Source organism: Embiotoca jacksoni, unplaced genomic scaffold (genome assembly GCF_022577435.1).
Source record: "Embiotoca jacksoni isolate LCO1_2020_lvr unplaced genomic scaffold, fEmbJac1.0.p SCAF_23, whole genome shotgun sequence".
Classification (NCBI taxonomy): domain Eukaryota; kingdom Metazoa; phylum Chordata; class Actinopteri; family Embiotocidae; genus Embiotoca; species Embiotoca jacksoni.
The window spans coordinates 8,435,337-8,579,515 of record NW_027185374.1 but is presented as its reverse complement, the minus strand read 5'-3'; the positions used below and the strand labels follow the sequence as shown (position 1 = coordinate 8,579,515).

Below are 144,179 nucleotides of genomic sequence, written 5' to 3'. Positions count from 1 at the left end.
TGTCGAGCAAATGATGTGCTCGGGTTGGGGCGGCACATTCACATGCATGGAATAAATTTTACCCAACGTATCAAACATGTTTTTGTTGCATCCTCTCCCCCTCTCTGAATTTGCATCTCGGTATATACATAGCATGCTCCACTAACCCACACTGTCTTGTATCTCAGTCTCCATACAACTGCATCGATGACTCTTTTATTTGACGGCCTTTGCAGTCCCCCAATGCAGCTTCTGCATAGGTAAATTAAGCGTATTTATTTCAGTGCATCAGTTTGAGGAGATTTTCTCCGCACTTATAGACTCAGCAGTGGATATGCCAGACAAGCTTAGTTCAGAAGATTATTTTTCTCTTTGTGTGTCAGACTCGTCAGCAGAGGCACAGGCAGATACAGGTATTCAGATGGGAGCCAACGTGGACCGGGCCATTGTGCTTCCCTGCACACAGGAACAGAGCGTTCTGGCATGGCAGGTATAAAGGGGGACAAAAACCCAGGGTTGCAGGCACAAATTACATTCATCAAGTTTATCAATAGCAAAGCGAGATTTAAGCCAACAAGCTCGCCCTACCAACACACCTCCTCCCATCCTCCATAAGTCTGGCTTTCAATGCACAAGTTAATTCGGCATACACCGAGAGAAATGATCTGCTCACAATTATGCCTCCTTGGATGGATATGTTATGAAACCAACACCGCTACTGCTACCACTCTGGCAACAATTCCTAAACACGAGTAAAGATCTCATTTCGGTGCATAAATACTGCAGCAATGTATTGATACCGTAGCCACTCTGTTTTTTATATATATATATATATATATATATATATATATATATATATATATGATATATAGAGAGAGGGAGAGAGAGATTATAGCCAGTTTAAAAGATGATACCCTTCAAGAGTTTGTAATTGTACTTCACTGGGACAACGAAAGTAAGAGGAGATATATTCTGAAAAATCATAAGCCATTATGCTCCAGAAAGGGTTTGTGGGGCGGGGTGTAGCCACATAAAGCACTGCGGAGAACCTCCAGCAAATTACCCCGCAGGCCTGTGAGGAGGGGGAAATATCACTAATTGCCCTCCATTCTGTCAGGTCAATTGACTCTAATTGGAAAAATAATAAAAAGCATACTACCCCGGGAGCAGCAAGCTCTGAAAACGACAGGATCCTTTTTTTTTTCTCTTTTTTTTTTTGGAAAGAAAGCAAAGGCGGGAGAAAAAGCTCAAATTCCTCAGTGCAAATATGCCATCTGAAATCTATCTTTGCCGATGCCACTCCTCTCTCAAAGACAATTACAGCGTGCCTTCTTTCTGCCACTTGGCTGTAATTACAGGAAAAGGGGGCATGGGTTACATACCGAGTCAGTATAATAAAATTACGTGTGATTAGGCATTAATGTGCATAATCGGGCTCTTTTTACACCTTAATGTGTGATCTTTAATAGTAATTGAGAGAAAGAGTGTCTGCAGTTTTGTGTGAAGGAGAAGTGGGGGGTGCGGGGTGTTGGGGGTCCTCTGGTCAGCTGCTATTGAATTGTCTCCCCGGAGAGCTCTATAATTTGGAGTCAAATGAGTGTTGTGGGGAGGCCGGGTCAGCTACAACAGTTCGAATATACAGTAGGAGAACAAGGAGGTATTGAATATGAGCCATGCCCCAGGTGTTGGCAGACAAGAGGGAATAGAGCTAATCTACTATCTACATTACTAAATTATTGGAGATGAATGTCTCTGCTAATATAATCTCCCACCCCGGGGGGATGATCCTAAGATTAAGGGTCTGACTCAGTATTCATTGCAGTATTCAGCCCTTTGAGTCACTCAAAAGTTGTAATTTTGCTAAAGCCCAGTGCTTACCACAAACCATAAGAAAGTTCCCCAACTCACCCATCCTCACATGGCAAAAATATAAGCAGAGCCACAATATAAAATCTGTTTTTTTCTTTTCATGCTAAAGTGAATAATTGATAAGTTTGATCATTACGTATCATTTTCTCTCAGAACTCAAGGAATTTTCCACGATGCCTTTGCCAGCTTTTCTGTATTTGTCCAAAAGTATTACCAGAAATAATATTGTAGATAAATGACTTACATCACTGAGGAGTTCAATGTGCGCTGTGTTTGATTTTGATGGTATCACAAGTCATATTTCTGCTTCCTCTCTGCTGTTCTGAACTGAAATTAAATCTCATTTAAGTACGTGAGCTGTTGATGATGGACAAAAAAAATTTAAGATCCACTGAAACTGCTCAGAGAAACAATGTTTTCAAATTCATACGGCTTCACTGCATATTGCAGGTCCTTGTGATTAATTCACCGGCATGTAAGGCTCCTGGATGACAAAGACATTCTCCGGTGAGACCCACTGGCACATCCCCCGCCAGCGACGTCTTGCCCCTGGAGACAAACTTGGGATAAAACAATGACAGGAGCCCAGCAGCATACAAACCGGTGCCAAACAGCACACCCACCTGCTTATGATCAATGAAACCTCACTGTATACTATCTCGGCATACCATGCCAGCCACTGATGAAAGGCCTCATCGTTAGTGACCGTCTTTGATCGGCTCATCGCCTGTTTTGAAATGTAAATTGACGGGAAAAGGAAAGGGCTCCGTGAAGGAGTGGCGTGCTGAGGAGAAAAGGGGACCCCACCCTCTGGGGAGATTAACGCCACCCCAGTCAGACATGTGTCAAGTGGGGCTTGATGAATCCTGGGAAAATAAAAAAAAAAGGTATGGAAAAAAGGGAAGTCAGAGGAAAGAAAGCCCTTTCTCTTTTCGTTCTTGTCTCCTTCTGCACATCCCTGCCTCTCAGATCATCATCTCCCGCCCTTATTCTGTCAACGCCCTGCTTGATGGTTACTGTCAGAGGTGCGCATCTCTTTTGTAGTGTGATGTTTTGCTGCTGCCACAGCGGAGATGCTTCCTTCCTCTGCATATGCACAAGTAGGCAGGGGTAGGGTGGGAGAGGGTGAGAATGGGTATGTGATGGGGCGAGGGGGTAGGCAAGACACGGATGCCTGTAGTATCTGCTGATCATGACACACCTTTGGGAATCAGAAACCAAAGGACAGAGGGAACGCTGCTTGAGAAATAGTGGGAGCATGATATCGGAGTAAAAGGATTTGGGTGGTGGTGGGGGTGTTTGCAAGGGCAAAGCACATGTCTGTGACATTGTGGATGATAACACGGGGATGACAGCAAACCAATGAGTTGAGAAACCTTAAAGGAAATGGGGCCAGATGCAAAAAGGTTTGGCATTTTGAAGGTGTAATCCTAATCCATATGTGGTCAATAGAGTTAGGGGAAGACAAGACGAGTCACGGATGGATAGGCTCGGTCATTCGCGCTTGTGAAAAGAAATGTCTCTCTTGCCACAGAAGGGTGGAGGTGTCACCTTCCTGGTCCAATCCTGTGTCTGTCTGCCTGTGCCTGAAAAGACCATTGCATCATTTGAAGTGACGATGAAATAGAATAGCTAAATAATGTCCCAGCAGGAGGCGGCTTGCAGAGATGATACAATGCACAGGGCCTGCAAACTAATGGCCAGCTGTCTTATAATGAGCCTTGGCGATCCAGGCCCGCTGATTACCCCCCTTTCCCCGTCCCCATCGTGGGACATTATGGGGGGGGGTTAAGAGTGCAGAGGTGGAAGATGAGGGTGGGACTGTCCCTCGCTCTCGCAGCTCACACCCCCCAAGCCCTCCATCACCACTACTGAGCACCAAAACCCTCTCAGTTAACGAACTGTGAGCCGTCTAATTAGAGCTCAAAAATTCATGAGGGTCCTCATTAATATTGAATATCTGTTGTGGGCCACGACTTCAAAATAAGCACTTGCATATGCAGATGGAAGGTGAGCAAGAAGGAGGATGGGAAGGAGTGAGTGAGCGCATTGTGAAGGGAAGGGAAGGAGCGCATTGTGCACCACCAAAGTAAAGGTAGTGAGGTAAAGGTGGAGGGAAGGAGATAGGGAGGATCTGAGGGGGTAGGGAGTGGGAAGTACATGAAAAGCAGGGTGACGAACTGGGAAACAGACGCCGAGATGAGATGGAGGGAGAGCGGAGAAGAGGAACGGGGAGGAGAAGGAAAAGGATGAGAAAAAGTGAAGGACCCCAGAGAGCTGTACCTGTGGAGAACAGTTGTAATGTTGGAGGACTCTCCTGGGAGAATATGCATGGTCTTTAATGAGGAGGGTGGAGCGCAATGGTGAAGAATAACAAGGAAAAAGACAGAAAAAAAACATTCTGCTCTTAATCCCTCGCTGAGAGGAAAAACTCTTTCAAGCAGGTACGCAGAGGTATCACTTTTCAAGTCCCTCACTCCTTCTGTTTTACCCTGGAAAAGGGTACACAGATAAAAGATACAGTCATTTGAAGATTGTCTGCTACCAACAACCATCATTTGCCTTTGAGATAATTCTGGGTATTCCACTTCAGATTTAGAGGCATAAGGCAGAGGAGGGGGGTGGGGATACACTACATTAACTATATGTCAGCCACTCTGGAAGACATCAAAAAAGTCATTTCATAGTGAAGAGGGAAAAAAAGCTGATACAAATAAACAAAATTTCCTCACATTGCTGCTGGTAGATGGTTGAGTTTTGTCTTTTCTAACGCTGCAGCAACATTTCTATGACGAACTCTGTTGAGGGGTGTTCATGCATGCCCTTAGGCCTCAGTAGGGGCATTGGGTTTTGGGACAATAGGTCCCATTTATACTTGTCATTTGAAGCCTCTCATGCCCATTTCAAGTCCAAATGCAATTTAAGACACTTTTGTTTACACTTAGCCACATACATGTGTCTCCATTAGCAACATCCCAGATCTGATTACAATCCATCTTTTTCATTCAGTCCCGCTCAGTCCAAAAGGTGGTGACGTACTTGAAGCACTTGGTAACTATGGCGAAATCAGAATAATACGTGACAATAAGCTACTAATTCATGACAAGGTTATTTAAGAGGAGTAAAGATTACATTATGCATCCCAGAGGAACAGATGACTTACCTCTTTTCAACGTCTGGCTGCAAAGCATTTCAGCCTCGTTCAAACAATTTTACCCAAGGAGATGCTTGTTGAAGGGAGGTATCATAGGCAACGATTGTGTCAAATCTAACCATAACATTTTCGTCTGTGGAGGATGGGACTTAGGCCAAATTAAAGCCTTTCAGGGTGCATTCATGTTGTCTAGTCTTCACTTTCGCATTAGCATTGACTTTGTTGTTTTTTTGTTTCTTAGAAATAAAAGAGTTGCCACATTTTTTTTCACTGAAGTCTAAGCAACAAAGGAAGTAAATGTATGTTCCACATTGTCAAACTATTCCTTTCAGGGCAACAAGGTGTGTGAGGTCGGCCCGGTATCCAAAACATGTAATTTAGTCCATTGGAAGGTACCGTGTCAGTGTCACGTTTTTCCCCGGCGTGAAAAGGACACGCATGAATGACCGGGTGAATGAAGAAGGTCATGTGACGAGGAACAAACTGATAAAATCCAAGGAGAAAGGTGGTCAGAGTTGGTTGGATGGAACAAACACATGACTTTCATTTGGATTACCTGTGTTTGAGTCTGTGAGAAAGGATTTCTTTTAACTAACATAATTTCATTACCTGACGTATTAAACTTAATACGTAAAATTATTCATTTTGACCAAAGCTATGATCTTTTCTTTAATTTAACCACATGGTTTTGGTGCAGACACCTAAGGCACCTTACTTTTCACCTCGATGAAGTAAAAATGTGACACTGACCCGGTATCACCTGCTGGACTGCCGGGTGTATTCCAAACTTTGGTGTGATATCAGGTTGGTGAGGCAGCTTTGTGGGCTAAGCTTTAAACTGTGTGTACCTGTGTACCTCTAAGCATGCATGCAAACATAAATGTGCACGCACACAAACACATGTGCAGGCAGGCCTGGCTGTGTAAGCTCAGGCGGCTGTTTGCCCATGTGTGCTCAGCCCATTGCTTGTGTCCATGTGCGAATGTGTTTGTGTTTGTGAGCGAGGTGACTGTGGTTGGGGCCAAACCTGAGTGCCTCTTCTTAATGTGTCTGGGAGGTCCAGGGGAGTCGATGGCTTTGGAGGGCGTGGATGTGTCTGCGCTGAGAGATTTATAGGCTTCAGCCAGGATCACTCTCTTTTTCTGGTGCCAAGTTAAGCAGCAGCATAATTAAAACCTCGGAGGAATCCTTTTGAAGTCAACAATGGGCTCTTAGGCGAACCTTAATGCACACACATACTGTACACAAACACACACACTGAAGTCATGCACACACTTGCGCTCCGTCTTTGCTCTCCCACTTACAGAAACACACACATGCGACCACACACATATACTGTATGTCCGTGTGTCTTCACACACTCTGGAAAGATGCAGGGTAGATTAGATTAGAGCTCTATTTGTTGTCGAGGAGGAAATTCATTTCCACAGCCAGCCAGATGCAGGTACATTCATACAAGACAGTTATTACTCTGGCACATGATTTGACACAGACCAACACACCATCAGAGAGGGAATGCACTCATAACAAGAAGACATAGCTGCACAAAAAAAAAAAATCACTTCAGGTTGTTGACAGCAGATGGCTTAAAATTATGCATTAATGGTAAATGTGAGATAGTATGAGCATATAGAAAGAAACCACAATTACCTAAATGTTCTCCCTCAGTGTTTGCTAATGTTGGCTTTCTGCACACACACACACACACACACACACATGCACACACACATTCACACAAGCATACTGTATAGGACAATTACTCACATTAAACACCAACAGATGCCATCTTGATTAAATTTGACCGCACAAACACAAATGGAGACAAGCGGGCCTGCGTCAAGGGTTCCCAGAACATATGCCGTGCAGGTCGTCAAGAGCCCGGGAAAGACGGAAGGATCTGAAACCGCCTGCTGTTGTTGCCTTGCTGACAACAGACCGCGGAAAACACCCTCCGAGCTCAACAGCGGCGCAGGATCACGACCCACCATCCGTGCCCTGCTCCGAGACTTGGCCCGAAACACAGAAGGATGTAAACACAGGCGGAGTAACTTCAGTGGATGTTAGTGATTTGCGGTGCATGTAGGTCCTGACCTTGTTAAGTGAACAATACTACGGCTGTGGAGACATGATGGAGGAGTAAATTGGACAATCCAGGTTTTTTTTTTTTTCCTATAATGAGCTATTTCTTGTGTATGTTTTTTTCTTCCACAGCTTTTGGCTACACATCAAAGTGAGAAATGGTATAGCTTGTGTATTCCAAGGTTGCAAAGTCAAGTTAGATTCGTGCCCTGGACCCATACCAGCGTAGATCAAAAGTATTGGGCCTTGTAATGTGATCACAGTGGGAGTTCACAATTTGAGTTTACGCGCCCCATAGCGGGGGCGGAGGGTGGGGGATGAAAATAAATGTGTGATCCTTATCTTCCATTGCCCATAACCCAGGCAGGCATGGTGGTGGTATGCATCGATAAACTCATAAACAAACTGTAATTACTAGCCCATTAGAGTCAGACCCTCACAAACACAGGCTCATAATCCGTTCACAGGAGGGATAGTGGCTCGAAAAAAAAAAAAAAAGTAGAGCAAAATACTTAGTGATTTGTGACTGGGGGACAAACAGGCCATTTTGATATAAGAAGCTTACACACTCTCAAAAGAGATGTCGCAATATTGACGCTCGTGCTCATCACTGTACACACCAGCCCGTGTTTGAATTGGAGTGCAGCTTAATTTATAGGGGGAGGTGATCAGAAAACAGAAGGCAAATTGGTGTTTCATTCGAGGTAAATAAACATGTATTCCTCAGCCGGGAGTAATCAGGAAAATAATCACTTCAGCCTTGAGCAAGTTTAAAGATGATAGCCTTGTTGTTTGAACTGGACCCTGCGGAGTGCAGTTTGTTTTCTCTTTACGTCTAGACAAAGAGTCTCTTGACAGTCCTGGCCATGCTCAAAATGAGACAAACCCAAGTCCGGAGGGATTGAAGGCAGGAACCCCAAGTTCATTCATTATACGAGGCCAGTCTCTCACTGGCTCTAGATGTCACTGCAGCCCTAACTGAGCCTATCGCATTTGAAATGATACCGTAGCTTTTCTCTGACATTTTGGACATTAATATTGCAGGGATTCCTTGTATCCCCTCTCCATACCCTTATGTGTTCTTATGGACTCCTTCAAAGGCGCCGGTCAGGTCCTCTAACCTGGGATATATGTGGTTCTCTGTCTCTCTCCTGCCTCCTAGATGGACAGGAGGGATACACTATGATCCATTGAGACTCCATTGTGTATCTGTTTGTATATCTTTATGCATGTGTGTGCGTACAGCTCCTATACCTAAATCCGCCTCGCTCCTAACCTTCAGTGGACGCGGTGTGACTGAGTGATCAAGCAGATCAAGCCCTCATCTACCTCAGCTCCTCTCTGCAGTGACATTTCGCCAAACCACAGGCAATCCGGGCCGCCCCAATCCTACTCAGCCCATGTTTATTCATAAGACAGGTGGGCCAACTGAGCCTGGAGACAGCTTGAGTCTACAGAAGGAGGGAACTTTATCCAAGGAATACGGGTAAACTAGCTAATAGTAAGGGCAGACATGAGGAGAAAATCAGCATGCATGGCAAAACAGGGAAAAGATAAATATAAATAAACAACTCTCAGTTGGTTTGTTTTAATACATTACAAAACTGCAGATCTGCAACTATGACATTTTTGCTTTTGTCTTTAAAGTGCACTTTTTCTATTTTAGTGCTCCTCAAAGGAACTAATCATTGATTATTCATTATGGTTTTGTATAATGTTTTTTTTTTTAATTCAGTCATTCCTACAGCAAATATGAATGTGCAAGAAACCTCTTACTTCTTCTGTTTTTTATTCTAATAATTAGCCAACTAATACATTCACTTTTCTGATTAACACTCAAGCAAACACTTTATCTTGTTTCTATCTGTTAAATATTATTTTTCATCTTTTTTCTACCATTTAATTTTGTGTAATATTGTGTCAAATCAAAAGAGCAGTCAGAAGATGTCACCTCTGTGTTTGGGGAAAAGTGATAGGGAGTTGTTAGGATTTTGTGACAGTGTTTCAGACTCAACTACAATTAGTTGTAGAACAAATTCTACTGTTCTTATTAAAAATGCAAATATTTAACACATGCATTTTCACATTAGGAAGGTTTTTTTGTCAATCTGATAATTAAAAGAAACCTTGATTTCACACCGAAAGGCACTTTAAGAAGAAATTGCGCACATCCGCTAAGTTGCAGAGTGTGATTCAACTGTATAAAAAAAGAGTGATTGTACTCTCTTACACCAGCAGGAATATAATGTCTTTAGGTCAAATGTGGTAAATAATAAGTCATGATGCTCGAGTAAGTAGAGAGGTAGTTATTAATTATAGTCCGATGTGTTCGAGCTGAAGGTATTAGCCCTTTCTGCACCAACCGCTAACCGCTAACTGGTGTTTGACCGGCACTGAGCTCACTAATATGTCTGCAGGGACTCGGGAGGTTCTAATTAATCCTGAGCTGACGGCCAAGCCAGGACTTCCCCTGGGAGGCATCAGAGAAAGCGTGGAGTATCAGCACACTTATCCACAGATTAGACTCAACGCCCTCACTGGGATGCTGGAACGGGATGCCAGGCTAAAAGGGATGCAATTGTTCTCGCCTCACCTGGTTAAGTAAAAAGACGGTGCTTTGTTAATGTTCTTTGGTAAAACTCTTGTTCCAGCAAAAACTGAAAATGATCCGTTTTTATATTTTACAACTAATCTGTCAGTCAAATGAAAGTGACACGAGAGCGAGTCGTTAATAGAAAAACGAATATTCATGTCCTGTCTGACTCCCTCAAAGTTTCCTCTGCTGAAAAGGTTGTCTGACAGAGAATGAATCTCATGCATGTTTGTCAATATAATTTGTTCTCCCCTTCACCCTGGAGGAACACGCCAGTCCCTTAAGGTTTCCGACTCAAATGCCAACATCTGTCTGGCAACGGAGCCAGAATGAGACAGACTAGGACACCTTCATTAGAGGTATTCTCCGGCTGACAGAAGCCACAAGGTGGAATTTCGGAGATGAAATAATGGGCGAGCTGAAAGAAGCTTGAGCATGCAAATCCCTCACTGCGCCCACCCCCCTGTTAAACAATCCATCTTGATTAATATTTAAGGTAATGAAAACCTATTAATTGGGGAAAAAGTTGAAACTTTTCTACTTTTCTTGAGGAAGCCACAGCCTTTTGTTTTTGCCCTTTGTGATACTTATACGTGTTGTCATTTTTGGGCATCTTGGAAAAACTGAGACAAAACATGTTGTAATAATGGGCCACAAAGCACCACCAGCCTCTCTTTTCTGTCTGGAGCTCGTTTTAGTCAGAGCAAAGCGAGGACAAATACGCTGAAAGTCCAAAAGCGTTGAGATCCACAAACAATTTGGTGTGGTGCTCACACTCATCCCCATTCACAAAGCTTCTTTTATGTTCGTTTTACTTGGCACCTTCGCTCCTCCCCAGGCCCACTCGACTGATAGCAGAGTGGGTGAGAGTAGCACATGACAGTACCACACTCTCGCTACCTCACCGCTTTCATTATATTGTCATTTTGAATTATCAGCAGCAATGGACTGGCAGGAATGACTGACACATTCCTGCGAGCGGAGCAGCTCCGGCCTGGCTCTCCCGCGTGTTCTGGCAAGCCCTGCTTTACGCCGTGCCAGATGGGAGAGGGCCGGCCAAGTGTCTGGCCAAGGGGCTGCACTAATACTGCATAAACAGGGGGGGAATCCCCTGCCCCCATACTGGCAGGAAACAATACATCTGTGTTGAAGTGGAAGGTGATATACCTGGGAAGACATGTGCTCATCCTATGATTATATGTAATTGAGTAGAAAAGTCACGTAAAAAGGCTGCAATGCAGATATGGTAGGGTGAGTACATTTTAATAACAGCACTGTATCCATTACCAAATGTCAATTTCAAGTCAAGTGATATAATTGAATAAAACAGATGCTCTTGCCAGAAATACGAGGCTCTATAACTAATGTGTCAGTGAAAATCTATCTGAAACAAGCGAGGGTGACAGAAAAGATATCACTATAAAATGCGGTTTTAGCAGCAAATTAGATCGTGGAGCAACGGATTTCACCATAATTTGCATTTTGCATGTAAGCACTGTCGAGCCAAAAATACTTGGCGCAACACCACAGCGGCGGTCTCAGAGGGCTTAACAGCACCAGCAGACGAGAGCAAAAACGGGAGAGAAAGACAATGAAAATTAAGAGGGGGGGGGGGGGCAAAGAAAAATGGAAATAAAGAAAGGACATGCTAATAAAAAAAATAAAAAAAAGGAGTCCCAGAGCAGCAGGGCGATGGCCAAGAAGAGTCTTGTGGGACGTTACATTTCACAAGACGCTGGGATCCACATCAACCAGTTAGCAGCGGTTTTACAGCTATGACTCTGTGGTGAAAACCACTTTGTTGCCTCGGATGTAAATTACGTGTTCATACAGAATCATGGGCTCTGACACAGAAAGGATCCAAAACACTGATCCTCTGTGTTTCTTACTCACCAAACAGCCTTATGAATTTAGAAAGACTAAAGAAGGTAGACGGACGTCTCATAACTAGAAAAGTCTAGGCATTGTTAAGAGTTTGTGTTGCCTGGTAGGGTGTAGTTGCACAATGAACATGAAAAAAAAAATGAAGCCACTCTTCATGTGCTACAGTTTTTACTAAAAACATAAGGTTACTCGCTGACTGTGCAGCTCTGTTTTCTCAGGACTGCAGCTCTTTAGAAGACAAAGACACTTCATCTGATCCTCCTGCGGTTCACATAAAAATAGTTGTCAGTGAAGTTCTGAACACGTTACGTTTCAGCTGATTTGTCAAACAGACAAGAGGGCAATTTGTTGACGACTGAGACCACGAGGTCAGGACACAACGGCATGAATGTGTTTGAATGATGTTTTTAAAAACTGTCTTCTAATTTGTTAATTGTTGAAGGAAAACAGAAATAAATGAATAAAGGAGACACTGGATGAACTACATCTGCATCAACTACTTCTGGAAAAAGATGATCTTACTCTGCCTGTTAGATGTCATGACATCTAAGATTGTGCTAGTCTAAATAATAAGTCTCCAACAGTTTAAAAAAAGACAAACAAGCCCTCGACAAGACAAGGTTGGCAAATGGTCTCCCATCACTTTGCTGCGAACATGATATCATCCTTTACTACTTTGCATCAGGGAAATGAAAGAGAAGGATTTGTGACACCTCACTGGGCCTGCGGTTGAGAAGTGGGGCTTTGAGACCAGGGCTCACTGGTTTGATTCCTCAGAAGTGAAAGGAAAAAATATCCTGAAGTGCCCATGAGCAAGGCACCTAACCCTCAACTGTTCCTTTGGCACTTCAGCTGGTCACTGCTCCGTTTGTGTGTGTTCTCTTCTCATAGATGCTATAACTGCAGATGTCAAATTCCTGTCTGGGCTACAAACCTGGTAAATACAATTAGTTTTCTTTTCCTCCTATTTTTGTCAAATCTTAGCTGACCCAAACACCCACAGATACACACACACACACACACACACACACACACACACACACACACACACACACACACACACACACACACACACACGAACTCTATGTAATGTAAGTCCCCCTTCTTTCCCCCTGGAAAAACACAAAAACACAGCTTAGTCTCTTATAAATCAAACTGGGTGTCTCATAGCTCTCGTAAATAAGTGAGTAAAGTTAATTCACTACCTTTCACATAACAAATGCCAGAAAGTGCATCACATGATTTTAAATTGTACAAAAATATTATTAATAAAACAATAAAATACAACTATAAATCATATGGACAAGAGACCCTGAAAGTAAAAAAAAAGTTACCAACACTGCGAGACAAAGGACAGTTTGCATGACTCTTCATCTCCTTTTTAAAAGTGTCAGCAGAGATCGCAGATTGTACATCTAAAGGAAGTGTCTGGGTCTCTGGCCAAAAACCACAGAGATCGGCCCCAAATGAAAAAAAGAAGAAACACGCACAGCATCACAACTTTCCCTGCTCGGGTGTCCCTGCACACAAGTTAAAATCTTTCCTGGTTAAAATCTCGTTGTCGGTTTTTATGTGCCACATGTCAGCCCATCCTCAACTCTCTTTGATTCTTGGAAACACGCACAACCGTGTCAAACCTTTTGGAATCAGTCTGAGGCAGATAGGACTGTATTATAAGGCATTTGTTTCTATTCCGGTTCACCTATACTGACTGAGCTGCTGACTTCTTAAACTGAAGGAACGACTTCTTCACTGAAATACTGCTGAAAAAGTTAAGCTGCCTTTTGATTTTTGACGTGAAACAATTTCCTCCGTACGTAACAGACCTCTGAGGGTTGAAAATAAATTTGAACACTCTTTTTTTCTCTCTCTCTCTCTCTCTGCACAATTTCAGTATTAAAGAGAATGAGTGTTTAAGGCCACAGCTGAACTGACTGAGGACCAGTCGCTTAAACTAACTCTGCCCATAAACATCCTGACGCCAGTTAATTGTTGGTTTGAAGATCAGCACCACCACCACCACCACCCCCCCCACCCCCTTCCTCCTCAACTTTGCTTTCTCTCACACTCTCTCCGTCTTTCACCCCATTCTTAAACAATGAATGTAATTTTTTATAGAAAAAGTTAAGATAGAGTGGGTGAGACACAGGGAGAGAGAGAGAGAGAGAGAGAGAGAGAGAGAGAGAAGAAACGGGAGAGAGTTGGAGAGAGATTACGAGCAGTGGTGGTGTGAGAAGGGGCGTATGGCACCCATTATCTTGTTTATTAAAAGCAAGTTTCGTTCCTTCCCTCCCTCATCCCCATGCAGCTGACCGCAGATATTTCCAAGGGCCTCGCTATGCTGCTCTGTGCCTACTTCACAGGCTGCTGGAGGGGTCACAGAAGTTGAAACCAGAGGGTGTCAATCGCCTGTTTGGCTTTGTGATCCACTGGAGGCATCTCAAAGGCAGAGAAAAGTGTGCACGTGTATCGCTGGTATGTGCTTGTTTATGCACATGCATAGCAGCACATAATTTATGAGAGCACGTGCATTTAGTGATGAAGTCCCAATAAAAGAAACTATGAGGAGGGGAAAGTCAGATTTGTCAGTTGTGCACATTCAGTGTTAACAGGGAACACTGCAGAGCCTGCAGCTCAGTATGGAAACCAGTCATTCTTTTCCAAGCTGCACTGTCGAGACTGTTGCGCAATGCAATGAAACAATTATTTATTTGGGTAGTTAGGTATGCTAACGGTTACCGATGAAAGGTTCAGGTGTTGTCATAGTAAATTCTAACTGATCATTAACGAAGCCCCGCCTGGTCTTAATAATAATAATAATAATAATAATCCACAGTGCTATTACCCTACTTGTCAAACTTCATACAAACACAGCGTCAGAATTATTGCTCTAAATTTGTCATAATATTTTAACAAACAACTGCTTCTTCCTTTCAGACAAAAGCAGGCTACGCATTGCTTCGCAGCGCCCATCTATTTTGGCAGCAGATTTTTATCAATCGTAGGTAGTTAGCAAACATTAGATTCATGTTGTTTGCCTTTGACCATTCGTTGAAAACATAGGTTTATATTTTCGTCAAACTAGCGCAGGTCTAAGTTCTGTGAAATGGCAACACATGTAGGTGTGACCAACTGTTTTGGACTTTAGTGAACACAGACGCATCTATGGTGTAGCATGCTGATGTGTTACATTAAGTGTGCATGATTTACTTTCCAATCATTATTTTAATGGCCTAACCTTTCGCGCATAAATGACACAGTGTCACACTCCGTGGTCTTGCGCGGCTGCGTAGATTACTACACCAGATGAGTTGGTAGGAAACCTTTTGAATTGATACCCCTTTGTGTAACTTGATTGCAATTTACTTGTAGTTAACCAGAATTGCTTTTTATATTATATGGCTGAGATTGGCTACTGTGCCATGGCGCGCACCAATTACCTGATTCACATTTATTCAATGCGCAAGTCAGCTTAATTTTTTTTCCATGATTAACTGAATCAGAAAGTTGCATTAAAAAAATATTGTTTTAATTTTTGATGTTAGTGGGATGAAATGCGTAGGACATCCATTCGTTTTAAAGATGCCTGGCCTGGACATGAAAATGTATGCTCAAAACCTTCAGATGTTCAGTATCACTCGACAGCTTGTTCACATCGATTGAGCTTAAAAATCTATAAGCTTAACGAACTAGGCAAAGTAGGCAAATGTCCTCACGTCAAATTGTGGTTTTAAGATGTCAATGATCCCAGGTGTGTTTGTATTTCTAGAAGTCCAAATACCGCACAGAAAATCAGGGGTTCAGACCAAATTGGACAAAGAGTGTGAGCGATAGTGAAATGAATAGGGACCCAGCCATGTGAATTGTCAGCCATCGTCCCCGGGGTCCTGTTATTAATCCAACCATTTATGAACGCAACCAAAACAGATTAGACTGTCCTCAATCAGTGCTGTGATCGAGAAGAAAAATATTAGTTTCACTGTAGTTAATGAAGTTATTTTCTCATGTAATAAATAAATGAATGAATTCAACATATTGCTGACGTGACTTCAGAGCACTGATTAATATACTTTGTAACATCAGCTGTATCAAATAAAATCTACCATAAAAACCCATATTAGTTTTATGTATTTTGTGTGTGCGACTGGTTCGTTTGTTTATGGATAATGACATAATACTAAACCGAAGGATACAATGTTAAAGTATAAAGACACTTTTTTTTTTAACATAGCCCCAAGATGTCAGAAACAATTGATATCAAAAACATTTTACACAAAACTAAACCATAAAATCATAAAATCCAAATTTAAATAAAGGATAACAACAACAAGCTTCAAATGATTAAACAAAGATGCAAATTAAATAAAAAATCATGCCTGAAAAATGTCTCATCTTTGAAACTCAACTTGTTCCACAGGTTTCACAGTTGCTGTAAATCCATGTCCAACATGACTCATTCATTTGGAGGTGAATTCACATGTTATCCAAATGTTATCTCATTTAATGGGTCGTACCCCACACACTGTCCGTGGTTCTTCTTTATGAGTTTTCCAGACTGTATCAAGATGCCCACGTGTTACCCAGCAGACACTCAACTGTACTACTGTATATGAAGTGAGGCAATTTTTACTGCTGGTAAAACTGGCTGTAAAACATCTGAAACATTTCTGTATCTCCTCCATCTTTCTGTTAAAGCAAATGGGAATCAGACTTGAAGTATTAGCGGTGAAAATCGACACTGAAACTGAATTCATGTGTTTTTCATTGGCAGCCATCAGTTCACAATATGAATTGTGCACATGAATGAGTTGATCCCACAGCTACAAATAAGGCAAGAGGCACTGATGACGCCACTTGAATATTCAGTGTGGATGAAGTGTTGACACTGGGTAGACGGTTCTCAGGGTGCTTTTCTTGTGTTGTGGGTAGTTCTGCTGGAGAACTGCTAACACAATACAGATTTACAAAGTATTTATGAGTTGATTTAAAAACTATACATATATTTTTTGCCAGTCACACATCCATTGCAGTTGTAGCAACCTTCTGTCATAAACATCACAAATTAACATTCTGGTATGTGTGGTTTACAGTTTAGGGAGAGACTTGGTCATGTTTGCATACACAGACTGAGGAGTCATCAGGAGACCATGAGAATAAGTCATATTTCAGCTTGTGTGGCACATTTCGATCCCGAACCTTAATATGAGGAGACCCCAGACCCTCTTTCATAACTAAAAAAACAAACTGAACATTGTTTTCAAGCCTTGATTCTTCATGACTTTTGTTAATTTAATGGGATTTTTTTCATAAACACGATTATAAAAAAAATGATATTTAGCACAAGTTTATTACAGAATAAAACCTAAAATACTTTAGCTGTAAAATACGGATTCACAAAGTGGGTTTATGTTGTACATATTGTTTATAATGGTCTTGTAATGGTGAGAGGTGTGGACTCAAAAGTATGACTCTAGAGACATAAGTTGACAGTTTTATTGTATGAGGTTTAAAAGAATAAAGGCAACAACACCAGCGGGAGATCCAGACGCTCAGTGTGAAAACATAGTCAAGGTGTCAAAACCACGTAAGCAATAACAAGCGACAGTACAAGAGGGTCAGGCAAAAGCTGAGTCCAAGAAATCAAAAGGTCACCAGTGTCGTAAACTTAGTCCGGAAACAAGGAACACCAGAACGAAGGAATGAAGTACTACGACGAACTGGCATAAAAGGTAAGGAACACAGATTATATAGATATGAGGGAGGGGGGGTAATTGAACACAGGTGAATACAGTCAGGGCGGTGAGGACAATCACAAAGGTGGGAAGACACGAGGGCAGGAAGTGAGGACACCTGAACTAAGAGACTAAGTAAGACACAAAATAAGTCAGGAAATGGACAAAAATGAGAAAAAGACCTAACAACAGGAGCCAATCATGACAACTCTCTGTGATTGTTGTTTTAAATGGGACTACCTCTTCAAATTCACAGTAAAGTTTATTCATATTTGTATTATTGGAGTTTTAAAACTGTTTATTTATTAAAAATAATAAAAAGAAGAGAACTAAAGGAATATGTTTAATGGAAATATTGTTGCTTTTCCTATTAGCAGCACAGTCTCTGGGACCTCAAACAATAAGATAAAGTAAAGCCAAAGTCACCAAAAGACAAGGGCTAAATTGTCTCTATACTGTTCCACATGCATATATACACAAACACACTGTGTGGGCCCAGGTCATTGTGCAGTATCATTATCTAACACATCTACAGCAGGAAAACAACCGTTATTCAATTTGCACCGAGCAAATCTCTAAGGCTGTTCAATTCATCAGGGCCAATTACTGATACAAAGTGCTGGAGGTTATCTGCTCTCGCCACATACTGCACTCATTCAGACATACACCATCAGCTCTGTTATGAATCAAGGTGCTGCCTGCGTGGCTGCACAATGGCCTTTTTGGTGCAGCGAGGAACTGGGTGGTCCGACTGTTTTCACACTGCCCAGCTCAGTCAGGGACCCCTGTGGACCAGCGGTGTTTGTCAAGGACATTTTCAGATCACGTTCTGAGGTGAAAGACTGATAACAGATCAGCGCCATGGAAAGCAAAGCGATAATAACTGCGGCCCCCGGCAGCCACGACAGGGCGCAGCTCCTCCGGGTCGGGTCTGTTGGATTGTGTTTGCATGTCCTGCTTGGTGATCCCTTCTAATTGGCCGTCATTACACCCCGCATTACCCTATCAGGGCACGGCTACAGGGGGAAACAGACCATGGTGGTGGATGGCACGCTTTGGTAAGTCTGAATTACACAACTCCGGGGCCATGACAAATATTGGTGCAGTCGATAACTGCTAATGTAAGCAATGGAACAGATGCCCACGGTGGGAATAACAACAAATATAGTCCGGTTAACCTTCTCGCAAGGCTGCCTTTGACCAGTCAGAGAGGCACAGGCTCGGTCAAGCGCACATGATGGCTCTCATTCAGCTGTGATTGTGTTTCACTCTGTTGTGTTAAGTGTTTATTAGTTTTAGCTGTTTGTTTGTTTTTGTTCCGTGCATATTTCCGTGTGTGTGTGAGATGTCTCTTGTTCTGTGTGGTCAATTGGAGTGTGATTTAATTGCGGCCAGTGTTTATGAAACCCACCACCACAACATTAAAAGTGGAAAAGCAATCCTTTATGGTAATAATCGGTCCTCGGCCGAACAGACAAAAGTAGGTTTATAAAACAAAATGCATGAGCGAGGAATCACTTGGGACCGGCCAGAAAGTAAGATAAAGACAAAACAACAAAGATTACTTCCATACTTTTTTGTGACTCATGAGTTTAATTGTTTGTTTTTGTTTCGAGAGTCTGCTTATGTTAATTACGCGCTCCTCTGTTGGAGAAAAATAAGAGTCAAAAATATTTTTCTGCACAAACACAAACACTTTGACAGAATGCAAACAAGACGTCCCTCTGCCCCCCCCCTCACCCCCCAAACACACACACACACACACACACACACACACACACACACACACACACACACACACACACACACACACATCCACACCTCTCAGCCCCGCTGCCGCTCACACACTGAAGGAAATTAAACATCTGTCTTTTCTCTTCCTCACTCCAGCAAAACTTGGCATCTTTGAGTAATTTTTCTTTTTTTGACTTTTTTTTTTCCTGGTCAGGTCTGGGGTTCCCTCGCTACAGCCGAATTCAATTTACTTGCACTTTTTTTTTTTTTTTTTTTTTTTTTGTGGGAGCCCGGTTCGTCTCACACATCAGACCAGAAGATAGCGGCGCTCGGGACTCGAGACCCGGTCCAAAACCGCTACAGGACAAGCCGTGGTGGGTTCAGGCCCGACAGATGAGACCGTAGCCTTGACCCATGTGCTGAGCTGCCGGGTTTGCTTGATTGAAGTGCACCACACTTGAGAACATCAGCGCCTTGCATCCATTGAAATAATAAGCTGACCCAGAGAGCTGCTTGCCTTTGAGCTGTAGCCAAACCATCTGAATCCACTCTGCCCAAATGAGGGCTTATTTTTCAAAGCGTCTCTCTCATGTGCGCCGGCCGACCCTGCACCCGGGTTCTATGTGTGCTATACGCGAGTTGAGCGAGTAAAAGGCCGCATTGGAAACGGAGCAGATCACGTCTGTGGCTAAACAGTTTGTTTGGTGAGTCACATGTTCCTGGAGAGTTGTGTTTTCACAGTTTGGCTAAGTCCGAGTATTTCTTTCCAGTTGCCCCCCCGCCCTAAAGTTTTGTTTGGTGTTTTTTCTTAACCTTTAAGTCATGAAGACACAACATTTCTCTGGTGTCTCTTCTATAATGTCACACAGGAGGTCCAGCTGAAACAGGATGAGACATAATGACTATTAAAAAGTACTTAAAAAGTTCAGATGTCAGTTCTAGTTTGATGACATTTATTTTGTAAGTACCAAAAGCATTATTCTCATAGATCTGAACCAGATTCTCCATCTGCAGCTACAAAATACAGTTAATACAAGTTCAACGTGCAACAAATACAAACTGAAATGTACAATGAGTTCAGGAAAATCCACAATGTGAAATTTAAAACTTTGTGAAAATGATTAGGTATGCATTGAGAAGGACTGGAACCATGTTGGATCAGCAAAAGTAAGACACTGATTTCATCCATTGTAACTTTGACGCAAAAATGCTTTATTGTTGTTGTTTTTTAAAATTTGAGTCCCAAATTTTGTACTTAAAAATAATCAACTGAAATTTTATACTTAATAATTTAAGTCATTTTGTTAAGTCAGATGTCAAATTTATTTGATTCCAGCTTCCCAAATGTGAAAAATTGCTGTTTTCCTGTAAGTGATAGCTGAATCTTTGGTTTTGGATTGTTGCATATGAGACATGTCAGCTGGAGTTTTAGAGAAATTGTGACATTATCTGACATTTTACCAACCAAACGGACTAAATCGAGAAAATAAACGGTGGGTTAGTTGACAGTAAAAATTATTGTTTGTTGCTGCCCTGCTTTTTTCGAGTGATTTGGGAGGATTCCCAGAAAATACTTTTTGGACTGATATGTGTTTTTACACTTATGATTTATAATAATTACTATATAAGAATCAGAGAGCTCCCTTTACTATGCAGAAACACAACAATTTCCATGACCACTGTAGGAGAGTTTGAGAACATTAAATAAAAGAGTCCTTGGTCAGAAAAGGCCACACAGAGTTAACCTTACCTTTCTCATCCTGTTTAAATCTATCACGCAGTGATTGGACAGTTTCACGGTTTCCATTTTCAATAATTTCACATGGCCCCGACGGATATGTGTCAGGCTCAGGCTTCACTAATACCGCTCACTAACCAGTGTGTTTCCCAGCATTCCCTCTGCCCCTGCGTTTTTTTTCTTTCCACTTTGACAAGTCTTTACAACGTCTGACATGTGTTTGAATTCAAAAGGCCAAGCGGAGACTCCTCTTTTTCCATGCTCATCTATCCATTTGAGTTGTTTTCATCTTTTCTGCATCTCATTCCTGATTAATAGTGTCGGTGGGCCTTCGTCACTCTGCAGCCCCACCCACACAGGCTGCAGTACAGTTGTCACTCAGCAGAAGGCATGACTTTAATCTGGACTGGACACTTGAAGGAGCAGTAAACTTTTCCTCTTGCAACACCTCAATATAGGAGACAAGAGGGGGGAAAAAAAAGAACAGGAAGAACAGGGAGAGAGGAGGAAGACGTCACCACGCAATCTGCTCCCTCAGCACAGCCTCTCAGATGTGGTCTGGCACCTAGTTCACAAAGCCAACCAGATCCACACATTGCCTTCATATATCTCTGGAAAGGGGTGAGTGGAGGGGTGTGTGATGAGGAGGAGGAGGAGGAGGAGAAGGAGGAGGTGGAGGGGGGACTGGGAGCGGGTGACAGCGGAGGGGGAGAAGGGAGGGTATTGGAGAAGAAAGGGAAGAGCAAGTCTTTTGTGTTTACTCACACCGAGTCGCTGCCAGAAACTTTAGACCACATAAGCGATTCACTTTTGTCATCTTTGCTGACCCAGTCCCATGTAAAAGATTGATGAGAGAGATGATGAACTAAAATAAACCAATCTCGCAGTCACTCACACAGACAGACAGCCGGGGAGGCAGGCGAGCAGACAGGCAGGGCCCTCTTCAGTGAGCAAAACCAGACCCACATGCTCTGGCCAAATCTCACTTTTTTTTTTTTTTCTCCAGCGGTCATTCAGTAGCAGCCTGCTGCCCTCTTTTGTCAATATTATGACTGCACTCAATAGATATCATTTTGATCACAGACCTATAAGACTTTATGAGATAAAAACTTGTAGATTTTTAATCCACCTTCAATAATTCAATTTTTTTTAAATTATTTCAGATATTTAACCACAGAAGCTTCTGCGAGTTTTTTGGGGGATCATTTTAACTGTTAAAACCTCATTTTGGACCAAACTCAAACTGTTCCTCCTTTTATCTTCCCCCTTAGCGGAATAAAAGATGCAATATTAAATAAACATATGATGCAACTGCACTGCCCCCCCACCCCACCCACACACACACACACCTCCTCCCTCCCCCAGTGATACTCCATAGCTTAAACAGTACACAGAACTGCAGCTTTTATGAATCCATAAAATGATGTCTTGTTTTAACGAGAAAAGAAATTCATTGCTAGCGTAATTGGTAAGTGCCCAAATCATTAAGCCCTAATGCGAGGCATTTCCTTTGGAGGTAGTTTCCATTTAAGAGACAAGTGTCTAATTGGTGAGTTGTTGAAAAGCACCACTACCTCCCCAGAGATCATTCCTGAAATCATATAGAGGATAATTCCCTTTCAATTAAAAGCTACAGTATTCCAGGTTTTGATTTAATTGAATGCGTTTATTCAAATTGAGAGGGAGGGGTGAGGGGGGGGGGGGGGTAGCACCGTGATTCCATTAAGGGTGGTGTAATATTACGAGGCCAGTGTGAAAATATCAGTCTGTCTCGGGAAAATAGAGCAATATCAGAAACAGATTGCTCGAAAAACAGAACACTCCAAAGTAGACGGCGGCCGGCACGGGTGCAGATTGAATAAACAATGTTCAGTACAGAAAGCATAATGCTGAATAAAGATGACCCGCAGCTGCCGCCGCCACTGTTTGAATATTACTGGAATTAATTTGTCAGTCGATACCGAACATTGACTATTTGTCTGGAGACTGAATAGATTTCCTGCAGTTTTTCAAAGAAATACATGTGTTGGATGCAGTGAGGGAAACTGTTTCTGTGTGTGTGTGTGTGTGTGTGTGTGAAGCCACAGCTGGGATAAATCATGGTTTAAGGCAACATGGGTGGCAACCGATCCCTCCAGTGGTTGTGGATTCAGGGTGTTGATGTGACACCCAAAGCAAATTCAGTTTCATTAGAATTATAGCATGAGACAGACTCAAAGAGACTCTAAATTCTAAATCTAGCTTCTTAAAAGTAAAAGGTGCTTATCTCCGTCTGCTCATCTCTCAGTTTGCTCTGTAAACTCTCCTGCCTCCCCCCCCCCCCACCTCACCACCCCTCACCCCCCTTTCCCTGGCAGGTGTCACACCCACACTGTGGCCTCTGGGCTGCAGTAGCAGTGCAGCGCACAGAGATAAGGGCTGTACGGAGACAAGCGTACATCCTGTATGAGGTTAGGGCCCCACCAGCACAGCACTCCGCTGCAGTGTATGCTTGTGTGTTTATAAGTGTGTGTGTGTGTGTGTGTGTGTGTGTGTGTGTGTGTGTGTGTGTGTGTGTGTGTGTGTGTGTGTGACCGCAGGCTCCTTCCCGTCTCCACGCCAATGAGGACAAAGCCTGCGGTTGCAGGTGTGTGTGTGTGCGCGGCGACAAAGAGAGACCTGAGAAACTCCGCCGTGTTCTGATCTCATGGTCGTTTTGATAAGTCTATCAGCAAACAAGGTCAGAGAGGGTTTCGGCGTCCGTTATGACGGCGGTCTACACATGTCATGAACTCACTTCACTCACAAGCTTTCAACTCCCCTCAGTGAGGCTTGTCTGCGGTTTGAGACGACGATGTTCAATATGAAGGTTTCTGTCTATATTTCATTGTCAAACACTCTCACTGATCTCTTCGTGCTGTTTGGCACCGAGGAGGGGATGAGGCCTCTGAAACCTGTTGGTGGCTCGGGCTTGAAATTCAAATCAGAGTCAAAGACAAACGTGTGTATGAGCTGAACTTTGACAGCAAAATAACAAGTTTATTCACACTTTATTCACACATCTGGGACTGCAATGCCCTCTCATGGCTGCGAAAGCATACACCCACAGCGTGTGGTTTAAATGGAGAGGAAAAGCGAAAGCGAGCCTCCCACAATGCCAGCGAGATATTGTGTCGAATGAGGGTGGACGTGTTCAAGGGGAAACATCACATGTTGTCAATATGGAAAGGATTTGGAGCTTCCTGTTCTGTACTGTAAATTGCTCTGCTTTCATCCAAACCTCGCTGTGACGTCTAATGCACGCATCATGACTGCTGTTGACGTGTGTGTATATAAAGAAACCCTGTGTTTACCAGCTTTGTGTGAACTTATGAATTTATGTATGTGTGCATGTGATAAAAAAAATGTCCAATATTACTAAGGCTGTGATATTGCTGGAAACTACTGAAGTTTATGCATGCTTGGCATGCTCACATGCACACACAGCCTCACACTCACACACACACACACACACACACACACACACACAAACCGGATATCATCTACAGGCCATCTCACAGGCCATCCCATCAAAGGAGGGACTATTTCTCCCACTCCCTGCCTGGCCTTTTCTTTCTAAATCTGACACTGCTCTCATAATAAGCAGCCTTGCATATCAGCTCCTTGGAAAGAGATGCAACTGCTCAACTGAAGGGAAGAAGGCAGGAGGGAAGGAAAGAGGGGGGGGTGTAGGGAAAGGAGGGGGGGGGGGGATAGAAATCGCGAAGACTTCTGTCACTTCATGAAAAATAGCTTCCCCTTTGGACGGAACTTCACAGGCCACAATCAAGCGGTGCCAAGACGCTGCAATCGTGGCAAATCAAGTCAGCATCTATTAATAATATTTCTGGGGCTGCTGCGGTGAGTGCGCGGCGTGTCCTCCCGCTGTCACAGCCCCGTGATGGAGCGCTGCCTTTATCTCAGCCCTGGCACGCTTCTGTCACCGTGATAAACAATTCACACACAAATATGAATAAGGATCCTCCCAGTAGGCCCCTACACACCCTGCCTTTTCCCCTCATTTTCTAGATGGGGGGAATGTAATCTTCGGGCTTGGTCTTTCTCTCTTTTCCTCCCTTTCTCACTCTCTCTCTCTCTCACCCTCTTTCTCTCCATCTATCTCATCCCCTCCTTCCCGTCTTTTCTTTCCACCCTCCCTCCACCCCTCCTTTCTCTTTCTTTTCAATCTGTCTTTCAAAGATATGTAAATGACCTCGAGATGGGACCCCAGTGCGTAGGTGGTGTAGCGTGAATGTCAAAGCCTGGGCCTGTGAACCCTGCACACATGCGGGTGTACTCACACACATGCATTGGACACACACACACACACACGCACACACACACACACACACACACACACACACACACACACACACACTGTATAGATGTCTGCTTTGCATGCTCATTCACAGTCATATGTTAGAGTTGCCTGTGTGGATCTCTCTGTAGATACACACACAAACACACGCACACGCACACAAACATATCTGAAGGACACCAGTTTTCTGATTTCGTTTTTTTGCTGTCACATTACAGTCACAGTCCAGTTGTGCCACAACCATTGTGAAACTCTGTCAATTATATTTTCTTCAAATTAGTGAGTGAAAAAGTGATAATTAATGGATGAACCTTTGTGTTTCATTTCACTGCCTGCCAGCTGTGCTGACTGTCATCCTGAGCATCACCTTTAATGCTATAATTATTCAAAGAATAAAAACAGGTTATATTTTTTAAATAAAAGGGATATAAAAGGGATATAAACAATAGCATGTGGTTAAACTGTAGCAGTAGTTTGTTTACAAGAAAATACACCAGAAGAACACATTACGTTACCTGTAATTCCCTCCATCCCTCCGCTGCCACAGACACACACAACACACAGTCTTCCTCAAAACATGAAGGAAAAAAAAAAAAAAAAAACAATACGGATTCTCCAAGGTGGTTACTGACAATTAACATTGGGTAACTGTATAAGATAAGCCATGGTCCAACTTTAAGCGCTCTATTTTCATCAAAACATCTCAAACGCTGTTCTAATTTCTGTGCGCTGAGTGCATGTAAGGGTGGCGTTGCACAACTGGCTTGATTACTACATCACCAGAAGGTGAAAAGGCTTTCGAATTGTTACCCCTTTATGTGTTATTTAATTGCAATTCATTTGTAGTTGACCTGAGTTGCCTTTTATACTTTATAGCTAAAATTAGCTAGTGTCATGACATGTGACATCACATCCAATTCAATACACAAGAGTCAGATTATGATGAAATGAATCAGAAGGTGGCATTGAAAAAAAAAAAAATCTTGTTTTAATTATTAATGTAAGTGGAATTAAATACGTAGGACATCCACCAAACCTGTCAGTGGGATTTGCAATAGGTCTGTTCATTGTGCGCTCTGCCCACTAACACCACAAAAGTAGCCATCAGTTGGCTGTGTACCCAGATCAAGCGTGATTCACCGCAAGAATTACGCTAAATTTGCACGGCATAAGTGTATCTTTTACCGACATATCCCACTTTGACTTCCATTGTAATGGTGTTATAGGTTTTTGTTTTCAGCCCTGATTAAGCACTAAATCATTTATGAAACCCATTTTTCAGACTTTTGATACCATACATATGTCTTTTTTTTCTTTCAAAGATTTACTAATACAAGACTATTTGTTAGTAGAGTATTTCATATCCAAATACTGGTACTTTTACTTGAGAAAATACAAATATTTGTTAATAACAAATAAAACAGACAGACAGACAGATAGATAGATCAAGTTTCTTCCCTGTGTGTCGTGTGCAGCAGCACAGTTCACACCTGGTCTGTTTGGTGTTTAATTGTCAGTGGCTGCTCCCTGCCAGGCCCAGTCCCTCCATGTCCGTGATGTAATTGCGTATTTCCGCAGTGAAACATCCAAAGAGGCCTAAATGAGATTTCACTCAGCAGGACGGAGCCTGCGGTGGGGTGCTGATGATGAATGTATTGTAAGATTGATTAGCGCCAGTAAGAAGTGTGGCGGATATGGCCACCAGAGGTGTGTGTGTGTGTGTGTGTGTGTGTGTGTGGTTGTTTGTGTGAAAACATAGGCGAGGCTATGTGTGAGTGTGCTGATTTGTGCATGTGTGATGTACATATGTGTGTATAGATTGACTGCAAAGAGTGCCATTCAGGTGAGAAATGAGACGAGGTGGAGAGCTGAGAGGTGGAAAAAATAAAAGGTGAAAAAAGTAGACAAAAACAAACAGGATCTCTGCTTTTTAAATTCAATAGTTTGAGACGATCAAACATTAAACACAAAACAAGTCGAACAAGGAACTTTATTTAGTATTCATTCTCAAGGAAAAGATTGAGATAGCTCAACAGTGTTCTTTCAATAATTGGGTATCGCCTGTCATGTTCTATATAATGTTGGAGTGATGTATCCTATTCAGCCTTGTTTCAAGAAAGAGATAAACAAACCTTATACAGGAAAAACTGAGAAATTATTACAACAACATGCTCACCTTGTCAAAAGTGATCAATTTCTTTATAGAAAGATACGATTTCAGCAGTGAATATAGGACTAAATCACTTGTAAGATGAGTATGTTTTACATTGTATTAGCCACATCACACCAGCATTCAAACTGAACAATACATGATCCAGTTACGTCTGTTATCTCTTCAATTCTGTTCAATTTGTCAATGTCAACAGTACTTTAAAATAACTTCTTACTTACTTTTGAATGACTCTTTAAAAAATTACTCACTCTTTGTTAAAGTGACTCATTGTAAAACTTAAATACAACAGCAAGTCTGTTTGTTCCCAGAGCTGGAAAGAGTATTACAAATCTGTACTCAAGTAGAAGTACTGGTCCAGCACTGACATATTACTTAACTACAAGTAAAACTACTGGTGTTCAAAATATTTAAGTACAGAGTATTCTTCTCCAAATGTACTCGAGTATTAGTTACATTTTAACTAATCAAGCAATAGCAGCGACTCAATCAAAAGGGGAAATCATATAGAAAATATCTACTTTCAACAAAGCACAATTCTTTGACAAGTGAGCTAAACGAATATGTAGATAAAGCAGGAATTCTTTCTGTTCAAAACAATACTCAAAATATTTTTGTAATTAGTAGAAATTTCTCCCGATGCACTACAAAACAAACAGCCAGGCAAGACCCAAACGAGATGGAACCATTTTACCTCATTATGGAGCAGGCATGCTCATGCACATGTAGGATGGCTAATGCCATGCTAATCATGACACTAGAATGTAGTGTGAGCTGTCTTTGTGTTAGCCAAGTGAATACCAACAAATATATGATGAAAAAGTTTGCATCACATTTTCAAGCTGTCCCTTTCATCTCAGGTGCAGCCTGAACTTGGGAACTTGTCTTTTCGCGAGTTTCAATGTTGATGTCCTCTGTCTCCGTTAAGTTTCTGTTGCTCTAAATCTTCAGTGTACTCCAACTCACTTAACCACACCAAGCTGTGCTATTTTGTTCAGTTTTTTTTTCTTTGTTCTTTTTCAGATTGCAACGGTTGTGGAAAGATTGGACAAATGATCTCACAGAACAACATGAAAAGACCAGGACCTCCTAACACTGTACTACATGCTGGTGACGTGTAATTTAATATAGTAATGTGAGAAAAATTGAATTTTCTTCTTGTTTCTCCAAGCATGTTTAATGCTGTTCAACTAGTCTCGACAAGAAAATAAGTTCACTCCTTTAGGTCCTATGTCATGTGATAGTCTACACAAATGTATTTTTATTTTCCACAGTTGAATATTTGACAAAAAAAAAACAACAACAAAAAAACTTCTCATGTCTTTGATACACAGTATAGAATAGATTGTGGTGTATTTTCTTTCTCAGGAATATGCATAATTAATATTTCTGATGTGGTAGGACGAGCAGTAACGGTAGTGACAGTAATACTAAGTAATAGTGGAGGAAGTTATATGTCACCAGTTGAGGCTGTAGTAACAGTATTGGTAATGTAAAAACTGTAGCAGCACAATATTGGTTGAACTAGACAAAGGAGTTGTAAACCAGAAGCTGTAACAACAAATTCTGTAACATACGCTGAACTGAATTAATGAACCATCTTGTGCATCAAAGATCAGAATTTAAAGACAAGCATTCACATTCTGTCCAATTTCCCACAAACATACATGTTGTACACACAAGTTTTACACATTCATTTGCACTGAATCATTTGATCATCATACAGTATGACACCAACAATTAATTACAGAGGGAGAAAAGGCTGTGTGCGGGAGTCAGCCCACTGTGGTTTGAGATTCAGTGCACTTCTTTCCACTGAGCCAAAACACCTACACCTACACTGATGCAAGTAAAAACCAACCATTCTCAACTGCAACGGACATGCAAATAATGTCTGTGGACATCTCTTTCACATGCAATGGTGTTGGTACTGTGTAGAAAATCTGTGAATTCTGCAGAGTTTCAAGCCTTTGTTGTCTTTACAAACCTGATAAAGATGGTTTTGTGTTCCTGAAAGCAAACAAGCCCTCAGATTCCATTTAAGCTTCGCTGTGGCGTGGTAGGACACAGGCCTCTGGGTTTGGCACGGGATAACTGTACCTCCTCCATAAAAGGAAAATGTCTGTGCAACCCTTTCCGACTGGAGCCTAGCCACCACAGAAAGAGCCAAAAATGCTGCACGGACAATTCCCTCCACTCTGTTTTTAATGGTGGTACACAGAGGCAATAATCATAAAAAGCCAGGGTCCCTCTCTGAATGGTTACTGACATTCGTCTCCTACAGTAACCACAGCCCCAACGCCGGGCAATTTCCCCTCAACATGCAAAACTGGGGGGACAAAATGTGGGACCTGCCATTCTCCATGCATATTAAAGACACTTGTCATCAAGACGTCACCCAGGAGCTATGAGAACAAGAGGTACAGTTCCTCCGAGACAGACTCACTCACCATCAAAACCATGAAATTAGACCCGGGAAAATATCCTTGTGATGGGAAAAATGCTACACTTTAGTGCATTTTGCATATAAAAAAAACTGAAACGGATGCATGTAAATTGCCCGTGCCACAAAGACAAATTGGTAATTCAGGTTTGGAATGAAAATGACACTAAAGTGCAAAAAGGAAATGGTGCAGCGTGAAAGGAATAAGGGTTGTTAAAATGTCACATTTGAGATTCTGTGCCTTTAGGAATCGAGATGTATTGTTCGAGGAAATGTGATAAACACGAGCCAAATGTACGGGTAGCAAATAGAGCTTCATGTATACCGCGTTGTCTTAGTCAACGTGCTTGAAGCGACACCCACAGAACAGACACAAACTGATGAATGCACAATTTGTGGTTATATACTTCCTTGCACCTTTTCTTTGGAGCCCATATGTTTTCTCTCTAATGACACAAAATAAAAAGAACGTGTCCCCACACAATGACATTCAAAGAACAAATGAAAACCAAAACGTTGAGTTGTTTAAAGCATTGACAAATATGAGAAATACAGTACGTGCTTGTTGCAGGTGCATTCACGTGTTGCAGTGGCTGAAATCCATTGCTAAAAATATCTTTCACTTTTACGTTCAACAGTGCTGATAATGTTTCAGCACTTGTTTGTTTGTTGCCTGTGTTCACGGTATACACTGCCAGGAAGGCTGATCGCTTCCCCCACTTGGGTGTTGGTGACACAAACCCCCCTCGGTTTGTCCCTGGGCTCCTCAGGGCCCAAGACCAGTGCCCTCCAGGATGACAAATGGCCTTAATGAAATTGGACAACTCAGCATACATGCATAAGAGGATGTTAAATATTGATAGTGAAGATCAACGTAGCGGTGCATATTCCACTCTTTAATATTTTAAGTGTCAGACGGTCCTATTGTCTATCTATTGGGGATGGGGGGGGGGGGTAAATCACTGTCTGTGTCCCCCAGGTCTCTTTGAGACACATATGATGGCCGGGGCAGCGTTCACTCTGTTACGGATGAGCGCACCCAGGTCTGCACTTTGCATATATGCGAAACAAAAGTGAGTCAAGGCAGGGACATCTTTTCATAAATTTTCATTCCCATCGAGCAGGTTTATGCCTTTGGAGACCACACGTGTAAGCAAGCAAATGAAATCCATCTATTTAGAGTTTTGGCAGCAACAATCAAAGGCCCATTCTGATGGAGCTCCATTTAAATTAACACCAAGGGCACTCTCAAATCTGCCTTCAATGAAGATAAACATGAACATGATTTTGATCTGCGGCTGAAAGGATGAGTCTTAAGATTTTGTATTAATCCATGCCCTTGCAATCTCCTTTGTATCCCCTAGCCTCTAATGTATTAATCATTTTACATTTCTCAAGTTATGAGAGAACGTGTAATATCAAACAGTGCGCGCATGCCAACACTTGCGTACACAGTACACTTATCACAGTGGCGGTGCTGCACCTTGAGGGCGTGTCGTCGCACAGCACAGTAGCAAAGGCAAAGATCACATGAATAACCATTATTCAAATCGATTCAAATTAGGGGGGCACTCAAAGTAATCGGCTAATATCCTACAAAAAAATCAATTCCACTCCCATTTGGACACAATTGAATGCGTCTGAAGAGGGCAATTATTAAACACACGGATCAGATCCATAATTGGCAGGGGAGGGGGATATATTGTCATGAGGGCTAATGCACTTCCACTGAGCCAAGAGCCACCGAAGACACTTAGGACAAGCTAGGTGGTGCAGGAAGGGTAGATGGAGCAGGCAGCGAATAGGCTGAGGAACTGCAAGGAGTTTCAGAGGGGTTACGAAGGCTGGAGTTAGTGGAGGTGTGTGTGTGTGTGTGTGTGTGTGTGTGTGTGTGTGTGTGTGTGTGTGTGTGTGTGTGTGGAGGGGGAGGGGGGCACCTGGGGACTTTGCCTAGCGGGGACCATTCCCCTGCAACCTCCCCCTTAGCTCACACCACCACCACCACCCATCTTCTTCTACATGCCCTGGAGGCTCGCTTCACTACGGGTCCCTGACACACCGGAGGGATGACCCTGGGAATCTCATTATGCATACAGCCATAGTGTGCCCCCCCACCACCAACAGAAGCACTGCTGCCGCAACCCTCAACCCTACCGCCAGCTGCCCCCCCACCCCAAACCCCAACCCCACACTAATGCATTTGCATACAGAAGACAGACCAAATAAGGTAATAAATCAGCGGCCTATATTCAAATGGTTTGCAGGGAGATTGAAACCCCTGCATACACTACCTCGAGTAAATTCACCCACATGCTGCGGAGCCAGATACCCATTCTCATCAACGGACACAGGCACTGTGTCCACCGGACACCTAGATATAAATATATATCCCGCTTCATTGCATTGCCGAGGGACGAACTACCTCAATATATCAATATACATATGCTTATATCCCATATGCCTTAGGCAAACTAACTGCCTCGGTTATAAGGCTGGGCTTTCATGGCACCCGAAGGTCACAGCTCATACCGAGAAAGGGGGGCAATTTGAATATTGCACCTAATGTAGGTCTTTGGACACCACCTCTACCAATTCACTTTGCCTCATCAATAATGAAATTGCCATGAACATGGAAATCAAAGTAATTTCCTTAAGGTAGGATTACAGCGGGTTTCAATTTTCTTACACCAGGCCAACATGTAATCGGTCTGCTGCTTTTGTGCCAGCAACAAAGTGATACTTTACTTTAAACCAATGTGATTCACATGCGACGACATGAAGGAAGTGGGTAACAGCGTTTGCACATGCTTGATATGGTTGATTATAAAAGTCTGAGAATAAATAAATAGGAATGTCTGGCTGTTGTGCATGCTTGAATAGGACACAGTGAGACGGAATAATAAAATCAAATCCGAAACAGAGTAAGATATATTTGTGTGTGTGTGTGTGTGTATGTGCTGACTGGCACAATAAAAGCGGGCCCACTATGATTGCATTATGATCTGGTGGAAAATGAATTCTGCTTAACAAGCCGGCCCCCCCGCACACAGCCAGCCCCACCCACACACACTTACTTCCATTCCATTATTTTCAATAAAAATGGGGAGAAAAAAGATGCATTTTAAGATACATGCAAATAGCTATCCATCAATCAATTTGTTGGTCCCAAAACTACCATCAAAGGGGCAGAGGCTGTGAAGTATGCAATTCCCCATCAACAAATGGAGGATTGAAACTGAATCCTTCAAGCTTAATTAATGGGAAGTCTGCCACTATTACTTGGTTTGTTTAACGCGCCTCACACAGAGGGCAAGTTGTCCTTTTTTGAATCACTGCACTGAATTCCACTTGTTCAACACCACTGAACTGCTTTTCATGCAAAAAAACAATCCATCTCATTTTTAATCCTTTCCTCTCATGGGTTGACATGTCATTATTTTGATCCCCACGTACAATGGTTTCACACATTCATACCGCATCAGTCGCCGAGTGTGTGGCAGTAATTATCACGAGGCAGAGATTTCTATTTGTAGAATAACTACCTACAGTTAGGCAGAGGCACTGAGGCAGTAATTTCTGTTTCATCCCAAAGTTCAGCCCCACACCAAATACCTCCCTTCTCCAGATAGCCAATTACATATCGGTAAACACTGAATGGAAATCCTATTTTTACTGGCGCATCATTGCAAATCTATAACAAAAACTAATAAGAAAAAAAACACAAAGTTTGTTCAAAAATGTCAAGCTTGAACTTTCTGTAGGGAACCAAAATGGAAATGAGTCAATGTAAATAATGGTTTAATAAAATCCTCTCCAGTGTAAATCCAATGTGAAATTCACCAAAATATGGAAAACTTTTCACCCTCTTGAGCTAATAACTGGTGACAGGAAGAGGGCTTAAACAAAAGATCAGTCAAGCGTTCATTTGAATATTCAAATCCTTTTTAATAAAACTCGGCTTGATTCATTTCCCATAGATTTGCAAAAAACACTCATTGGAGGGAACATCATTTGAATTTTTTTGCAGAAAAGGGAGACAGAGTGAGACAGTAGTATTCACCTGTTTAAGGTCATTGTTCCAAAGTATGAACATGACCACATGTTTATGCAGTAAATACTTAGTTATGACAGGAAAACATTAAAAAATATCTGAAGGAAAGTGCCTGCATTAGATTAAACCATCATTCAGCTTTAAATTTATTGTCTTTGGGCTGTGAGGCTGAGCACTATATCAATATCGTGATATAACAATAGATATAGGCTTAGATTTCGAATATCGTAGTGTTGTGATATGGCAGTGTTGACTGTTATGGGTTCTAAAGGCTGCGTTACAGTAAATTAATGTAATTGTATGGACTTATCGGAGTGTTATCTGTTGTATTGTTTGCCTTTAACTACTTAGTCATGAGCCATCTTGTGAAAACATCAATAGTCTCCCCTACAATATTGTTGCAATATCGATATTGAGGTCTATTGGGACATTTGATTTTGTCCATATTGTCCAGTATGAAGGGACTGTATGTCAAATCTGTTAAGTTTTCTGCATTCATTCCTGGCTTCTGTTTAGTTTCATTTCCTGTTTTATTTTGAAAATACTCACTTCATTTCAGACATCTTCACTTCCGGTCCCTCGTGTTTCCCGCCTTCGTTGATTGTCTGCCCCGTCCTGATTGTTTGCACTCGTGTCCAATTGTCGTCCTGCTCTTCTGTGTATAAGTACCTGTGTCTTTCCCCTCTGTCTTTGTGGTTTTGTCGCAGTTTCCATGATCTTCGTTTCAGCGGTCTTTAACGTGAGTTTTCTAGTGTAAGACCTGTGTTTTTTGTCTGTTGAATTCTGCCTCTTGCCTGCCTAGTTAGACCAATACCCTGGTTTTTGATTCTATGAACAGTGTTTTTGACTCTGCCTTTGGAACTCATTTCTGTACTTTCACTTCTGACATTTTCAGGAAACCAGTTTTATCTGATCTACTGTTTTTTTTGCAAAATGCCCTGTCGGCATCCGAAAGTCACTGAGGCTAACAAATTAGCAAGGTAGCATGCAAAGGCATAAATGATGTATTATTAAATAATGAAGTAAATCTCTACATGAATAAAATTGGATGTATTAACTTATCATCCAGCAAAAAACAAACTTCCATTGCTATTTGTAAAAATGGCAGCAAACAAGTCAAGTCACTCGTGAACTCGAAGCTTTCGGCAAATTGCGAGGTCGACAATTCCATAAGAGTGGGACGTTTACTCTTCTCGTGAACACTGTAAACACAGCGCTATCTGAGGGCAGCATCAGGGTTTTTTGTGGCTCCCTCCAAAGTCACAGAACAAAAATATTCTTGTTTTCACAGGCTGAGTTGCACTGAACAGGTCAAGTAAATGCACCATTCATACCAGTGCTAAAAGTAATATGCTTGTATTTGTACTGCTAATTTTACTATTGGCTCGTAGCTATCATTACAATGTTAAAGACACTAGCAAAGCTGCCAAAACTACTTTACTAACCGCTTCAGCTATCCTCAAGTTATCTTTGCCTTGTCACTGAAGCATCACAAAGTGTGTGGTTTGCAGACTAACTTTCTGGTTCACCTTTAACCTGCTCTACGTGCTCACACAGTTTTTCCATGAGACATTTCGAATGTTTTCGGTTTCGGTGATTTAGATATCTCATAGCTTGTGTTTTCTACCCTGCAGGACTGTTGCTGTGTTTCAGTAGTTATCATAAGCTATAGAAACAATGACACAAGCTGTATTACATAACAGTTCTCAGCTATAAGATATTTCATGTATGAAGATGAAAATCAGATTGTACACTTCAACAGCAGTGTAAGAAAACTGTACACTGTGAATTTCTTTTCCTCTTTGCATAGTGTGAATAGGCCTCTTTTGACTCTCCTGTTCTCAAGGCCTCCGCACTCATAAACAAAGTGATTTATTCAAACTTTCCATATCAGAATTCTGCTATCTAATTACTTCAGGGGGACAGCATATTCCACTCGCCTGTGAGTTATGGAGAACCTTCTTTATGAGTGAAGTTGATGGAGGATCAGGCGAAGAGCTCATCATAAATCCTCAATAATGCAAACGTTTGAGGAATATCTCAAAATAAAAATGCAAATGTGATTAAGAATGGGTTAGCCTGTGCTGATATGGCAGCTTGTATCATCTAAAGAGATGCAGAGCACCTACGGGGGAAAAAGTGCCACGTACTAAGGAGGCACTCAAATAAATAAATAACATTGACTAGCATAGATGCTGTATGGTAATATCTCCTTTACAACGTGCACAGACGCACATGTGCCCCTACACATGTAGACACGCGCGTAAGATTACACACCGACAGCCACGCACATACAAATACATGCACTCGCAGTCAGTACGCGTATGAAAATGAAAGTGTGCCCAACATTCTAATCTCACACCTACGTGGCCCTAACGAGGAGGCATAAACTTTTAGGAGGGAGGATGAAGTGGCGGCTTGCAGATGCAAATGGAGCACGTGGAAAATGGCGGAGGTACAATGCAGAAGCTTGTTAGTGACTGAGAGGCGAACAGTGAGGACGATCGCGACACCTCGTCACTCGCCTTTTATCTCTCGTCACCGGCAGATGAAAAATCACTGTGAATCCGCCACATCCGTCAGCATTAACATAACAAAGCCTCCAAGGAGAGAGAGGGGGAGAGGTAGTGAGAGCGAGAGAGAGAGAGAGGCCATAGCAACTGTCCTTCTCAAATTTACCCAAAGTCCAACCAATGTGCAGAATTGACAAATTCTCCATGCTTTTTTTTTTTTTTTAGCTATTATCATTTAGTCGTTTTCTTTGAGCTCCTTTCTTTCTTCCTCTTTCTCACTCTGTCTTACACACACACATTCACACAGGATGCAGACAGTGAGAACAGATGTCGAGCAGCAACCTAAAGAAGATCCTCCCCAATCGGAGCATCATCTCACCACTCAGCCAGTCTTGTCAGCACAATAGAGCGGACAGAATTACAGACGGGTCTCTCTCTTTCTTTAAAAAAAAAAAAAAGAAGTCGCAGAAAGAAAAAAAAAGAGGGCCTCATCACCTCTATCTTTCTCTATCTCACTATTCCTCTCCATCATCACCTCTCCCCCCGCCGTCCTTCCATACAAAGCTCATTGGGTGGAAAGAGAGAGGAAAAAGAGGAATGGGAGCGAGGGGGGTGGGAGGGTTGAAAGACATTATGCATATGAAAATGTCCTGAAAGAGGTGTGATTTATGTATGCATTAGATGCAGATTCCATTACGGGCCAGTGGCTCAAGTGAGATCTTTCCAGGAACACCGGTGCAAACTGATCAGACTCCGTCTCATTACTGGCCATACGGGCGAACAGGGAAACTACTGGCGGAGGATAGAAAGGCTGCAACAGAGGGAGAAAAGAAGAAAAAAAAAAAAAAAGAGAGAGCGAGATAGAGGAGGCATATTTACAACCTGGACACACACACACACACACACACACACACACACACACCCCTCACCCACAGGAAGAGAGTAAATTGCAATCTGCCCTCCAAGACCGCAGCGGATCACAGACAGGCGTATCACCTGAAAGACGAGTGGGAGAGAAAGACGAGCGGGGAGAGATAGATGGCAAGAAAAGTGTGAATATATGTCTGTGGATAACTGTGGCCAACTGTGAACATTGTTGGCTTGTGTTTGTGTGCCACAGTCGACCAATTTTTCACCCAAAATGGCCTCAAAGGACTTGCGCCTCACTGTATACTGCAATCCATATGCATTCTTTAAAAAAAAATGTTTATATGCAAGTGCACGCCTGTAGGAAGCCCGGGGTGGTGGAGGAGGCTTGTTTGGCTTGATAATCACGTGCCTGCTCGAGATAAGGAAAAAGTGTTTTGTGAAAAGAAAACATGGGCGCCAGTCCTCCATCCTGGCTGACCCCGGCGCTGTAGCCCTTGTGATTGGGGTCAGCCTGGAGATTCCTCTCTGGCCAGCTAATGTGATTGCATCGGAGCAATCCCCTTAAACGCCATCAGCTCTGATCTGCATAGTAATTGGCTCGATTCTCCTTGGACGTGACCTTGGGGAGGGGCGCTGTCACTCCCGCCGCTCTCTCCTGTACCAGCAATCATACGAACACACGTATATACAAACTCTCGCGCGCGCACACACACACACACACAGTATGGCAAGACATGCAGACGTGGACTGACAAGGTGAGGAGTGACTGGGTAGTGACTTTATGTTCAGTCTGACGAAGAAATGCAGGTGACAGGTGTTAATAAAACTACCAGGAAATGAGTGATATCACATGACCAACATGTATTATAAGATAATGACAAGGTAAGTGTTGAACATTGGTGCAGATGCATGTCCCTGTGGTGGGAAGTGTTGTGGAAATAAACCGTTTTAAGACTATCATCAGCTTTCTACTCTGGGAGGAAGTGTGGCAAACAGTGCTGAAAATGCCCTTAAAGCTGCTTTAAGTATAAATGAGTCATCTGTTTCCGTGATTAGCAGTAATTCATGAAGAAGCGGTAGGGGTTAAGTCATGCTGCTGCAATTCCCGTTTTTCCAAACACCCCGTAACCTTCTCTCTTTTTGCCCTTCTTGCATCAGCACTATTTGTTGAAGATCTTAACGAAAGACAAAGAAGCAAATGTATATTTTATGAATGTATGCCTCTGGTTTATCTTCCTTTGTGGGGCTTGTGTATACAATCGAAACGAGCTCTCGGAGAGAAAAGCACTTTTTCTTCTCCTGTCCCCCGATGTCAACGACAAGGTAAGTTGTGGCTTTGGCTGCCTTTTTGATATGCATTTCAAACGGGGGGGAAAAAACTTCACAACCATAGAGGCTAATTTGCAATGGAGATTTTTTTTTTTTATTTTTTTTTTTATTATTATCATTCTCTGCTTCGGAAAGCAAAACAGTCAAGGGTGTCAAGCGAGTGACAAGTTTGTTTTCCTGTAATGATTTCCGCAAACTTGAGGTCTGTTCTGTTTTGTTCCTTAGACAGTTTGACCTAGTTGGAGTGCGAGCACGTCCCCTCTCTCTTTCCCTCACTCATGCATTGTTAAAGCCGTGGGCCCGTATTAGGCACTCCCAAGTCATCACATGTCAGAAGGAGCTAATACAAACTGTGTGTGTCTGTGTATAATGTGAGATTTTATTTGCATTAAAGGGGGAAATGGACTTTTTTTTTGCTAAGTTTGAGCTGAAGTAAAACTCATCAAGAATCAAGTACATTTTATGAAATTACTTTAAAGCGGGCTGTCACCGCTGTGCAGCGCACAACAATGAATTAAGTGACAAACCTTCAGCTGTAAGGCTGACATTAAACCGCCATCTATCCTCGCTCCCCGAGTAACCCCTCTGCATGGCCGCAGCAATGTTGCAATATTCATTTGAAACATCAGCAGTGAAACAGGCCCCAATGTCTGCGAGAAAAAGTTTCTGAGGCATCCTCAAATGGCTGAGGGGGAAGACTGGGGCCCAGAGGATTTGACTGGAGCACACCCAGCAATACTCAAAAAAAAAAAAAAGAAGAAGAAAAAAAAAAAGAAGTGCTTTGTTAGAAGAGCGAGAGGCATCCCTTGGGCTGTCTCTTTGAATAAGCCAGGAGTAAAGCATCCACCAGCACCACCAACCCCGCACACCCTCCACTTCTCTCACTCACTCACTCACTCTCGCTCTGTACCCACCACCTCCTCCCCAACCCCCTCACCCCCCCAACCCCTCACCCCCTCCCCCTCCCTACCTCCCTCCCCTCTCCCTTCAGAGCGACAGAGGTATAATTGTGCCACAGGGTTTTAGGTGGTGTGACATATCTGTCACCTGGAGACGCACCGTATCGTGCTCTCCGGAGGAGCCTCGCCTTCCTGTTGGGTGTCGTGGGGATAGAGCGAGAGAGAGTATGAGAGAGAGACATGCCGGCTTGCTGGCTGGGGCTGTTTTGTTGACTTTTGTCACCGCATTGATGCTTTGTAAACTTTCCGCCGCCCCAAAGTTTCGTTGCCACCTCTCCTTGTACATGAGGCGCCTCGGCGGCCACATGTGTGCTTGATGGCTAGGGATCTCTTTGAGTGTCATTAAATCTAATACAAAGCCGCGGAGAGCAAACAATGTCTCTGTATGCTTTTGTGAAATCACACAATACCAGGTATTATTGCAGAGACACGTCATGCTTCTCGCCACATGCTTGACAATATGGCTCCGGTTGTTGTCCCCTCCTCGGAGGATATGACTAAATGAAAAGTCCCCATTTTCTACATAAATTATGAAAAGTATGTGGTCCTGAGCCGTCTCTCTCAAATAGGCCCCTCACTCGCTTTCTTTCGCCCTCTCACTTCACAGCCAAATCAAGAATTCTGTTGGCAGTGAAATATATTGAATTTGACAACTCCAAGAAAGACTTTCTGGAGGATAGCGTTTTATTTTGGGTGACCTAATTGTACGCTCCCCATGGCTGCTCCTTGTGCGGTATCTCACTCACTCCTGAAACAGCTTCATTTCTACATTCAAATTATTCATCATCGCCTGGATTTATTTCCTCCTTTCTTCACTTTTCATACCTTTGGTGTTCTCTGCGGGGATTTGAGATGAGGAGGGAGAAAAAAAAAAAAGTGCTTCTTTGTTTTTTTATTTTTTTTCATGAGCTATTGTTGAAACACCTTAAGTCTCTGGTGTACGGCAGAAACTGAAGTGATAGACAGGGCTGCCCTATTTACAGCCAGATTAAAAAGAATCACACAGGAAGACACTGTTAAATGATGATTGTCTATGACATTTAACAATTGATTAAAGAAAGATAAGTTTTAATAGGTGGTGGTGGTGGTGTGTGTGTGTGAGGAAGGTGGGGGGATGCTTCTCAGCAACAATATTTTTTATGCATGCCATATTGTGCGGCTTGTAACAATGAAATGATAAATTTAACATAAAACATCTGAAGTGCATCAAAAAAAGTCTCCGTATTGAAGCAAATAAGGAATTTTTTAAAAACTTGTACAAACATTGGGACAGTTTTTTTTTTTTATTATTTCATACTGTGCGGCAAAAGAAAACACGCATTTCAGTTTACATATTATAATAATATATATAAATTTGTTGGACTTTTTTCGCTTTTTTTTTTTTGTCAACTTTTTTTGGGGTGTGCTACATTTTCAGAGTTTTAGTTTGACTTTTAAAAAGTGTACGGTAAAACACACCTATCCTTAACTTAACCTCTTATAACTGATGCAGATAGGTGATTAAACAGCACTTTCATTTAGTTGACAATTAATTAAATAAGTTCTCATTGAACCACAATCACAAGCCAATTTTCGAAGAGACATGTTCGAACCTCAAGTTTTCCAGCAACAATGTATCTTTAGTTTGAGCAGTTTTCTCAAACATTTGTATTGGACTGCCTTAACTAGCAGCACAACCGCTTGACTGCACTATTTTTATACTTTTTCACTTTATACCTACGATGAACATTTTTGAGAATCATAATCTACTCGAGTGTGTGTGCATTAGTAATGTCTGTCAGCATTGTCAAACATCATGTCAGTGTGTCTCGCAGCATGTTAATTACATGTGCAAGACAAGAGCATTAGAACAGGGGCAGAAAGCACGAACACCTGACACACCCAGAGATAGCAACACTCTTTAGACGAAACGGGCGAGCGGGAGACACAATGACAAGGAGGCGGAGAGATGGAGAGACGGAGAGACACGCAGACTATGAGTTATTGGTGGAGAAGTTACTCTGAAACTCCACTGTTTTCACAACTAAGAGGACAAAAAGTGACAGATAGCGTGGGATATTCATGTTTTCGGAAATAGAGCGACAAAGAGGCCGTCAGTGGAGGGCTGCCGGCAAACGTCTAGGTCAGTGGTTATCAAAGAGTGACTCACAACAGCAAGGTAAAGATATGGAAGACTGATATACGTAAATTATTTTTAGAAGGTTTATTCAAGATATAACTGTGACAGACTCCAAATTCCCCCTCTCAAAAAAACTTCCATGGTAGACTGAATAATATACTCCTCGCGAGTGCGCAGTTGTCTGACATGATAAATGTTTGATATATGATGCCCACACAGCTGCAATCATAATTTCAGGCTGCAAGGAAATATCTTAAAATTGGGTGCAGAGAAGTTTGACGACAAAATGAAAGCCAATCTTCTCAATTTCAAGACAACACATTCATAAAAAAGTTTATGTCCAAATCCCAATCTAATCCACAAAGAATGAAATGCAGATCGACAAAATACTACTAATCACTAAAGTTGGTAATTTAAAAAAAAAAATTATGTCTGCAAGCTGAGTGCTTGTACGCTGAGAAAATTTCCCTCCAAAACTTGGAAAAAAAACAAAGCTATTGATGTAGAAATTTTATGGAAACAAATCAAGTTTCCTGCAAAGAGTCAACACTGACAAATACAACTTCATCTGAGAGTTTAATGAGTTGAATTGTATTGTGCTGTAAATAGTCTCTCTCCGTAGGGCACTGCATTGGCCTGCGGACGGTTCCTGGCATGTCTGTGAAGTGTGGCGGTGCCCTGTGGGGATGGGAATGCACACACACACTTATATACACACACACACACACACACACACACACACCAGCCCCACCAGCATCCCCCCTCGCAACAGCTGCCGTGCTGCAGGAGGCAGCCGTACCCCTCGCTGATCAAATCTTGTCCGTCACATTTCCCCTAATTAACGGGCATCTGCTTCCCCCATTTTCCCTACATGGCTACACCCTCTCCCTCTGTAGTTCCAATCATCTGATCGTTATGACCTTTAACCCCGCCGAGCACGTCTGCCTTGGAGCGCGCCTGTGTTCGCCCGCCCGGCTCGCAGCAACACTGCCAGCCCTCCTTCCTGCTTACCTGACTGCCACGTGCCAGCTGGGGGAGACACAAGGGCACGCAGACAAACAAACCACTGAGACAGTGTTCATCTGGAACACAGACAGCACACTTCTGTCTTTTACAGTGGTTGTTCTGACTGCCAAACATCTGATAGAATTTATTCATTTTCAAAAACAATAATTCACAAAGCAAAAACTTGCAGAATGAGGACTTTTCTTTTTCACTTAGCTGGTAGGTTTTTATTTCTGAGAACTACTGTGTTACAGCGCTGTGACTGACTTATGGACACCTTATCAGAGCCAAACAACAACAAAAAACAGAACAAACAAACCCAGAACTTAACTCATCTTAAAATCCCAAATTTATTTTTTTATTTTTTTCAAGAGACTTGGCTCCTTGCTGCTCTGAGGAAAACATGCACGCATTCCATTTAGTTAAGGAAACTCGTCTCTCGGTACTGTAATGAATTATTTCAGTAAGAGGAATGTAATAATTAAAGTGTGCCAAAAGCCTGGATTAACACAAGTCACTCCGACACCACAGGCAGCCACCGCTGCAAGGAAATTTCTTTTTGTTGGAGGGTTTGTGTGTTATGAGGATGATGATGATGATGATGATGATGATGATGATTTTGTGTGTGTGTGTGTGTGTGTGTGTGTGTGTGTGTGTGTGTGTGTGCGCATTCCGTCATTCACAACACAGAAGCACCTGAGCAGGCACCAGCTGGCAATGTGAGAGGTGCGCTCTAATTTAAAATGCATCTCATTAGGAGCAACCCATAGCCTGTCACTATCCTCTTCCTCTCGATGAAGACACACAGTGGAACTACTAATTTAAAAAAAAAAAAAAAAAAACTCAGTTGAAATGTTTCTCTCAATAAATATGTTACATATAAGAATTACAGTTAATAGCTATTTCTGTTTTAAACAAGTTTATGTAGATTTTTCTGTTGAAGTTTGACCTTGAATTATGTGCATTTGTATTGAGCAGAGATTGAAGGCTTTTGTTTGTTTGTTGCTATTGTTTAAAACCCATTTCCCATTTGCAGGGAGAAATATACTTAAGAGAAGTGTTTATTCATTTGTAGAGATGGCTCCACTGCCAAGGAGAGGAGACTTGATGGAAGCTCAGATTCATTAAAACTTAATTAATATGCATCATTATGTAAATGAGGGTGCAGTTAATGAGTTTTTAAAAGAAGCATTCCTTAATTAGTTCACTTTTAATGGCATCATCATTTATCTTTTTCTTCTTTGAAGCAGAATGATGCACTAGATGCAGGCAGTTCTAAAATGCTAATCTATGTTTTATCATCTTATTTTTCTGATTTCCATGTGATAGCGATGACATCTCGAATCTTGTCGCTAATGAGGGACGTTTACACGTTTTAATGTCAGATATTTCAATTCAAGGCACTGTAAAATTTCAGAAAAGAGAGTGCAGAGGATTCTAAACAAACACAGAATGCTTATCACATATTCTGAGAGGAAAAAAAAAAAAGATAATTAAAAATATATCGAGCAGGAGAAGTTAAATCCAGACCCATAGGCTACTCACGAATGCAGCGATTTTTTTTTTTTTTTTTTTTTTTTTTTTTTTTTTTTTTTTTTTTTTTTTTTTTCCATCCCGTTTGGGGAGAAAAAAAAAAACTCTCAACAGTTCCATTTCCCAGAGAACAACACTGGCAGGGTGTCAGAAGACTTGACAAAACCTGGAGACTTCTGACAGCATCACATTTCTGGATAATTGGTCCCCAGCACTTCCTGTAAAATGTGCGCAAACTTCCTCTTTTACAAAGGTCCTAATAAAAACTTTCTTCACAGTGTTGCACCTTAACCAACACCACATTTTCTTACTCATTGTTATGCATACCAGTCTGCTGTTTAAGCCTTAACGTAAACTGCACAGGAAGTGTTTGTTTTTTTTTCTCCTTTTTTTTGACAGATTTCAGTCACTGTGAACTTTTGAGAACGTGCGAGAACACGAGTGCCAGGTGAGAGTTTTTTAAAAGCTGTGTCTATTGAGGTGTCCAAGAGTAATAACCTTACAATCCCAAACATTTGAAAACTTATAAACAAATTAAAAAAAATGCAAGCAGTTATTTCACATTTTGAGCTTTTTCATGAGGTGCCTTGCTGTCTAAAAAACACATAGTGGGGTGTGTGTGACCTCGGTGCAGTTAATCCACGCAGCACATCCCCACCCTTTCACATCTTCTCCTCTGATGAACATTTTGATTGTTCCGCCTGAGAAGGAATCAGTTGCATCATTTCTCTTAGGGGCACCGGCACTAGGCGGTACAAGCCTTTTGCATTAACAATAAATTTATCATGCATGAGTATGGTCCTCTCTGGCGAATTGATAAGTGGATGTGAATAGGAAAATGCAGTGTATTGGCTTGAGAGGGAAAATAGGGATGAAATGACACAAAGAGCCTCAAAGTCCAAATGTGGACACAAATGTCACGTCTGAATTCATAAGAAATGTTTGGATTTTTAACTATATGTTTTTATATCCATCCAGCCATAACAATAAGTGTGCCTCATTAGAGGATGTTAGTTTAACTTATTTAATTTGTGGCAATAGCAAATAAAATCCCCTCACTTAACCTACTACCACTGCTGCTGCTGCTATTATTATTATTATTATTATTGTTATTACCATTATTATTGTTATTATTATTCATATTATTATTGTTGTTGCTGGTGTTGTTGTTGAAGTGCTTTGTTTTGCTATTATTATCTCTCTGCTTCTTCTTATAGATGAAATGCAGCAGTTTCTCTCATTATTTAGATGTGCATTCCTGTGGAATCAATTCTCATAGACACATATAAATTATTGTTTAACGAGAAGCTGTATCCTATAAATTATTCAAAGCACCTGGGATTACAATACGAGATCAAATGATAGGAAAGAAAGAGCACTCTGCTGGAGGCAGCCCGCACACGAGCCATCACATCCCCAGTTTGATGTTCCACACAATCTGCTTATGCAGGAATAATTGGGGAGTAACAGACACCATGTGTACAGATGCACCGGCCCGGCTTTTGTACGCCATATTTGGAGAGAGGTAATTGGGCCGCTGGACATGGTCAGCAATGTCACCCCGACTCGTGTGCACATTTGTCCTCTGTGCAGGCAAAGTTACCGAGTAAGCTCCTGTATAACAAGAAAAAAAATAATCAGCTTGTTTATTCTCTGCTGCAGGAATCCTTACGAAACTTACAAAGCGTGAAAAAAGAATGAAAGTTGAGGAGGAGCTACTTGTTTACAACTATCACACTGACATACGGCGGAGCAAACTGTAATATTTTTTTCATAGCCACTTTCCCCCGTCCGGATGAATTTAAACCGCAGGTTTCAGTGGGTGCGAATGCAGAAACAGTAGAATTTATTGGTGTGTTATGGTGCCCTGATGTGTTGTAAAAAGGACACTCCAGTAGATAAGGAGAAAGCAATTGTGTGGCATGTGACTGATGGAGAAAGGGGATTTAAATTGAGTCCTCAGTCATAAAATAAATAATGTGTATGTCACCAAAGTGGGGAGCAGATAGAAAGAGAAAAGAGAAAGATGACAATGATGTGCTCTCACAGGAACCCGGGCGATGTAGGCCGGTAGACGGAGGGCATTGTGGGACTGTTACAAACATGAGGGATGCAGGTGCACTGAGGGATGAATGTGGTTTTGCTGTGTGTGTGTGGCTGCACTGGGATGAGTGGGGGTTGGAGGGGGGGCATATAATTGCCCCCACAGATGGGTGAAGAGTAAAAGAGGCAAGAGGCGGGTGTGTGGAAGAGGCGGGGAGCAAGTGTGTGCCATGAGTGCACCAACGACCGTATGTGCATCTATTTTGCTTTTGCAGAAACCTCGAGCAAATGACTTAAGAGCACAGTCTGGTGTGAAACAGGAAAAAAAAAATGGCATGGTGAAATATTAAAACTTCAGCAAGCAAAGGGGGAAAAAAGTTGAGGCAAGGATAAGAAGCGTGTGCATGTGTCCAAAACAAGCACCAGGGATAAAAGATGTGAATTACTCTTTCTACAAAGTGCAGCAAGTTTAACAGGTGCTGCAATACCCACACCGGGGCTACTTTTTCTTTCCTTATGAATCCGAAACTCACCTCTGTAAAAACAACACAAAAAAAGAAAATATAAAGACACAGAAAGTAGAAAACTCAAGGAGGAAGAGGGATTAAGATGAAGGAAGGACGGGCCGTGGGGAAGGAGAGAGCGAGAGAAACAAAGATAGAAGGAAACAGATAGAGGGAGCGAGAGAGTGGGAGGGAAACAGGAAGAGGGAGATCATAGCGAGGGAAAAGAAGAAGACCGAAAGATCATAAGAGATGGATATGCATTTGCACACGAGAGAGAGAAAGAGGGGGAGCAGGAGACCGTAGGGGACTGTCCCCATTCCTGCACCCCACGCTGAGAGCTCCTCTCCTCGACCGTGCCACTTCCGATCAGCCACACAGACGAGCCTCAGCCCCCATGACAGAGCTGCAGAGACCGGCGGTGCCAGCTAAAGGCTGGATCCCCACTGAATATACTGACGAGAGAGCGAGAAGTTTGGGCTCTCTGTGGGCATGTTCCTCCCTCTCTTATTCATTTCAATTACAAGGGGCTTGTATTCCTGCAGGGCAAGGCCGTGTCGTGTGATCCACTGTAATGCAACGAGGGCGACATGGAGAAGACACGCTGATGCACCATTATCTGCATATTATATGGAGCTGGTTACATTAGTGGCTCGGGCATGCGGGGGGGAAACGGGCAGGAAGTCTCAGCTGAAAGGTGAAAGAAGCTTACGTGATGATGTAAACACATAAACACCAGATGGGGAAAAAAATGGTTTAATGCATCCCGAACGCCAAAAAAAAAAAGGAAAGAAAAAGAAATGCCTCATTTATGCTGTGCTGCAAGTGATGCACCTTTTTGTGGATTCAAGTAGCTGCCCAGCACCAGTACTTAAAATATATGAAAACAAACTGAAATACATATGAAACCCCAAAACACTTTGATTTAATCATATCAGACACTAGAGATGTAAATGCTTTGCAAAACTTGCCTCTGATATGAATTCTGGGCTTGAAAATACACACACACACACACACACACACACACATACTGACATCAGAGCAAAGCATTGTTGCACTCCTATTGTTCAAGTGCAGAAAAAATAGATAGAGAATATATGTCTTTATGGATCCCTTATTATATTGATTAATCTCCAACTCAGACATGCTTTGGAGGGAAAAATTCTTCTACCTGAACTCATCTACTTCCTATAATCTTTGCTTCAATTTCAGAGAAATATGGGTGTTTTGTGGTGTGACTTCCTTTTCAGTGGGGCCTCTCTTTGTGCAGACAGAGAATGTGTTTTATTTGTATTTATGCATATGAATAGCATACGCTGAATGCCAATGATTAGATGGCTTAAGTTCCCCTTCAGAGTTCATATCCTCCATAAAACTGTCCAATTATCTGTTCATGAGCCGAGGGCAGGATATGTATGCATGTGTCTGAAAGCATGCCCAACAGTGCCACCTAGCCCTCTGAGAGCAGAGAGGGGGAAACGCTTTTTACTACCTTTCCTCTGTTTCTGTATTTCATTTTTCTCATTATGGTCCGTGAGGAAACTGATGTGAAGTCAGCATTATTTTGTTTTCCTTCAAAGTTTTGCCAAAATGTTCATATCTTACACCTGGCAGTTGTTTTGGAAAATAGATTGTACGCAATTCAAAGTCATTACATTTCAGCGGTGTTTTTTTGTAACGATCTGGGTGATACTAATAATTTCCTTTCTGTACAAAACAGGAAACCACAACGCTCTATTGTGAACCTTCTAGTGAAATTCCAACACAGCATATAATATTCATACCTTGTCAGTGGTGCAATATAATACCTCACTGCGAGCGAGTGAGTAATTTTTCGCTGTGTGAGTCTGAGTCTGAGCAGGGGAGTTATTCTCTGCCTGATAACTGCCAAAATAACAGCAGATAATTAGGCCCTTTAGAGCGCTGGGTGTCTCTTAACAAAGGCACCTGCGTTTCCTGTGGTGTTTGCCGTGCACCCCGAGTGATTGTCATTTTTAATCTAGCACTCCCGCTGAGACTTCTTTGGGAGCAGTCTAGTCTGTAGGGTGCCAAAGGTACCTGCATGGGAAGCATGTGGGTGTTCGTGTGCATGTGCACATCGTACGCTTGTGTGAAAGTGTATCCGGTTAGCCGAGCATGTGTCAGAGCATGCACATGAAAGCCGACGTGTGTGGAAAAAAAAAAAGAAAGAAATCCTGGTGTAAGATACCTTTCTACCTGTGTGCCACTGTGTGTGTTTGAACGTGTGTAAAAGGTGTTATATGCAATTTAATGCTGCTGGGTGTTTAAATCTGGCATTCTTCGGCGGGTAATTGCCACAAGTTAAAACGGTTGACATTAAAATTGACATCACACCAGAGGTTAATGTTATCAGTCAGCCTCTGCAGAGGAAATTACTTCCCCAACATTCAGGTTTGTGTATTCATAAAATGTAGTTTATACTCAGGACCGCCAACTTGAGCGGCGAATGTTTGCAAATGTAAAGGAATGATTTTCAGTTCGTCTGAATGAAATAATTTGTTCTGAACATCCTCCCTCATCTGACTGCTCTGACAAGAAACAGACACCCTCCTCCTCCTCCCTCTTCGTCCTTACTACTCGCTCACCCGGTCTCTCTCTCTCTCTCTCCTCCCAATAAAGAAACAAACAGAGAGCCAAATAAACCCGTTGCAGTTCCTCTCCAGTGCAGTCATCCACATCCTGGACTGTGCCAGGTTGGGGAAATCATTGGAATTGTTTACCCCCACCCCACCACACCCACCACACCCACCACGCACACACACACACACACACACACACACACACACACACCTCCCATCTTCATCTCCCTCTCCTCCTCCTCCTCTCTTCCTACCCCCCCTGCTCTCCTCCCAAACCCTCCTCCCAACCCCTCCTCCTTCTTCTTCTTCTTCTTCTTCTTCTTCTCCTCTACAAAATGAGATGCCCGTGTCTGATCGCCTGAGCCAATTTGCAGACCCATGTGGCACCCTTCCCTTCAGACCTGGGCATTGTGCCTCTCGCTCCCTGGCAAAGAGGCGAGGAATTATTTTTATCCCCCAAACACGCGGATATGCACCGATGATTTCAAATGCCTGCCTCGCACATTGTCGGGGATGATTTTGGCCAGGTGCCAAACCTATTATATTGATCTCTCTTTCTCTGTATTTCAATAGCCACAGACAATGCAGATTTACTGCAGAACATATTAGGGAAATAAAAATCAGTCTCAGGCACTAAACTCACTGAAACTGATGGTATGCATGTGAGTGTCTGTGTGCACCTTTGTGTTAAAGGCTTTTCCCTACATTTTGTTAAACATAATATTATTCTAAGGATTTAGTTTTCATGGTCGCCTCACATCAAGTGGTTTACCTCATATGCAGCTCCTTCCGATCAAATGTCTAATTACATTCTGACTTATTCTCAATCATGTCATTGAGCATCATAACATTTGAGCCATTATTTTTTTCTACCTCGTCTTATTGCTTTGGCATCTAGATCTTTTTCCTTGGAGTGTATTGCTGGCATCTCGGCTCTGGCTTTGGTTGGAAAACGATGTTTGCTGAGGTACACACGGGAATATTCAAATGTTGAAACTGGCAGAGAACGGGCTGTCAGCTAATGAGCGTGTCTATGAGAAAATGATTTGGTTGTTTCCTGAGAGGGAAATCACAGAGAATGGCTAAATGGGAGCTCTCCGAAGAGACCCTGCAAAGGCTCGGTGCGCGGCGATGACACCGTGTTGGGAGGCCAGCGGATTGGATGAACACTGTCTGTCTGCCGCAGTGCCAATGTCATTAGTGCTGAGGACTGAGAACGACCACCACGTCCCTTTTGATTGCCATTAGAGCCAGGAGCCAAACAAAGAACCAAACAAAAGGCCCTGAATAGACTTGGAGTGGAGGTCATGCCAGCCGCGGAGAGACATCAATAGCAGAGCTTCTGGTGTCCTTTAGACCAGCAATTTTCAGCCTGTTTGGTGCCATGGAACACTTTAACAAGGCAAAACATACTGTATCAATCATGCACGGTAAATCATACACAGCTGACCGTTTCATGTAAAGCCCCTTTGGCTAATCCTATGAAGTGGGTATATCAAATATGAACAGCTACCAAACAAAGGTGTTTTATGTGGGGAAAACAACATGTGAGCATGATTTAATTTTAATCCAAGAGGTGTACGGGACAATATAGTCATCTGATGCTTTCTTTTACCTTTGAACTTCGCACCCTGCAGAGGTTTGGCCACCAGTAGAGCTATAGACAATGTTGTGATGCAGTGATACATGTAATACATATTTCAGCCATCTGAATATCCATGGTAGTCATTATTAGTGTTGACTACAAGAAAGTGAATCAATTGCAGTTTACCACCATTTAAATCCTGCTTTGAGACAGTTGTGGGGTTGTTTGCTGATGCTGCCTGCAGCAATCAATCAAATGTGATGAATCAAATCCACACGGTCCAGATGAAACTGATTATTTAACTTTTTGGTGTTAAATAATAACTTGGCATGTTTTTGTTTCAGCCTTCAAATTTGACAGCAGCTTTTACAGTCATGCATATTCAGAGTCTGAGAGAAAGTGTTTGAGGCTGCAGACTTTACAAGAAATCTAACATTTTTAAATATCATATCAGCGTCGAAACCTGAATCAAGTGCCATTAGTGACTCTTTATGCACGTCACATCCGATTCTTCATCAACTCCGCTCATACGTGTGTTTTGCACACCTTAGCACGGCCACATAATAATTAATAAACTGAATTATATCCAAACGTATTTCTAGAATTCAGCCCCCGGAACAAAAGGTATCAAACTTTCCTACATTTTTCCGCCCAAGCAAACATACAGCCTTTTTTTTTTTTCTTCTTTTTTTTTTGATTTATTGTGTGTCATCTTGGGATGATGTAGCATTTCACTGTGTATGTGACCCCAGCTCCAGTCATATTAGATGGGTCATCTTCATCTCTTTTGCAGCCATGTTTTAAATGTAAAACATTTACAGCCTAGCATAAAGAAACTGTTAATGAAGGTTTTTGCCGACCTTTGAGCATCTTTGATAAGAGTACCACCTCACTGTTTGGCCTTGAGTTTTCACTCAATTGTTTGGACAGACATCCTCTGGTAATTGAGGTCAAAATGTCCGTGCGACGGTAGACACCGAACAATGTGTTGATTTCTGTTGATATTTCTTTCTCGCCTAAGTGATGACCAGGTGCAGTCGCCTTTTAAGAGTGTGAACATCATCTACGAGAGGTTGTTTTTGCATCTGCCCACGTCCTGCCCGGTCATTCTCAATTTAATTAGATCTATTCATTACATAAAGTGACTGCTTAAAAATGCAGATACATTTCACTAAAGGAGAAACTTTTCTAAGATAGTTCAATGACAAGAAGAAGAAACAGTAAGTGCTATATTAATTTTTAATGATCTACAACTAAGACTGATCATAATGACAGTAGTACTGCAACAATTTCCATATAGAGCTACATAGCATTTAAAGATATTTTAGGATTTTCAGGCAAATTCTCGATACATTGATTCATATATAATATTTGTGTTTGTGTGTGTGATTCTCTGCATCTCCTCCTGTGCTGCATCTCCCTGCGGATTCCCTAAGACTCCTCTGGCGGGCGTCCCATCAGAACTCGTCTCCTGCATGAGAGACGGCTCGATGGTGCTCAGATGGAGAGAGGGCCGTCAGAGGAGCGGCATGCGACTAATCAGGACTGGGCTCGGCTCTCTGCCTCACAAAAAAAACCCTATTCTGTCAATTCAAAAGGCCACTGAGACTCCAGGCAGAAAGCATGATGGGAACCAGACAAAGTAAAGAAATATTGCAGCTGATGTTGCTTGGTTTGTGTCCAACACAATTTGGGGTAATATATCAGGAGAGCTGTTGAAAGTCATCGTGGGATTCATTATGTGATGTAGATAAACAACTGATTGATCCACCCTGGTGTCACAATTCAGCAAGAAATCGAGTTACAGATCAAACATGGGTTACTCATATCTAACCAGCAGTCGATGTTGCTGCTGTTCGTGCCGTCTGCCATACGCCACCCATCTCCCTGTGTCTATCTTTCTCTCACTCCTTTTTTTTTTTTTAATCTCTTCCTTTTCTCTCCCTGGTCATTCTCCGCCTTGCTCCATGCCTCCACACATAAAATGGAGGGCAGCGGTGAGGTTCCAATTCAGAACTCATTTGTGGTGCTGCCGGCCCCCTACCCGCTCAGCAGTTGCCGAGGGGACCCAGGGGAGCCCTATCACAGCTCTATATGCAAATGTCCTTGCACCTGGGCAACAGCGTGGGCATGCTGGGACTGGGAGCTTATTTATGCAAATCTCAGGGAGACAGTCACAGCACAACACAGAGCCGGCCACAGACACCGGTGGCCGTATCTCCCCGCCAGCACAACAACTAGCTGAAAAAAAAAAAACGTGGAAAACATGAAAGATGTGGACTGAGTGGTAAAAGGAAGAGTAGAGTGACAGAGTCAAGGAGATTAGGAAATGTAGAGCTTCTGGTAAAGAAAATGTATGGATACTGCAGGTGGATGGACAGTATGTAGGAATTTGGTGTGCTGACTTCCCTGTATTTCAAAGATTTTCAGTATGAGAAGCCTTGATTGAATGTCTTAGATGACTGCACAGGTACGTGCAATAAGTGAAACAATTAATGATGAAAAGGATAATAGTTTTTTGACATGACCCAAACAGCCTCATATAAGAGAGACCACACACATGCATACACACACACACACACACACACACACACACACGCATACTGCAAAGGTGTTTGTTTACCATCATGACACCACTGACAAGAAGCAATAACGCTGAATGTGTTAAAGCGTTCCGCAGTGAACGGAGAACAAAACCAATCTTTGTGTCTCAGCTGGCCCTGCCTCCCGACTGGGCCGCACCGCTGTGTGAGACATCACACAGGAAGGCGCAGCCTCGCCACACACAACGGGCCACATTAATGTGCAAATGTATGCAAGAAATTTTCAGAAAAGCCAAAATTACTGAGCCAAATGAGGTGGCTGCACTCAAATTGTTGGGATTACGAATAATTACTGCACGTTTTCTGGAACTTTTTCTCAATTTCCCGTGAAACAATGACTTCAGTGGTTTTAATTGAGGAAAATCCGAATGTGGTGCGTTTCAGTGGCTGGAGGTACCAATAAGGAGTTTCATACTCTGAATCAGTGGACATGGAGGGAGTAGATAGTAGTAATCATTTTGATTTTTTTTCAAACTCCATGGATGATCTATCACGTCTCTGTAATACCTGCCAGCTCTAAAGAAACTATACACAACACACTGAGAAGCTTAAATATCTTGTCTGGCTGAGGTGATTGAGGTATTATTTGAAACATTTAAGCTTCTACATACTTGCTTTAAAAGTAGTGTGTTGGCAGTAACGCATTACAGTAACGCGGTAAAGAAATGTGACCTTTTTCACTAACAAGTAGCCCAAGAGATTATAATTATATTAAGCTGTAACGCTCCCTACAAATTACATGTCTTACTTGGGGATTTATCAGTGAAAAATCAATTTTAGTGGAGAGACAGGTCTGGTATGTATTGTCATGGTGCACTGTCATGGTGCTGCTACAGGTGGGGTCAGCTTCTTCAAAAAAGTAAATCCAATGTCACCTTATCTAACTTAAAGGGGAATTGGTTACTTTATATGTGGATGTTGAACCGGGTAAATGTACACTGAAGCAACAAATTCCTCAAAGCTGAGTTTTCCTGCTCAATGAGCTGTCCCAGCAAGTCACTACATGAACCAGGATGCATTGCTTACAAGCTTCTGACACCCAACCCCCAGATTCTTCCAAAATCCAGTTCCCTTTGTCAAATCTCTATTCTTGTACCATCGAGTCAATAAAGACTCAATAAGCAGCCAGTGGGTATTGTTTGCAGAGAGGAAAAGACAGGCTATTCATTAGGAACCTTCTAGTTCTGATCATCACCACCCTTGCCAAAACGTTTTGCTAAAACATCATTAAGTGACAAAAGTACTCACTCATTGGTCGTCTGTCCTCTCGGCTCTGCTGGTTTTGGTGTTTTCCAGTTCATCGTCAATATTCAGAAGAAAGTCTCTGTCTAAGTCAGAAGTAAAACTTTAATTCTCATCCATAGTAACCTAAGCAACGTACTGTGACGTCACCCATAGGTTTATGAGCTGCTGTTTTTAAGCCCCAAGTATCGCATTTTAACCTTCACTGTTGTATTTTTTTTAGCCAAATTTGGACCTAAATTGAACGAGATGATGAGGAACGAGTGATGGGTCTGACAGAGAACCTGAGGACTCTACACACCCACCTATAGTTTCTTGATGGTCTTTTTTAGCCAGATCCTCATGTATTGAGTATATATGACATATTTCATATGCCCAACACTGTCGATAAGCAATGAGATCTGGCAAGCATCTCTACAAACTCCTTGGTCAAGGAAGGTTCTACTAAAACATAAGCAATGCTCCTTTAATATAAGTATTTAAAAGGGAGGACCAGGGAAGAATGGGGTGTTTTTTTAATTAGATCAGTGGTTGACATGTTGTGCCTTAAACAGCAGTGGTCATGGAGGAAGAAACTTCTTCATAGTGCTGTAATTCAGCAGCCTGGGGGACGACTGGCTGCTTTGATGCTCTGATCACCGGGACGCTGCTTCTCACCTTCTGGTTCAAAACCTGCGGAGAAGAAAAAGACAAGAAACAAGGTTGTTAAGGGTGATGGCTTCTGACTCTTTGTGGTTTGATTGAGAGCAACAGCAAACTCGGATGTGACATAAGGTGCTTTAAAAAATGGAGATGAGTCCATCATGAAAAGCAGATGAAAGGAGTCTTTGGTGATGCGGACCAAGAATGAAAAATGTCAGAGAGGAAAAAGACTTAAAGAAAGAGGTAGAAAATGGAGGGGAGGGGATGAAGGAGGGCCGGGACGGTTGTTGTTATTGTGTTTGATGTAGTGCTTGACAAGAGAGAGAGTTTAGAAATCCATGTGTAGTATGAGGCAGGGGAAGAGAGGGTTCATTTAAATGCATGCTCACTCAGGGCCCATACAGAGTGGGTGTCTGCTGAGAATTCATCATGGCCTCACTGATAAAGCCTCAGCCTCTTAGCAAGGGAAGAGGAGAGACAGATCACTCTCTTGAGGTGAGATTGCCTTGTGGATGGACACTTGTTATGTAGAAATACACAACACTGACGGATATTACCATGGCACTTTCGGACTGGTTGGATCCTCCATCCATACCTGCATCCATCTATTTTGCCATCTCCCCTGGTTGAGTATGAAGTGGTCTCCGGGGACTATAAGCTGCAGCCTGCTTCAAAATCCAAGCCTCTCAACAACGAGAACAAAAGTTTTCAAAGAAATGTATCCACTTTTAAAGCATCCAAGTAGAGTTACGAAGGATCTGTTCAAACATAATTAGACATTTAAGGTGTGTTTGCAGTCAGCACGCAGTCACTATATTTGGGTCAGCTTGAGCCTGAAGTCCAGTAAATTTGATAAGTGTGAACGTTGCATTCCGTTCCTGGTCGTTTTGGACTTTGGGTCCAGATTTGGCGTAATCAGGTTCGGTGTGTGTCAGTATGAAACTAGCTGTACCAAAATCAGGTCTTAGTGTTATGAAGTTTTTGTGTAAGTTCAATAAGAAAGATCTCCAACCTCGAGTCATGGTTCAACTCCACCTTTGTGAAATAATCCTGCTGTGCTACCTTCTGATGCTTTCGCTTTTCCACGCTGTCAAATCACTCAATCTTGTCGCCACCATATTTGCCGAATGATCTCTGCCCTCGTTTCTGAGCCAATCAGTTTCTAATCCCTGTTCTTTAAATATCATTGTGATTCTGTCATTCTGCCTTTCAGACCTCCTGATGCGCAACCCTCCTCCTCCCCATCTCCACCTGATACGTCTGGAATCTCCACCGAAGTTCCCATCAGTCATCTCCGATCGCCTCTCCCCAACCGGTCGAGGCAGATGACCGCTCACCTCTGAGCCTGGTTCTGTCTGACGTTTCTTCCTGTTGAAAGGGAGTTTTTTCCTCCCAGCTGTTGCTCATGTGAGATTTGTTGGGTTCCTTAAGTGCCCTTATATGTCTAATGTTATTATTTGGTGCTACATTAACACAAATTTCCAAATCCATATACTCCCGTCTAGGCTCCGGGGGGTCCTGTCCTATCTCCTACAGCCATCTGGGACATCGCTCTACGAAGAGACCTCTCATCATCAGAGTCTAACCGCCAAAACGTATAAGTCGAACTATCATTATTTCAATAAATCGTTTTGCACTCCTAATGACCTCTCCTCCAACTGCTGTTGGAGACATAACGTCAGCGTTTACCCGACTGTCTGTCACGTTTTACATGTATAGCCTAACATAAAAAAAAGTACTTCTCTGTACTGCCTGTTTCCTCAGAAACCTGCATATGCGTGCAGATCTCAACACTTCCTTGCGTGATAGATGAAGGTTTAAGACAGGCGAGAGTGTGTCGAGTGTCCTCCTTGACTGCACGTTCAAAGCAGAAACAGCAGCAATGTGAAGTAGTTCTCTATTATAAAGTTAGCTGTGGGAACTGTATCAATAGGATTTGTCACACATTTGTTCACTGCGTATACAACTGTGGATGATGACGTACTCGGGTACACTAATTTGATGTAAATGCTGGCCAGCAGGGGAGTTAGGAGGAAGGAGGGGCGATCAAGCTTGGTCAGATTAATCGTAAGTAACAAGGAAAACAGACACACCTATCGATTAAGATAAGCAACTGGTAAAAACCTGTTGCTCCCAATATGCTACATGTAGCATTTTAACAAAAATATATATAATTCCAATTTTAATTCTGAGACCTACAGATGCCTAATTTCATTTTTTTTTTTAAATAATAATAATAATAAAAAACTTGATTTTTAGAGCACGTTTCTAAACTTGAGTTACAAAGTGCCTCACATAAAATAAGTCATTAATACAAAACAACCTGTGAATTCAAACAAGCCTTAACATCCAACAACACAATGATCGTATAGAACAACCATGAAACAAATAAAAACACTTACAACTGTAAAAGTGGATGAGTATAATCAACTACAATTTAAATCTACATTCAGTAATTTTAAATGCTATTTTGGCACAGAACAAGAAACAGCAACAGATCACTGACAAACTGTATTATTTCAATAAATCTGGGCAAAGACAGCCACAGGGTTACATTACCATTAAATATTTGTTTCTATTCCTATGTCCATTATTCACTCTGTTTTTACCTCTCGTCATCAACTCCCAAGAGAAATATCTGTCTTTAGCTGCTGAATGCTCTGCTATGCTTAACAGCTTGTCACTAACTTTGTCTCTCTGTTGCTTTGTGCTGGTCAGGGAGTGTTCAGTTGGCTTTCAGAGCTTTTTTTTTTGTTCCTGTTGAAAACTTAAAACAGGGCTGATGAGAAAAAAAACCTTGAAGCCCTGTTCAGACCAAACACGAAGCGAATTACTCCTTCGGAGAGGCAACATACAAAGTCAATGCAAACACACGAATGTCCGCGAATTCATGCTGGGCGATGCGAAAGGAAGCGAATTTGCATCCGCGCAAGTTGAAAAGCGCAAACATTCGCTTCACATTTGGTCTTAACACAACATAACAGAGAGCCAAAAGATGCAGAAATGCTCACTACAGAGCTGGAGGACACCGTGGACCGTTAGCACGAAGCCTGCCACATCTACCTGCCTCGACACGATGTTTTACATCGTGTGCCAACAGCTTCTGTGGCAAATCTGCTTGATGACTTTCTCGCTTAAAAAGGAAGTTACTTTATGGGACAAAAGAGATGTTTTCTGGCTCAGCTGAGGCCACACATATTGAGCTTCTGGCAATATCAGATGCAAATGAGGGCCTAATGAAAGATGCCAAAAGAACACAGGCTGTCTCAACAGCTCAAATGTTACTGTTGACAGTTCACTAAACCACTACAGTTTATATTTATTTAAATAAACACTATATAAATTCAAAAGGTATTTTTAAAGAGTTACAGCATTGTTCTTTTTGTATCGTATTCAGGTAACGTATGAACATAAACATACATACACAGACAGAGGAAGTTCTCTGCTCTCACACTCAGGGAACATTCATGTGGAGCAACATAATTTAATGACATCATTCAGCTTTGGGGAACAATTAGATCTTCAAACACAGACAGGAGAACAATGGGACAGTCAAAAGGACCGTACAGTAGTTAAACAATGGCTTGAAATGGCAGCAAAATTCCACATTTAAATTTTCTACGGAGTTTCTTTCTCACAGCATCTATTCAACATTTTAACGGTCATCGTGTCATGAAATGTATCAAAGTATGTCAGATTAAAATTTAGGTGATTATATCGAGGAGGTTCAGCTTGATTTATTTGCCTGATTTGCATTATTGTTGGTTATAACTACATCCATTGTTTAGATTTTCTGATTTATTTATTAATTGTAAGTTCATGGTGAATGTTTGTGATATTTGACTTGGGCAGAATTAGTTTGTTAGAATGACCGGCAGCAGCTGGATTTAAAACAGGAGGCTTGGGGAGGCATGATGAGCTGCAGACCAGTCAGCAGTCACCCGTAATGAACACATTGTAAAAAATGATAAACAAATAAAATCTCTGTGGACCACAGGTGGCACGAGGTCCTAGCAGCAGCTTTTTATTAAAACAGCGTCACACATGACATTGAAGGCCATCATCTGAATCTGAATTTGAAAAAAAAAAAGCTTCACCCCCCTCCTCCCAGAACCTTTAATGGTGTTCAGGCTCATTGGGGACTCTTTTGGCCTGAACACCTTGGAAAGGCAACACAACAGCAGTGGTAAGAAACTTAGTAAGATATTACACTCACTAAACATTACACAAACCTTTATCTAGATGTCAATCTTTCAGTTAATAAAGTCATCGGGGATTGCACAATTAAAAATTGTATTTTCTATCAGCACAACTAAACCTGCCAACCCAGTGTGGCTTCTTCCACAGACTAGGTCTTTGTCAGCGCTGAAGTCAACAAAGCACTCACTGATTTAAAAAAAAAAAAAAAAAAAATAGCAAACCACCATCATTCAACTCTGCATTTGTGCCATTATTTCCCCTTACAATGCTCATCAATTACCAAAGTGCAATTCTGTTTTGTTGCCCTTACTTGTTTGAGTAATTTAAAGGACTTTCATTACAGTTTGTGAGTAAAATTCTTTGCAAGACAGGACTGAAGCACAAGGTGCCTGCGACACAGTTGTTATATAAGGCAGGTGCCGCTGAGGTCGTCTTTACGCTGAGTCAGCAAGCTGCGCTATTTCTTGTTTGCTTCCTCTGGCAATTAGCTTTTGAACCTCTGTCGTGTCCTTGGACAGAACAGTCCTACCTACATGCAGCTTCCACTCTGGAGAACGCCCTTAATGCTTATCGCCATGAAAATTCACAACCAGAACAACTCTCTCCCTTTCCTGTTTCTCTCCACCTTTTTGTCACACACACACACACACACACACACACACACACACACACACAAAAATAAGTCCAAACTAATTCAAAGGCAATCTTCCATCTGCTTCCACTTCAATGTCCTGAAAAGTTATATGTTTTTATACTTTTTTTTTTTTTCCTCAGTGCTAATGCAATAGACGGAAAAACTTTTTTTTTTTTTTTTTTTTTTTTTTGAGTGCAAGGGGTTTTGGGGGCTGGCATGGCTGCGGCGGTGGTGGTGAAGTAGGCAGCAATTAGCGTGGCGCTAATGAACTCCCTCTCATTATCAGTGAATCAACAGGCCTGTGCTAATTACGGTTAGCAGGACAGACTCCTCTCTCCCACTGCGACGGGCTTCAAGGTCCCTCCGGAGCTGCAGCACACCGGATGGTCTGCCAGCAGCCACAGGTGCAAAGCACTCACTGCCAACGTTAAAAACAGAACATTACACATGCACACACAAACACGGGGCCTGACGAACACATGCATGCAGGGACCAATATTCTCCCCCTCGTGTTGTGGTCATCGCTTGCAGATGGCACCACCACACAGCCTTTTTTACACATTTGTTAGTGCTGTTAGTCCTTTAACACTCGATGCACACGACGCAAACATTTGGCTGAAGCTGTTGAAGGAACTGACCTGTAGTCTATTACTAACATTGATGCTACCATTTTTATTGTGATTACAACATGTTGTCCTACTTTGAGATTGTTCCGATGGTAAAATTAACATTTATTAACACTTATAAGGTTCGTAGGGGGTTGGCTCCTGAATATGTACAGTAGCTGACCTCCTGACCCCCTACGAGCCTAAATGCAACCTGAAATCCTTTGGTGGGTCATTTCTGGTCATACATCAAACAAATCTTAAAACTGAAGGTGAACTGAACCTTTTCTGTTTGGACCCCTCAGTTGTGGACTGACCTACCAAAGAAGATCAGGGACGCTAACACGCTGTCCTCCTTAAAGTCACTTTTAAAAACACACTATTTAGACTTCCTTCTGCTCGTTGATATTACTTTTATCGATTTCCTGTCTATTTTTATTTTCTTGTTGTATTTTTATCATTATATTTCATTAACTGTTGCCTATTGTGTTTTAATTGTACGTAAAGGGCTTTGTAATTTGTTTCTGAAAAGCGCTTTGAATGTAAAGTTGCTATTTTACTCACTAATTTGATAGTTGAGATAACACCGCTAACAGACGTCAAAGGGAGAAACACAAGATCTCTGAAGATTAGAAGGTTTACAGCTGCATTCGTATTTTTATATTGTCAATGGATTAAATGATGTGCTTTGTGCAAAGTATTGCGTCTCGTGATGAACCCACAGAAAATGATCACCCAACTCTGTAGTTCTCTGGTCGTCAGAGCATCTTAAAAGGTAATTCAGTCGAAAAGCACTCATCAACCATGTTTCCAGCAGCAGCAGGATAAAGATACGGTATGCTACCTACTCAGCACTACCTGCTTCTCCAGAACTGGCAGGTTTTAAGTCTGACCAAAGTTGTGTCAAGTCCAATTGAACCGAAGTGTCAATCCAGCAGGTCATTGTCCAGAGAATGTACAGTGAGCAAATTGGGGGTGTTGATGACGCCTCCTGCATGCTCTCTCCAGGTGTCACCCCTCATTACATGGAGTTTTTCCATTTCCAGTAAAACATGTCTGACATGAACAATCTCCCGTTATGTTGTACATGTGAGAACGGCAACAATATCTAGACCCAATTCTCTGAACAGTTTCCACAGTTCATATTTAAAAATGACTCAAATTAGCAACTTGAGCATTGGTTTCCTTCAGGAGTCTGTGAAGACCAAAACAGAGCCAGAGGAAGACTACATATGTCAATCATGTTTGTCAGGTGGACAGAAAAAACCCTCCAAATCAGTGATGGACTTGATGCATGTTGCTGGAAAAGGCCAATGTTTGCTGACGTGTGCTACATCTATAGAGGAAAATGGCTTCCACATCTTGAACGATGACGGGTACATGGTTGTAGCGAGGATCAAAAAAACAAATAGAATACCAGCGCTCTCAGGACAACAAACTTGCAGACGATGGCTTATAGCTGAAACGTGTCTTTTTCTCACAATAAGTTTAAGGTTTTTGTTCTGTGAGTGCTACTGGTCTTTTCTTGCCATAACATCTGTAAGGTAATAGTGTATTCAAAATTGTGATTTCAGACCCCCCAAAAAAACCCACAAAACCCATTTAATTCTACTTTAGACAAACTCCAAAAACTTCTTGGTCAATTTTAATGTTGTATTTGCTGTAACTGTTTGAGCCCACTGGTTTCCAATGCAGTTTCATCTGCATTTCAATTTCAAAACAATGTGGTTTAGATAATCCAAATAAACTTGTTTTTTTTACACCCTGACTTCTAGTCTGAAGTCCTGAATCCAATTAGTTTTTCCCCCATTAGACATCTTTACAGAGACATTGTTTGCCCACATCTGTGCAATGTAGACATACAGGATGATTTCAATAGAAACCGAGTCCAAAACCTCAAAAATAAACCCAGCCTGTGGTAATCTGTGCAAGTCCTGCTCTGAGTTGTGTACCTTGTTTTTGTTAAGCTGCGTATTACCACAAAATCTGTCATCTATCTCACAACAACCACCCAGCATTCCCCTGCTCTGCAAACAAGTGTTTTACAATAGACACAGCAAGATCCATTAATCAAATGCCACTTGTAAGCCAGCAGCGGCCCTCGCCTATCAAACACTCTAAATACTTATGAAACGCACAAGTTCCAACTCCATTGATAAAGGCACTAAAGGCTTTTCAGTGAGTCACTGAGGCGAACAAACACCAAAAAGACTTTTGGTGTCAGCCCACAGCATGAGCCATACGATGGGACCTGGGCATGTAAAATAGACCCCCCCCTCCCTCTCATTTTCCATCCATAACTTAAGCAGAGATCAGTGGCTAACACTCTTAATCCCAAGGGGGTGCTTTCTGAGCTGTAATTTAAAAATAGCGTTTTAATAACACACCACTGCTACAGTACATTAATCTCAGAATTAATTATCTACCCCACCCCCAGCCTATTTGCTTGAAAGAGGCTCTTTGCTGCATTTCTTGTGTTTTAGTTCTATTTATTCCACGAATGAGCGGATAAAGAGATGCATGTGGAGTGTCTTGTGTAGAGTGCAGTAATTATGCAGTTGCCAGTATATTACCAGGATGTATGTGAAAACCGGCGAGTGAATTAGAGCTGCAGGGTGTCGTCGGCGTAAATGGTCAGTAAGGTGTGATGTTCTTAAATGGCTCGGTGTAAGATTGTGCACCATAAACAAGAAACAATTCAATTAAGAAGTGCATTAAAGAAAAACGTGAGCATAATCTAAAGATATTGTGGCAAACAGATGCGGCGTTCGCGTTCATTTTCATTTTTATGCAAGAAAATGTTTTTAATCAAACGTCACTCGTAGCGATAGAAAGTCAATTCCAAAGAGAAATTAAAGAGCATAATGTGACTGCGAGCCAGGCCTAAAGGCACCGCAAATATTCAAAAACAATATTAAACTGCAATAAATAAAATATGAACCTTCTTGGGCAATATAGCATTCAAGTGTCAGGGGACGTGGGCACTTAATGCAAGTTAATGAAACACAAGAACCACATTTAAAGGCACGGCAATCACTGAGCGTTTGTCAGAAAGGTGATGTTCGCGTTGCTGAGCCCTCTGGCATAAGTTGCAGGCTGACAAGAGATCAAGTTGAACGCTGACAGTGATTATTAGTATATAAGCTTGGCATGTTAATAAAAAATAAAAAAAAAAAAGAAGACAATTCTCCCTCCTTCCCCCACCCTCCTCTGATTGACTGACTGACTGACCTCTATTGTCATAGCTCCACGGCTGACAGTGATCTCCACACATACATCATTTTGTATGTTCTCGGCTGAACGTACGCGAACTCTGCATGAGGCAGGTGCCCCCGGGTCTGTGTATCACAGATAACCTTTACAAGGAGGTGCAGTTCACGCCTCCCAGCCCCCGCGCCTTCCCGCTATCGCATCAAAGGATCTGGATGTGGTTAAATTCAGACACTGGAGAGACAGTCGGGGGCTGGCATGCATGATTGATGTCGAGTTTGTAACATTAGGTATCATAAGGTGTAATATAGAAGATAGTGTGAAGTGTGAGATTGCGATTGAGCGTGTTGAGGGAAATGGGAAAGTGTTTGACAGCTCTCAGCGTTTTATGATTTCCTGCTGGTCTTTTTCTGCTCTGGGTATCTGACCATAGCTATAAAAACTAGGACCTGCTATTAATTTGTGTTATGCAATGTGGCAACCCAGACTCCCTCTGTATCTCTGTCTGCCTCACTTTCTCATCTGGCTGTGTTTTGCTTCCCCGGCCCTTTAAGAAATCCCTCACTCTCACACAGATTCTCTTTCAGAGTTTTAATGTTTCAATTAACGTTTGATTGAGTTATGAAATATACAAGTCTTGGAACCAAACCACGAAAAAAAAAATGACATACATTTCTGTTGTTTGTGACATGACTCTACTCAGATTTCTGTGTCTCCTACATGACATCCGATTAATTTTGTTTATATCGAGGCAGGTGGTTGTCAGTAAAAGTCATTTCGTCAATCAATTTTTTTTTTCGGACTGACTATTTTTCAAATGAAAAAAATAAGTTGCTAATTTTGTCAGTGCTCTTTCTAGACACTGCAGGTTTAATTGCTAATTGTTAACTGGGAATGAATGCATTTGCATATTAATTAGTTAGCCCATTTGCATTTTTAATTTGCTGCCTTCAAAGGGGGTGAGATAAAAGGTCGCACAATTCTGAATAATTTAAATAATTTATGCTCCATTGGTGAAAAGAAGCTGAACAGAAGTGTTCTGCGGATATTAACCCCTGAGAGCTTTTACCGAATAAAGCACTCCAAAAATTGTTTTAACAAATCTAATTAAACGGAAAAAGGTCTGAACACACAACCACCCAGAGCACCAGGAGCTAGAGTGTGTCCTCGGGAACAAAAAACGCTCAGGAGAGAGTGATGGAGGGTGTATGGATATGGAGGACGAGACTTCCAGCCCTCTATCCGGATATGAAGGCCTCTCGTAGTCTTTTCATCATTCAGATTGATCAAATACCCCTACAGGAATGCTGATGGAGTCAGTGCTTGGTAATAGTAATTCTCTCTGAAGTTAAGCTGCTCTTTGCAATATGACATACTCCATAAGCAATCAAAGAGATGCATGTACTGTGGTGGATCCTTGAAAGTTAGCCGAGACTAATTTGAACTGCACGTCCAAGTTGTCATTTTAATGAATGGATACCATTAGCACGAGCATATTTATCACATCATCACAAGGAAGCAACAACAAATAGACAGTTTGTGCAGCCATATCTTACTTGTTTTAACTTTAACCTTAACTTTCTTCTCCTCTTCTAACTACTCAAGTGTCCATTTAAAAAATTTAAAAAAAATCCTTTCCATTTTTGGGTGCAAGAAGCTGATATTTTCACTCCCTCTTCTTCAACCAGGTCTCGACTGCATTGTGAGACTGTCTCCTCTCCTTTGTCCCAGTGATCTTAATTACAGGCCCTGGGCCCTGAGCAGAGAAGCCCATTTAAATCAGAACACATCCAGCTTCCATTATGGGCTTGGCATTTGGTCTTTGTGCCCATGCTCTTAAATTACATGCTGCCAATCCTAGTGGGCACGGGCAAGATGAGGAGCGGAGGATGGGTGAGAGATGAGGTGAAAGGGGGATGAGAGAAAGGAGAGAGGGAGAGTGGAGGGGGCCACAGGCTGCACTTGTAGACAGCTAGCTCACCCCTCCCTCTCTTCTTCTGCCCTCTTTATCACCAGATAACTTATGTAAAGTAGCAGATGAAACCCATTCCCATTCACGTCGGCCTGATTGTCAGAATAAGCTTGCATTCCTTTGAAAAGTGATTGACCGCCTGAAAGGGTACAAATTAGGGGCCTGTTCGTCTTTTCTTCTCCGGTCGTGGGGTTTATTTGCGGCAGATTCACCCAGGCCCAAAATTAAGTGAACTCAGGCAGGGATGAATGGGAGAGCTCTGATTGAATAATTGATTTCCTTTGTGTGGCCTGTGTTTAAGAGGGATAACTAGACATCTTTTGGAGTGTAATGATTGTAATTACTGCGATGACTGGTCATGTCAAATATGACACAGGAAAGGACTGTTATTAACCTTTATTCTCCACATAGAAAAAAAAACGTACCCAATATCGTATTGTCTTTTCTGTCTGCATATGGGTTTCACCTACGGCGGAGGCATGGCTGCTGTAGGTTGAATGCATGGATGAACTCATTCCCTGTCTTCTTCTTCTGTCCCATGGAAGGTAGATGGGTAATTGACTGTGCAGTCAGAGTCACTGGTGTGTCAATGACTCACACAGCCAGTGAGCCTTGGGGTAACTCTCAAAGTGCGATGCATTACGGCTCCAGAATTTAAGTGTAAAAGAAAGGACTTATAGCCATGTTCATGATATCTGTCAGATTCACATATGCCTTGACCTCTCAAGCAGTGCGGCCTGAAATGGGCTTTAATGCACCCCACGCATTTGAGGGTCTCAGCGAAACAGGCATTCATCACACAGTGATCAGACACAGTCTGCTGAAGTTACTGGACATGCGGTCCATATGAATCAGAGCTATTGTCTGGCCTAAGTAATGCAGTCGAGAGCTTCAATTTATAAGCTGCATACACAGACACCTCCAGTTAAGCAAAGCTCTGATACAAACACTCTCCAAATTGTCCTCTACAACTCTATATATATATTGAGGCTGTCAAAGTTTAATTTTGTCAAGAAAGCAAACTGCATGATTTAATATTAGGCAATTCTTTTCATTTATTTGTTAATTGATTTTTGTTTGGCCACTTGCAGGCAGCATTTCAAACTGTAAACACAAAATTGTCATCTTATGAGGTTGTTTGTTCCATCAAATACGGCCCACAGAACAGTTTGCTTAGGTTTATGCACACAAATCTTTTGGGTAGAGCAAGGGAACGATAATGCTTTTAATTCAAATGATGATTTGACAGTTTTGTGCATTAATTGGACTGCTTTCTCAAAGTTATGCATACTTTGTCATTATGGCAATTGTAAACGCGGTTTAAAAAAAAAAATTGTTCTGATTCTGCTGCTAGCAAACAAGCAGTGTTCTGCATCAACGTCATCCACCCAACCTGCCACGTCCTTATCGTTAAAACTCACATCGTCTGAACTGCGACTCTCCTGGATGCCAGATTGTCATGATTTATACTTTAACTCTTAACAAACTGCTTGCACAAAAGACCTTTGAGATCGTTTTTTAGAAGTGGACAGTTACTGACTCACATCCAGCACACAGAGTACCACTTGCATTCATTTGCAGGCATGTATCTGGCATGTTTTTATTGGGTTACAGTTGTTTTAGATTTTTTTTTTTATTTTATTTATTTTTTTATGTAAACAGAAGTCCGTTGAAGAAGGTTGATGAAAACCCTGAGACTGAATCAAACAGTAATGTTGCCTGAAACCAAAACAATGAGCTAAAAGATGCTAAAATACCCTGAGCAGTACTGCAGACTTGGATGACTTCTTGCAAATTATCCATAGTCAATAGATATTGTGTCACTGCAGCTTTAAATTTGAGAGTAAAAGGGAAAACCCACTTGAAAATATAAATGACCTGCTATTTCAATCAAATTGGCCAGCCCAGGTTTTATTTGAAAATATGTATAAGTCTCTCCTGAACAGCAGAGATACAATATTACAGTGACGGTGTTAAACTGAGACCAGGCCTGGAGCTGCTCCATAGATGGTGAATAATTGAACAACTGCAAGGCCACTTTGACAGCCCCAGCGGTGATTTTACTGGAACATGCAGGCAATTTATGATTCTGTTCAAAATGACCTGGATAACACAGTTCTCACAAGTCTTACAAAGTGCAGGACTCATGGGAAACTTTACAGTAGCTGTGGTAGGTTTAAACAGTTTTTCTATAACTGTAGCATGTTGAAACAGCTGGTCCGGATACTTTATCTGACAACAGCTAACTCTTCCCACTCCTCTCCACAACAGAGCCCTCCAGCTCCGGGCTAAACTTTAGAGAGACATTAGAGTTGCTTGTTTCTAACCTGTCACCAGAAACCTCAGGCCTAATTGCCCTTCAGTTGAACTTCTGTAGTCTGTGCTGCCAGCCTTGCCAGCTGTGGAGACAACTGAAAAACTTCATTTGCAACTTCATTTGAAGCCTTTAATTAGGTACCACAAGCACTTGTACAGGGGGGATGTGACCATTGAGCGTCACACAGATGGCACCAGGGAAACACTTTGCACACGACCCAAGTGAACCTTTTCATATTAATATACAGCTAAAATAGTTTATATTGAAGAAATAAAAATAATATTTTTCAGGCAGGCTTGTGGTGTGGCTTTAGGGACATGAGTGTCAATAGCTGTAGGTTGGTCCGTTCACTACTTTACAGTTCAGTAGGAGGTGTGTGTGTCAACAGTTATTAGTTTGATGACTTCGGTGTCCCCTGACTTTTATCTTGGCTCTCACCAGTTCAGCATTATAGTTTGTCCGGTACTTTGGCTTATTAGTCCATTTCTGTTAAGCTAATAGTATGATTGTCAACCTTAGCCCTGCCTTGTCCTCACACCCTGAATAGTTTTTAATGAGATCCTGGAGGTAATAAACCATCACTTGTTTGTATCAGTCTGAAACTGTTTTCAAGCAGCTGTTTTTAAAGGTTGTTTGTCAAACTACTGTACAAAAGAAAAGCAGGTTACACTGCTTTAAGAATTTGACCTTTCAATTAACAAATGGTGTCAATTAATATTTAACTTTTATTCCAATTGAATAATCATCTCAAAGGTGAGATTTAATGAAAAAAAAAAAAAAACCTTAAGAAAAACAGAAATCCTAAATTGATGTGTAAATATAATCAGAAATGCCGAGGAAAAAAAAAAAAAAAAAAAAAAGAAGCTTTTTCTTCTCCCATGAGTCTCTAAATGAAGACACAAATTTAGTCTGGAGTTGGTTGCGACTGTGCCATCCTGCTATTTGTGTTCCTTAATGACTTTCTAATTCCTCATCAGTGGGTAGCTAGCCTCCACAGCAGGCAGACAGAGAGCAGTGGCAGGGTGCCATCCAGGAACAGGTGCTCTTCCATGTTGTGCTTATGGTGTCCGTAGGCCTCAATTACATCCTTTAGGTGGCTTTTAAATTGGGAGCATTTCCGACGGTTCAGTGCTCTGCTCCGAGCTCAACTTTTTCTTCTTACACATTTGAGTGGTTGACTTTGAGTCTGCACGCTGGTTCATTTGCTGCTAACTTGGCTAGCTTTGGTTTTAACTTGGTGGAAAAGTTATCCGATTACATTAACAGGGAGCAGAGAAGGAATGAAGTGTTACCAATGAACAGACTACAAACCAGTGGACAGAAATACAGGTACCCAACATCAGGTTTGTGCTTCAGTGGAGTTTACGATTTTACAGGTATTGTTAATTAAACATGGTAAAATTATTTTGGGCCATAGTTGCGGGAATAAACATCACCTCATGTTGGTGGGTGTTTCATTGTTTGAGCTGTGGAAGAGAATTGCACAAGTAAATAGATTATTAAAGGTCTGAATAATGGAGTTAAGACTAAATGTAGCACTATGTTATGAATAATGTCTGTTTGTTGTTCCAGGGTTTCTCTCCAACATTGTTGGAAATCATTACTGTTTACAAAAACAGAACATTTAAGATCATTTTTACCCAAAAAAAGAAAATTAGCAGTGATTTACATCTGTCAGTCAGAACTAAGTCACTTTTTTTTCTTTTTTAATTAACCTATCTCCATTTTGTTATCAAGTACATTTACACCTGAACATCAGGACAAACTGTTGTGTTAGGAGGGGAATATAAAGGTGCTTATTCATAATAATCTTCAAACACATCTCTGAATGGAGCTTTGCAGCAGACCACACCTGCAGTAAATCAACATTACCATTTTGATCTCTCAACGAATGTAATTTTGCACAATTTGCTGATTTAGCATTCCTGCTGTAGGCAATTTTTTTTTTTTTGCTAAATTGATGGATTGGGACTAATTTAGATCTCCGTTGGTTCATATACCTGTGGCAGGCTGAGATGCAAAGCCTGATAGAGAGGGTTTTTAGGAGGACAGCTTTTCTTTTTTTTTTACATACAATTGTCAATATTTCATGGACCTTTGTTTCTGTTTATGGTAACATCTTTGTTACCATAATCCTGCAGACAATTGTCCCAACAATTTAGATAAATCACCAGAAATACTCCCATTATTGTACCTGCAATTGTGTCTAGTATTAACACCCCTGTCTTTATATAACTGTCTTTATATTACAGTCTTATTTCTTTCAAGACTTAGAGATGAAAATGGGATTTTTAAGTCATAATTAGGAGTGTCTCCGTGGTAACAACCTGCAATTGAATCAGGTTACATTTTACAAACATCCAGTATTTTAAATGTCAGAATCCATAAATAGATTTTTTTTTTTTTTTTTTTTTAATCTCACTATCTTAAATAGAACAGCCTGGTGTTTCCTTTTACTCTCTCACACTCTTTTTTTTAAGCTTCACTTTAGCCAAGTTTCTTCCATCTTTCTGAACACTTTGCAAGCAGAGTCAAGTATTCAGGGACATTCACCTAGGGGCCACATAATGCAATAGGTGCTTCTTATTTGAAAGACTGTCATGCAAGTTGAGGGAGACACTGTGATCAGAGCACGTACTGCAGTAGGGTTTCAATAGAAGATTTGTACAAGAAAAAGCTTCTTCTTTTTTTTAGTTTTAGTTTTTGATATAAATATCTCTTTAGTGCTATGTTTTATTGGTAAATCTATTGAGACTGGTGATTTTATGACAAACTTACTTTATCAGATGTTAGATTGGCAGGTTGAGTCCAATTGGTAGCTGTACCTTGTCACATTTAATTACTTTTTACATTGGTTTTGTTTCTTTGTTGTCATAAAGTCTCCTGAAAAGAACCCCCATCTTAAATATTACACCATAAAACGAAAAAATTACAATGCTATTTACAGACAAGACACAGCCATTAGTTTGTTTCAAAACAATGCACAAAAAACACAAAATATGCAAGTCAAAAAAATCGAATATACAAAATAACAACAAAATAATGAAAAGGAAGTTTTGTTTTTATTTTTTCTTTATAGGAGGTAATGTAATCTTCAGGCTCATCAACCAATCCGCAGCCTTCAGTCAGTTACGCCGGCTATAAGAGAAACAGGTCTTTGTTAATACAAAAGCATTAAACATGACAGGTGACATTAAAACAGCATGAAGAAACCAATCAGCTCCCACATTGTCCTTACAATTTCAAGGATTAACAGACAAATACTTCATGGCACTTTTAGGCTCATGTATAAACTAGAAACTAAAGAATGTGCACCAGATTCCAAACCTTCCTCATAACTCCTATTTTCTCCCAAAATGTCACAAGTACGAGAAATAAAAAGTATTTTCTAGTACAAAAAACTGATTATCAATGAAGGCAAGTGCAGAGAAAAACAGTTGGGTGCCACTGTCAAATGTATCATCCTGAATTCCTGCAAGGAAAAACTCCACACAGACACACATCCCAGTGAATGGCACTTCTCTTCCACCACACTGGTCAGATCACTCAGAGCAACATAACAGTACACATCTACCAGGCCTCCTCTGATCTCCGCCAGCAAGGAGACAACACTTTCATATCAATACCCTGTCATCTCACAATGTGGCATCTTCCCCTTTGAAGGTACAGTAGCATTGTTGCAGTTGCTCAGATGTGAAACTCAAGCTTTTATCATCCTGTTTTGGGCAAGCAGGAGAGGAGTGGGAGATGAAGGGAGCGATTTCTTTTTAACTTGGACCCACCAAAGTGGAAAGAAACGGCGTGTTGACAGGTGTGTGAAAGGAGTACTGCTGGGTCAACTGGGGAACTTCAGAAACCATTTTAGAAGGCTTCATAAAGTCTCCCAGAAGACTGAGGGGCGGGGAGGGGGGGGGGGGTATTAAGCTCACAAATCACAAGTTAGCATTAAAGGCTAGTTTCTAAGGATGCCTGCTTTTAGCGCTGATTATTGTTTTCAGATTCAGCAGCATACTGTAAGGCTTACTACTGTGCTGGTGCCAGTCCTCTGCAAGGAGTCTTAGGACGGAAGCCAGAGAGATTAGCTCCTTGTCCTGAATTACCAGCCAGCTGTAAACTACAAGTCCCATTCCACAGCAGGAGGATCACTCCTCCCATTAGCCTTGGCATTGTGCCGACTACAAATGTGAGATCCGTGGTCGTCAGGAGGCCCGGTTGGGACGAGACCCTCTGTCACTCACTGCGACACATGTCATAAACTCATTGTATCGCCATCAATCCGGGGACCTAACCACCTCCACAGCAGATGGAGGCCCAGCAGGAAGACAGGGGGCCATGCCCTGAGCCTCTGCCCCACACAGAGTGCACGCGGCAGGAGTAAGAGGGGCCACAACTATAGGGGAGCCCCATAACCTAGACTGGACCTCCTGTGGATACACCTCTGGATGAAGTCCTAATGTTGTCCATGATTAATTAGAGACAAATGTAAGTAAGCCATTACTGTGAGAAACTGGGCCTTTTTTTTTTTTTTTTTTTTTTTTTTTTTCTAATTTAACCCCTTAGTTAACTACTTAAAAGTTCAAACATCTCAGCGTATATATCTGCTTCTGCTATCGATCACAACTGAATCTATCAGAAGAGATCTAAACAGTGTGCATAAACATTGCTGTCAAATTTAGGAGTGAAAATAGCAATAAACACAGTCTGCAAGGGATAAAGATGTCTTGCCTCCCCTGAATGGGGATATGTAATGATATTCATAAGGAGACCCCCTACTGGGGAAACAGGAAAAACTGTTCCTTAGCAACAACATACACACTCTTACAAGCCACATCTTGGGAAATTTTGACCGGATTGGGATGCAAACAACAGAAAACCTTTAACTAGGCCATGTTATGAGGCTGCTCCCTATGGCTGAGTATCTGGGTGTCTTGTCTGGCACAAATCTTCCCCTAATGATACAGGCTGCATATCAACAAAAGACAACGAAGAGAAGAAAAGCCAGGTTGTGGTGTTTTTGCAAAACCAAATCTCAACCCTATTTTAGTTCACTTCAAAATGTTACATTAACGATTACAAATCACATAATTAAGGTTCCAGTATCCATCAAGACTAAATGTCGGGTCAGATTTTTCACACAAAAGTAGCTTTAAGGCTCTTTTTCAAAATACAATTCTGCATGACAGTTTTACAAGTTGTGGTACAATGGATTGTACACTTAAGAGGTCATAAAGTGGTCAACATTGTTATCTAATTCCTGCTCTCCCTCGAGCACTCAGAATCCATTTCACATTATCGGTTGATGAGGAAATTCTGATGGCTCAGGTGCATTAAAGAAGTCTTGCGCCTATTTAATGTAATTAATTAGAGAGTCCTAACAGACATTGAGTGAAGAAAAAAAAAAGGAAATCTATTTAAACCAAATGTGAAAGTAACTTGTAAGACAGCGGGGCAGTTTGTTATACTTTTCCTCTGAAGATGTTATTTATGTTTGCTATGGGGGACTACATTGTGCTAAACAAGGTGTAGTCACTCTAATAAACAAAGTCCATCTTGCTGTCTGCACTACATTGTGTGTGTAGTTAATGGTGTGATTTTTCTGCAGCACTCCAGTCTTAAGTATACTTGCTATTATCCTCTTCATCCAAAAAAAAGGCCTAAAAACAATTACCATCCAATAATGAGTGATGTTAGTTTCTCCCTGTCATTAATTACAGTTAATCAAAGACAACAGATGACTTAAAAGCTTCACTCAGCGGAGAGCTCACAGAGGTCAACTGACAAAACGTTATCTTCCGGAAGCAGCACTTCCAGGAAAATCATCAAACGGCGCCAAAAAAAGACAAATATAATTATATATTATTTTTTAAAAGCACAACATTAGAGATCATCTCCATAAATACATCAGGAAATTATTAATCAGCACATCACTACTATTATCCAGAGTCCAAATCAACTTGCAGAAGCATTCAGTATTCTTATTTTCCTTCCTGGAAGTTCAGTTCAGTTTACATTTGTAAAGAATGAATGTAAAGATGCTGCCATCACTCCAATCCATCTGCATCAGTTTTTTTTTTTTTTTTTTTTTTGCTGTCACCAAGTGACTGCTCTTTGAACAGTAGATCTGTGTACCCATGGCTCTGCTGTGGCTGAGCAGAAAGGCTTCATTGCCCTCTTGTGGTGAAAAGACGACACTCGTCACAGCTCTATCAGTCTACCTGGCAAACAGGCCTTTGGTGAATCTCATGTGCTGTAGGAGAATAAGTTTGTACAGCTAGAGGGAAGCAGGGAGAGGTTTCTACTTATAATTCTATGCTCTACCTGAGGAGATGAAGTTTGATGGCGCTTTTTACAAATGGAACAGGCTTGATGGGGCCGGAGGGCAAGTCAGACAGCTTGACAGCAGACAGATCCTGATAGGCGAGGAGCAGACAGTGAAGCAACATATATATATATATATATATATATATATATATATATATATAAATATCTTTACTAGTACTAGGTCTACAAACTGAGAGGGTATGTATACTCTATAATGGTGCATGTTAACTTAACAGATCACCTTTGAGGATAGTTTAACATACCAGGGCATGTTTGGATTTCTTGCATGGGGTCTCTGCAGTCTCAGGAGTGTGATGTCTCTTGGTGCCAGTTGGCCTGAAACTGGGAGACAGACTCTTACTGAGCGAGACTCCTGTAGAGGGCATTTCGGAGCGGGCATTTTTTTCCTGTTGAGTTGGATTCTCTGCAGCTTTTAACTCCTTTTGGGAAGTTTCTACATGGGAAGAACGAGGCCTCTTTGTGACCGGTGGAATAGTGACGTGTGAAGCAGGCTTGCTCGGAGGGAGCACTGGGACAAATGATCCGTTCGTCACAGACGCTGATTCCTGTGTTGGGAAGAAGATGAAAGACTGGTCAGGAATTTCGGGAAATACAGTTATTGACTTTCAGGCTGAGAGTGCCTATACGTTTAAGTGCTTCTAAACACATTAGAAATGTTTTAAAAAAAAAAATTTTAAAAAAAGGCGAAAAGACTGAAACCCATATTGTACTGAATTGTGCAGTTAGACCGTTTCATCATTTTTCGGCTAAGGATTTTTTTTGGGCGGGCAGAAATGAGCTATACTTTGCATGACTCCTCCCCTAACTCAGGAACCGGCATAAAAAACCCAAAGTGCAATAGCGTCGATGGTTGTCCCGAGCTGTTACACCTGCTATAGGCTTCCTGCTAGTGAACAGTTTTCTAGCTTTGTGTGCCGCCACCCACAAATGTGTCTTCCCTGGCTGCCAGAATTTACAGGAAAAGTTTGTTCTTCTAATGTCCACTTACAAAGGATGATGGAATTAAAAAGAGTTGGACTAATCGCAACTAGAATCTGGCTCTGGTGGCTCGAACATGTAAGGTTGAACAAATCCTATAAAACTGCTTGATGGAACGTCAATTTCTCAGGACAGCCGTTTCAGAGAGGCTGCACCATCCCCAACACTCAGGGTGGTTTCAGCGCCTTCAGCAGACACGCCCCCAAGTGTTTAAGAGCGGAGAGTCTTGCTTATTTTCTCATGATTATAACTTAATTTCATAAACCTTGTTGATGTTTTTAATCATTCAAATTTGGCTGAATGGTTACTAAAATATTTTTCTGTGTAATAAACACATTTTTATTTCTACCTTATGGACTTTAAATGAGGTTCCACCTTATGCTCTGTCAAAAGTAGACCGAGCAAAAATTTGTAATATGTTAAAAAGTTGAAAAATATTATGGTCCGGGATTTACAGAGGTGATGTGCCAGACTATTTCCTGGCGGCAGAGTGACTTCATGGAGTCTTGTCATCAGTGTGAGGTTGCCAGACACTCCAGTGGAGAGTGCTGGAAGTAACCGAGTCTGGCCAAGAAATAGTCCAGTGGATAACACACCATAAAACTTTAGTTTTTGACTGTTTGGTTTTTGTACTCATCGCATGAAAGATATACGACAATATATATAAGCTTTAAAATGACAGCGTTAAGATTGAAGACATTTTCACATTAGAAATCAATCAATGTTTTCATCAACAAAGCATAAAGTGGTTTGGCAAACCTTGTGAGCTTTGAATTTCTTGGCTGGCATCTCAGACTGAGGCAATTCTTTTCTCTTTGTGCCTTGTTTGGCTGCACTGACAGTTGGCGTGTAACAAAGTGGCTCTGTTGCCGGGAATTGGCGGGTCACTCCGGGTTTCAGTTTTGGACTGTAAAAAAGGTCCTGGTCCATGTATTTGACTGATATGGTCATCCCCTCTTCATATATCTTACAGCTCTCTGCCAGGCTGTAGACTGGAACACCACCAAATAAAAAATATGATTTATAATGTCAGACAATTGTACTGAATTTAAAAAGAGAGACAGAAAAAAAAGCTTACTAGTACTGGTGAAAGATTGGAGGCTGCAGGTGAGATCTATTTTCTGCTTGTTAGATTCCTCCGTATTAAAGACGAGTCCAATGATCCACATTGTGCTCTTTCCATCTCTGAACCAGATATAAAAACATGCCAATGAGGTGATGAAGTGAAACATGTAAAACTACCAAAATAAGAATCAAACAGTTAAAATAGAACCAGAACATCACATGTCCTTACTTTTTATTGGCCCTCCAGGGTCCAGGAAGAGACTTTGGATTAACGTGGGCCAAAGCAACGTGAACATTTCTCTCCAGAATTCCCACCAGGAGTCGGATTTTCGACTCCACCAGGCCAACCCTGCCACAGTGAACAAAAGAGAAATTTCAGAAAGAGGAACAACACTACAGTAGCTGGAATTGAAATATTTAATTGTTTTTCTCCCTATGGAGAAACGCACACGAATGCATAAATTATGAAATTATCTGGAGAGATGTTTACATCTGTTCCAGTTTTACTTTGTACTCACCATTTAAGATGCTGCTCCTCTGTAGTATACGAAGCTTCCAATATAACATAATGCCTTGAAACATGACACAAAACAATCACAATTGGCAGCTCAGCATTGTACATTTGTATACATGCAAGTATTTTACGAGTTATAATTACTGTTTAACTTAGTCACATGCTACGATGAATAACACTATAAATAGGGGACACGTGTTACATTTATTTACACAGTAATGATAGCCACTTATATGTAGTTCTATTCCTTTATTACATTGGTAATAACCTAAAAATTAATACTTACTAATACTATTAATACTTGTTGAATTATATAGGCAACTTAATTTTAAAACAAACAAAACTTCCTCCAAAAGTTGATGATGACACATTAGCCATACAGAATATTCTGCCAATTCTGACTTTCAAATTAATATTTTATTGTGTAATCCATTAAAAAAAAAAAACTATTTTTTTGCAGTACAAAAATAGAGAAATCAGAGCACGTGTCAGATTTATTTAAAACCAAGACAACATATTAGTACTGCAGAATTGACAGAAACTCCACAAGAGTTCAGAGAAAACAATGAAGAAATACACCAGATAGAGAATATAAGGCGCTCAAACCATCAACACAACACTCAGCAATGTACAACGGTTTCAGTCCAGAAAAACCTGGTCTGCAAATCCAATAAAGCAACCAGTACTCAACCGTCAATGTTACATGCACAATTAGGTCTGAAGTAACATACTCAGAGCTTAGAAATGACATAAAAGAATACATAGATCTGCACAAAAAACAACAGATCATCCACTTCTTCTTAAATGACTTCCAATACACTTCAGGAAAAACTTGCATACACACAAAGCATACTCATACAACAACTGGAATTAAACAAAGTCAGATACAAATGTAAATCCTGCACAGTCCGAAGCAAAAGATAATCCACTTTTCAAATGACTAGATCAGACTCAAGAGTACATCAAATTAAGAGATTAACGTGAAATTAATGGCAAAACTTGTTCTGCACATTGAGTATATAATTGGCATTCAAGACATTGCGTTAGTTAAAAGACACAGTGCTTTTTAAACATTAAAACCAGATAATGGAACACAAAGTCATAATAAAATGAAATGTAAAACATCACACACTGAAGAGGGTAAAATGTCAACTAAATCATTTGATTTTGAGCTGAAAACAAAATGATTATGCAGAAAATTTGAAAAGCAAGTTTTTCTTTTTAAAACCATGTATTCATTAAGAAAATAAGAACATCAAACAGAAAGTTCTTCCTAATTTGGAGGCATAACTTGGACAATCACAAAAGGCAGAAGAAGTAAATCTATCAGATGTACATGGTAAATATTTTAGAAAGTAATGAGAATTCAAGTGTATTCTGTTCATGGCAATTTTTATTTCTAGGTAATTTAATACATACTGGTATTTGTCAAAAAAGTCTGTTTTTTCAAATAGTTTGTGCCAGTTTGCTTTTTTCCGCTGTATTTCCTCAGCAATGGCGTTGCCTGTGAACGAAAAAGGAAACGCTTGTTAAAGTCTACATCAAACAATCTCCCATCCCTTTGTTTACAGAATAAAATCCCTGAATTTGCGAGTGTAAAAATCAAAGATTACAGTACATTAATTCAAGTTTGCATGTATTTATTGGACCAGTAAATACATAAACACATAGTTGCAAAAGTATGTGCTCATTCTTGGCTAGTTATGAGCAAAGGGACTACACACCTCGTTGGATCTCCTCTGTTATGATGGTAAAGGTGGAGGGAGACACGTTGACCGAGGTGTTCTGCGGTGGATATGCTGGGGTGATGATGGGCATGAGGTGGTAGCGGTCATGTAGATTAACCTGGAAATCCAGAAGAACATAGCATTTTCAGCTTACTTGTGCTTTTGGACATATTTAATAATTACGTGACTGGTGTGGTTCTGCGTTTATAGCCTGGTGAGCATCCTGCTCAGGTCGTACCCTGGGATCCCAAAAAGGAAGGTTGCAGTCACAGTTTTCTACTTCCCGCAAGCGAATTGAGATCGGCCACACCCTGAAACAAAGCAAGATTTATAAATAAACTGATCCTCATCTGCAACTTTTACAAAGCATTAACATGCAGCTAAACCCTCAGAGTGAAACATTATAAACATCTGAACAATGATATCGACTTTGGCAAAAAAAAAAAAATTCATCCAACATAACGCCTGCATTTTCTGTTGCCACTGAGTTTTAAACCCAATTTAATGTTGTTGTTTTTTTTCATGTAACAAGGAAACCAGAAGTGTGCAGGGACAACTCACCACATAGAGAAGACCTTGAAGAATTTGGTCACCAGGGTGGACAATGTTGCATTTGGGTACACCTGACAAATTCTGGCCACCAAAATAGCCCATGATACACCGCCCAGGAAGCCCAGCATGTTGGAGTAAATGTTACGCTCTGGAGGTAAATGAGGTGCCAGAAAAAAGATTAAAACCTCGGTGTGTATAATGTTAACCGCCAATAACATACTCTAACTCTCTATAATACCTGCTGCAAATTGAGAGGTTTTAAATATAAAATATTGGAAATATCTGCTGGTTTATTTCACAGTATAACAGCTTCCTAATACTGTTATATTTTAGATAGATAGATAGATAGATAGATAGATAGTTACTTTATTAATTTTACTTTTTTTATGTAAAATTGGTGCAAAAGAATAGAATATGCAGTAAAGCATATGGAAACAAATCCATAGGCTTATATCACAAAGCAGGTTTACAAAGATATACAGCTTTCACAGAGGAGATCTATAAAAAATAAATTTAAAAAAAAACATCCAACAAAGGACTCCTCGAGGGAGTAACTGGTTTAATTTTGACTTGGATACATTCTGCCTTGTCATTGGTTGTGATGACTCCACAAAGACACCTGAACATGTGCCTGTTTAGGATATTGACAACTTTGTGAAGTTAAACTATACATTTGTTTATTCCTGCAATATAGTGATTGGGCTGTGGTTGCCTGGTCGCAAATGTACACAGGACAAGACAAATATTCACGAGTATATGAGACACTGGGAAAACACGAGAACTGGTAAAGTAAAAAGAAAAATAGTTTTGCCCAAAATAACTGTGTAAAGTTGTATAGACAGCATATCGTGTGTCTATTTACACTTCAGACAGAAAGGCACTAATGTAAGGCAAATATGGAATGATTTTGGATGCAGGCAACAACGTGTAATCCTGCTTGCTTTGAATGAAAGCCAAAATGGGACAGAAAAGATTGCGGACATGTGCAACTGTAATGTTTAACTCACGTTTGGCCCATAGCTTGATGACTCTCAAAGTGAGTCGGAAGTTGTGAACATTAGGCACAAGTCTGAGGATTTCCGCTGTAACTCTGTAGCCTTCAAAAGAACAGAATAAACAAAAAGATTGATACAGAAACTGTCACAGTCCAAAAAAAAAAACAAAAAAAAAGAAGAAGGCAAATCAGGTAGGCCTGTCAGGTTCGACCGCTGCAGGATTTCAGACCAGCAATCTTTAATCTGATGTTTACCATTTAGACTTCTGACGCAGATGTTACCTATGTTCTTCACCACTTTGTTGTTGAGGAGGTCCAAATTTTCAGGGACACTCCTCTCTGCCACAAGGGCGAAGACTAAGTCAATCTTAAAGGTAACGAGCACAAAAACAACGACTGAGACAAATGCAAACCAGAGTTTAACCGAAGCACACTGCAGACAGCAGAATTCTTCATGTCTTTCTCCAGCCAAATTACCTGGATGCCTTCAAAGGACAGTTTGATGACAGGGACATATGCCTCTTTAATGACCTGAGGAGAACAATATTGTCAGTCTTTTGGACTAAGGAGAAAAATGTGCCATCCATTTATTTGCAACGAATCACTTAAATGACTAACCCGTATGTCTTTGACCGCCTCCTGAGCTTTCAGCTTCTCATAGAAGGAAGTGAAGAAGTCTTTTCTCTCAAGAAATCCAGGTCCGACAAAGAGAGCATCAATGTCAGCATCTGTCAGAACAACACGGGTTCATACAAAAGAAAAGTCAGGGAAATGAATCACTAACAGTGTTCCAGATGCAACAACACCAAAACAACCAATTAAAAACAAGGCTCAAAGTTTGAGCGCATACTGCCAAATACATGGAGCCTGACTAGACGTAGACAGAAGACAGTTCTGTCGGCAAAAAGATGCAAAGCATTACAATGAATGTGATATTCTACATACAAGCTTTACACCAATAAATATATATTAGGATGTAACTCCTTCATAATTACCAACATGTTAAACAATACATGGAATTTATTGTAATACTTTTTTTTCTCAGTAATTGTAATGGATTACAACTATATCTATTTTGTAATCTAATTACTTGTACATAACGCTGTTACATGTGTGTTACTCCCAAACACTGGTAACTGTTGTACCCTTTCGTAGACCATCATATTTACCATCAGAAGATTTAATCCACCAATGAAAGGGGGAAAAAAAAAAAGTATCATGATTATGAAACACATTAGTTTAATTTGATTTATTGTTTATTTCTGCAGGGACAGCGCATAATTAAAAGTAATTTCCCCAGAGTAAGTTAGAGGCTAATTTCCATCTGTTGTCCCTGGGCAGGTGGATGATCTTAATCATCAAACATGCATCTTAAGGTCAAGATAAATACCTTTTAAATGAGCTCCCAGGTAATAGGATCCAAACGAGAAGATCTTGCCTCCAACATTATCTTTTACCACTTCGGGTACACCCTAAAATCAAAAAGCATGATAATGGAAATCAAAGCAACAACGATGTTTTCAGTATCATATTTGAACGTACAAAAATAAAAAATTTTTGAATTAACAATGTTATTACCATTTCCTCACACACTTCTTGGAGCCACTCCTTAAAAAGGGACTCCAGTCGTTTCACAACCATCTCTCTGCAAATGAAATAGACATTTACAAACATCTCTGAAGGAAAGGGTGCATCGGTCACTTACATCTGTGGTCAACCACTTGCATTGGCATAAAATGTGAAATAACTGACAGGAAAAAAACAAAAATAGCTTCACATACCTGTGCTGCTGTTCAAAGTTGTTCTCATATACACGGTATGAATTAACAGTTGCAATCAGTTTTCTGGTCTGGATCAAGTCAGCCTCTTCAGGCAGATCCAGGCTGATAGGACCAGTGAGCCCATGACACTTGGGTGTGTCTGAGGATGTTGTAGCTTGGCACTGATTTGGACTGAACAGGGATATTAGCATGTTATTTTAATAGTCACACACCTTGAGAGGAAGGAAACTGTGTAAATCTAATAAAACTCGAGCCTCTAATTGTGCTAAGAAATGTGAAAATTCTTCTCTTCTTTCTTTTTTTTTGTTGTTGTTGTAAAGAGCAGGAACCAATACCGGTCCAAAACATTTATAAAATTCAGTGCAACCTGTACTGATGATTTTCGGTTTTTTTGTTGTTGTTTTTTTTTTTTTTTTAAGCTAGGCTACATCCGCAGGCGGAGCGTGGTTCAAGCTAACATCTGCGTATTTGACAAAAACAAGAAATAAACAAGAAAAAAAAAGAAAAAAAAAAAAGACACCGGTACTTACTGAGACATTGCTGCAACAGTAAAACACTTGTTTGTTTATAACGAGCTCCGGGTATCGTGTTTTCTCCCGAGTAAAAACACAGCGAAGTTCCAGCGGGCCTGTCACGGTCGGCGGCGAGATGGACACTGGCTGTCAGATCGCGCGCTCACCGGACGTCATGGCGAACGAATTCCAGAACGATGGCACGTGAGCAGGGAAAACAAAAACAAAAAGACACGTGACATGACGTACGCATTCTTTTAATCTGTATGAGGACAGTGCCTTTTATATTTTTGTTCTAAGTATAAATGATTATTAACCTACGTGTTAATGTATATTCTGTAAAATATATTATTAGTCCATCTGATTTGGAGCGACACTGTAAAAATATAGATTGACGTGAAGTATAGGCATTTAAATTTAAAATGAAAAGTGTCAGTATGATTGTAAACTAACTTTGACAAAACTGCTGCTTTCTCTTGCAGAAACTCAACTGCCAGATGTTTGAAGTTCAAGCTAATATTGCTGCTTCATTGTTTTCAGTAGGATGGTCAAATCTCTGGTCAATTTATCAATTTCTAGTCTATAGGCCTGTCTCTCACTATATAATCGTATTAACAAATACAAATAAATGTTGTATAAATCAAAAGATGCCACATCTGCCTCAGTTCATTTTAAACCGCATAGAATGGGTTTATGACTATCTGCCAAACTGCAGGTTATTTCTTTCATACCAAACTTACTAACTAATATTTTACCACAATGCAAAGAAATAAGGTTCAGTTTTAGGAGTCTGTCAGCATCTATACTTGACAGGTGAGTCACCTTTTGTCTACTTAATCACAAACATTATAATTTTTCAGACATGTATATATATATATATATATATAATAAAAGAAAAAAAATATCATCATGAGAAAATGAGATCGTACAACATTGGTGAACTCGAGATAACAAGAAAAACTATTACAAACATTACAATGTTATACCCAGTAAAATTATCATTAAGTTCTTTACGGTAAATCCCCTTGTGGATTTTCAGAGAAAATTAAAATACTGAAGGACAACATCCTTCTGTGGCTGCTTTTAAAGCTGCTGTTAAAAAAAATTGTATATAAACAACTGGTCAACTGACAATGACGATCACGGATATCCCAACCTGATTATGATTTTTGGTCAACAGTGAGATGGTGGCCAGAGGCAGTGACCTTTGACCCGTGGTTTTTGTCAGGATGCAATGTACAATGCTGCTTTGCAGAGCTGGCTCGGTCTTGCGTGCTAAGTGATGGAGTGAGAGACGTGGAACAAGTCCTGATTCAGGGTCAGGAAGTAGGCATCATTAGGTTGACTTTATTTGTAAACTATTGTTGAGTTTGTCTATTTGTTTGTTTTACAGTGTGGTTTAGTACTTTTGTTCATTAGGCCCATTATAATGAGTCCAAATAGAGTTGGAGACTTAATTACTAATACTTTATGTTTATAAATGCAATTATGGCTTTTATTGTCATTGAAGGCTAACTGTAAAAAATAAAAAAAATAAAAAAAAAAGAGACAAAAAATAATAATGACTTATACATCTCAATTTATTAGCCCACTTTTAGCCTTATCGGAAATAACAACAAACATCCTGTTACTGTTAACGTACATGACAAGGACGTTTCCAGGCGACGTCATTTCTCCAGAGGAACCTGAACGCAGCACATAGAGGAACCTGAACGCAGCACATAGAGCAATGAATTGACGATTGAGAAGGACGGTGAAAACAAAAAATGGACATCGATCGAAAATAGCAGGGTGAGACTGATAATTCACATTTTCACGCAAAGGCAACGGCACAGAGTAAATGTAGACATCATTTAAAGATTAAAAAAAAACAAAAAAAACACCGTGCGTTTGTTAGGAAGACCGTTTCGAGAAACGACTGCTTGTTCCGTTGCCGATTTAGCTTCGGTAGCTTAGAGACGAATGCTAGCTGTGTGCAACCTTAACGCTATGTCATGAGACCAGCACGGTAACATGTTAGTCGGAGATCGCTGATATAGCGTAAATATTGCGAAACGAAAGCGTTTAGTGAACCGACTGTAACGCTTGCTGCGTGTACTACACTCCCCCTTTTTTTTTTTTTTTTACTCTGCGCTCCGTTTGTCGGTCAGCTGTTGTTGTTATGGGTCTGTTACCGATTTGAATTCAGACAACAGGGAGGCTGTTTTGTGTTGCTCGACAGAAATGCAGTCGTGATGTATAATCAAACCACCATTCAGCGGCGATACAACGCCTCTTGAGTCAAGCTCACGCTGTGTATTATTTTGTAGAAAATGTTGTATGTTACTGGCTTGTGGCCATGGTTGTAATTTCTTCAATGGCCTCGGGGTGTCGCTGTTACGTGTTGACTGGCATCGAAGCAAGTCAGTTATTTATATTCGCGTAGTCATTTACAAGATATCTCTTAATTAAATGCTGACAAGTAGTAAAACCATACACTGTAAGACATAACTCAGTTATGCTTGAAGCCTCTAAAATAAAACTCTACTATTCAGTAACGACTATCAGAACTGTGATTTACAAACATATACATGTTGTCATATATGTTCATGCTGCCTAGAATACTGTAGCGTTGCCACTGTGTTATTGTAATAAAATGCTGCACCATGTAAGACTGAGGGGCTGTTTGCTTTTGCTGGATGCATAAATCACTCCAATGTAGCCCGTTTCATCTAATGTCCCACCTTGGTGTTATCAGCCTGTTGCTCACAGCTTCAGTTTTCTTCGCTGTGATTATAGTTTGGAAATCCTGTTGGCATTAATGTTTGCACAGCCACTTTGAAGGACTGTTCAATCAGGAACTAGTGAGGGTGGCTCAGTTGGATGATGTTAAAGTCAAGCATTTTTTTTCCTAAATGTAGTTGCTGCAGGAGCTCTGGTGGTCAATGCTGAAGTTAAAGGCTCCCAATTGTTTCAAAATTAACCAAAGGTCTACAATCAGTAGGATGCAATGACTAGGAAACAATTTATAATGGCAAATTGACAGAGCCATATAATTCACAGGGGGATTTTGGTCTGTCAACACCAGGCTAGTGATGTACCATCACAAGCACGCCTTCTTCTACTTTTCTATATGTACATATTTTAAGAGTGATTATGTTGTTGTTTTTCTGATTTTCTGAAAAGGCTGTCTATGTCAGACCTGTGACTGGCACTTCACGAACAACCTGAGTGGAGAAATTTGAAGGAGGTCAGAGTTCAGAGTCATGGAGGCTCGCTTTGGTAATATTGTGTTTAGCTCCAAGTTCGACTCGGGGAATCTGGCCCGTGTGGAGAAGGTGGAGAAGGGCAACGCCAGCCCTCCTTCTGACACAGCTTCTATTGGGAGTTCCTCAGGGTCGAACATTACCCCCGACTATGAGTTCAATGTGTGGACGCAGCCAGACTGCGCCGGCACAGAGCATGAGAATGGAAACAGGTAACAAGATCTCTGCTCCTGTCGTAAATATTTTATCTTAATTGTTTGAGGACAGCAAAAGGCACCTTTTAGATATTACTTTTACTTGCTGCATACAAACCTTACTACTACGGCACATGATTTATAGGAACCCGTATTGATTTTATGTTTTTCAGATCATGGTTTTTCTTCAGTGTGCGTGGGGCAGCACCTGGGAAGTTACTGAAGATCAATGTGATGAACATGAACAATCAGAGGAAGCTCTACAGCCAGGGCATGGCTCCTCTCGTACGCACTTTACCCGGCAAAAACCGGTGGGAAAGGATTCGTGACAGACCCACATCTGAGGTCAGGATGTGGGCATCAGAAGCCAATGAGGAAGTGTTCTGTCAGTCGGGCTATTATTAACTTTCTAATAATATATCTCATCTTCATTCCTTTCTTCTGCTGCTCTCCAGATTGTAGATAACCAGTTCATCCTTTCATTCACTCACCGACTGTTGGAGATACGGGGGGCAACCACCTACTTTTCCTTCTGCTTCCCGTTCTCTTACAATGAGTGCCAGGAGATGCTAAAGCAGTTTGATGAAAGCTACCCCAATGCTGCTCAACTCAGTCCGAGCAGGTGAACATAAATGCCTCACAAACGCCAAATACATGTTGTTTGTGAAGGTGTTGTTAGTGGCTGTTTTTTTTTTTTTTTTTGTTTGTTTTTTCATTTTTTCCTGCTCCTTGAACTTGTACAATGTTCTAAAACTTTTTCCCACCAATCTCTATCCTTGTCTGCTCCAACTCGCAGTGCACCGGGCACTGTGTATTACCACAGGGAGTTGCTGTGCCACTCTCTAGATGGCAACAGGGTGGAACTCCTCACTGTGACCAACTGCAGCGGGATGCAGGAGGAGAGAGAAGCCCGTCTGCCCAAGCTGTTTCCTGACGCCAACACTCCAAGGCCACACTGCTTCTCCAGCAAAAGGGTATCACTCAATCATGCATAAACACACAGTCACTATCCCCTACAGCCGTTGATGACAGCAACTAAGGCTCAGGCCGTTGTGGAGTCACCTAGTAACGGCGGAACGGTGAAGCTGACCCCTGGCATTTGCGTGTCTGCGTGTGTTGGCAGGTGTTTTTTCTCAGCAGTCGGGTGCACCCAGGGGAGACTCCCTCATCCTTTGTGTTTAACGGTTTCCTGAAATTCATCCTAAGAAGAGATGACCCACGTGCAAACGTGCTGCGTAACATGTTTGTGTTCAAACTCATTCCCATGCTGAACCCGGACGGGGTGGTCCGCGGACACTACAGGTAAGAATTCCACATTCACCATTCTCTCAACAACAATGCGGCGTCTTTTGATGCAACCAAATCGGTTTAGATTCTTGTCTTGTGAATAAATGGTTTACATAATTATTCCTTTTGTTGCTGGCAGTTTCGGTGTATCACTTGTTCATGAAAAGACTTTTCTCTCTGTAATAATCCTGAGTGCAGTGTGCACAGCTCCTCTAGTCTTTTTGAGAAGTGATATTTACGGGGTTCAGAAGTGAGACGTTATGTATTGTCATGTTTCATTGATTCAACATTGTCTTTATCAAGCTTTATTTATGTTAACAAATGGCTCAGCCTGTTGCAGGGATACACAGAGGTTACAGTTTGGTTGCAGTTACGGCAGGTAACAGTTGCTCGCGTGAGATGATCGACATTGCTTTTGGCTCATGGTTTTAGTCAGCGAACAACGCCAGTCAATCACTGAGTGTGAGAAAACACACAAGCGGCCGCTTGTTTTCTCACAGTACCACCTTTAATTTGCAATGTACAGTAAATCTATTTTTAAAGCTGTATTATATTGCGCTGGCATAAGAAACATATCTTCGATGCAGGAGACTCAGGTACTGTATAGCCTTAACAGCCTTAATCTTTCACCCGAGTGAAATCTCGGGTTATACATATTTATGCAGAAACCAGAACACAGAAAGTCTGCTGCTGCATATTTATATGCATTGCAAAGACACTGATATGTCCTATAAAATAGACTCCACATAAGGTCAAGTTTCAGTTCATTCTCTGAAATGCCCATTTGTAATAACAGCAAATGAATAGTGGGCTTGTTTGCAGAGGCCCAATACTGAAAGCAGGTAACCTTCTCTCTACATAGAGATACAGCATGTGATACAACAGACTGTAGTGAGAGCATGCAGTTTTTTCTTACAATCCAAATGTATCTGAGTTTTACAAATAATTATTCGGTTTTTGTTGAACTTTAGAGGAAATTACTTTGATTACAAGCTATGTGTCATGATAACTGCTTCACCTTGCTGCTTTACCTTTACAGCAATACTCTCTGAAGTCTTTGTTTTGCACATGCACACTTTTAAAAAGCATATAAGACACCACTATATGCATATATTTGAGCAAGGAAACAGCTGTTTCCAGAAGAAAACAAGTTGAATCAGGTTGTGGGAACAGTTTTTTCCTCCATACAAAACATTAAAGAAATCAGGTCACAACAGAAAGCCGACTGCAGCCCGGTCACTTAAGTTCATGTTAACCTATTGCTGGTCATGAGGAGGTTAGAAGAGCCAGGTCGGATGACACGTGTTGACCCTTTCAGCAGATCGCAGTTAAACAAACGTCACTGATGTATTAGGGATATCAGTGAACAATGACACCACTACCTCAGTGTGTCAAGGGTGTGCTGCTGCCTCTTCTTTGATTATCAAATCTATATGCATCTGTCCCATTTTCCCTTCATCTAAACATCACCATCGACTAACTGGCATATAACCCTAATTACCAATGTTAATAAGCTGTTTCTAATTCTGTCATCTTTCTGTTTTTTTTAAGAACTGATTCCAGAGGTGTGAACTTAAACAGACAATACTTGAACCCAAGCCCTGAGCTGCACCCTTCCATCTATGCAGCCAAAACACTGCTGCTCTACCACCACACACACAACCGCTTGCACAACGCACAGTCGAGCACTCGCTGTAACAGCCCCACGCACACACAGCCCGCTCTCCTCAATATTAAACCAACCGCCAATCAGCATCAAGCTCCTCCCCTCACTGCCCTCGAGGTCAGTTTGAACAAACGAAATGCGGAGAAAGATGCGAATCCTTCGCAGCCACAGGTTCCCATGGTGATGGAGGAAAATGCCTGGGTTACCACAGAAATGGAGAAAGCAGACAAGAATAGCTCATCAAGTTCTCCAGAGACTGTAGATCCTATTGCTGCCGATGTAGCAGTACCACAGGTGGAGGAACAGGAATCAGTGCCACCCCATGAAGGGGGTGTGGCTTATTATGTGGACTTGCATGGCCATGCCTCTAAACGCGGATGCTTCATGTATGGAAATAACCTTCCTGAGGAGAGCCAGCAGGTGAAAATGATTACATTTTATTCCCATTTTTGGGAAATTGTCAAACAACATTTTGTTGTTGCTTTTTAGCAACAAGTTTCAACAAGAAGATTTACACTTGTTTTGTCCTTGATATGTTTGTTTATCCCCAAACTGTAACCACAGCAAATGTTTTTAGTCACTTCCATCCAAGTTTCTGTGCACTCTGATTCTTCTCTCTGCAGGTAGAGAACATGCTGTATCCAAGACTGATCGCTGTCAACTCTGCCCACTTTGAGTTCCTGGGTTGTAACTTCTCTGAGAAAAACATGTATGCCCGAGACAAGCGAGACGGCCAGTCGAAAGAAGGCAGCGGTCGCGTCGCCATTCACAAGGCAATAGGGCTGCTACACAGGTCAGACATTGTCCAAACTATGCCATTTCAACAGTTCATGTTCAGTATAGTTAGTTCAGGTAGAACACATCAACTTTGAAAACTTTTTGAAAGTTTTAAAACAACAGTAATGCCAAAATGATTTTGTGAGGTAAAGGTATAATATGTAACTTTTCCGCACCAAAATGTTGTAAAACCACCAGACCATGTTATGTATTTTATTGAGTTGAGTACTAATATCATGGAAATGTGTCCAACAATGTTCAAACCCAAAGAAATCCATAATTTCAGTTAACATAAGGGTCCATTTCATTTAGTTGCATGTCATCAAACTCCATCTTTTGTTTTTGTTTTTGTTTTGACTGAGAGACCACTACTGGTAGAAGTTACATAGTGTGTGTTTAAATGATTTTATGGTTTAATCACTAAATGTCTCGCCCATCATGATTTGATCACCTTGAATGTCAATAAATGTATATTTTTGTCACGTTTTTGTTTTTTGCGTATTTACCAGTTACACCTTGGAGTGCAACTATAACACAGGAAAAACCATGAACACTATCCCACCTGCCTGCCATGATAACGGACGGGCAACCCCTCCTCCGCCTCCATCATTCCCTCCAAAATACACTCCAGAAATATTTGAGCAGGTAGGATGACACAGACTGGGTCACCAGCTGGTAGTTCCTAGCTAGTGTTTGTTGCTCCCATGTTTTTTTTTTTTAGCAATGTGGATTTAAAGTTTTTGACATTTGATAAACAAAATGTACCAATGAAAATCAGTTCTCCAGTAAACTCAGCTGATGTTGTGCGTCAGGTGGGACGTGCCGTGGCTATCTCTGCCCTGGATATGGCAGAGTGTAACCCCTGGCCACGACTGGTGCTGTCTGAGCACACCTGCCTGTCAAATCTCCGAGCCTGGATCCTCAAGCACGTCCGCAACACCAAAGGCCTGAACACGCACATCCATGCTCCTCCAAGAGTGCACCACAATGGCAGCAAAGTGTCACCGCCAAAGAGCTTCAACAAGTGAGTTCACACACATCTCTTTGTTAAACCCAAAGAGAGAGCACACTTCAAATGTCCTTAGTTTTCTCTTCACAGATAACAGTTAGGTCATGACTTTCTGTGTTTGTCTTGATACTCCGAGCAGCTGTCTGTTTGGATCTGCATCGGAAAACACCCTGAGCCGCGTGCGCTGCAACAGCCACAGTAGCAGCAGCCAGACGCCCTCCCCGAAGATGCACAGCTCCCCGAGCTTTACCTTTGGCTGCCCCCCGCCCCGAACTCACTCACAGCACAACGGCATGCACACCAGCGGACGAGGAGGCAACAAGACACTCGGCCCAGTCAGGGGTAAGTTGATCTCTCATCCATCTCCCTGTGTCACCTGATGGCCTTTTCTATGACCTCTCCTCAGGTGATCCCGGGCTCTTCTCTTTTTCTCTTTCCTGTTGCCGTCCTCTCTTTCTGCTGTTGGAGTTGTTAACAAAGACTCATAGCTGGTTGATGTGTCAGTGTCTGTGCGACAGCTTCAGGTTTACTCTGATGGTGATATAAAACAGGTTGCTTAATTTTAGAGACATGAACAAGTGCATTCATGTCCTGTATGATTATAAACTGAAACATCAGCATGACCCCTGCATGACCCCACCTGCTGCTGCTGCTGCTGTCTGTGCATGCATTTTGTCACCTCCAACGTCAGTCTTGTTCAGAAAAACCTCAACATGACTTAAAGTTTGAATGAGTCCTCTTCAGAAGCACCGAGACCAAATGATTCATTGGGTGTACAAATTCTTGAAACATATTGGTCCAAAACATCTTTACATTCTCCATTGTTGATTCTGATCCTTTATCTCATCACTTTTCTCACCTTTGGCATTTTGTCTCAGCACAAAGCCACTTTATGTTTGTGCGCGCACACAATCCCTGCATGTCTCTGAGCAGGTGTGCGTCTGTGTGTTTCCCTCTCTGTAGACACTAAGCCTCAGGAGAAGAGACGCCCCCCCCACCACCGCTCCATCCTACGGTCTCCCAGCAACAGCCACACACCCACCCGTCCCCTACTCTCACCCCCTTCCTCCTCCTCCTCCTCGTCTTCCTCAGTGTGTGCAGCAGGCTCCTGTCCCCTCCCGGCCTCCGTCAGTATGACAGGTCTGTACTCCCTCCAGCCCCCCAGCCTCTCCACCTTGCTCCCCTCCCTGCAGGCTCTGCCTCGCCCCGGGCTGCTCTCCAAACTGAGCCCCCTGCTCCTTCAGAGCCTTCCACCGGCCACCAAGTCTCCAACTGGGCCCACCCCGGACTGAATCTAACCTGTGAAACTTTGGGTGTGTGTGTGTGTGTGTGTGTGTGTGTGTGTGTGAGAGAGAGTGGATTGAGTGTCTGTGTGTCTGTGTGCGTGTGTGTGTGTGTGTGTGCATGTGTGTGTGTGTCTGAAACAACATTGGTGCTAGCTCTTCTAACTTCTTCTCAAATATTGTTTTTCTTTCTGCACATATCTGAGTAATTCCATGTATCTGCAGTATTAGCACCTTAAGATAAATGATACACTTTAGAGCGCAAGTATTCCTCAAATCTCAACAGTGACTGAAATGTTTTAAAGGACCAGTGTGTACAATTTAGTCCCCCTAAATGGAATGTAATAATCATAACTATGTTTTCATTGGTGTATAATCACCTGAAACTTGGGGTGCTCTGTACCATACCCGAGTATGTTAGAACCCAAAGCCTTGGACGTTGGTGAAAATGAAACGTTGCATACTGAACAGTCAGTCAGCTTGGAAAAAGCGGAGTCAAAGTGAAAGTTAGCAGTAGCAAAATCAGGAAATTGAGCATTGTTCAGAATCTAAGGTCTGCATTACTCAGCTTTCTGCCACTTTTTCAAACATAAAAAAAGCAATTCTCTGAAGCACCTGCCTTCAGAAATCTGCGTAACCAGGCTTATCTCGACACTAGCATCCACCTCCTGACCTGACAGACGACAGTAATACTACATTGTTAGGTTAACTGTTGGAACGACATCAAAAAGGATTCAGGCATGGTACAGATTATCTGTACCTAATGTGGAAACACTTGTTGTGTTTTTTAGCTTTGAATTATCCCTTCATATAAACATATCCACGTAACCCGCCATGTTTCTACAGTTGCCCAGAACAGACAAACCAAACACTGCCTCTAAAGAGGGCCTTTTGCGTTTGTCTTCAGTTTCACGCCCGCTGTAGATTCTCCTGCACATTCTGCAATCTGACCTCTACATGCCACTGAATCCTACACACTGCTCCTTTAAATTCATGGTTTCTGTGTTCTCACCAATCTTGAATCCAGGACTGGTAATCACACTGCCCTCTGGTGTTGATCTTGTGACTTTCCTTTACTAAGCAAAGCAAACTGGTTAGTTTGTGAATGTGTTAGTCTAGTGAAAAGGGACAGCTGCTTGGGTATCTAACCTGTATGGTCCCCTTGAACTTTCAGTATATACGATAGATATTAACAGCATTAATGTTGGAAATATTATAATATGGACGACATGGAGAAGTCTGTATACAAGTAATAAGCTAAATACCATAATACGATGAATTACCATATTACTGTGCTGGTCTTTGCAAAGTAGCAAAGACTTTCGTTTTTTTTTTTTTTTTAGTTTTAATGGGAATTTTTGATAATCAGCTATAGTTCAAATGAGATACTTTGACTTTTGCCATGTTGCACTTTTAATTTTTGAATTATTTCTTGGTTTTATTTTTTGAGAGAGCGATTTTGCAGAATTAGAGTGAAGAAAGTGTCGCTTCGGTTTCTGTAAAATGATTCCAAGCACCTTCTAATCTTTCATTTCTTTTTACTGTGTTCGTATTTCACTCTAATGTTCATATGTAAGTCGCAGGCTGATCACACCGTCCCACTGTAGTCATTTAGAGTTAGTTCAGAGTAGGACTTCTGTCGAGGTCTGCTGTTTCATTTTTGTGTTTATTCATTCTGTAATAGCTATAAAATCTGTATCATTCCAGTGTCAGACCAGTCTTGGTCATGATGCCGTTATGATGTTCACAGAGTAGCCTACTCCCAGAAACCTCATGTGGACCGTCACTGGCTTAAACCCTCGTGGATGGTGGAACTCTTACAGTTGCTTTGGGATAACAAGGGATTACTTTATGAAGCTTTTTGCCAACCAGCAATATCATATAATACAACATTTAGTTTTGTTCAGTGTTCCAAGAGTTTGACTAAGTCAGAGTTAGCAAGTGTTAATAATTTTCTAATAAGATTCCAGTTTTGGTGTAAATAAAGTGTTGAGTTTAATTAATTCTACGTTTCATCAAAGTGATGAAGAAAACATTGCTCTTTATTTATTCAAGCAGATAAATGTGTTATGTTGTGTAAATTGAACTTGGCAGGCATGTAGTAAGCTGTCGATGGTTAGAGTTGATATATGTTGTGGTTAGCAGACGTGAGAAATAACCACATGTTCCTGGTTTATATGTAAACCTCATTGAATAATTGTGGAGTTAGCAGTGATTTGTCTGTAATTTGGTTTTGTGTGCTGTCATCCAAGTACTTGATGATGGTCTGTATTTTCAGACCAGCTATTTTAGTTGGCACTAAAAATTCAGAAAAAGGTTTATGAGCAGCAAATAAACCAGTTTCTGAATTCGATTGGATCAAAATAGCTTTCAGAATACGTGGCCTCGCCTCGCCTCGCTCTAGCTACCGTCTGACCAGTGCTGTGACATATTGTAGTTATGGTGTGCCTTGCTTTGTTGTAAACAGTAGGTTTTGAAGGCTCTGCTCATATTGTGATGTCATACAGTGTCCATTTTGCCTCCTCCTTACCTGTCTTTAATCTGGAGAAACTTTGAAAAGGATGAAAGGGAAGAGTTTACTTATAATTCGTGGCTTTTTAAAGTATACAGGCCTGAAACACTGTATGTTTAAACAAAAACTATACATAATATTGTTGGAACATATATTTGAAGGGGCATATTTAGGACTTCTGTGGACCTTTTTATGAAACAAAAATCAAGCAAATTAGAGCAGATATTTGCAAGTTATTATCTAAGAGCAACGTCCTTTTGGACGGATGGAATTGTTCAGTGAATATATGACTGGAAGAAAAATGTGATAAATTCACAAGTTGCCAGGAGTGAAACTATCAACCGTCTGAAAGTTTAATGAGACATAAAAGTCTTACTTAATGCTCCTTTAAAATCACTCTGGTGAGCGTTTTTGTGTAGCCCATGCCCACTTCATTTAACACAGTGGGAACGGCTCTCTGTTTAGATCGATGCTCTGCAAAATAGGGAGCGTATACTGTAGTTTTATTCTGCTTTCACACTGTGAACTTTGATGTCCTGTGTCTCAGTTGTTTCAACCCGAAAGCTTAAACAGCTTCATCAAAAATGACAACAACAACAACAACAACAAAAAACAGCTTTAGGTGGAAACACTGTATGCATCGTCACATTCTCTCTGGATCTCTCTGCTTTATGCTCCTTATGAGAATTGTGCCGTTTCCTTCAATGTGGTGCTAATCTTCTATGCCAGACTGCGGTTGTGTGTTTGTCCCTGTAACGTCTTTACAAGTATCACCTTTCTTCAATGTGCTGCTGTCTTTTACCGCTTTTCTGTTTAACTTCTGGAATAAAAACTATCCCTTCGGGGAGCTAGTACTTGTGTGTGGGTCCTCTGCTCTCTTTTGACTCTCTCTGTATGCGTGTAATCTTTATTTTTCAGCTTACATGTATAGAAACAGATCAAAGCTGCTTGAAAATAACATGAGAATTAGTTAAACAGCTGATACAGACTGTGGGATGCCTCGGGACATTTGAGCTATGATCACTGATACCTCCACCTCCAGCCAACCGTTAGAACTTAATTTCTGAGTGTTCCATCTTCCTCCCACTGTTTCTCCTTTCTTCTCTCCGTTCCCTGTATTTACGTCCCTTCATCTGGTTAACAGGCCTCAGCTGCCCGGACTTTCAGGCCAGTGGACCCAGTTCGGCGGGCTGGGCCAGAATGTCTTTACCCATGCGTCCTGTGCGTATAGGGAGAGGAGGCCGGACTCTGACAGTCACTCATCATCCCGCAGAGGCCTGCAGAGAGGTTAGCTTATTCTGCCGGCTCACTCACAAAGCGAATTTTCCTCATTTCTTTACCTTATTTAATTCCCACTTTTTCTCAGATATATGCAATTTACACTTGGTTTATGACATCTTGCTGTAATGTCTCCATCTGTCACAGACAGCGAAAGACTCGGGGCCTCATCACATCCTTTCCTCGATCAAATTTAGCAAGTAAGTCCAATCATTTCTATCTGTGAATGTTTTTAAGCCAAGGAAGTCAAACATGGGTTGAAGGGCTGAAAAATTGAGTAAAATCAATGTTGGAAACAACGCGCAAGTGATGAAAATGTTAACCTCTTTGTTGCCTGCCGAGGTGTGAGCTGAAGTCCCACATGAGCCGCATCCCCATCCGGAGCGCGGGGTCAAGTGACACCCCTCCCACACACAACAGTAAAACATCTCCCACGAGCAATAACCCAGCCTCACCTGGAGATGAGGAGGTCTCGGCCACCATGAAGGTGTGGAAGCTGCTCAGACCGGGACTCCACAGACATCTGTCACTGTCAGGCATGTACATACACATTACATTTGTGTTTTGTTTTTTTTAGCCTAGAGTGGAGAGATTAACTGACCAATGTTTGCATTAGTCAAAATTTAATAGGTGACAAACAGGCGTCTGGTTAAAGGTGGGCTTTACATGGCATTAAAGGAAAAAAAATGCCCATTCCTATAACAACATACAACTCTTGACTGACATCTACATACGACTACAGTGTTGATGTCCCTGAATATATGAAGTCAGTCGACCTTTTTAGTCTAAACTGAACCATCTTATCAACTGTAGGATGGATTGCCTGAACTCCCAGAGGGTGAATCCTTCTGACTTTTCAGCCAGCACCCCAAGCAGCTCAAATCTCTACATTCACCTGAACGACCAGTACTAAATTTCGTTCACTCTTTCATGGTCCCGAGGTGATGAAATGAGTTTTACTCTTGCACCATTACGAGGTGAACATTTTTTACTTCAAGGGAAATATCTCGTCCTCGACGGCTACTGATTTGAAATGTGGAGCAAAATGCTCAAATCCCCCTTGTAATCACTTTGGTGATCCCCGAACTTGGCACTATCATCAGACGTTTCCAGCACCTGATGTACTCTTAAGTTCAGTGCTAATTAACAGTACTTAAAGGGCTAACACGGTGGAGGAGTGTGTAGGATTTAAAGGTCTGTAGCTGTGAGGTCACAGATTCAACCCACTGAACACCCCTTCTTGTATGTAGTGTACAGGAGATCCTACGATGAGGTAAAAGTTCAAAAGACCCTGTCAGCCAGTGGGTGGTTTGTCCTGTCTGGGCTACTGTAGGCACAAAGCGGTGCAACATGGCGCTCCGTGAAAGAGGACCAACTCCCTACGTTTATCTGAAGGGCTCATTCTAAACCAGGACTAACGCAAAGATTACTTGTTTTATTTGATGAATAAAAACATAATACTGAATAGTATTTTCCATCTCTGCTCATAGATCTCTTAAATGTTACGCAATGGTCCTTTAAACTAAGCTGATGAGTATTTTAACCATTATACGTTCTAAACATTAGCATGCTCGTATTATCCTTGAAAGCATGTTTACATACCGACATTTAACTCAGCGCTGCTCTGCCTAAGCAGAGACCCAAGTATGTCTGTAGACTATTAGATTTGATTAGCGCCAGTGAATCATCAACCGACTTGACCTTCAAAATCGCCTGTGGCTGTGACATTTCATGAATACACCACTCAGTATTGATTCCTTTGCAAGCGTCCCAGAATTATGGAAGAAATTGTCTGCATGAAGTTTCTGTCTCCAATATTGGAAACCCCCACATGTTCACAGCTAACATCACTGCTTTATTTCACTCCACAGGTATATCAGAGAAAGAAGGGACCTTACAGCTGGCCTCAGAGGCACTGACTAATAAGAGCACAGACAGGAGTTTCCACTGCAAAGGAGATGCGATCATAGAAACCACGGCGGAGGCAGATGAAACACTGCAACAGGTGAAAACACAGACTTAAACAGCATTAGTGTACATTCAGTGGGAAGCTAATGCAGAACATGACTGAATAAAATAACTCAAATCTGACCCGGCTACATGATGTTGTCTTTAAAGGTTGAGGAAGCTCCAGTGATGCCTGCGCCTGAAGCTGTGAACATGTGTGAGACAGTGACCCTGTGTGGAGAAGCGTAGGAGCTGCACAGAGGACGAGAGGCACGTGTATATCGTACATCTGTTTTTGCTTACTGTGAACCCATATTGTACACAAAACAGTTTAACACTTTGAAAGGAGAGGAGACATATCATCAAAGGAGGATTATTTTTGGGCAGGATAATGTGCAATACAACAATTTTATCTTTATTCAGTTTCTAAGCAAGTATGTTCTTTCCCGCCATGCTGTGCAACATTCAGAAGCCGGAGCTGCCCAGTTCAACCACTGAGCAACTTTTTACATTTTACTGGAGCAGCTGAGGCTTCAGTGCCTTGCTCCATGACGCTACAACAGTAGCCGGGGTATGGGGAGTAGCACAAACTTTCCCCATCCACATTTCCATTATCCATAATCTGTGCACTTGAAATATCCTTTAACATCACTGTCCCTCACATTTGTGTTTTTGTCACCCCTCTCCCAAAAAGACATTAACTGCACTCTGACCAATACTGTAATGCACTGAGAAATATTTTCAGTCACCCGCTTGTACTATTACAGCAAAGGGCTGATTTATATTCAGACTGATGAGCACGGCAGCACCTTTATAACCTCATGATTTCCATTAGTAATAAATGTGAGTGAGGTGTGTAATTATTCTGAATTTTTTTGTGTTTTGCATATACTGTTTATAAAAAGGGTGCCCCCCTCCTGTGGACTTTTTCATTGTTTGTTTTGTGACACTGATCACCAGAGAAATTTTAAAAAATCAATACTGAACTGTACAACAATTTTATTTCTGTATTTTAAGAGACCTAATTTATCACTGTAAGCTGTTTTTAGAGCTCTCGTACTAAATAGTGATCACCTTTGTGTGAGCCATGTGTTGCAAGTGACTATAGGATAAAAACTCTTGTATCTGAAAGGACACTAATCAAAAAGTTATTGAAAAAAAAAATCTCCAAATATATCTAGGAGTTAATACAAATGGGAAAAAAATTGTGCTTTTAAATTAGCCTACAGCCCTCAAAACCTGAGTTGTCCTCGTGACACCATCTCTCATGAAACATGGCAGTGGCAACATCATGCTCTGCAGATGCTTCTCTAGTGGGAAGTCTTATGAACGTAGAGGGTTAAATTAATGCAGCAAAATACAGTGAAGAAGTAGAGGAAGAACCTGCTGCAGTCTACAACAGTACTGTAACATGGGGCATTTATTTCCCCATACATATTAAAATCAGCTATACAGGTGGCTTAAAAACAAGAAAAAAGACTAATAGCTGAAATTTCTGTCAAAGTTGCCTCTATGAGATTTTATTTATATGATTTGTTTGGGTTGATTGTGGAAAGTCTGATCACGACCTGAGATTCACCTGAGGGTCACTACTGTTATAGGCACAACATTTGTATTGAATATTTTACCTCTCACAGTCCTTTAGGAGCTTCTTGTTCCACAGTACACCAATGAGAACAAGTCCTTTATTATATAACCAGACATATTCATACAGTATTTTAATGTTTTGGTGGTTTTTTTTACTAAATTAGATTGTGACTGAGAACATTGTGTTGGAAGTGAAGTATAAATAACTTGAAATAAACTCCATGTATTTTGAACTTACAATAACTAACAGAGTGTGTGCGTGCATATCGACTATCTTAAGGAATTTACTGAAACATCAGTGCAAATAGAATTTACTCATTTTTATTAGAAAAGAACACCATTGTGCAAACAAAGAAATTCATCTCTTGGAAAGAGGACTTGATGACAGGAATGTTGTTTCCAAGGTGGTGGCTTTGATTCCCATCTCACCTGTGGGGAAAGTAAATTTTTTTTTAGTGGGTTCACAGGTAATAAACTTATGAAAGAAAAGGTCTGTTTAGTTTAGTGTGGTTTAGGTTTAGTATGATCCCTTCATATTTTTAACTTATGCTCAGTGATCAAGTGTCAAATCATCACCTATGCCCTGAGGACCGTTATTTCTGTGCAATTTACACCAGCAAAAACACTACACTTGTTGCTTTCACTCATTGAAAGCATATCTGTAGAAGGGACAATACAACATTCAATAAGGCAGCAATGCAGCATCGAGTTAAAAAGCCTGATTTGTTGGAAGTGGGGAGCATGATTAAGAGTGGTAACCACAAAATAAAAAGAAAGAAAACGTATCATACCAAACTGTAAATGCACTCACCTCTCCAATCATGTTGAAGGACGCTACTCTTGCTTCTTGGGGTTATTGACAGCAACATAATGGTATAAGACAACCAGCAGGAACAAGGACACGCCAAGCATGTTGGCAAATATGGCCAGCTGCACGTCTGTCACCATTCTGCAAAGGATGAGGAGACACAGGGAAGGAAAGGAAGAAAAGAAATCATGTTAGACCAGTGGATGATGGGAGTACAGGGAGTTTTGTTCTGGTATCAAGTTTTGGTTGATTTACTTTGAAGTTATGTTTACTTCGCATCATCTCTGGCCACTCTATGAGGTTGTTTTTTTTTTTTACTGCTTTTCAGATATCTGAACAGGTTTTAGGACCCTTCACTTGTTCACATGAATTTAACTATCGTGAGAAAGTGAAAGGTAGCCATGACAGTGAACATTATGCATACACACATTTTGTGAGAACTTTTTAACAGTCTCAATGATAAAATAATAATTGTAAGTGTGTTGACAAAATACAATATCACAATACTTTTGATCTACATTAGATGTTAGATTTGCATTGCACTGAAAGACAAGCAAATGCCCTCCAAAACAAGAAACGAAGATTACATATTTAGCAGCGATACTTTTCATAATTTGCTTTTTTAATATCGATAAACTAAAGCACCTAAATAACACCAGGGACGACGCTGATTATTTCTGACCCACAGAACACCAACACTTTGTCGGTAGCTGCTAATTTGCATATGCTTTTTTTATATATATGTAGTTCAGGCAATCATCAGAGTAATAGTAACATTCATAGGTTGTAAATCAATCTGCCAACTCATTTTATTTTTTGTACATTTTGGGAGTGAAACGTCAATCTGTGTAACGCTACACTAGCTAGCGAACTATTAACACTGGCTGGACTACAAATTATAAGCAACGTAGCGTTGCTCCTAAAATTAAATAAGTCGCAGTGTAGTTTAGGTAATGCTACTACTTACATGTTCCTTTAATTAGGTTTTTAATCTCTGTTTGAGCGATACTTCGACTGCTCAGAAGAAAAGAAGAAAATCAATCTCACTTCCGGCTGACGGGGAAAGACGCGTCACGTTTAAGAGTACTATAGAAATAGATTTGATAGATCAGACCTCACTGATCAAATAACAAAAATAAAAGCTAGACACGACACTGCGGCAAAATAGTATTATTATCTCATTAATTTTCGCAAATGACACCGTAATTAATGAACGCGGTTTACTTTTAGTTCAGTCAATAGAATCGCATTGGTGTTTCTTGGCCGTTTCACTATCATCCGGGCCTGAGGGGGGCGCTAGTGAGCGCCGGTTAAGGTTACCAGGGCCGGAGGCGGGGGTAGGGGCTCCGTAGGAGTGGCCCCGATGGTTCGACATCACCTCACCCGGCGTGAACGACGGTGGGCTAAGCTCGATGGTACTTCGACTCGGCAGCTAACGTTGGGATTTGCGTTTTTCCAAAAAGGAAGAGATATTAATTTATCTCCTCGTTTGAGCCAGACCGCACCGCCATGGCTCTTTACGAATATGTCACTCAGGAGCAGCTCGCGGGCTTCGATAAATACAAGGTATGATGAATACATTGTAATAGCGTGCTATCAGTTAGCCGCTGAGCTCTGTGTGTGTGTGCGTGCGTGTGCGTGTGTGTGTGTGTGTGTGTCAGCTAGCTGTCACGATCTGCAGGGTGCTTCCCTGTTGTGAAAATGTGTCAATGTAGCCGGAGTTGGCTGAAGTCTATAACCGGATGTTGGCCAATTACTCCACACCAAAAAAAAAAAAAAAAACACAAGTCTTGAGAGGAGTTAGTCGTGACTTTTTCAGCTTCACCATGATTGTGCCGCGTACGTAAGTTTGGTCGACTGAACATACCAAACGGTACACGTGTTATTTCAATATTTGGATTATAATGTTTCTCAGCAGTTGTTTTTGTTTTGAAAGTTCAGGTCGGAAGCGTCACTGTTTACCATGTCGCGCTTTACATTGGCGCAAATGAGCTAATAGCTAGCGACTCTTTCTTTCTCTGCTTCATTTCCTTTTCTTTCTTTCTTTTTTTTTTTTTGTTGCACATTTCAGAGTCTCCCTCTGTGTATTTCCGTTTTGTATCGGAAGGCCAGCACGTAAATGTTTTGTCAGTATTGCCAACCGCTGAAAGAAAGGCGACCCGAGGACACGGCTGTGATGCATAAAGTGAGGAGGGAACCACTAAATTAGAACCAGTACAGCGATGGGAAACAACGGAGACTTGTCATGTGAAACCGGTGTCGACAGGTATTTCGGTGACCGTGACATCGTGGGGTTAACGGGTTTAAAACACGACCGACTCTTTGTAAACGTGACTTTCAGAGTGCGTTTAATTCCAGTGAAGATGAGCATCAGCGAGTTACAACGAGTCCGCTCATGTGGTGTCTTAAAAAGAAGCGAAAGTTATTTCATGTATCTCGATTTAGTTTTGATATGAGCAGTTATTTCTCTTGGCACTGGAGTTGTCTTTGTTTTTGTTTTTTCCAGTATGATATCTAATGCATCTCTGAAGTTTACAGAAAAACAACATTATGATATGTGGCGTGTGTAGAGTATGCTGATATAAGATATCATATATTATAAATTCATATTTAAGTTATCAGGATTAAAATAAAACAACAATGCTAATTTATTCAAATTCAACAGTGACAAAACAAAGGCCTTTCAAGAAATACAATCCTTTGGGATGCATGCGTACTTGCAACATCTCCACAAGTGTAATGTTTAAATTGTATCAAATAATAATAATAAACAATGCTTTATTTCTCAAACTAAGGTGTTTATAAAAACGTAAATACACGTATATCATGCAACTCTTACCCACATTAGAATTTGAATTGTCCGCCAGAGACTTTAAGGAAAAAAAAAACATTTGAAAATACACTTCATCAGAACAAGCGATGATAATGACCAGAGGAGTTATTCAGATCGCATCGTGACGTTTGCGCTTGTTGACTTCAACCACGTGTCATTCTCATTTTCCATCCCAGAGTTTCAAGTAAGCAAGAGTGTCATTTGTCTTAAAAACAAAAACAAAAAAAAAACTAGAGAAAAGTGTCCAGTGTGGGTCAGCCTGTAACACCAGTGTTTATGGCAATATTAACAGAATTTGTTGCACATATGCAAACCTATCATAACGACCGAACAAAAAAAAGATAGCAGACACTGCAGAAACAAATACGACAGGTATGTAGAATTAAGCCATGTGCTAATTATCCTCGTTATTTTCCACAAGCTTGTTTCGACATCATTTTAATATTTTTGTCAATATAGCCAGACACATATAGATGTGGTTGCAGAATGGACAACTGGCCTTGACAGAGACCCGCGCTCCTCCGAGTGCCCGTCTCGTAACTCCACGCAACGCCTCCTCTGAGCTGTTTACCGTGAGAGACCTTTTTTCCGGTAATTGCTTTTCAAGTGGCTTCCTCCGACTGTCAGCTACTGTGCCTCGAGCATCGGGTCGCTGGATGACAGCGGAGGATGACAAACCACAGTGAATGAAAGCCCCGTGGCTCTCTTTGACACTGTGGTTGTTTTCCTGAAAGGTGAAAAAAAAATGTGTACGGACAGGAGCAAGCAAGTGGGAAGCACGTGAGATCTGCTACTGATGGGCTCGCTCTTTGTTTTTAAGGCAGTTCCTCCATCTCTGTGCTTCCTACAGCCTTTGTCACACTTCACACTGAAGAGCCACCTTCTCTGGTGTGAAAATAACTTGTGTCTCCGTGTCAGTGCATTACTGTGCTTTTTATTTGTACACGTGTTTGTAGAAGATAAGGGAGTAAATTATGGTTTCTCTTCTTGCACGCGGTGATGATTAATCATATTCTTGCTTATTTTAAGGAACACTTTTTTTTTGACATTGCACATGACTTATCATTGTCCACTGTAAATGTGTGTTTGAGTATTGTCAGGATGGCAGTAATCTGTAATCATTTATTTTTAAAATCCAATCTTTTTAATGGATTAAATAATCGATTGTGCCAGCCACGTGTACATACAAGAAAGAGTTGCTGTGTAGTAACATTGATCTGCGTCAATGGTTGCCTGTTGTAGCATAAACTCCTGCAGTATAACTACAGTAAATGCAGTAGTGATTAATTTGAGCTGTGAAGAGCTTCCTTCTTTTGTGGGACCCTTTTGTAATCGACTGGAAATATAGATCCGTGCCGGTCTTCAAAGTGAAAATCTAGCATAGCAAAACATCCAGAGTGCAGCTTTACACGCTACTAAAATTGTATGAACACCAGAGAGGATACATCACGCTGCAGCAGGCACACGTGTTCGTCACGCATGGATAAAGTTACAGAGACGGGAATCAGGTTTGTTTTGATCTGCGTGACGACAGGGCACCAAAATTATTCTCTTCACATGTCACATGTGAGGCCACGTGGCCTTTGCGTTGGTTTTACTTGGAGTGAGATGAAATTGATCAAATAGTTGCGCGTGTTCAACCCTCACGGGTAAAATTGTGTGTCTTTTTTGCAGTACAGCGCAGTGGACTCGAACCCCCTGTCGGTCTACGTCATGCATCCGTTCTGGAACTTTGTAGTGAAGGTGAGAGAGACCGGGTCAGCTCTGTGTGTCAGTGTGCGAGCTGCATCATTAATGAAGTTTCCAATTGTCTGCTGTGATACAGTAACGAGGCAGCCTGACACACTACCACCACAAACACCTCCCCTTTCTCTGATTGCATATACATGTTTTGGACTGTAGAGAAATTTGTCTTGTTTTGGATGCAGCCATATACCTGATAAAATACACAGTTTATCTCTTCCATAATGGGCACTAACATTTATTAACTTCACTGTATCAAGACTTTATTTTATAATGTCAGTCTCCACCTAACAATAATCTCACATTACTTTTAAGAACCACATATCCCTGTCCCTAAAATCCTCCCTGCCCCTACAACTATGTAACTCTTCATAAAGTCAGTGTATAATATACTATAACCTTAATTAATTTCCAATCATTTAATCTGTCATTACTATAATTATATCATTATGTAAGAGCTAAGTGATATGTTACTGATTGTTATTCCCTCTGTTTTTTTGTTTTGTTTCTCCTTCAACAGTTTCTACCAACATGGTTGGCTCCAAACCTCATTACATTCACAGGCTTTATGTTCCTCGTGTTGAACTTCCTCATGTTGGCCTTCTACGACTTTGACTTCACCGCCTCTAGTAGGTCCTTCGCGTTGTTCAGTTTATTTTGCCCTAAAACACACTTGGTTGAATCCACCGCAGCGGTCGAGAGAGAGAGAGAGAGAACCAGAGAACCAGAGAACCAGACACGTCAATGTTTGTTTGTTTGTAAAAGGCAAAGTCCATCATTCAGTGAAAAATGTCAGGTAATCACTAACCCATTGTGTCCTTTAGAAACATACAAGGAGCTGTTACCGTGAGCAACAAAACTATAAAGATACTTTGCTCTGTCGTATCTGATTTCCTATCTTACTAATTGCGTTTTGTACACGTGAATTCAACAACAATTGGTAAATCCAGCTGTACACACATTGAAATGGTTTCACCTAAAGTCTGATTCCATTGAGTTGTTTAGTCATTACTGTCAGTCTCAGATTTATTTAGGTTAAGTCAGAAAAGTTGAAAATCAATGTGCTAATGTGTGTCTCTGTGTGGTGCTCTGTATATTTACATGGTCTGTGTCTCAGCTGCAGGACATGAACACGTGCCTAGTTGGGTCTGGGTTGCTGCAGGGATCTTCAACTTCTTAGCCTATACCCTCGGTGAGTTCTAACCTCTCTGACCTCTCTGCTGGGTTTTGTTTTGTTTTGTTATTTTCTGGCTTTCTGAGAGGCTCAGGGTGAAGCACAGTCACTCTTGAAATCTTTAAAGTCCCCCTCGACTCAAAAATGCCTTGTGAACATTGTTGCTTCTCCTGGACATTTATTGTACAGAATGATGTCTGTTCGGTTTTTGACCCCGGAAAACCGTTTGTTTGTCTGTGTTTAGCCTCAATCTTGTTTACATGTTGTTTAAGCTGTGTACATGTGAGACTGATTTATGACATCATAACTTGTTTATAAGCCCGTCCTCTTTAAACGAAGTCCGGAGGGGATCTGGAAGTGCAAGCGTATCTGACTATTCATAACCAGAATGAGATGAAGATGTACTAATCTGTCTCTTTAACATCCTGGAGGGGTGAATTTATTTGACTGTGGTGGTCATTCTTTTCATCGAGAGTGTGTTTGCTACTTTATGCCCTGATCATGCTTTTAGTTATTTTTAGATGGACCACAAGAGCGTGGCCGCTCCTATAAATGCACGTCTGTCACTGAGTGATCAAAGTTACACCATTGTTTGGCTTTGCACAAAAGTGTCTGCCAGATAAATGGAGGGTTTTCTTTTGTTTCTGGTGGGCTTATGTGCTGTGGGAGTTGTTATTTGAGCAAAAACTCAGCATTTTTATGTAATATTGGACTATTATCATAACAATATATATTTAAAAAATGCCTGTCAGTCATAAATATAATAACTTCCAAACATTGGAAAACATGCTCATAGTGAGGCTGTAGATGGCGTGACAAATAAACGCTTGGATGCTGCACGTGTTTTAATTGTAACCCTGGAATGTAATGAATTGTGATTCCTCTGTTCACGATCAAAGTAAAATTCTGTAGGTAAAAACATATACCAATATGTACAGGAGACCACATTATCAATCGGCTGACTTAAAAACACTGTTGTGCCGCGAGCTTTCGTTGTCAAGATTTCGATAACAGTTTCTGTGTGATTTAAGAAATACACTGAGACGTAGGAACTCATACTTGAACAAATGCAGTATGTGATTGGCTTTCATTGACTTTCACAGTTCAAGAAAAGACAACATTAAGTACGTGTCTCATAGGTAAAGAAGGCTGATCAACATTGCTGCCGTCGTTTTACAGCTTCTGTGCGAGTTGCTTTGAGCGAAGCACTTCAGCCTGTGGATGTAGAATACGATCACATTGAAGCATCCTGAAACACCTTCAGTTGACTCTCAACTCATACGATTGACTGTACACAGTCGCCTCGATGTTTAACATTTGTTGTGATCATCAGAGGCCCTTGAGAAGTGTGTGATATGTGTAATATGCAACATTCTTGTGCGATTGTGTCACATCCTCAGTGCTTTCCACCCAATTCTCTCGAGCAGGATTACTCCCTTTAACAGAGAAATGTTTACAGAGCAAGGTGGAACATAAAGCATGCATGTTTTAGCCATTGAGCAAAGTCTCTCGACAGTGTGACAGGAACAAAGGTAGTGAGGACATTAGATCCCCTCATATCTTGGCTGTTAGTCAGAGAATCTTAACTGGAGTCAAAAACTGCAGATTTATTGGACTGTCAGATATTCTATGTGTGTGTGTAGACATGAACTCTGTTGCCGTGTGCTTTTGTGAACCATTAAACTATCTGAGGGGTGTTTCTTATGAGGATGTGCCAGAACACTTCCATATGTGGCTGAACTGAGAGCAGCTCACTGGGACACTGAACTCAGTGGTGGGAAGTAGGAATGTGACTGACTTTTTGAACAGTTATGTGAATGTGGGTAGAAGCTGTAGCTGGGGGAGATGTAGACTTTGTTTGTAGCTATCCCCATAAGCATGTTCTGTACATATTGACCCTTGTCTTTCTATGTGTTTTTTTTACAGATGGTGTCGATGGTAAACAGGCCCGCCGCACCAACTCCTCCACCCCTTTAGGGGAGCTGTTTGACCACGGTCTGGACAGCTGGGCCTGCATCTTCTTTGTGGCCACTGTATACTCCATATTTGGGCGTGGGGAGAGCGGAGTGGGCGTGGCCACGCTTTACTACATACTGTGGGTGGTGCTGTTCTCCTTCATTCTGTCTCACTGGGAGAAATATAACACTGGCATCTTGTTTCTGCCCTGGGGATACGACATCAGCCAAGTGGTAAGGTCGTACACAAACACGTTTTGAAGTTGAACATAAAGCCAGCTAATTGTTTGAAGCCCCGCCTTCCTTAGTCACTGTTGCTATATCTGCGGCGTGTTCTCTGGTTTTTCCTCACGATACATAAGTTCACAATACAGCCAGTATTACAATTACCATCAAATACATGTCTATTTCTTAAACAGTGAGTCACTGGATTTCGGACAAAACAAACAGCTGCTTCTTTGTAGCTGTCAAATTTGTTAGCTGACGTGACAGCCGTTGCTCCCAGCTGTAGCTCGCTAAATTTACCTCGAAAAAAACCTCTCCAGCTGATTTGGGTTTACTTTTTTAAGAGGAAAACTTTCATTAAGTTGTCTTTTGAATAAGTACTCATGATAAACATGCAAGAAAACTGAGGCTGAACCGTCATATCCCAGGCAGAAGACATGGATATAAAAAAAAGAAATCATATTGTTCTTGTGCTGCAGCTCTAAATTAGTATAATGTAATCAAAATGTTATTTTTCATTTGATTGAAAAAAACACAATTAATCATGAGCTGGACAGAGTTGTGCTTTTTATGCTTCCACCACAGTAATATTCATAGCCGGAGACATTAGAACCACAAGTGGCTCCCAATGGCAGGAGAGCACCTCGCATGGCATGTCTGTCTCCATTGGTGTGTGAGAGTGATAAAAAGGAGGTATAAATGTGTTATGTAGTTGCAGTCAATTTACCACAAACAAGTTTCATCCATTTCGTGCGGTTTTGCTCTCGCAGTATTTCTTTTGATAACCTATGATTGGACAGTCACCTGTTTGGGGGAGGGGTTTAGATAATGGTTGATTGCAACCGGGCCTTTTAATGACTTATGTCCCATCTCCTTTCAGACAATCTCCCTTGTTTACTTAGTCACTGCTGTAGTGGGCGTGGAAACCTGGTACCAGCCAATCCTGTGGCACTTTCTCTATAGAGACCTTTTCACCTTTATGATCATTGGTGAGCTGTGTTTAGTCACTCTGAATCCATTCATTTGCAAGATAAAGCAGCTACTGAAATTAAGGTTTGTTATTTTCCAGCCTGTTCCTTCACTGTGACCTTACCTATGAGCCTCTACAATGTCCTGAAGTAAGTGCACTTTATATAATGGGATTTTTTTATTTGATTTGTTAATTGTATTTTCCTCAGCGCTCTGAACTTTTCAACCACCCTTTTGGCAGGGCTCACCGGAGTAACACTCTGAAGCACAGCAGCCTCTACGAAGCGTTCCTGCCTTTCCTTTCTCCCGTCCTCCTCTTTGTCTTATCCACCATTTGGGTGGTGTGCTCTCCATCCGACATCATGGAGCTGCAGCCCAGGATCTTCTACCTCATGGTGGGGACAGCTTTCGCCAATGTCACGGTGAGTATCTCCTTCACTTTCACCAATCTCACAAAACCCACGCTCTGTAGTTGTGTGGTTTTTTTTTTGTTGTTGTTGTTTTTTTTTCCCATGTTTCTGTGCCTGTGTTTATTTTTCAGTGTAAGCTGATTGTGTGTCAGATGAGTAACACACGGTGCCAGCCGCTGAGCTGGCTGTTGCTGCCCATGACGGTGGTGGTGTTGGCATCCGTGACCGGGGTCGTCGCCAACGAGACGCTACTGCTTTACCTGTGGACAGCTGCTGTTATACTAGCACACATACACTACGGCGTATCAGTGGTAAGAACACGCACACAAAACGTACTCGATTTACAACGTTTTTCAAAGTAAAAAAGTACCCCTCCCCGGGCAGGAAACCTAAAAGGCAGGTGCAGAGGGTGATGTGAGGGAAAGGTGCTGTATGACGTGAAGCGGGACAGGTGTGTGTTGGTATTCTAAAACCTTCTAAAAGTGAAGTTGATTCCTGCCCACTGGTTTGTCCTGCTTATCAACACTGTCAGGAGTTGGAGTTGCAGCTTTTAGAGGCGGTTCAGGTACCTCAAATAAAATGATGATTATTTGAATTTACTCCGTGGCTTGGCAGCTTTACATGCATGGCACATTTTAAACAGGGTCTTTCAAAAGTGCTTCACAATGACTAAGAAAAGCATCAGGACCTTCAGAAACAAAAGTCATTATCACCAAAATAAAAATCAATGAAATTATATTTAAACGAATATGGAATAAATTGAAATAAAAAGCACAAAATAAAAACGCCAATCAATTAAAGCCAAAGGAGAACAGCATAGCACTTGCTCTTAGTAATACAGTCTACTGGACTGCATTCATTTGGTGAAAGAGCAAAGTGTCGTCTGCATAGCTATGATAAGACATGTTACGGTTATGCACGATTTGACCGGAGGAAACGTATCCAGGTTGAATAACGGTTGCCCAAAAAGTGAACCTTGAGGGACTCCACATATAATGGTGAGCCGCTAAGATTTATCATCAACCATGACAACGTTAAAGTTGTTCTATATACTGCAAGTGTTGCTGGAGATTTTCAATAGAGGACTGTACCACATAAACCCACCCTCTTTTACAGTCTGTCAAGTAGCTTTTTGTGGTTCTCGTTATCAAAGGCTGCACAGATCAAACAGCGCAGGATTGATATGTTACCTGAATTAGTATTCAGAAAAATGTGATTTAGAACCTTTATTAATGCAAACTCCTGCGATGTTGTCAGAGGCCAGACTGAAATCTGTCCAGATGGCTACTTACATCTACAAAGTTGAATAAAAACAGCTTCTTCTTTCTTTTCTTTTTGACTATTTATGTAATAATGGGAAGGTGAGAGATGAGTCTATTATAATCTGATATGAAATAATTCAGGCTTCTTGTCTTTGGGAAGGGGTTCAGCAGCTGCAGTTGTCAGTGATGATCCTCTGATCAGACATATTGAAAACTGCTTTGATAAATTGTCGATCCCTGTCTTAATGGTTTGCAGGCTTACATACAGTGGAAGCGGTAACTATTTATTAAGATGAAGCTGGACTTCAGAATTTTTGTTTTGTTCCTGTAATGCTAAATGTTGCAGAATCCATGATTTTCAGTGAATTGGAAATGTTTTGTTCTCTTTTATTGCCAGGTACAACAGCTCAGTGGCCACTTCAGCATCTTCGCCTTCTCCCTCAAAAAGCCCAACGTTGACTGACAGGAGGAGGAACGAATCAGCTTGAAAGGAGCAGAGGTTTAGGCTTCTCCCCTCCTCGGCTTACCGACACTTCACTTTCAACACCACGGAAATCGCATCTCCTCCCCTCCATCCATGAGGACACTGCAAGTGGAATGGACTCTGGCCCTCTTTTCCGTTATCTCCAAACACAAAACACATGCTCGCACACATTCCCCAACCAACCAACCAACCAACTAACTAACCGAACTGTGGTCTCGGCGATGGGCTGGGCCCAGGGGCTCTGGCTTCCGTCATTGGTGATTGGCTAACTTGGTCGAGCCAATGAGGTGCAATTGTTTCCTACGGAAATGTGCTTCAATCATGAGGACAGGAGCCCAGACGAGACATGCAAAGACAAACACACACAAGTTTGTACTTCTATCTTTGTGAGGACTGTCACTGCCCCCAGTGCATTTCCTATCCCAACCTCAACTACGACAAGTTAAAGTCTAACTCTAACCCTTTACCTAATTCACACACAAACAGCCCATCTAGTAAGGTCTGTACCAAAGTGAGGACCACACAAAAAGTCCCCACTCCCAAGGTCTAAAACTCACACTGGTCCTCACAAAGTGACACATACAAGCAGTCACACACACACACACACACACACCGACACATTATTCTGCTTTAATGCAGATAATTGACATTTCATTGCAGGTATTGCAATACAAACACCAACCACACAGTTGTACTCAAATAGTATTATGAATGTATAATATGCCTTGGGGAAACGCCATTTCAGTTTTATGATATTAACAGCAATGCCTCAAGTAGTGTTGTTGCAAACTTGACCAAACCTCAGAACTCTGGCCCTGTGTGGCTCTCACATTTACAGCTGTGCCCAGCATTTAAAGGTTCAGTCATCTTTTTTTAATCACTGGATGATTTGCAGTTGGAAATCTCTGTGATATATGTTAATAGCTATATATATATATATATATATATGTACATATATATATAAAATATATATATGAACTGTATGTGTTAAAGAGGTTTGGGGCATTTTCTTTTCAAACTAAATTGAAATACTTTACACCTGTCAAACATTGGCTAAATTTCCCTCTAACGAATTTCCCATTCTGCTCTGTGCTGACCCTCGTCATGAGCAGAGTTTTCAATATTGACTAACCGGGGCAAGAATTGACCAGGGTAACCTCTACTCACCTTCCACTTTGACCTCTGTCCGTGCACTGGCCTCCCAGCTCGCCCTCCTTTCTGAGGTGTCGTGTCTTCATGCTGATTCGTTCTTGCGTTCATATTCATGTTGTTGTTTTTTTTTGGTTTGGTCTGTCTGCTGCCACGGCAATGGTGTCTGGTTTCAAGTTGAGCAGCGCTTGAATGAAGAGTGCGTCCAAAAACCGCCAACGGAGCGGACTCACTCTGAGGGAACAAGACGCCGCACCGGACACCGCAAACGCTACGACACCGCCTGGCGTCGCACTTTCCTGCTCTCGCTCATATTATCACATCTTTTATACTGTCTGACAGATGATCTGTCATGTTGTTTTTTTTGTCGTTTTTTTTCAGTCTGGTAAACACTGTTCCTCGTGTGTGATTCAAACTATGTCTCCGAGGTGAAGGACACGTGGCTGCAGAACTTCGAACTGGTTTTCATAGAAAGGCCAAATACGATGAGACTTATTTACCATCTGAATCCCCTTGGAGGAAATACGATTTTTTTTTTGAGCTCAGCCTCGAAACTTTTCGAATCCTCTTTTAGCCTTGTTGAGAAATGACCAGCCTTGTCCACATGCGAGTACTTTTCTTGTTCCAGATCAGAGATTGTCGATGACTTGCTCCACAAGTGTGTTCTTCACCTTTTTTAATCCCATATCCTCAAACAGAAATAGGAATAAAACAGTCCAGAATGTGGTTGGGCAGGACTCTGATTCTCATGTTTACCTATCATGTGGACCCGGTCAGCTGTAAACAATCAGTGTCGTGTCTGGGTCTCAGTGAAATGTAGGAAAAATGATCCGCCTGAATACGAATGTCCAGTCCCAGTGATAATCATCTCATATACAGTAGATTGCGGGGATGCTTAATTCAAAGGTACATAGGAAATGTTCGATACACTGGGGAGAAAAACGTTTTTATTTGCATCTTCATTTTGCGTTTTTTTTTTTTTTTTTTTTTTTTTTTTTTTTTAAACTGCTTGTCCAGAAGTTTTGTACATAAACGATTATTGAACATTTAGACCACAGACACAAGCTTGTAGTGTCCCTGTATGTCTGGGGGGAACATAAAGATCTGTAACTGCCATAACACCCAGCTAAGTAGCCCGTTGTGGTTTGCAGTACCTCCATGCTGCGACTAGGGAAAGCCTGTAAGCAGTCATAAGCACATTATAATAGTTAAAACTGATTTGATGATGCTTTTTTTTTTTTTTCTTCTTTTTTTTTTTTTTTTTTTTTTTTAATAAAGCCATTGATATGTGACTGTAGATTGTTGTGATGTGGAAACAACTGTGACTGAGACTTCACCTAAAGAGCGAACTGTGTTTCTGGTGGGGTTTATGCACTGTCTGGTTATGTATGAGTGTATACGCTGTATGTGTGAATATCTGTGTAAATACATATATTATTTCTTCCCTTTTATTTTTTAAACTACAAATGGGATCTGTAGTCTGGTCGGCAGATTTCACCTGACATGAGGTCTGATGACCGGGGTGTGAGGCAAATCAGCCGTTACAAAGCTGTCTACGTAGCAGCGCTTGAATCTGTCGACGGAGTTTCTTTGAACAAATGTAGACATTTTTCATTTTTGCTGCTTCACTAGCTGATCGGATCAGCTGTAGGTCTTTTCTCTGTGATCATTTGGAAAGGAGTTAAAAGCTGTGGATGTAAAGACCTCCCCTCCAGGCTGCAAACACGACAAGCAACGCTACATACAAGGGATTTCATTTCATGTCATAGACAAATGTCAGCTGGAAGATAAAAAAAATTGTGCCATTCAGTGAAACAAGAGTTTTGTGCAGCTGGCAGATAAATCCTTCAGTTTCTTACTTATGTTAATTTTCACAGCTAGTTTTCTGGGCGTTTTTTTGTAGCGTGTTCCCCAGCTTCACTTACCTCTTTAAAACGGTCTTAATTTCTGCCCCCTGGATCAATGAAGCTGTTGTAAAAAGTTGCCCAGGCAAACACCAGGGCTTCGATGTGGCTACTCGTGATGTTGTATTTAACCAATGAAAGAAAGAAGACTGTCCGGAAACAAATAAAACAGATTTTTCTTTTACTAATTTCCTGTTTTCACCAGAATTGTGAACTTGATTGAAGAGGGCTGAGGAAAGCCTTCAGTTCCTTTAGACAGCAGCATTGAATTGAATTTATGACATTTTGGACGACGTCATACTGTTGTATGTGGTTCGAAATATGAAAGATAAGTCATACTATAGTCCGAAATATGCTAAAAATGTCATAATATAGCATGATATAGTTTTTTTCATATTTTTGACTACGTGCTCTAAGTATGGCTTTCGTTCATTTCATGGAAGCCAACACAGTGGTGCATCTGTCAGTGTTGTCATCTCACAGTGTAAAGGTCAGTGGTTTGATTCCCGCCTGGGATTTTCTATGTGGATTTTTCATGTTCCTGCAAAACTAATAACCTTAAAGTAAACTATGTCGTCCATAATAAGGATGACTAACTTATTCATGTAGTCTGTAATGTAAAACATTACATTCAAGCAAGAACATACAATCCTCCACACTAACTTCCAGACACCCTATCGAACCCAGAAGCTCCTGATTGTGAGATGACAACGCTGGCTTGGAACTGCACCATTTTGCTGCCTTTATTATTATGCGGTCTGACTTATGTGACTTGTATAACTTTTAAACATGTTAATGAAGAGCGATCTACGGTGTAGTGGTTGGTGTTGTTGCCTTCCACTCAGAAGGTTCCAAGTTCGAGACTCGCCGGGGAAAGGATGACATTAACATCCTCGATGAAAAGCCATGGCAAGAGCAAGAATTGAACCTAGAACCTTCTGACTGGGAGGCAACAACACTAACCACTGCACCACTGTGATTTCTTCAAGAAAATGTGTAAAAGTCATATAAGTAATATAAGTCAGACAAACATGCAATAGGGGCAGCACAACTTTGCAGTTGCTAGCATTGTCATCTCACAATCAGGAAGTACTCGGTTCGATCAGGGGCTTGGAACTCTGTCTGTGGAGGATTGCATGTTCTTGCTTGGAGTGTGACTTTGTCACAATTACGACTACATGATGTTTGTTTTACATCATGGACTATATGCATGATAACATGCATAAGTTAGTCGTCCATATTATGGACGACATATTTTTATTTACTTATTATCTATGCAGGAACATGCAAATTCCACATAGAAAGTCCCAGGCGGGGATCGAACCACTGACCTTTAGACTGTGAGACGACAATGCTGACAACTGCACTGTTGTGTTGCCTGACAGAAAATGAACGGAAGTCATACTTATAGCACGTCGTCTGAAAAATGACCAAAAAGTCATACTATAGCATGTCGTCCAAAATGTGATAAAAAAAAAAGTCATACTATAGCATGTCGTCCAAAATGTGATAAAAAACTCATACTATAGCATGTCGTCTGAAATATGACCATAAAGTCATACTATAGCATGTCGTCCAAAATGTGATAAAAAAAAGTCATACTATAGCATGTCGTCCAAAATGTGATAAAAAAGTCATACTAAAGCATGTCGTCCAAAATGTGATAAAAAAAAGTCATACTATAGTATGTCGTCCGAAAAATGACAAAAAAGTCATACTATAGCATGTCGTCCAAAATGTGATAAAAAAGTCATACTATAGCATGTCATCCAAAATGTGATAAAAAAGTCATACTATAGTATGTCGTCTGAAAAATGACCAAAAAGTCATACTATACCATGTCGTCCAAAATATGATAAATAAGTCATACTATAGCATGTCGTCCAAAATGTGATAAAAAAAAGTCACACTATAGTATGTCGTCTGAAAAATGACCAAAAAGTCATACTATACCATGTCGTCGAAAAATGACCAAAAAGTCATACTATAGCATGTCGTCCAAAATATGATAAAAAAGTCATACGAAAGCATGTCGTCCAAAATATGAAAAAAAAGTCATACTATAGCATGTCGTCCAAAATGTGATAAAAAAAAGTCATACTATAGCATGTCGTCAAAAAATGACCAAAAAGTCATACTATAGCATGTCGTCCAAAATATGATAAAAAAGTCATACGAAAGCATGTCGTCCAAAATATGAAAAAAAAGTCATACTATAGCATGTCGTCCAAAATGTGATAAAAAAAAGTCATACTATAGCATGTCGTCAAAAAATGACCAAAAAGTCATACTATAGCATGTCGTCCAAAATATGATAAAAAAGTCATACGAAAGCATGTCGTCCAAAATATGATTAAAAAGTCATACTATAGCATGTCGTCCAAAATGTGATAAAAAAGTCATACTATAGCATGTCGTCGAAAAATGACCAAAAAGTCATACTATAGTATGTCGTCCAAAATATGATAAAAAAGTCATACTATAGCATGTCGTCTAAAATATGACCAAAAAGTCAAACTATAGCATGTCATCCAAAATGTGATAAAAAAGTCATACTATAGCATGTCGTCCAAAATATGATGAAAAAGTCATACTATAGTATGTCGTCTGAAAAATGACCAAAATGTCATCCTGTAGCATGTCGTCCAAAATATGACCAAAAAGTCAAACTATAGCATGTCGTCCAAAATGTGATAAAAAAAAGTCATACTAGAGCATGTCGTCGAAAAATTACCAAAAAGTCATACTATAGCATGTCGTCCAAAATATGACCAAAAAGTCAAACTATAGCATGTCGTCCAAAATGTGATAAAAAAAAGTCATACTACAGTATGTCGTATGAAAAATGACCAAAAAGTCATACTATAGCATGTCGTCCAAATTATGATAAATAAGTCATACTATAGCATGTCGTCCAAAATATGATGAAAAAGTCATACTATAGCATGTCGTCCAAAATATGATGAAAAAGTCATACTATAGCATGTCGTCCAAAATATGATGAAAAAGTCATACTATAGCATGTCATCCAAAATGTGATAAAAAAAAAGTCATACTATAGCATGTCGTAGAAAAATGACCAAAGTCATACTATAGCATGTCGTCCAAAATATGATAAAAAAGTCATACTATAGCATGTCGTCCAAAATGTGATAAAAAAAAGTCATACTATAGCATGTCGTAGAAAAATGTCCAAAGTCATACTATAGCATGTCGTCCAAAATATGATAAAAAAGTCATACTATAGCATGTCGTCCAAAATGTGATAAAAAAAAGTCATACTATAGTATGTCGTCCAAAATATGATAAAAAAGTCATACTATAGCATGTCGTCCAAAATGTGATAAAAAAAAGTCATACTATAGTATGTCGTCCAAAATATGATAAAAAAGTCATACTATAGCATGTCATCCAAAATGTGATAAAAAAGTCATACTATAGTATGTCGTCTGAAAAATGACCAAAAAGTCATACTATACCATGTCGTCCAAAATATGATAAATAAGTCATACTATAGCATGTCGTCCAAAATGTGATAAAAAAAAGTCACACTATAGTATGTCGTCTGAAAAATGACCAAAAAGTCATACTATACCATGTCGTCGAAAAATGACCAAAAAGTCATACTATAGCATGTCGTCCAAAATATGATAAAAAAGTCATACGAAAGCATGTCGTCCAAAATATGAAAAAAAAGTCAAGTCATACGAAAGCATGTCGTCCAAAATATGATAAAAAAGTCATACTATAGCATGTCGTCCAAAATGTGATAAAAAAAGTCATACTATAGCATGTCGTCGAAAAATGACCAAAAAGTCATACTATAGCATGTCGTCCAAAATATGATAAAAAAGTCATACTATAGCATGTCGTCCAAAATATGATGAAAAAGTCATACTATAGCATGTCGTCGAAAAATGACCAAAAAGTCATACTATAGCATGTCGTCCAAAATATGATGAAAAAGTCATACTGTAGCATGTCGTCCAAAATATGACCAAAATCTCAAACTATAGCATGTCGTCCAAAATGTGATAAAAAAAAAGTCATACTATAGCATGTCGTCGAAAAATTACCAAAAAGTCATACTATAGCATGTCGTCCAAAATATGACCAAAATCTCAAACTATAGCATGTCGTCCAAAATGTGATAAAAAAAAGTCATACTATAGCATGTCGTCGAAAAATTACCAAAAAGTCATACTATAGCATATCGTCCAAAATATGATGAAAAAGTCATACTATAGCATGTCGTCCAAAATGTGATAAAAAAAAGTCATACTATAGCATGTCATCCAAAATGGAATAAAAAAGTCATACTGTAGCATGTCGTCCAAAATATGATGAAAAAGTCATACTATAGCATGTCGTTCAAAATATGATGAAAAAGTCATACTATAGCATGTCGTCGAAAAATGACCAAAAAGTCATACTATAGCATGTCGTCCAAAATATGATAAAAAAGTCATACTATAGCATGTCGTCTAAAATATGACCAAAAAGTCAAACTATAGTATGTCATCCAAAATGTGATAAAAAAAGTCAGACTATAGCATGTCGTCCAAAATGTGATAAAAAAGTCATACTGTAGCATGTCGTCTGAAAAATGACCAAAATGTCATCCTGTAGCATGTCGTCCAAAATATGACCAAAAACTCAAACTATAGCATGTCGTCCAAAATGTGATAAAAAAAAGTCATACTATAGCATGTCGTCCAAAATGTGATAAAAAAGTCATACTATAGTATGTCGTCCAAAATATGACCAAAATGTCAAACTATAGCATGTCGTCCAAAATGTGATAAAAAAAAAAGTCATACTAGAGCATGTCGTCTGAAAAATGACCAAAAAGTCATACTATAGCATGTCGTCCAAAATATGATGAAAAAGTCATACTATAGCATGTCATCCAAAATGTGATGAAAAAGTCATACTGTAGCATGTCGTCCAAAATATGATGAAAAAGTCATACTATAGCATGTCGTCCAAAATATGACCAAAATCTCAAACTATAGCATGTCGTCCAAAATGTGATAAAAAAAAAAGTCATACTATAGCATGTCTTTGAAAAATTACCAAAAAGTCATACTATAGCATGTCGTCCAAAATATGACCAAAAAGTCAAACTATAGCATGTCGTCCAAAATGTGATAAAAAAAAGTCATACTAGAGCATGTCGTCGAAAAATTACCAAAAAGTCATACTATAGTATGTCGTCTGAAAAATGACCAAAATGTCATCCTGTAGCATGTCGTCCAAAATATGACCAAAAAGTCAAACTATAGCATGTCGTCCAAAATGTGATAAAAAAAAGTCATACTAGAGCATGTCGTCGAAAAATTACCAAAAAGTCATACTATAGCATGTCGTCCAAAATATGACCAAAAAGTCAAACTATAGCATGTCGTCCAAAATGTGATAAAAAAAAGTCATACTACAGTATGTCGTATGAAAAATGACCAAAAAGTCATACTATAGCATGTCGTCCAAATTATGATAAATAAGTCATACTATAGCATGTCGTCCAAAATATGATGAAAAAGTCATACTGTAGCATGTCGTCTGAAAAATGACCAAAATGTCATCCTGTAGCATGTCGTCCAAAATATGACCAAAAACTCAAACTATAGCATGTCGTCCAAAATATGATAAAAAAGTCATACTAAAGCATGTCGTCCAAAATATGATAAAAAAGTCATACTATAGCATGTCGTCCAAAATATGATGAAAAAGTCATACTATAGCATGTCGTCCAAAATGTGATAAAAAAGTCATACTATAGCATGTCGTCCAAAATATGATAAAAAAGTCATACTATAGCATGTCGTCCAAAATGTGATAAAAAAGTCATACTATAGCATGTCGTCCAAAATATGATAAAAAAGTCATACTATAGCATGTCGTCCAAAATGTGACCAAAAAGTCATACTATAGCATGTCGTCCAAAATATGATAAAAAAAGTCATACTATAGCATGTCGCCCAAAATGTGATAAAAAAAAAGTCATACTATAGTATGTCGTCCGAAAAATGACAAAAAAAGTCATACTATAGAATGTCGTCGAAAAATTACCAAAAAGTCATACTATAGCATGTCGTCCAAAATATGATAAAAAAAAAAGTCATACTTTAGCATGTCGTCGAAAAATTACCAAAAAGTCTTACTATAGCATGTCGTCCAAAATATGACCAAAAAGTCAAACTATAGCATGTCGTCCACAATGTGATAAATAAGTCATACTATAGCATGTCGTCGAAAAATGACCAAAAAGTCATACTATAGCATGTCGTCCAAAATATGATAAAAAAGTCATACGAAAGCATGTCGTCCAAAATATGATAAAAAAGTCATACTATAGCATGTCGTCCAAAATGTGATAAAAAAAAGTCATACGATAGCATGTCGTCGAAAAATGACCAAAAAGTCATTCTATAGCATGTCGTCGAAAAATGACCAAAAAGTCATACAATAGCATGTCGTCCAAAATATGATAAAAAAGTCATACTATAGCATGTCGTCCAAAATATGATGAAAAAGTCATACTATAGCATGTCGTCCAAAATATGACCAAAATCTCAAACTATAGCATGTCGTCCAAAATGTGATAAAAAAAAGTCATACTATAGCATGTCGTCGAAAAATTAACAAAAAGTCATACTATAGCATGTCGTCCAAAATATGACCAAAAAGTCAAACTATAGCATGTCGTCCAAAATGTGATAAAAAAAAAGTCATACTACAGTATGTCGTCTGAAAAATGACAAAAAAGTCATACTATAGCATGTCATCCAAAATGGAATAAAAAAGTCATACTGTAGCATGTCGTCCAAAATATGATGAAAAAGTCATACTATAGCATGTCGTCCAAAATATGATAAAAAAGTCATACTATACCATGTCGTCCAAAATGTGATAAAAAAAAAGTCATACTATAGCATGTCGTCGAAAATATGGTAAAAAAAGTCATACTATAACATGTCGTCCAAAATATGACCAAAAAGTCAAACTATAGCATGTCGTCCAAAATGTGATAAAAAAAGTCATACTATAGTATGTCGTCTGAAAAATGACCAAAAAGTCATACTATACCATGTCGTCCAAAATATGATAAATAAGTCATACTACAGCATGTCGTCCAAAATATGATGAAAAAGTCATACTATAGCATGTCGTCGAAAAATGACCAAAAAGTCATACTATAGCATGTCGTCCAAAATATGATAAAAAAGTCATACGAAAGCATGTCGTCCAAAATATGATAAAAAAGTCATACTATAGAGTGTCGTCGAAAAATGACCAAAAAGTCATACTATAGCATGTCGTCCAAAATATGATAAAAAAAAAAGTCATACAATAGCATGTCGTCGAAAAATTACCAAAAAGTCTTACTATAGCATGTCGTCCAAAATGTGATAAAAAAAAAAAGTCATCCTATAGCATGTCGTCGAAAAATTACCAAAAAGTCATACTATAGCATGTCATCCAAAATGGAATAAAAAAGTCATACTGTAGCATGTCGTCCAAAATATGATGAAAAAGTCATACTATAGCATGTCGTCCAAAATATGATAAAAAAGTCATACTATACCATGTCGTCCAAAATGTGATAAAAAAAAAGTCATACTATAGCATGTCGTCGAAAATATGGTAAAAAAAGTCATACTATAACATGTCGTCCAAAATATGACCAAAAAGTCAAACTATAGCATGTCGTCCAAAATGTGATAAAAAAAGTCATACTATAGTATGTCGTCTGAAAAATGACCAAAAAGTCATACTATACCATGTCGTCCAAAATATGATAAATAAGTCATACTACAGCATGTCGTCCAAAATATGATGAAAAAGTCATACTATAGCATGTCGTCGAAAAATGACCAAAAAGTCATACTATAGCATGTCGTCCAAAATATGATAAAAAAGTCATACGAAAGCATGTCGTCCAAAATATGATAAAAAAGTCATACTATAGAGTGTCGTCGAAAAATGACCAAAAAGTCATACTATAGCATGTCGTCCAAAATATGATAAAAAAAAAGTCATACAATAGCATGTCGTCGAAAAATTACCAAAAAGTCTTACTATAGCATGTCGTCCAAAATGTGATAAAAAAAAAAAGTCATCCTATAGCATGTCGTCGAAAAATTACCAAAAAGTCTTACTATAGCATGTCGTCCAAAATATGATAAAAAAAAGTCATACTATAGCATGTCGTCCAAAATGTGATAAAAAAGTCATACTAAAGCATGTCGTCCAAAATGTGATAAAAAAGTCATACTATAGCATGTCATCCAAAATGTGATAAAAAAGTCATACTATAGTATGTCGTCTGAAAAATGACCAAAAAGTCATACTATACCATGTCGTCCAAAATATGATAAATAAGTCATACTATAGCATGTCGTCCAAAACGTGATAAAAAAAAGTCACACTATAGTATGTCGTCTGAAAAATGACCAAAAAGTCATACTATACCATGTCGTCGAAAAATGACCAAAAAGTCATACTATAGCATGTCGTCCAAAATATGATAAAAAAGTCATACGAAAGCATGTCGTCCAAAATATGAAAAAAAAGTCATACTATAGCATGTCGTCCAAAATGTGATAAAAAAAAGTCATACTATAGCATGTCGTCAAAAAATGACCAAAAAGTCATACTATAGCATGTCGTCCAAAATATGATAAAAAAGTCATACGAAAGCATGTCGTCCAAAATATGATTAAAAAGTCATACTATAGCATGTCGTCCAAAATGTGATAAAAAAGTCATACTATAGCATGTCGTCGAAAAATGACCAAAAAGTCATACTATAGTATGTCGTCCAAAATATGATAAAAAAGTCATACTATAGCATGTCGTCTAAAATATGACCAAAAAGTCAAACTATAGCATGTCATCCAAAATGTGATAAAAAAGTCATACTATAGCATGTCGTCCAAAATATGATGAAAAAGTCATACTATAGTATGTCGTCTGAAAAATGACCAAAATGTCATCCTGTAGCATGTCGTCCAAAATATGACCAAAAAGTCAAACTATAGCATGTCGTCCAAAATGTGATAAAAAAAAGTCATACTAGAGCATGTCGTCGAAAAATTACCAAAAAGTCATACTATAGCATGTCGTCCAAAATATGACCAAAAAGTCAAACTATAGCATGTCGTCCAAAATATGATGAAAAAGTCATACTATAGCATGTCGTCCAAAATATGATGAAAAAGTCATACTATAGCATGTCATCCAAAATGTGATAAAAAAAAAGTCATACTATAGCATGTCGTAGAAAAATGACCAAAGTCATACTATAGCATGTCGTCCAAAATATGATAAAAAAGTCATACTATAGCATGTCGTCCAAAATGTGATAAAAAAAAGTCATACTATAGCATGTCGTAGAAAAATGTCCAAAGTCATACTATAGCATGTCGTCCAAAATATGATAAAAAAGTCATACTATAGCATGTCGTCCAAAATGTGATAAAAAAAAGTCATACTATAGTATGTCGTCCAAAATATGATAAAAAAGTCATACTATAGCATGTCGTCCAAAATATGATAAAAAAGTCATACTATAGCATGTCGTCCAAAATGTGATAAAAAAAAAGTCATACTATAGTATGTCGTCCGAAAAATGACAAAAAAGTCATACTATAGTATGTCGTCCGAAAAATGACAAAAAAGTCATCCTGTAGCATGTCGTCCAAAATATGACCAAAAACTCAAACTATAGCATGTCGTCCAAAATATGATAAAAAAGTCATACTATAGCATGTCGTCCAAAATGTGATAAAATATAAGTCATACTATAGTATGTCGTAGAAAAATGACCAAAAAGTCATACTATAGCATGTCGTCCAAAATATGATAAAAAAAAAAGTCATACTATAGCATGTCGTCGAAAAATGACCAAAAAGTCATACTATAGCATGTCGTCCAAAATATGATAAAAAAGTCATACGAAAGCATGTCGTCCAAAATATGATAAAAAAGTCATACTATAGCATGTCGTCCAAAATGTGATAAAAAAAGTCATACTATAGCATGTCGTCGAAAAATGACCAAAAAGTCATACTATAGCATGTCGTCCAAAATATGATAAAAAAAGTCATACTATAGCATGTCGTTCAAAATATGATGAAAAAGTCATACTATAGCATGTCGTCGAAAAATGACCAAAAAGTCATACTATAGCATGTCGTCCAAAATGGAATAAAAAAGTCATACTGTAGCATGTCGTCCAAAATATGATGAAAAAGTCATACTATAGCATGTCGTCCAAAATATGATAAAAAAGTCATACTATAGCATGTCGTCTAAAATATGACCAAAAAGTCAAACTATAGTATGTCATCCAAAATGTGATAAAAAAAGTCAGACTATAGCATGTCGTCCAAAATGTGATAAAAAAGTCATACTGTAGCATGTCGTCTGAAAAATGACCAAAATGTCATCCTGTAGCATGTCGTCCAAAATATGACCAAAAACTCAAACTATAGCATGTCGTCCAAAATGTGATAAAAAAAAGTCATACTATAGCATGTCGTCCAAAATGTGATAAAAAAGTCATACTATAGTATGTCGTCCAAAATATGACCAAAATGTCAAACTATAGCATGTCGTCCAAAATGTGATAAAAAAAAAGTCATACTAGAGCATGTCGTCTGAAAAATGACCAAAAAGTCATACTATAGCATGTCGTCCAAAATATGATGAAAAAGTCATACTATAGCATGTCATCCAAAATGTGATGAAAAAGTCATACTGTAGCATGTCGTCCAAAATATGATGAAAAAGTCATACTATAGCATGTCGTCCAAAATATGACCAAAATCTCAAACTATAGCATGTCGTCCAAAATGTGATAAAAAAAAGTCATACTATAGCATGTCTTTGAAAAATTACCAAAAAGTCATACTATAGCATGTCGTCCAAAATATGACCAAAAAGTCAAACTATAGCATGTCGTCCAAAATGTGAAAAAAAAAGTCATACTACAGTATGTCGTCTGAAAAATGACCAAAAAGTCATACTATAGCATGTCGTCCAAAATATGATAAAAAAGTCATACTAAAGCATGTCGTCCAAAATATGATAAAAAAGTCATACTATAGCATGTCGTCCAAAATATGATGAAAAAGTCATACTATAGCATGTCGTCCAAAATGTGATAAAAAAGTCATACTATAGCATGTCGTCCAAAATATGATGAAAAAGTCATACTATAGCATGTCGTCGAAAAATGACCAAAAAGTCATACTATAGCATGTCGTCCAAAATATGATAAAAAAGTCATACTATAGCATGTCGTCCAAAATGTGACCAAAAAGTCATACTATAGCATGTCGTCCAAAATATGATAAAAAAGTCATACTATAGCATGTCGTCCAAAATATGATAAAAAAGTCATACGAAAGCATGTCGTCCAAAATATGAAAAAAAAGTCATACTATAGCATGTCGTCCAAAATGTGATAAAAAAAAGTCATACTATAGCATGTCGTCAAAAAATGACCAAAAAGTCATACTATAGCATGTCGTCCAAAATATGATAAAAAAAGTCATACGAAAGCATGTCGTCCAAAATATGATTAAAAAGTCATACTATAGCATGTCATCCAAAATATTATAAAAAAGTCATACGAAAGCATGTCGTCCAAAATATGATTAAAAAGTCAAACTATAGCATGTCATCCAAAATGTGATAAAAAAGTCATACTATAGCATGTCGTCCAAAATGTGATAAAAAAGTCATACTGTAGCATGTCGTCTGAAAAATGACCAAAATGTCATCCTGTAGCATGTCGTCCAAAATATGACCAAAAACTCAAACTATAGCATGTCGTCCAAAATGTGATAAAAAAAAGTCATACTAGAGCATGTCGTCGAAAATGTGATAAAAAAGTCATACTATAGTATGTCGTCTGAAAAATGACCAAAATGTCATCCTGTAGCATGTCGTCCAAAATATGACCAAAAACTCAAACTATAGCATGTCGTCCAAAATATGATAAAAAAGTCATACTAAAGCATGTCGTCCAAAATATGATAAAAAAGTCATACTATAGCATGTCGTCCAAAATATGATGAAAAAGTCATACTATAGCATGTCGTCCAAAATGTGATAAAAAAGTCATACTATAGCATGTCGTCCAAAATATGACCAAAAAGTCAAACTATAGCATGTCGTCCAAAATGTGATAAAAAAAAGTCATACTACAGTATGTCGTATGAAAAATGACCAAAAAGTCATACTATAGCATGTCGTCCAAATTATGAATAATAAGTCATACTATAGCATGTCGTCCAAAATATGATGAAAAAGTCATACTGTAGCAATGTCGTCTGAAAAATGACCAAAATGTCATCCTGTAGCATGTCGTCCAAAATATGACCAAAAACTCAAACTATAGCATGTCGTCCAAAATATGATAAAAAAGTCATACTAAAGCATGTCGTCCAAAATATGATAAAAAAGTCATACTATAGCATGTCGTCCAAAATATGATGAAAAAGATCATACTATAGCATGTCGTCCAAAATGTGATAAAAAAGTCATACTATAGCATGTCGTCCAAAATATGATAAAAAAGTCATACTATAGCATGTCGTCCAAAATGTGATAAAAAAGTCATACTATAGCATGTCGTCCAAAATGTGATAAAAAAGTCATACTATAGCATGTCGTCCAAAATATGATAAAAAAGTCATACTATAGCATGTCGTCCAAAATGTGATAAAAAAGTCATACTATAGCATGTCGTCCAAAATGTGATAAAAAAGTCATACTATAGCATGTCGTCCAAAATATGATAAAAAAAGTCATACTATAGCATGTCGTCCAAAATGTGATAAAAAAAAAGTCATACTATAGTATGTCGTCCGAAAAATGACAAAAAAAGTCATACTATAGAATGTCGTCGAAAAATTACCAAAAAGTCATACTATAGCATGTCGTCCAAAATATGATAAAAAAAAAAGTCATACTTTAGCATGTCGTCGAAAAATTACCAAAAAGTCTTACTATAGCATGTCGTCCAAAATATGACCAAAAAGTCAAACTATAGCATGTCGTCCACAATGTGATAAATAAGTCATACTATAGCATGTCGTCGAAAAATGACCAAAAAGTCATACTATAGCATGTCGTCCAAAATATGATAAAAAAGTCATACGAAAGCATGTCGTCCAAAATATGATAAAAAAGTCATACTATAGCATGTCGTCCAAAATGTGATAAAAAAAAGTCATACGATAGCATGTCGTCGAAAAATGACCAAAAAGTCATGCTATAGCATGTCGTCCAAAAAATGATAAAAAAGTCATACTATAGCATGTCGTCCAAAATATGATGAAAAAGTCATACTATAGCATGTCGTCGAAAAATGACCAAAAAGTCATACTATAGCATGTCGTCCAAAATATGATAAAAAAGTCATACTATAGCATGTCGTCCAAAATGTGATAAAAAAGTCATTCTATAGCATGTCGTCGAAAAATGACCAAAAAGTCATACAATAGCATGTCGTCCAAAATATGATAAAAAAGTCATACTATAGCATGTCGTCCAAAATATGATGAAAAAGTCATACTATAGCATGTCGTCCAAAATGTGATAAAAAAGTCATACTATAGCATGTCGTCCAAAATATGATAAAAAAAGTCATACTATAGCATGTCGTCCAAAATGTGATAAAAAAAAAGTCATACTATAGTATGTCGTCCGAAAAATGACAAAAAAAGTCATACTATAGAATGTCGTCGAAAAATTACCAAAAAGTCATACTATAGCATGTCGTCCAAAATATGATAAAAAAAAAAGTCATACTTTAGCATGTCGTCGAAAAATTACCAAAAAGTCTTACTATAGCATGTCGTCCAAAATATGACCAAAAAGTCAAACTATAGCATGTCGTCCACAATGTGATAAATAAGTCATACTATAGCATGTCGTCGAAAAATGACCAAAAAGTCATACTATAGCATGTCGTCCAAAATATGATAAAAAAGTCATACGAAAGCATGTCGTCCAAAATATGATAAAAAAGTCATACTATAGCATGTCGTCCAAAATGTGATAAAAAAAAGTCATACGATAGCATGTCGTCGAAAAATGACCAAAAAGTCATGCTATAGCATGTCGTCCAAAAAATGATAAAAAAGTCATACTATAGCATGTCGTCCAAAATATGATGAAAAAGTCATACTATAGCATGTCGTCGAAAAATGACCAAAAAGTCATACTATAGCATGTCGTCCAAAATATGATAAAAAAGTCATACTATAGCATGTCGTCCAAAATGTGATAAAAAAGTCATTCTATAGCATGTCGTCGAAAAATGACCAAAAAGTCATACAATAGCATGTCGTCCAAAATATGATAAAAAAGTCATACTATAGCATGTCGTCCAAAATATGATGAAAAAGTCATACTATAGCATGTCGTCCAAAATATGACCAAAATCTCAAACTATAGCATGTCGTCCAAAATGTGATAAAAAAAAGTCATACTATAGCATGTCGTCGAAAAATTAACAAAAAGTCATACTATAGCATGTCGTCCAAAATATGACCAAAAAGTCAAACTATAGCATGTCGTCCAAAATGTGATAAAAAAAAGTCATACTACAGTATGTCGTCTGAAAAATGACAAAAAAGTCATACTATAGCATGTCATCCAAAATGGAATAAAAAAGTCATACTGTAGCATGTCGTCCAAAATATGATGAAAAAGTCATACTATTGCATGTCGTCGAAAATGACCAAAAAGTCATACTATAGCATGTCGTCCAAAATATGATAAAAAAGTCATACTATAGCATGTCGTCCAAAATATGATGAAAAAAGTCATACTATAGCATGTCGTCCAAAATGTGATAAAAAAGTCATACTATAGCATGTCGTCGAAAAATGACCAAAAAGTCATACTATAGCATGTCGTCCAAAATGTGATAAAAAAGTCATTCTATAGCATGTCGTCGAAAAATGACCAAAAAGTCATACAATAGCATGTCGTCCAAAATATGATAAAAAAGTCATACTATAGCATGTCGTCCAAAATATGATGAAAAAGTCATACTATAGCATGTCGTCCAAAATATGACCAAAATCTCAAACTATAGCATGTCGTCCAAAATGTGATAAAAAAAAGTCATACTATAGCATGTCGTCGAAAAATTAACAAAAAGTCATACTATAGCATGTCGTCCAAAATATGACCAAAAAGTCAAACTATAGCATGTCGTCCAAAATGTGATAAAAAAAAGTCATACTACAGTATGTCGTCTGAAAAATGACAAAAAAGTCATACTATAGCATGTCATCCAAAATGGAATAAAAAAGTCATACTGTAGCATGTCGTCCAAAATATGATGAAAAAGTCATACTATAGCATGTCGTCCAAAATATGATGAAAAAGTCATACTATAGCATGTCGTCGAAAAATGACCAAAAAGTCATACTATAGCATGTCGTCCAAAATATGATAAAAAAGTCATACTATAGCATGTCGTCCAAAATATGATGAAAAAGTCATACTATAGCATGTCGTCCAAAATGTGATAAAAAAGTCATACTATAGCATGTCGTCCAAAATGTGATAAAAAAGTCATTCTATAGCATGTCGTCCAAAATATGATGAAAAAGTCATACTATAGCATGTCGTCCAAAATGTGATAAAAAAGTCATACTATAGCATGTCGTCTAAAATATGACCAAAAAGTCAAACTATAGCATGTCATCCAAAATGTGATAAAAAAAAGTCAGACTATAGCATGTCGTCCAAAATGTGATAAAAAAGTCATACTGTAGCATGTCGTCTGAAAAATGACCAAAATGTCATCCTGTAGCATGTCGTCCAAAATATGACCAAAATCTCAAACTATAGCATGTCGTCCAAAATGTGATAAAAAAAAGTCATACTATAGCATGTCGTCGAAAAATGACCAAAAAGTCATACTATAGCATGTCATCCAAAATGTGATAAAAAAGTCATACTGTAGCATGTCGTCCAAAATATGATAAAAAAGTCATACTATAGCATGTCGTCCAAAATATGATAAAAAAGTCATACTATAGCATGTCGTCCAAAATGTGACCAAAAAGTCATACTATAGCATGTCGTCCAAAATATGATAAAAAAGTCATACTATAGCATGTCGTCCAAAATATGATAAAAAAGTCATACGAAAGCATGTCGTCCAAAATATGAAAAAAAAGTCATACTATAGCATGTCGTCCAAAATGTGATAAAAAAAGTCATACTATAGCATGTCGTCAAAAAATGACCAAAAAGTCATACTATAGCATGTCGTCCAAAATGTGATAAAAAAAGTCATACTATAGCATGTCGTCAAAAAATGACCAAAAAGTCATACTATAGCATGTCGTCCAAAATGTGATAAAAAAGTCATACTATAGCATGTCGTCCAAAATGTGATAAAAAAGTCATACTGTAGCATGTCGTCTGAAAAATGACCAAAATGTCATCCTGTAGCATGTCGTCCAAAATATGACCAAAAACTCAAACTATAGCATGTCGTCCAAAATGTGATAAAAAAAAGTCATACTAGAGCATGTCGTCGAAAATGTGATAAAAAAGTCATACTATAGTATGTCGTCTGAAAAATGACCAAAATGTCATCCTGTAGCATGTCGTCCAAAATATGACCAAAAAGTCAAACTATAGCATGTCGTCCAAAATGTGATAAAAAAAAGTCATACTAGAGCATGTCGTCGAAAAATTACCAAAAAGTCATACTATAGCATGTCGTCCAAAATATGACCAAAAAGTCAAACTATAGCATGTCGTCCAAAATGTGATAAAAAAAAGTCATACTACAGTATGTCGTATGAAAAATGACCAAAAAGTCATACTATAGCATGTCGTCCAAATTATGATAAATAAGTCATACTATAGCATGTCGTCCAAAATATGATGAAAAAGTCATACTATAGCATGTCGTCCAAAATATGATGAAAAAGTCATACTATAGCATGTCGTCCAAAATATGATAAAAAAAGTCATACTAAAGCATGTCGTCCAAAATATGATAAAAAAGTCATACTATAGCATGTCGTCCAAAATATGATGAAAAAGTCATACTATAGCATGTCGTCCAAAATGTGATAAAAAAGTCATACTATAGCATGTCGTCCAAAATATGATAAAAAAGTCATACTATAGCATGTCGTCCAAAATGTGATAAAAAAGTCATACTATAGCATGTCGTCCAAAATGTGATAAAAAAGTCATACTATAGCATGTCGTCCAAAATATGATAAAAAAAGTCATACTATAGCATGTCGTCCAAAATGTGACCAAAAAGTCATACTATAGCATGTCGTCCAAAATATGATAAAAAAAAAGTCATACTATAGCATGTCGTCCAAAATGTGATAAAAAAAAAGTCATACTATAGTATGTCGTCCGAAAAATGACAAAAAAAGTCATACTATAGAATGTCGTCGAAAAATTACCAAAAAGTCATACTATAGCATGTCGTCCAAAATATGATTAAAAAAAAAGTCATACTTTAGCATGTCGTCGAAAAATTACCAAAAAGTCTTACTATAGCATGTCGTCCAAAATATGACCAAAAAGTCAAACTATAGCATGTCGTCCACAATGTGATAAATAAGTCAAACTATAGCATGTCGTCGAAAAATGACCAAAAAGTCATACTATAGCATGTCGTCCAAAATATGATAAAAAAGTCATACGAAAGCATGTCGTCCAAAATATGATAAAAAAGTCATACTATAGCATGTCGTCCAAAATGTGATAAAAAAAAGTCATACGATAGCATGTCGTCGAAAAATGACCAAAAAGTCATGCTATAGCATGTCGTCCAAAAAATGATAAAAAAGTCATACTATAGCATGTCGTCCAAAATATGATGAAAAAGTCATACTATAGCATGTCGTCGAAAAATGACCAAAAAGTCATACTATAGCATGTCGTCCAAAATATGATAAAAAAGTCATACTATAGCATGTCGTCCAAAATGTGATAAAAAAGTCATACTATAGCATGTCGTCCAAAATGTGATAAAAAAGTCATACTATAGCATGTCGTCCAAAATATGATAAAAAAGTCATACTATAGCATGTCGTCCAAAATGTGACCAAAAAGTCATACTATAGCATGTCGTCCAAAATATGATAAAAAAAAAGTCATACTATAGCATGTCGTCCAAAATGTGATAAAAAAAAAGTCATACTATAGTATGTCGTCCGAAAAATGACAAAAAAAGTCATACTATAGAATGTCGTCGAAAAATTACCAAAAAGTCATACTATAGCATGTCGTCCAAAATATGATAAAAAAAAAAGTCATACTTTAGCATGTCGTCGAAAAATTACCAAAAAGTCTTACTATAGCATGTCGTCCAAAATATGACCAAAAAGTCAAACTATAGCATGTCGTCCACAATGTGATAAATAAGTCAAACTATAGCATGTCGTCGAAAAATGACCAAAAAGTCATACTATAGCATGTCGTCCAAAATATGATAAAAAAGTCATACGAAAGCATGTCGTCCAAAATATGATAAAAAAGTCATACTATAGCATGTCGTCCAAAATGTGATAAAAAAAAGTCATACGATAGCATGTCGTCGAAAAATGACCAAAAAGTCATGCTATAGCATGTCGTCCAAAAAATGATAAAAAAGTCATACTATAGCATGTCGTCCAAAATATGATGAAAAAGTCACACTATAGCATGTCGTCGAAAAATGACCAAAAGTCATACTATAGCATGTCGTCCAAAATATGATAAAAAAGTCATACTATAGCATGTCGTCTAAAATATGACCAAAAAGTCATACTATAGCATGTCGTCCAAAATGTGATAAAAAAGTCATACTATAGCATGTCGTCCAAAATATGATAAAAAAAAGTCATACTATAGCATGTCGTCGAAAAATGACCAAAAAGTCATACTATAGCATGTCATCCAAAATGTGATAAAAAAGTCATACTGTAGCATGTCGTCCAAAATATGATAAAAAAGTCATACTATAGCATGTCGTCCAAAATGTGATAAAAAAAAAAGTCATACTATAGCATGTCGTCGAAAAATGACCAAAAAGTCATACTATAGCATGTCATCCAAAATGTGATAAAAAAGTCATACTGTAGCATGTCGTCCAAAATATGATAAAAAAGTCATACTATAGCATGTCGTCCAAAATGTGATAAAAAAAAAAGTCATACTGTAGCATGTCGTCGAAAAATGACCAAAAAGTCATACTATAGCATGTCGTCCAAAATATGATAAAAAAGTCATACTATAGCATGTCGTCCAAAATGTGATAAAAAAAAAAGTCATACTGTAGCATGTCGTCGAAAAATGACCAAAAAGTCATACTATAGCATGTCGTCCAAAATATGATAAAAAAAAGTCATACTATAGCATGTCGTCGAAAAATGACCAAAAAGTCATACTATAGCATGTCGTCCAAAATGTGATAAAAAAGTCATACTGTAGCATGTCGTCCAAAATATGATGAAAAAGTCATACTATAGCATGTCGTCCAAAATATGATAAAAAAGTCATACTATAGCATGTCGTCCAAAATGTGATAAAAAAAAAGTCATACTATAGCATGTCGTCGAAAAATGACCAAAAAGTCATACTATAGCATGTGGTCCAAAATATGATAAAAAAGTCATCCAAAATGTGATAAAAAAGTCATACTGTAGCATGTCGTCCAAAATATGATGAAAAAGTCATACTATAGCATGTCGTCCAAAATATGACCAAAAAGTTAAACTATAGCATGTCGTCCAAAATGTGATAAAAACGTCATACTATAGCATGTCGTCCAAAATATGATGAAAAAGTCATACTATAGCATGTCGTCCAAAATGTGATAAAAAAGAAAGTCATACTATAGCATGTCGTCGAAAAATGACCAAAAAGTCATACTATAGCATGTCGTCCAAAATATGATAAAAAAAGTCATACTATAGCATGTCGTCCAAAATATGATGAAAAAGTCAAACTATAGCATGTCGTCGAAAAATGACCAAAAAGTCATACTATAGCATGTCGTCCAAAATATGATAAAAAGTCATACGAAAGCATGTCGTCCAAAATATGATAAAAAAGTCATACTATAGCATGTCGTCCAAAATGTGATAAAAAAAGTCATACTATAGCATGTCGTCCAAAATGTGATAAAAAAAAAGTCATACTATAGCATGTCGTCGAAAAATGACCAAAAAGTCATACTATAGCATGTCGTCCAAAATATGATAAAAAAGTCATACTATAGCATGTCGTCCAAAATGTGATAAAAAAAAAAGTCATACTGTAGCATGTCGTCGAAAAATGACCAAAAAGTCATACTATAGCATGTCCTCCAAAATATGATAAAAAAAAGTCATACTATAGCATGTCGTCGAAAAATGACCAAAAAGTCATACTATAGCATGTCGTCCAAAATATGATAAAAAAGTCATACTATAGCATGTCGTCCAAAATGTGATAAAAAAAAAAGTCATACTGTAGCATGTCGTCGAAAAATGACCAAAAAGTCATACTATAGCATGTCGTCCAAAATATGATAAAAAAAAGTCATACTGTAGCATGTCGTCCAAAATATGATGAAAAAGTCATACTATAGCATGTCGTCCAAAATATGATAAAAAAAGTCATACTATAGCATGTCGTCCAAAATGTGATAAAAAAAAAGTCATACTATAGCATGTCGTCGAAAAATGACCAAAAAGTCATACTATAGCATGTGGTCCAAAATATGATAAAAAAGTCATCCAAAATGTGATAAAAAAGTCATACTGTAGCATGTCGTCCAAAATATGATGAAAAAGTCATACTATAGCATGTCGTCCAAAATATGACCAAAAAGTCAAACTATAGCATGTCGTCCAAAATGTGATAAAAAAAGTCATACTATAGCATGTCATCCAAAATGTGATAAAAAAGTCATACTGTAGCATGTCGTCCAAAATATGATGAAAAAGTCATACTATAGCATGTCGTCCAAAATATGACCAAAAAGTTAAACTATAGCATGTCGTCCAAAATGTGATAAAAAAAGTCATACTATAGTATGTCGTCCAAAATATGACCAAAAAGTCAAACTATAGCATGTCGTCCAAAATGTGATAAAAAAAAAGTCATACCATAGCATGTCGTCCAAAATGTGATAAAAAAAAGTCATACTATAGCATCTCGTCCAAAATATGATAAATAAGTCATACTATAGCATGTCATCCAAAATGTGATAAAAAAGTCATACTGTAGCATGCCGTCAAAAATATGATGAAAAAGTCATACTATAGCATGTCGTCCAAAATATGATGAAAAAGTCATACTATAGCATGTCGTCCAAAATGTGATAAAAAAGTCAAACTATAGCATGTCGTCCAAAATATGATAAAAAAGTCATACTATAGCATGTCGTCGAAAAATGACCAAAAAGTCATACTATAGCATGTCGTCCAAAATATGATAAAAAAGTCATACTAAAGCATGTCGTCCGAAATGTGATAAAAAAAAAAGTCATACTATAGTATGTCGTCCGAAAAATGACAAAAAAGTCATACTGTAGCATGTCGTCCAAAATGTGATAAAAAAAAGTCATACTATAGCATGTCGTCGAAAAATTACCAAAAAGTCATACTATAGCATGTCGTCCAAAATATGACCAAAAAGTCAAACTATAGCATGTCGTCCAAAATGTGATAAAAAAAAGTCATACTATAGTATGTCGACTGAAAAATGACCAAAAAGTCATACTATAGCATGTCGTCCAAAATGTGATAAAAAAGTCATACTATAGCATGTCGTCCAAAATGTGATAAAAAAAAAGTCACACTATAGCATGTCGTCGAAAAATGACCAAAAAGTCATACTATAGCATGTCGTCCAAAATATGATAAAAAAGTCATACTATAGCATGTCGTCCAAAATGTGATAAAAAAAAAAGTCATACCGTAGCATGTCGTCGAAAAATGACCAAAAAGTCATACTATAGCATGTCGTCCAAAATATGATAAAAAAAAGTCATACTATAGCATGTCGTCGAAAAATGACCAAAAAGTCATACTATAGCATGTCGTCCAAAATGTGATAAAAAAGTCATACTATAGCATGTCGTCCAAAATGTGATAAAAAAAAAGTCCTACTATAGCATGTCGTCGAAAAATGACCAAAAAGTCATACTATAGCATGTCGTCCAAAATATGATAAAAAAAAGTCATACTATAGCATGTCGTCCGAAAAATGACAAAAAAGTCATACTATAGCATGTCGTCCGAAAAATGACAAAAAAGTCATACTATAGCATGTCGTCCAAAATGTGATAAAAAAGTCATAATATAGCATGTCGTCCAAAATATGACCAAAAAGTCAAACTATAGCATGTCGTCCAAAATGTGATAAAAAAAAGTCATACTATAGCATGTCGTCTGAAAAATGACCAAAAAGTCATACTATACCATGTCGTCCAAAATATGATAAATAAGTCATACTATAGCATGTCATCCAAAATGTGATAAAAAAGTCATACTGTAGCATGTCGTCCAAAATATGATAAAAAAGTCATACTAAAGCATGTCGTCCGAAATGTGACCAAAAGTCAAACTATAGCATGTCGTCCAAAATGTGATAAAAAAAAGTCATACTATAGCATGTCGTCCAAAATATGACCAAAAAGTCAAACTATAGCATGTCGTCCAAAATGTGATAAAAAAAAGTCATACTATAGCATGTCGTCTGAAAAATGACCAAAAAGTCATACTATACCATGTCGTCCAAAATATGATAAATAAGTCATACTATAGCATGTCATCCAAAATGTGATAAAAAAGTCATACTGTAGCATGTCGTCCAAAATATGATGAAAAAGTCATACTATAGCATGTCGTCTAAAATATGATAAAAAAAAAAGTCATACTATAGTATGTCGTCCGAAAAATGACAAAAAAGTCATACTATAGCATGTCGTCCAAAATATGATAAAAAAAAGTCATACTATAGCATGTCGTCCAAAATATGATAAAAAAGTCATACTAAAGCATGTCGTCCGAAATGTGACCAAAAGTCAAACTATAGCATGTCGTCCAAAATATGATAAAAAAGTCATACTAAAGCATGTCGTCCGAAATGTGACCAAAAGTCAAACTATAGCATGTCGTCCAAAATGTGATAAAAAAAAGTCATACTATAGTATGTCGTCTGAAAAATGATAAATAAGTCATACTATAGCATGTCATCCAAAATGTGATAAAAAAGTCATACTGTAGCATGTCGTCCAAAATATGATGAAAAAGTCATACTATAGCATGTCGTCCAAAATGTGATAAAAAAGTCATACTATAGCATGTCGTCCAAAATATGATAAAAAAGTCATACTATAGCATGTCGTCCAAAATATGATGAAAAAGTCATACTATAGCATGTCGTCCAAAATGTGATAAAAAAAAGTCATACTATAGCATGTCATCCAAAATGTGATAAAAAAGTCATACTATAGCATGTCGTCCAAAATATGATAAAAAAGTCATACTATAGCATGTCGTCCAAAATGTGATGAAAAAGTCATACTATAGCATGTCGTCCGAAATGTGACCAAAAGTCAAACTATAGCATGTCGTCCGAAAAATGACAAAAAAGTCATACTATAGCATGTCGTCCAAAATATGATAAAAAAAAGTCATACTATAGCATGTCGTCCAAAATATGATAAAAAAAAGTCATACTATAGCATGTCATCCAAAATGTGATAAAAAAGTCATACTATAGCATGTCATCCAAAATGTGATAAAAAAGTCATACTATAGCATGTCGTCCAAAATATGATGAAAAAGTCATACTATAGCATGTCGTCCAAAATGTGATAAAAAAGTCATACTATAGCATGTCGTCCAAAATGTGATGAAAAAGTCATACTATAGCATGTCGTCCGAAATGTGACCAAAAGTCAAACTATAGCATGTCGTCCGAAAAATGACAAAAAAGTCATACTATAGCATGTCGTCCAAAATATGATAAAAAAAAGTCATACTATAGCATGTCGTCCAAAATATGATAAAAAAAAAGTCATACTATAGCATGTCATCCAAAATGTGATAAAAAAGTCATACTAAAGCATGTCGTCCGAAATGTGACCAAAAGTCAAACTATAGCATGTCGTCCAAAATGTGATAAAAAAAAGTCATACTATAGTATGTCGTCTGAAAAATGACCAAAAAGTCATACTATACCATTTCGTCCAAAATATGACCAAAAAGTCAAACTATAGCATGTCGTCCAAAATGTGATAAAAAAAAAGTCATACTATAGTATGTCGTCTGAAAAATGACCAAAAAGTCATACTATACCATGTCGTCCAAAATATGATAAATAAGTCATACTATAGCATGTCGTCCAAAATGTGATTAAAAAAAAGTCATACTATAGCATCTCGTCCAAAATATGATAAATAAGTCATACTATAGCATGTCATCCAAAATGTGATAAAAAAGTCATACTGTAGCATGTCGTCCAAAATATGATGAAAAAGTCATACTATAGCATGTCGTCCAAAATATGATGAAAAAGTCATACTATAGCATGTCGTCCAAAATATGATGAAAAAGTCATACTATAGCATGTCGTCCAAAATGTGATAAAAAAGTCATACTATAGCATGTCGTCCAAAATATGATAAAAAAGTCATACTATAGCATGTCGTCCAAAATATGACCAAAAAGTCAAACTATAGCATGTCGTCCAAAATGTGATAAAAAAGTCATACTAAAGCAAGTCGTCCGAAATGTGATAAAAAAAAAAGTCATACTATAGTATGTAGTCCAAAATGTGATAAAAAAGTCATACTATAGCATGTCGTCCAAAATATGACCAAAAAGTCAAACTATAGCATGTCATCCAAAATGTGATAAAAAAGTCATACTAAAGCAAGTCGTCCGAAATGTGATAAAAAAAAAGTCATACTATAGTATGTCGTCCGAAAAAATGACAAAAAAGTCATACTATAGCATGTAGTCCAAAATGTGATAAAAAAGTCATACTATAGCATGTCGTCCAAAATATGACCAAAAAGTCAAACTATAGCATGTCGTCCAAAATGTGATAAAAAAAAAAAGTCATACTATAGCATGTCGTCCAAAATGTGATAAAAAAGTCATACTATAGCATGTCATCCAAAATATGATAAAAAAGTCATACTATAGCATGTCGTCCAAAATATGACCAAAAAGTCTTACTATAGCATGTCATCCAAAATGTGATAAAAAAGTCATACTAAAGCAAGTCGTCCGAAATGTGATAAAAAAAAAGTCATACTATAGTATGTCGTCCGAAAAATGACAAAAAAGTCATACTATAGCATGTAGTCCAAAATGTGATAAAAAAGTCATACTATAGCATGTCGTCCAAAATATGACCAAAAAGTCAAACTATAGCATGTCATCCAAAATGTGATAAAAAAGTCATACTGTAGCATGTCGTCCAAAATATGATGAAAAAGTCATACTATAGCATGTCGTCCAAAATGTGATAAAAAAAGTCATACTATAGTATGTCGTCCGAAAAATGACCAAAAAGTCATGCTATATAGCATGTCGTCCAAAATGTGATAAAAAAAAGTCATACTATAGCATGTCGTCCAAAATGTGATAAAAAAAAGTCATACTATAGCATGTCGTCCAAAATGTGATAAAAAAAAGTCATACTATAGCATGTCGTCCGAAAAATGACCAAAAAGTCATACTATAGCATGTCATCCAAAAAGTGATTTAAAAAAAGTCATACTATAGTATGTCGTCTGAAAAATGACCAAAAGTCATTCCATAGCATGTCGTCTGAAAAATGAAAAAAAGTCATATTATAGTATGTCGTCCAAAATATGAACATAAAAGGTTACTATAGTATGTCGTCCAAAATATGAAAGAAAAGTCATACTTGTCCACAAAATTGGACAATATTAATAAAATGTATGTTGACCACAATATTTAAAAAATCGTCCAAAATGTCATAAACCTCTCCTACTTTTCTCCAGTCTGTCATGAATATTTAATAAACTTTTCTCCTGTTGACCCTGCTAATCAAGATAAAGTTTGCATTCTGTATTCTTTCCCCCTGGGAACCTACAAACATTACTCATAAATGTCATTGATAGATAGCAGACATCTATATGTCTGTATTATAAATGTTAGGGCTACATACCCATAGTTTCTTATCACCATGATAATCAATTCGTGGCTAATTACTGGAACGGAATATATTATCCTGGACTAAATAAAATATACGTGCTACTTCTGCTCCACAGAGGATCATCCCTCTTCATTTGAGCCCCATGCATCTTCTTCACCATAATCCTTTTCTTCTATCACAGGTTCGAACTCATTCTCATCTCTCGCATCATCAGATAAATCCAAATCTGAATCTCCCTTAACTATACTGTAAAGAATCCTCTCTGCCTTAGTCCTGTCTCCTAAAATAGTGTGGAGTCTTTCAGTAATTAGATACATGAAGTACATTGAGATAGTCTCACCCTGCCTTCCACACTCCATATCCACACTGCCAAACTATTTAGTATGCCAAAGAAAGATTCAGTATGTCTCAAATTTTTGTATGTTAAACATAGGATGCCAAAAGTACCAGGATGTTCTACTACACCCGGTCGTATTTTGCAGTATGCAGGTCAGCGTGCTACTCGAGCTGTTCTGACCCACAATCCTTTGCGCAGCGGAAGATACGTTACATCGACTGAGCCGCCGAGACAGTTGGTGGCGCTAATGAAGTGTACTCGTTCCAAATCGCATCCTTTTTCTTTTTACTTAAAATGTCACGCTACGGATTACGGCGGATATGACAAAGTGGGACAAAGTTAAAGACGCATTTTTATGAAGAAGTGGTATGTCCCAATTGTACACATTCTACATTGCAGTATGTACGGTAGCATATATATTGCAGTATGTACGGTAGCATATATATATATATATATGTGTGTGTATATATATATATGTATATGTATATGTGTCAAAGTGACCAGTCTCAACTCCAGTTCTATACGTTAAAATGATTGTTTCTATTAATGGAGTCTGATGGCTTTCAAAGCCTGATATTGGGATGCAGTTCATTTTATTTCCACTGGATGTCCGTTCTGTGCCCAAGAGTGCATTTTTTGGATCAGCCAATCACGTCTTTTAAAAGGAGGTCTCATACTGTGCAACTGTTCACACCTCCTCACTCAGATAAGGGCTTCTGTTCTTTCCCTGCTCAGAGTTGCTGAGAAGTTTCCTAAATCACTCCTAAATTAAGACTCCTTGCTAGAAGTTGAGAGGATTCTCAGCATGTTTGTGAATACGGCCCCAGGTGTATTGTGCTTATTCCATCTTGTGAAGCTCTCGTGCGTTGAGTGCAATAGGTCTCAATACAACGAAATATTCTACACGAACCCTACACTGTGCCTTGGGTTGTTTCATCTTTGATTAGGACCACAATCCACCTTTACAATGAGCCCTTTACAACGTGGAATAAACTAGTATGTCAACTATTAGTCTCAAGTCAGACGCGGGTTCGATGAAGTGCAAGACAATAATTTAATAAATATGTTACCTAAAAAATAAATAAGCTATTGGGATCAATAGGACATATAAAATAGATAGGACTGTTTGAATTCGTACTAAAATAATAAAAGTGTTAAATGTTTTAGTCCAGGGGTCTTCAACGTTTTTTAGGCCAAGGACCCCCCAAACTGATAGAGAGATGGAGCAGGGACCCCCTACTATATATATTGTATAAAATTGTGTTTTATATTAAACTGGCGGAGTGCAGGAGGCTTGGAGGGACATGTCCATGTTAGTCTCGCTCTGAGAGCTGTGTGTCGCTGAATGTGTGCATTTCTGACTGAAAGATAACATCTTCTGCCTCCATTTATCCATACGCTACAATATGTCGGATTCATGTCAATGTGTATTTAAAGACATTTAAATTTGTGGGAAAAAAATTGGGGGGAAAAAAATATGAAGAAAAATTGTCGAATCAACCAAAACTTTCACAACCCCCTGCAGTACCTCCGCAGACCACCAAGGGGTCGCGGACCCCCTGTTGAAGACCTCTGTTTCAGTCAATGCTTTTGCAGTGATAGTGTTATTGATGACTGGTTGAGAGATGAGATATAAATAATGAGCATCAGGCTCATGCACAAACAAATTGGTAAAAACAATGACGACGTTAACAACCTGCACTACACATATGCTCCAGCAGATGGAGGTGTAGATCTGTAGATGGTGTACCTGCCTGCATTGTGTTTCCTGGTTACTGTAGCTGAGGCCTGGAGAGTGAAGAACCATTAAACTATTGTTCAGTTCACAGTTCTCCACAAAATGACTTTCACAGGGAACATAACAGTTGGCATTTTTATCGTCTTCTCCACAGCATGGACAACATGTGTATTGAACTTAACACCTCTGACTCACGTGGCTCTGCTCTCTGTTACAGACTTCATTAATAATTGATGTCTCCTCAGATGCTCGTTTGTCTGGCGGCAAAAAGCGCGTGTTTTTATCATCTTTGCACTCACAGCAAATCTTTAAGGAGTCCATGGAGATCATATGCAAGAGAGGGAGTGTTGATTCAAAATGAATGAAACCATTCACACAAAGTGAAATCAGACATCCTTAAACAATATTTAGGAGAAGCTGCCATTGGACATCAAAGGGGGAAGCTATATGGTGATATATTGCTGCTAATAAATACTTAAATATCACAGCGTCTGAGTGTTTGAACGTGGAGGCCCAGCACGTCTGTCTTGGAGTGGCCCTCTATTGTGCATGTGTAGGTGCTGAGTTCTGCCTGTCAAAACAGCTGGCAGCTGATCAAGATCTTTTTCACTCAGAAATTTGACCCTCATCAAGCAATGATTCATCCAAACAATGAGCTGTGAGCAAGCCAGGGGATTGCTGCTCCATTGAATACGTGATCCACCTGATTGTCTGGGAGCATCCGAATCCAGCAGGGTTTCGTTTTTAAAAGATTGTGTGACGTAAGGCCACTGTGCAATAGTCTAGCAGCACTTTGGAGGATAAATGTAGAAGAGTGGTAGTTTTAAGTCTAAACTCTACACTTATTTGTTATTAGTTTGTGCAATATGATGTTACATTTTCATCTATTTTAAGAATTCACATTTTCTTATAGACATGGGAGAAATTATTTTTTTAATAAATACTCAAGCTTAAAATTTAAAATACTTCTATTGTATACTATAGGTGTAGTTGATTCACAGAATTTTACAGAGAAAGAAGGAACAAAAGTAAAAATGTCTCAAGTTAATCCTGCTGCGCAGTGAACTTCTCCACTGTTGATCCATACTGTATGTTCTCCATAGTCCTGTTATGATTATTGCACAATGTTAGCTCTGCAGTGCCTTTCAAAGCAACAAATTTTAGATTCTGAAAACATTTTACAGCTTTTTTAAGTGTTAATGAATTGTGTCTAATTTATTAAATGATTGGTGCTTTATAGATCAGATATAGAACAGATCCATTAATTCGAACAAACATTTTTTGTCTGGCTGCTATTTATACTCCTCCACCTGGACAAATTCTTTTGGCTACATTTATTAATGATTTAGTAACATTTAAAACTGCAGAAATAATGGATTGTTCAAAAAGCTATTTATCAATTAAAAACATTTCAAATAGAGAGCTTACTTCTCAGAATCTGAGAAATATATGAACTTGTATTAGATTATATGTACAGCTGTAGAAGTATCTATTACCTTTTATTA

General features: G+C 39.6%; 4 protein-coding genes across 4 annotated transcripts; 2 read left to right on the top strand and 2 right to left on the bottom strand.

Moving 5' to 3' along the window:
• Window positions 1–55,212: 55,212 nt before the first annotated feature.
• On the bottom strand, window positions 55,213–83,368 carry LOC138203769 (poly(A) polymerase type 3-like). Its single transcript, XM_069158776.1, has 18 exons — window positions 82,730–83,368; window positions 82,200–82,370; window positions 81,997–82,063; window positions 81,809–81,890; window positions 81,037–81,146; window positions 80,896–80,949; window positions 80,674–80,785; window positions 80,432–80,521; window positions 79,434–79,572; window positions 79,111–79,183; window positions 78,870–78,990; window positions 78,565–78,649; window positions 77,150–77,203; window positions 76,861–76,980; window positions 76,645–76,751; window positions 76,326–76,558; window positions 74,831–75,133; window positions 55,213–55,338 (listed from the first exon to the last, which is right to left on the bottom strand). Exons 1-18 carry the CDS (start codon window positions 82,735–82,737, stop codon window positions 55,213–55,215), a joined length of 2,055 nt encoding a protein of 684 aa, XP_069014877.1. The 5' UTR covers window positions 82,738–83,368.
• A 1,034-nt stretch (window positions 83,369–84,402) lies between these two features.
• On the top strand, window positions 84,403–98,833 carry agbl5 (AGBL carboxypeptidase 5). Its single transcript, XM_069158608.1, has 17 exons — window positions 84,403–84,502; window positions 85,877–86,168; window positions 86,324–86,495; window positions 86,606–86,772; window positions 86,947–87,124; window positions 87,274–87,452; window positions 88,989–89,523; window positions 89,727–89,896; window positions 90,390–90,525; window positions 90,693–90,904; window positions 91,029–91,231; window positions 91,853–92,029; window positions 95,829–95,971; window positions 96,110–96,162; window positions 96,305–96,498; window positions 97,834–97,967; window positions 98,081–98,833. The coding sequence occupies exons 2-17, from the start codon at window positions 85,957–85,959 to the stop codon at window positions 98,156–98,158; spliced, it is 2,943 nt and encodes a 980-aa protein (XP_069014709.1). The 5' UTR covers window positions 84,403–84,502; window positions 85,877–85,956; the 3' UTR covers window positions 98,159–98,833.
• A 968-nt stretch (window positions 98,834–99,801) lies between these two features.
• ost4 (oligosaccharyltransferase complex subunit 4 (non-catalytic)) lies at window positions 99,802–101,557 on the bottom strand. The gene is made up of 3 exons (XM_069158610.1): window positions 101,272–101,557; window positions 100,308–100,445; window positions 99,802–99,925 (listed from the first exon to the last, which is right to left on the bottom strand). Exon 2 carries the CDS (start codon window positions 100,442–100,444, stop codon window positions 100,331–100,333), a length of 114 nt encoding a protein of 37 aa, XP_069014711.1. The 5' UTR covers window position 100,445; window positions 101,272–101,557; the 3' UTR covers window positions 99,802–99,925; window positions 100,308–100,330.
• A 78-nt stretch (window positions 101,558–101,635) lies between these two features.
• Window positions 101,636–114,600, top strand: selenoi (selenoprotein I). The gene is made up of 10 exons (XM_069158609.1): window positions 101,636–101,870; window positions 104,812–104,880; window positions 105,401–105,509; window positions 105,998–106,072; window positions 107,981–108,243; window positions 109,115–109,223; window positions 109,304–109,352; window positions 109,445–109,625; window positions 109,745–109,924; window positions 111,273–114,600. The coding sequence occupies exons 1-10, from the start codon at window positions 101,814–101,816 to the stop codon at window positions 111,378–111,380; spliced, it is 1,200 nt and encodes a 399-aa protein (XP_069014710.1). The 5' UTR covers window positions 101,636–101,813; the 3' UTR covers window positions 111,381–114,600.
• The last annotated feature ends 29,579 nt before the right edge of the window (window positions 114,601–144,179 follow it).

What these genes read in the sequence shown, in the direction of transcription:
- LOC138203769 (XM_069158776.1), bottom strand. An exon ending in TGTCCTTTGAAGGCATCCAG is followed by an intron (nt 80,786 to 80,895) that starts GTAATTTGGCTG and finishes GTTACCTTTAAG; the next exon opens with ATTGACTTAGTCTTCGCCCT. An exon ending in AGAAATCCAAACATGCCCTG is followed by an intron (nt 55,339 to 74,830) that starts GTATGTTAAACT and finishes TCTTCTCCGCAG; the next exon opens with GTTTTGAACCAGAAGGTGAG.
- agbl5 (XM_069158608.1), top strand. Translation starts at nt 85,957, where the DNA reads ATGGAGGCTCGCTTTGGTAATATTGTGTTTAGCTCCAAGTTCGACTCG. An exon ending in GTGGTCCGCGGACACTACAG is followed by an intron (nt 87,453 to 88,988) that starts GTAAGAATTCCA and finishes GTTTTTTTTAAG; the next exon opens with AACTGATTCCAGAGGTGTGA. An exon ending in CAGACATCTGTCACTGTCAG is followed by an intron (nt 96,499 to 97,833) that starts GCATGTACATAC and finishes TTCACTCCACAG; the next exon opens with GTATATCAGAGAAAGAAGGG.
- ost4 (XM_069158610.1), bottom strand. Translation starts at nt 100,444, where the DNA reads ATGGTGACAGACGTGCAGCTGGCCATATTTGCCAACATGCTTGGCGTG.